General features: G+C 42.5%; 4 protein-coding genes and 1 long non-coding RNA gene across 17 annotated transcripts; 4 read left to right on the forward strand and 1 right to left on the reverse strand.

The window, feature by feature from the left end:
* Window positions 1-15,969: 15,969 nt before the first annotated feature.
* LOC110488341 (zinc transporter Slc39a7) lies at window positions 15,970-25,352 on the forward strand. Of its 2 annotated transcripts, none has more exons than XM_021560552.2 (8): window positions 15,970-16,122; window positions 16,733-17,130; window positions 17,897-18,065; window positions 18,395-18,475; window positions 18,714-18,836; window positions 21,417-21,530; window positions 22,975-23,171; window positions 23,431-25,352. In XM_021560552.2, the coding sequence occupies exons 2-8, from the start codon at window positions 16,738-16,740 to the stop codon at window positions 23,683-23,685; spliced, it is 1,332 nt and encodes a 443-aa protein (XP_021416227.1). In that variant the 5' UTR covers window positions 15,970-16,122; window positions 16,733-16,737; the 3' UTR covers window positions 23,686-25,352. The 2 variants fall into 2 exon arrangements, with proteins under 2 accessions (XP_021416227.1, XP_036826960.1); XM_036971065.1 differs by lacking the exon at window positions 15,970-16,122 and adding an exon at window positions 16,201-16,349.
* A 29,510-nt stretch (window positions 25,353-54,862) lies between these two features.
* LOC118946532 lies at window positions 54,863-60,713 on the reverse strand. Of its 2 annotated transcripts, none has more exons than XR_005041407.1 (5): window positions 60,274-60,713; window positions 59,287-59,462; window positions 57,383-57,450; window positions 56,955-57,021; window positions 54,863-55,241 (listed from the first exon to the last, which is right to left on the reverse strand). It is a non-coding gene; the product is annotated as an uncharacterized LOC118946532 (long non-coding RNA). The 2 variants fall into 2 exon arrangements; XR_005041406.1 differs by having other exon boundaries at window positions 56,955-56,995; window positions 60,274-60,712.
* A 13,155-nt stretch (window positions 60,714-73,868) lies between these two features.
* Window positions 73,869-75,075, forward strand: LOC118946467. Its single transcript, XM_036971005.1, has one exon. It carries the CDS (start codon window positions 74,095-74,097, stop codon window positions 75,073-75,075), a length of 981 nt encoding a protein of 326 aa, XP_036826900.1. The 5' UTR covers window positions 73,869-74,094.
* Window positions 75,076-75,200: 125 nt separating this feature from the next.
* On the forward strand, window positions 75,201-83,673 carry LOC110487593 (chitin synthase chs-2-like). Its single transcript, XM_036971006.1, has 15 exons — window positions 75,201-75,253; window positions 75,355-75,513; window positions 76,141-76,315; window positions 76,492-76,593; window positions 76,717-76,858; window positions 77,290-77,490; window positions 77,587-77,871; window positions 78,023-78,202; window positions 78,383-78,788; window positions 79,155-79,192; window positions 79,562-79,626; window positions 79,811-79,921; window positions 82,188-82,402; window positions 82,588-82,669; window positions 82,825-83,673. The coding sequence occupies exons 1-15, from the start codon at window positions 75,201-75,203 to the stop codon at window positions 82,933-82,935; spliced, it is 2,325 nt and encodes a 774-aa protein (XP_036826901.1). The 3' UTR covers window positions 82,936-83,673.
* A 5,046-nt stretch (window positions 83,674-88,719) lies between these two features.
* On the forward strand, window positions 88,720-121,369 carry LOC110488342 (retinoic acid receptor RXR-beta-A). Of its 11 annotated transcripts, none has more exons than XM_036971710.1 (13): window positions 88,720-89,000; window positions 89,496-89,642; window positions 100,794-101,023; window positions 106,869-107,016; window positions 107,818-107,997; window positions 108,597-108,662; window positions 111,344-111,510; window positions 111,764-111,893; window positions 117,550-117,682; window positions 119,390-119,431; window positions 120,075-120,166; window positions 120,281-120,386; window positions 120,487-121,369. In XM_036971710.1, exons 2-13 carry the CDS (start codon window positions 89,627-89,629, stop codon window positions 120,632-120,634), a joined length of 1,458 nt encoding a protein of 485 aa, XP_036827605.1. In that variant the 5' UTR covers window positions 88,720-89,000; window positions 89,496-89,626; the 3' UTR covers window positions 120,635-121,369. The 11 variants fall into 11 exon arrangements, with proteins under 11 accessions (XP_036827605.1, XP_036827595.1, XP_036827596.1 ...); XM_036971700.1 differs by having other exon boundaries at window positions 88,997-89,123; XM_036971701.1 differs by having other exon boundaries at window positions 88,997-89,123; window positions 111,344-111,504.
* The last annotated feature ends 22,810 nt before the right edge of the window (window positions 121,370-144,179 follow it).

Here is a 144,179-nt window from a genome sequence, read left to right on the forward strand (position 1 = left end):
AACCACCACGACTAGACAGCCTGCATCTCCATTCCTCCACAGGCCTTTAGATTCATTCATTTCATATCAACTGCTTTTAAATCTGCAGTTCCGTTATCATGCCAATCTAAACATTCAAATGTTCAAAATGTTACAGAACTCAAGTACCAAGTTTGAAACGTTAATTCAGTCAAAACTAACATGGTGAGAAACAGATTGAAAATGCCCCACCGCCCCAATAGCGAAACCCATTCAGCCCTTACGATCCAAACGGCGGGTTATAACTGAATCAGAGGATAACACGTTATGACACACGGATGGGGTGAATAGCTTACAATGTAATTAAAGCTACACCAACACCCCCTAGTCAACAGCACAGCACATAGACCCTAATGGGGGAAGGATGAAAGGCCGTGATCTATGCGCCATGGCCAACAGTAATAGGATTAAAGTCAGCCATGGGAGAACATGGCAGACCAAGTCCAATGCCCCCGTTGGACACGTTTTGTGATTGGCCAGAAACACTGTTGGCCTGTTTCTGGCCAAACACTGTAAGAAGATGAGGGACAAAAGCGTTTAACATTGTGTTGTGGCTACAGATATACTAAAAGGGAGAGCGGGGGGGGGGGGGGGGGGGGCTAAGATATGCGACGGACAAAATTTAATCCTGAGATTTGACAACTCAATCCCAGATGTATCTTTTTAGCTATGCTCTATCATTTATGGAATAAATAAGGACAACTATTGATGTATCTTTGATGAAATGCCTTAGTGTAGTTTGATGGTTCAATGAACATGATTTGTTATCGATCGATTGTGTCCCAGTCAGATTTCAGTTTCAATATACCATGATGTGAATCTCAAGTCCAATGCTTACCATTTGAACAAGTCAAATATTCAAATGGAGCTTTTCATAATGAGAAAAAAAAGGTATGTATTAAAAAATACAAACCCACAGTACAAAATGTTTAATTAAAGTGTAAATAACACATGCATTGATATTAATAGGAGACTAAGTGAACATTTCACCAGAGTGGAAGTTAGGATTCGCACCATGCTGACCTTTGTTCATGCTTGATGCAGCGATGCCATAACCACATGAAATGTGCAACTTCTATTTGCTCTTTTGAGTTTATAGAGCCAAAATAAAAGAGGGATGCGTCTCTGGGAAATAGTAAGTTCACTGGGTTCAATCTCTTTAAATCTCTTGCCATGTTGAAGTGACCCAGAGAGCCATTCTGCCCCTCTGTCCTCTCCAACAGTGCAGGCTGGGAGAAGGACCAAAAACGGTCGTTTTACACCAATGATAGTCACTTCCTGCCAAAATTCACAGGGACAGAGTTCAAAGTGATCAGCACACAAATATATTTTAGGCCTCCATTTTCAGAGCCCATTTAATGTGTCTGTAGCCAGGAGGATCACTGAGTTGGAGTTGAATCTCACCTGTATCTTCTACACAGATTGGACTGATATGACACAGCATCCCAAGAAACTTGCTAGCTGGATGTAGATCACAAAATTGTTTCCAAGGAGTTCCAAAAATGTGTTTCAAGCTCTGTCCTCCCTTCTGGTTTTAGGGAATTCATATTGAATCAAGCCAATTGTATTCCTCATTGCATATACTGTATCTGGGATGAGTTCTTGTAACAACAGAAGACAGGATTTACTGTTGTGATGACACCATACATCTAGCATAACATATGACCAAAACAATAACATACTATAATGTGTCTACACATTTGAATGTCTTGCAGCCTATTATTTAGGGGTCATGCAAATGAGTTTATGTGTGTAGATGGGGCATTCTGTGACTGTCAGTTTAGCAGAAGTGAGTCACTGTGTACATTTGAAAATATTCAAAACAATCTGGTCTTAATGGCCATGTACTATCCTACCTGGCACAGCCAGAAGAGGACTGGTCACCCCTCAGATCTCTAGGTTTCTTGCTAGGTTTCTGCCTTTCTAGGAAGTTTTTCCTAGCCACCGTGCTTCTACAAATGCATTGCTTTCTGTTTGGGGTTTTAGGCTGTGTTTCTTTATAGCACTCTGACATCTGCCGATGTAAAAAGGGCTTAAAAAATACATGTGATTGATTGATTGACTATGTTCAACCAAATAAACAAATCTCTGTATTTCATTGGAAATGATCGTCATGGACTGGTTATGAAACGTGTACGCTAATAATCGGGAAACAAGTACAGGGAGTGCGTTTTTTTAATAAATGAAGATAGAACAAAACAAGAAACACAAGTAGAGTACAAACAGAAACATAGTCAATAATGCCTGAGGAAAGAACCAAGGGGAGTGACAGATATAAGGGAGGTAATCAGGAAGGTGATGGAGTCCAGGTGAGTGTTGCGCGTAACAATGGTGACAGGTGTGCGTAATGTTGAGACAACTGGCGACGTTGTGCCCGGAGATGGGGAGCAGTAGTTAACGTGACAGGTTATGCTAATGAACAAACTTCGTGTGAGTTTCAGTAGCCTAAAGTACAAATAAAACCTAGACGGAAGAGGAGGTGTGCTTGACAACAGCATAAACAAACATCCATGCAGTAGTGGAAAAAGTACCCTATTATCATATTTGAGGAAAAAGAAAGATATTTTAATAGAAAACGACTTAAGTAAAAGTGAAAGTAACCCAGTAAAATACTACTTGAGTAGAAGTCTAAAAGTATCTGGTTTGAAATATACTTAAATATACTTATTTTTGTACTTGTATGTATTGTATGTCGTTTTTTTGTGGTGGGGTTTTCATACAAGCCTTTGGGCTTCCAACCACACCTGCACACCATATTATTATTTTTTATTTAATTTGTTTTTTTTTCTGTATTGTTGTGTATAATTTGTTTTCTTGAATAAATACAAAATAAATAAAAACATGAATTCCACCCAAAAACGATATTTTGGTATTTGTTTCATTAGTGTTCAAAATACAGAAATCATCACCGTATGATGCATTTTGCATTATATGTGTCACGGCTGGCTGAAGGACTGGACCATGGTGCAGCATGGTAAGTGTACATTTTCTCTTTATTAAAAATGACGTCGACAAAACAAAGAACAAAACCAAACCGTGAAGCTTTGGGCTATGTGACCTGAACAAAGTCAAAGTTACTGTCACGTTTTGACCTTAGTTCTTTCGTTATGTCTTTGTTTTAGTATGGTCAGGGCGTGAGTTGGATGGGTAGTCTATGTTCTTTTTTCTATGATTTGGTACTCCTGTGTTTGGCCTGGTATGGTTATCAATCAGAGGCAGCTGTCAATCGTTGTCCCTGATTGAGAACCATACTTAGGCAGCCTGTTTTCACCCTTGAGTTGTGGGTGATTGTTTTCTGTTGAGAGTTTGTATCTGCACCAGACAGAACTGTTTCGGTTTCGTTCGGTCACTTTGTTGTTTTTGTTCAGTGTTCTATTATTTTATAAAAAATATGGACACTTACCACGCTGCGCATTGGTCCTCACCTTTTTCCAACGTTGGCTGCCCAACGTTGGTTCCCCTTTCAAATCAAATCAAATACAATTTTATTGGTCACATACACGTGTTTAGCAGATGTTCTTGTGGGTGTAGCGAAATGCTTGTGTTTCTAGCTCCAACAGTGCAGAAAAAACAAACATGAATGGAATTTAATAATAAATGATTTCAAGTCTATGTATATAGGGCATCAGCCTCTAATGTGCTAGTGGTGGCTATTTAACAGTCTGATGGCCTTGAGATAGAAGCTGTTTTTCAGTCTCTCGGTCTCAGCTTTGATAAACCTGTACTGACCTGTGAACAGGCATTGGCTCAGGTGTTTGTTGTCCTTGATGATTTTATTTTTGCAACCCTGCGGTTGCAGGTGGTGCAGTTGCCTCACCAGAAGGTGATACCCCCCGACATGATGCTCTCAATTGTGTATATCTGTAAGGGTTTGTGAGGGTTTTAGGTGCCAAGCCAAATTTCTTCCGCCTCTTGAGGTTGAAGAGGCGCTGTTGCTTCTTCTTCACTACACTGTCTGTGTGGGTGGACCTTTTCAGTCTGTCTGTGATGTGTACGCAGAGGAACTTTCCATCTTCTCCACTGTCCCGTTAATGTGGATGGGGGGATGCTCCCTTTGCTTTTTCCTGAAGTCCACGATCAGCTCCTTTGTTTTGTTGACATTGAGTGAGGGAATTTTCCTGGCACTACACTCCCAGGGCCCTCACCTCCTCCCTGTAGGCTGTCTTGTCATTGTTGGTAATCAAGCCTACTACTATTGTGTCATCTGCAAACTTGATGATTGTGTTGGAGGCATGTGTGGCCACGCAGTCATTGGTGAACAGGGAGTACAGGAGGGGGCCGAGCACGCACCCTTGTGGGGCTCCAGTGTTGGGGATCAGCGAAGTGGTGGTGATGCTTCCTACCTTCACCACCTGGGGGTGGCCCGTCAGGAAGTCCAGGACCCAATTGCATAGGGTGAGGTTCAGACCCAGGGCCTCGAGCTTAATGATGAGCTTGGATGGTACTATAGTGTGGAATGCTGAGCTATAGTCAATGAACAGCATTCTTACGTAGGCATTCCTCTTGTCCAGATGGGATAGGGCAGTGTGCAGTGTGATGACGATTGCATTGTCTGTGGATTTATTGGGGCGGTAAGCAAATTGAAGTGAGTCTAGGGTGTCAGATAAGGGAGAGGTGATATAATCCCTGACTAGTATCTCGAAGCACTTCATGATGACAGAAGCGCTTTCTTGGGTACAGAAACAATGGTGGCCATCTTGAAGGATGTGGGGACAGTAGACTGGGTTAGGGAGAGATTGAATATGTCCTTAAGCACTCCAGCCAGCTGGTCTGCGCATGCTCTGAGGACGCTGCTAGGTATGCCGTCTGGGCCGGTAGCCTTGTGAGGGTCAACATGCTTAAATGTCTTACTCACGTTGGCCACAGAGAAGGAGATTCCACAGTTCTTGGTAGTGGGCTGCGTTGATGGTACTGCGTTATCATCAAAGAAGGCGAAGAAGGTGTTTAGCTTGTCTGGAAGCAAGACGTCGGTGTCCACGACGTGGCTGGTTTTCCTTGTAGTCTGTGATTGTCTGTAGACCATGCCACTTTATGTCTGTATGAATGTTTCATGACCCCTCGGCCAATGAAATATATTCAATATAGCTTGTCTGTCAAATCCCATATCTCCAACACAGCTTTTGCAGTGAAGCGTGGATCTTCACTTGAAGTGATTTTTGTTTGTGGGTTCAATCTTAGCCAGACGCGATCAAGGTATTGTGTTGTGAAATCCCAGGTCCAGCAAAATGAAGGCAGTTATATACAATTTTAAAAACATTACAATACATTTCACAATATAATATATTGATTGCTAATGGGGATCCATAATACATCCAAATAACTTTCTGCCTTTGAAATTTTAGATATTTCTGGAGTAAGATAAGTATTTCTAAGATATACACTACCGGTCAAATGTTTTAAAACTACTCATTCAAGGGTTTTTCTTTATTTTTACTATTTTCTACATTGTAGAACAATAGTGAAGACATCACAACTATGAAATAACACATCTGGAATCATGTAGTAACCAAAAAAGTGTTCAACATTTTATATTTGAGATTTTTCAAATAGCCACCCTTTGCCATGATGACAGCTTTGCACACACTTGGCATTCTCCCACTGAATTGCTCTCTCTCTCTCTCTCTCTTATGACAAGGTCATAATTTACCTTTTTATGAAACTGAGCACATTGATAGATATTAAGTCAACTTTGAATAAGACCATAATTGAAAGTGTACAGCCTACGGACTGTTTGATATCAGTCTTCATTGGAGATCATAGTGTTTGAAAATCACTGTTTTTAAAATATTTGAACTTTTGATGATGTCATCGAGTAGAACCTTTTTACTTTATAGTATTTTCTATAAAACGTAGAAATGCGCTGTTTTTACATATGTATACACTGCAGATAATGAAAATTAGGTTGAAAAATAGTGGAATTGCCCTTTAAGTATAAAAAAAAAAAATGCAAACCAGACGGCACAATTTTGTTGTTTTTCTTTTTTACAGATAGCCACTCAAACGTGCTGGATTGTTTGGATGATCCAGTTGCTGGGTTGTAGGCATCGGGTCACTCAGTTTGGTTGTTGTCTTTAAAAAAAGGAAGGTTGGGTTGTTTATGTTCAGTTGAGATGTGACCAAAGATGTTCTAATGATACAGTGCCTTGCGAAAATATTCGGCCCCCTTGAACTTTGCGACCTTTTGCCACATTTCAGGCTTCAGACATAAAGATATAAAACTGCATTTTTTTGTGAAGAATCAACAACAAGTGGGACACAATCATGAAGTGGAACGACATTTATTGGATATTTCAAACTTTTTTATCAAATCAAAAACTGAAAAATTGGGCGTGCAAAATTATTCAGCCCCTTTACTTTCAGTGCAGCAAACTCTCTCCAGAAGTTCAGTGAGGATCTCTGAATGATCCAATGTTGACCTAAATGACTAATGATGATAAATACAATCCACCTGTGTGTAATCAAGTCTCCGTATAAATGCACCTGCACTGTGATAGTCTCAGAGGTCCGTTAAAAGCGCAGAGAGCATCATGAAGAACAAGGAACACACCAGGCAGGTTCGAGATACTGTTGTGAAGAAGTTTAAAGTCGGATTTGGATACAAAAAGATTTCCCAAGCTTTAAACATCCCAAGGAGCACTGTGCAAGCGATAATATTGAAATGGAAGGAGTATCAGACCACTGCAAATCTACCAAGACCTGGCCGTCCCTCTAAACTTTCAGCTCATACAAGGAGAAGACTGATCAGAGATGCAGCCAAGAGGCCCATGATCACTCTGGATGAACTGCAGAGATCTACAGCTGAGGTGGGAGACTCTGTCCATAGGACAACAATCAGTCGTATATTGCACAAATCTGGCCTTTATGGAAGAGTGGCAAGAAGAAAGCCATTTCTTAAAGATATCCATAAAAAGTGTCGTTTAAAGTTTGCCACAAGCCACCTGGGAGACACACCAAACATGTGGAAGAAGGTGCTCTGGTCAGATGAAACCAAAATTGAACTTTTTGGCAACAATGCAAAACGTTATGTTTGGCGTAAAAGCAACACAGCTCATCACCCTGAACACACCATCCCCACTGTCAAACATGGTGGTGGCAGCATCATGGTTTGGGCCTGCTTTTCTTCAGCAGGGACAGGGAAGATGGTTAAAATTGATGGGAAGATGGATGGAGCCAAATACAGGACCATTCTGGAAGAAAACCTGATGGAGTCTGCAAAAGACCTGAGACTGGGACGGAGATTTGTCTTCCAACAAGACAATGATCCAAAACATAAAGCTAAATCTACAATGGAATGGTTCAAAAATAAACATATCCAGGTGTTAGAATGGCCAAGTCAAAGTCCAGACCTGAATCCAATCGAGAATCTGTGGAAAGAACTGAAAACTGCTGTTCACAAATGCTCTCCATCCAACCTCACTGAGCTCGAGCTGTTTTGCAAGGAGGAATGGGAAAAAATGTCAGTCTCTCGATGTGCAAAACTGATAGAGACATACCCCAAGAGACTTAAGGCTGTAATCGCAGCAAAAGGTGGCGCTACAAAGTATTAACTTAAGGGGGCTGAATAATTTTGCACGCCCAATTTTTCAGTTTTTGATTTGTTAAAAATGTTTGAAATATCCAATAAATGTCGTTCCACTTCATGATTGTGTCCCACTTGTTGTTGATTATTCACAAAAAAATACAGTCTTATATCTTTATGTTTGAAGCCTGAAATGTGGCAAAAGGTCGCAAAGTTCAAGGGGGCCGAATACTTTCGCAAGGCACTGTATGACTGGGCGGGTCAGATCAGAAGACTGGAGACGTGGCTTAGTAGGGGGATGGCATTCAGGAAGTTATTTTTGGTCACTCGTGAGAGTAAATATCATTACGGTTAATTTGTTCTGTTGTATTGTAATCATAAGTTTAAGTTTCACATGGACGCTTTTGAAGCTTTAGAGGCTTGCACAAGTTTATGAGTTCCTGAAGAGTCTATACATGTTCCAAAGTTGGGATCGTTTCCACTTTGTTACAATATTTCAAAACATATTATAATAAATGTATTTAGAACATATAATGTGCAAAAATAATCAAGGAAAATCAAATTGCAGTGTACAAATGTAATAAGTTTAACAGGAATGACATTTACTCTCACAGGTGGCCAAAAACAACTATATGAAAGCTACGCCCCTAATAACTTATGGATTACATTAAGAAAAGACAGCTGCTGGGTCAACCAGCATGAAAGGGAATACAAACTCAATTGATGGTTCAATTAACCCATGTTTAGGTAATCCCAACAACCCAATATGTTGGGTTATTCACGCAACCCAACTGACTGGGTCAAAATAACCCAGTGTGTGATCTGTCCAATATTTACCCAGTGCTTGGTTACCAAATAAACTACATTGGGTTGTTTTTAGCAGGTTGACATTTATTGTCATGACTCTTTTCCTGGAGGCAGAACTCTGGATTTCCCCTTAGATAGATATTGCAAAAATTCATGGAAACAAACATTTGCTATTTTGTCTTAATTTAAGGTTAGGGTTAGGCATTAGAGTTATCTGTGTGGTTAAGGTTAGGGTTAGGTTTAAAAACAGATTGTATGACCTTGTGGCTCTGCCAGCTAGTGACCATACTGCAGAGTTGCCTCCAGAACAAGAATAATGCTGAAAAACCCTAATCTGTTTGTTTTTAACCCAGCATTTTTTGAGTGCAGTCCCATACTCCAACATTCAGACATCATTCACAAACAAAGACTTTTGTTGAGTGTATCCACCAGTGCATGTCCAGGCCCGTCTGAAGTTTGCCAATGACCATCTGGATGATCCAGAGGAGGAATGGGAGAAGGTCATGTGGTCTGATGAGACAAAAATATAGCTTTTTGGTCTAAACGCCGTGTTTGGAGGAAGAAGAAGGATGAGTACAACCCCAAGTACACCATCCCAACCGTGAAGCATGGAGGTGGAAACATCATTCTTTGGGGATGCTTTTCTGCAAAGGGGACAGGACGACTGCACCGTATTGAGGGGAGGATGGATGGGGCCATGTATCGCGAGATCTTGGCCAACAACCTCCTTCCCTCAGTAAGAGCATTGAAGATGGGTCGTGGCTGGGTCTTCCAGCATGACAACGACCCGAAACACACAGCCAGGGCAACTAAGGAGTGGCTCCGTAAGAAGCATCTCAAGGTTCTGGAGTGGCCTAGCCAGTCTCCAGACCTGAACCCAATAGAAAATCTTTGGAGGGAGCTGAAAGTCCGTATTGCCCAGCAACAGCCCCGAAACCTGGGATCTGGGAATTTTTTGCAAATTAATATAAAAAAACGGAAATATTACATTTACATAAGTATTCAGACCCTTTACTCATGTCACGTTCTGATCTTTATTTTCCTTTGTTTGGTCTTTATTTAGTATGGTCAGGGCGTGAGTTGGGGTGGGCAGTCTATGTTTTGTGTTTCTATGTTTAGGTTTCTGTTTCGGCCTAGTATGGTTCTCAATCAGAGGCAGGTGTCGTTAGTTGTCTCTGGTAGCCTGGGTTTCACTGTTGGTTAGTGGGTGTTTGTTTCCGTGTCTGTGTTTGTCACCACACGGGACTGTTTCGGTTTGGATTTCATTCATGTTCACATTTATTGTTTTGTATGTCTTAGTGTTCAGGTTATGTTTTATAATAAACGATATGGACACTTACCATGCTGCGTTTTGGTCCGATCCCTGCTATACCTCCTCTTCAGACGAAGAAGAGGAAATCTGCCGTTACAACTCAGTACTTTGTTGAAGGACCTTTGGCAGCGATTACAGCCTCAAGTCTTCTTGGGCATGACGTTACTAGCTTGGCACACCTGTATTTTGGGAGTTTCTCCGATTCTTCTATGAAGATTCTCTCAAGCTCTCTCAGGTTGGATGGGGAGCAATGCTGCACAGCTATTTTCAGGTCTCTCCAGAGATGGTCGATCGGGTTCAAGTCCGACCTCTGGCTGGGCCACTCAAGGACATTCAGAGACTTGTCCCGAAGCCATTCCTGCGCTGTCTTGGCTGTGTGCTTAGGGCCGTTGTCATGTTGGAAGGTGAATCTTCGGAAACACGATGCATCTGAGCTCAATTTCGAGTCCCATAGCAAAGGGTCTGAATACTTCTGTAAATAAAGTATTTCAGTTTTTTATTTTGAATACATTTCAAACATTTCTAAAAACCTGTTTTTGCTTTGTCTTTATGGGGTATTGTGTGTAGATTGATGAGGAAAAATGTGTATTTAATACATTTTCAATTAAGGCTGTGACGTAATTTGTTTTGAAAAGGTCAAGGAGTCTGAATACTTTCCAAATGCACTGCACTGCACTTGCACAGCACTTCAAAGAAATCCAGCAAATTATTCCAGCTCTGTTCAAATAAATGAACATTGCTACGGGTTATTCATAAGAAATAGAAAAGCAATGTGATCTGCTGTCACCAGCACAAACCATGTGTCATTTGTGTGTAGGTCTTAACCTTTTACATACCGTGTATGTTTTAAGGTTTCATTTTCCTAAAATCCCACTACTTCTACTATCTGTTGTATGTTGCATTAACACACACTTTCCAAATTAGATTAAAACATTTTTCATTCCGTGAAATCACTGAAAAAGAGCCTCTGAAAATTATTTGGAGCTGAAAAGCTTCAATTTCAAGACAGAGTCATATCTGGTCCAAAGGGTGACAAAACTGTGAGAAGTGAAAAAAAGCGGTGCATATTATTATGGGCAAGGTCACAGACAGACAGAGAAAAGGACATTTACCTTGAACTCTGGCTGCTCTTTCTCTAGGGCGGGGTCTACAATTGTGCCAGGGTTTTACAGGGTCAGGGGGTGGGAGGAACCAGGGACAGAGGCCGCCCTGGTGTCGTGAGGGCTACCCGGAGGTCAGGGGGGCGGGGTGGTTATTGGCAGATTTGAGGGGCAGATGTCTAATCGAATTGTGGAATGTTTAATTGGTCCCCCTGATTTGCATCAATACAATAGGTTTCCCTTCGCGCCTTGGGCTTAGGGGTCAACCGTGTTCCCTTGCATTGAATAAGCATCATCTGAAAAGGTGTGAACTTTATAGAGCAAGCAGACTGCATTGACGGGAATACACAAAATTAAATATACAGTGCCTTCGGAAAGTATTCAGACCCCTTGACTTTTTCCACATTTGTTACGTTAAAGCCTTATTCTAAAATGTATTACATGGTTGTTTTCCCTCATCAATCTATGCAAAATACCCCGTAATGTCAAAGCAAAAACAGGTTTTTAGAATGTTTTGCTAATTTATAAAACAAAAAACTGAAATATCACATTTACATAAGTTATTCAGACCTTTTACTCAGTACTTTATTGAAGCACCATTGGCATCGATTACAGCCTAGACTCTTCTTGGGTATGATGCACAGCTGTATTTGCGGAGTTTCTCCCATTATTCTATGCAGATCCTTTCAAGCTCTCTCAGGTTGGATGGGGAGCATTGATGCACAGCTATTTTCAGGTCTCTCCAGAGATGGTCGATCGGGTTCAAGTCCGGGCTCTGGCTGGGCCACTCAAGGACATTCAGAGACTTGTCCCGAAACCACTCTTGCATTGTCTTGGCTGTGTGCTTAGGGTCATTATCATGTTGGAAGGTGAACCTTTGCCCCAGTCTGAGGTCCTGAGCGCTCAGGAACAGGTTTTCATCAAAGATCTCCCTGTACTTTGCTCCATTAATCTTTGCCTCAAGCCTGAATAGTCTCCCAGTCCCTCCCACTAATAAACATCCACACAGTATGATGCTGCCTCCACCATGCTTCACTGTAGTGATGGTGCCAGGTTTCCTCCAGGTGTGGCATTTGGCATTCAGGACAAAGAGTTCAATCTTGGTTTCATCATATCAGAGAATATTGTTTTTCATGGTCTGAGAGTCTTTAGGTGCGTTTTGGCAAACTCCAAGCGGGCTGTCATGTGCCTTTTACTGAGGAGTGGATTCCGTATGGCCACTCTACCATAAAGGTCTGATTGGTGGAGTGCTGCAGAGATGTTTGCGGTTCTCCCATCTCCACGGAACTCTAGAGCTCTGTCAGCGTGACCATCGGGTTCTTGGTTACCTCCCTGACCAAGGCCCTTCTCCCCGGATTGCTCAGTTTGGCCGGGCAGTCAGGTCAGAATTGTTTACATACCCTTCCCCAGATCTGTGCCTCGACACAATCCTGTCTCGGAGCTCTACGGACAATTCCTTCAACCTCATTACTTGGTTTTTGCTCTGACATGCGTTGTCAACTGTGGGTTATATAAACAGGTGTGTACCTTTCCAAGTCATGCCAATTAATTGAATTTACCACAGGTGGACTTCAATCATGTTGAAGAAACATCTCAAGGATGATCAATGGAATACTTATAAGGTATTTCTGTTTTTTAAATTTTTTTAATACATTTGCAAACATTTCTAAAAACCTGTTTTTCACTTTGTCATTATGGGGTATTGTGTGTAGATTGCTGAGGATTTTAGAAAATGTCATCAATTTTAGAATAAGGCTTTAACGTTAACAAAATGTGGAAAAGTTCAAGGGGTCTGAACACTTTCTGAAGGCACTGCATATGGGGATATACTTCCTATATATGTAATATCTGTCTCTCTTCTATTGAATGTATCTCTATTCTTATATATATTTCCACATTATGAGGTTGGAATAATACTATGAAATTGTAACAATGACTATACTGCCTTTTTAGTGTAAGAACTGCTTGACAAGACCACCTGAAGTGTCACCTAGACCAATAACAGACAGTCCTATTTAAATGATTTCTTGAGAAATGGCTCTTTGCGAAGAAGCTATTTTTGTTTCTTCTTTTTTTTTACCATTTTAATTGAAAATAATTACAGTAAGGTACTAAGAAAAAAATTGATATTGATATTTTTTTTAAATGGCTGCAATTGGCCTTTAAATTGTACTGGAGATGGGTCACTCCGCCATTTCGGTGCCTTTTGAGAAGTGTAACTTCACCTAATTTTAACACATTCTGTCATAAAGAGCACATGTTCTACTTCATAAAAAATACGTTTTCCCTTCTCAAGAGGTTAAATAAAAAAAAATACTATATTAAGTGTCTATTAAGCACCAAATGAAGTAACAGGGTTGACCGTAACAGGTTTGACGATTTCATCTTAAATCAGCCATAAATCACCTTTTGATTGGGGAAATGGAAGCTTGTTGTGTGCCACAGGAAGGGACAATTGAATGCAAGCTTCACAAAAAAAAAAATATTGTTAAAAGATTTCTATGGGTGACAGGGTTGACGTGTTATGATCTACCAGCTCAGTTTCCCAACATAAAACACCAGAAAATTGCCAAAAAGTGTAGAACAAGCTCACCTGCTTTTACACAATGATTTGACTAATAGATGTTCAATGTTTCTCCTGAAAAACATTTTTAAAGGAATAGTTTCATCATATTAAAACGAGAGCTCCTTTCATGTAACAGGGTTGACCTTCAAATGAGGGACAAACATAAATGAATCACTAATCATACTAAATAAATAATAATCTTCAGCATTGACTTTGTCGAAGCAACAAAATATCTAGGGCTTTACAATGAAAACTTGGAGAAATGTGTGGGTTAAGTGGGTTCAAATCTTTCTAGAAGTGACAGAGGGTGCATGGAGGGACATGTCAAAATGATGGATTTGGCACTTTAGCAAATCTTAATTCATATTAAAAATCGGATTTATTTAATTTTCCATGTGGTCTATATTAAAGGGCACTTCATTTAATATAACATGCTTTTAAAATGCAATATTGGTGCACAATTTCTACTTGAAATATCAAAGGGACGCAAAAGGGGAATAAGAGTTCAAAGTTCATACCATTCTCAACCAAAGCTCACGCTGATGTTGGCTTCGTAGTTATTATCTGAACCATTCTGACATCGGACCGTTGTCCTCACATCCTCGGAACAGGAGGTTATATTGTCGTCAAGCCTTTATATAGGAAGGGAGAGGAGGGCGTGTTTGAAAAGTTTTATAGCCCATGTCCCTTCACGGGGGCGGGCCACTGATTGAGCAGAGCCCTCCCTACCTTATGAAAACCCAAATCTCACATTTTAGAAGCTAAAATCACATTTCATCCCATCACGAATAATTCCATATTCAAACATTTAAATTGAACAACAATTTCATGTGAATCCGATAACTCTGATGTGTAGACTTGAAAACCCAAATCTCACATTTTAGAAGCTAAAATCACATTTCATCACGAATAATTTCATATTCAAACATATAAATTGAACAACAATTCCATTTGAATCCGATAACTCTTCCACGTGAATCCACAACCGGGAGGCCGGTTACAACAGAGCCTGGGCGCAAACCCAGAGTCTCTGGTGACATAGCTGGCGCTGCAGTACAGTGTCCTTAACCACTGCGCCACCCGGGAGGCCAGAATCTCTATGTTATCCAAGGGTTTTGCAAATGTAACATCAGTAGGGTAGAGAGAGGAAAAAGGGGGGAAGAGGTATTTATGACTGTCATAAACCTAGCCCCAGGCCAACGCCATGACAATTTGAATATTATTATTATATGTAGAAGAAAGCGATGGATTAGAAGAAGCCTACATAACCAACCCATAAAGTAAAATGTTACATCCATATATGGCCAGCTATGTAACCTTTAACATTGATTTATCCTGCAATAGATGTCGTTCAATTGGTGACGTACATGTTGTCTTCTAATGCCTCTTAAGGGGGAAGAAATCTAAAAGTAACAGAGTGTGATCAGATTACGTTACTCAGTTTGGTTAATCCAGAAGTTACGTTACTGATTACAATTTTGGACAGGTAACTAGTAAATGTAACAGATTACATTTAGAAAGTGACCTACCCAACCCTGATTAAGAAGAACCAGTTCTTTCCCTTCAGGCTAACAGGAAACCGTTGGTCTCACTTGTCAGCTCTTGGCTGTGTCCCAAGAACATAATGGGAAATACTTCTCATGCTACACACACAAAACAGTTCCAACAGGCCTATACTAATGCACGCACAATTCCATCTCATATGATCTAATTTCTTTAACAATCTCAACCTTAGGCACCAAATCCACTGGCTCCAGCTCCATCTACAAGTCTCTGCTAGGTAATGCCCCGCCTTATCTCAGTTCACTTATCTCAGTTCACCATAGCAGCACCCACCCGTAGCACGCGCTCCAGCAGATATATCTCACTGGTCACCCCCAAAGCCAATTCTTCCTTCAGCCGCCTCTCCTTCCAGTTCTCTGCTGCCAATGACTGGAACGAACTGAAAAAATCACTAAAGCTGGAGACTCTTACCTCTTACTAGCTTTAAGCACCAGCTGTCAGAGCAGCTCACAGATCACTGCATCTGTACGTAGCTCATCTGTAAATAGCCGTTCCAATCTACCTCATCCCCATAGTGTATTTATTTATTTATCTTGCTCCTTTGCATCCCAGTATCTCTACTTGCGCATTCATCTTCTGCACATTCTGCCATTCCAGTGTTTAATTGCTATATTGTACTTACTTCACCACCACGGCCTATTTATTGCCTTACCTCTCTTATCCTACCTCATTTGCACATGCTGTGTATAGATTTTTCTACTGTATTATTGATTGTATGTTTGTTTATTCCATGTGTAACTCTGTGTTGTTGTATGTGTCGAACTGCTTTGCTTTATCTTGGCCAGGTCGCAGTTGCAAATGAGAAAGTGTTCTAAACTAGTCTACCTGGTTAAATAAAGGTGAAATAAAAAATAATATAAATAAAAAATATAATGAATCCTAACTTTATATGAGAAGGGAGAGACTCTTCATCAAATAACAGAAGCATGGAGTAAGTTAATTTATTTTCTCCATCCAATATACGGGTCAGTCAATGTGCACCAATGGTAAACGGCCTGAGTTGGACGCCTTCATCTATCCACCATCTTTGAGTCCGGATGAGAGATTACAAAAACATAAATCTCGCGATATTATGACAGGTACTCTTTATTTACACCAGCGACTGAAATCACGCGAGGTTTCTAATGATTTGACTAAATGCCACGTCTGAGAATGAATAGACACCTTTGAGACCCTTTGCTCTGTTTGGAAGAATTTGTTTGATTAACGATCATCGCTGCATAATTACAGCAGACACGTGAGTGTGTGGCAAGTCGCTTATACTGCAACATTGTTGTCATCACCGCAAACGTTAGCCAACAGTTGTTTGCTATTGTACTTAATTTAGCTAATTATCCCGACAACACGTTGCATGCAAGATAAACTGCGACATCTGCATTCTTTTAATCGCATTCACATCCATCTTTGTCGATGTGGCTAGCTGCTAGCCAGACAGTTAGTGGCTAACGTTAGATAACTTGCTAGGTACAACAACAACCGCATCTCTTTCAATCCATCACTTTAAGGGCATCTAGCTACGTTAGTTACTCAGCAAGGCTACTTCCCCATTTAGGACCCTTTCCCTCTTCCTGAGTCAGTCTTTTATACGAGGAGTCAATGGAAAAGTGTAACGTTAGGCCTATTGCCTTAGCAAGAAGGCCATCATGGGAATGCTGTTAGGTGTAACGTTAGCAGATGGGATGTCAATGGAATGTTTAATGTGTTATATGATAACTAGCTAGCGTAACCCATCCACTGTAACTTCCCAAGTTCATGATGAAATCAAGCTGTTGATATATGAAGCTAGTGTTGCTGTACTAAGGCAGGCAACTGTAACCATAGATGTTCCCTTTGTGTGTCTGTTCTAGGTGAGATGATGGCCCATGGACGTCTGCTAGCGTTAACACTGTTCTCGGGAGCAGTGCTATTGCTAGCCGCCCAGCTAACTGTTGCTCATAGCCACTCTCATGACCATGGGCATGCACACGACCACCATGGGCATGCACACGACCACCATGGGCATGCACACTCGCACGGGGGCGGCGGTTCCGATGGTCACTCCCATGGCAGTCAGAAACTGCACCACGGGGCGAGCAAGTGGAGTGCTGAGGCCAACCTGCCCCCAGCTGAGGAGTCTCACCACGGTCACGCACATGACCATGGACATAAGCACGAGGAGAGTGGACACGGGCACACCCACGGAGGAGAGAGGGTGATAAGGGAGGCAGAAGGAGAGAAGAGGGACATAGTGGAGCTCTGGATGCAGGTATTGTCAGTGGAGACCTTGGAGCCATTCATGAAGGGACATGAATGTGTTATTGTGGATATTTGAAACATGATTTTTGTCCAGGTCCCGTGCTACATTTAGATGTCCATTAGTGGTCAAGGCCTACCTTACATCAAATCATATGCAAAATGTCACATCTTTGTCAGTCGGTATCCCTCCTGTTCATTCAAACAACCTCTTGACTTTCCTACTGAGTCCCAGTGCAAACGCAGGCTGCCTATTACTTTTCTACAAAAACATTTCCCTTTGCCAGTGAGTCTGTTGCTAAGTTTTGTCTAGAGTTCTATTGACTCATTTGGTTTTGACAACTGGACCAGACAACCTCACTGCAGTGTACTGGCAATAACTTTCTGTCGATTTTCACTGCAGTCGAAATGCGTCTTTGCCATGTTCAAAAGGTTTAGGTTTGTTAGACACTATTTTGCCATTATTTAAATGTCCTGGTCAGCACGACTCAACAGGTCAACCAACTATTTAGCTACTATCAATTGAATTGGACCTGAATTGGAATGTATTTATTTGGCATTCAATTATTGAATGGGTTGGAATGTAAGTACTTTTGTAGACAGGGAATAGCCTTTCCTTATTTGATGAAGTCGATTACATTGGTTTGATACCCTTGGAACTCAAAACAGCCATCCTTATCAAGTGTGGGATTATTTTACTACCCACAAGCACGCCTGCTCACACACTTTAAAAATGGCCTCTTATGACCTCTGTTTTTCTCTCCTATTCTTACCATTAGGCCATCGGTGCCACCCTGCTGATCAGTGCTGCTCCCTTCTTCATCCTCTTCCTGATCCCAGTCCAGTCCAATACAGACCAGCACAAGAACCTCCTGAAGGTGCTGCTGAGCTTTGCCTCTGGTGGCCTGCTGGGAGATGCCTTCCTACACCTCATCCCTCACGCCCTGGGTTAGTGTCAGTATCACACAACTACTTGAAGTGAAGGGAGGGCATTCCACACCTTTTCCCCTAAACTATTGTTACGGTAGATTTCTTAATTAAGTGAAAACAATTGATTGCCTATCTAGTTTATTGAATATTTTTGGTATTGATGGAATTAATATTTTTAGGTATGATTCTGGGATTTAATCTTTACACAGAATAATCAGTGAAGGAAATTCAACCTTTAAACTGAGCCAAAAAATAAATATTTATTGGTTTGTAGTTAAAAGGATGTTGTCATGCCAGTCTGATATCCATTGTAATTCTTTCTTATTATCTCTCGCTTGTTTACACAGTGCCTCACTCTCACCATGGAGACGAGGGACACGGCCACTCACATGACAGTGAAGAATCACAGGATCATGGCCACTCGCATGGTATATCTACATTTACGAACACCATCATATTATCCAGCTGATTCATTACATTTTTTATTTTATTAAACCTTTTATTTAACCAGGAAAAGCCCATTGAGACCCAGAGTCTCTTTTTCAAGGGAGACCTGGCCAAGAAGGCAGCAACCATCAATACATTACAGAATTAAAAAATACGGGGGGTCTGCCCCCATTTTGGCAAACAGCATGTCCCTGACGGTGCTCCTTGTCATACCTGTAGGTGCCGCCCATGGTCACATGATGTCAGTAGGGCTGTGGGTCCTTGGAGGAATTGTGGCCTTCCTGGTGGTGGAAAAATTTGTTCGCTTCCTGAAGGAAGGAAATGGACATGGACACTCCCACGGTAGGTAATCCATTTTAATTGGAGTTTGTAGCACAGGGGGAAAAACAAAAGGCCAATTTGAATTGATGCATGTGCTCCTGCTATATCAATTCAACATGAGCTTTTTTTTTTTTTTACTATAACTCTCATGCCTTGAAATGATCTCTCTGTGTGTAATGCATTTCTTTCCTCCTGTTGACCACTTAGTGCATTCGGAAGTATTCAGACCCCTTGACTCTTTCCACATTTTGTTACGTTACAGCCTTATTATAAAATTGATTAAATTGTTTTTTACCCCATCAATCTAGACACAATGCCCCATAATGATAATAAAAATAACAAAAAACGGAAATATCACATTTACATAAATATAATTTACTTTGTTGAAGCACCTTTGGAAGAGATTACAGCGTCAAGTCTTTTTGGGTAAGACGCTACAAGCTTGGCACACCTGTATTTGGGGAGTTTCTCCCATTCTTCTCTGTAGATTCTCTCAAGCTCTGTCAGGTTGGATGGGGAGTGTCGCTGCACAATTATTTTCATGTCTCGCCAGAGATGTTCGATCGGGTTCAAGTCTGGGCTCTGGCTGGGCCACTCAAGGACATTCAGAGACTTGTCCCTAAGCCACTCCTGCATTGCCTTGGCTGTGTGTTTAGGGTCGTTGTCCTGTTGGAAGGGGAATTTCAGTCTGAGGTCCTAAGCGCTCTGGAGCAGGTTTTCATCAAGGAACTTTGCCCCCTTCATCTTTCCCTCGATTCTGACTGGCCACCCAGTCCCTGCCGCTGAAAAACATCCCCACAGCATGATGCTGCCACCCATGCTTCACCGTAGGGATGGTGCCAGGTTTCCTCCAGACATGATGCTTGACATTTAGGGCAAAGAGTTTAATCTTGATTTCATCAGACCAGAGAGTCTTATTTCTCATGGTCAGAGTCTTTTAAGTGCCTTTTGGTATACTCCAAGCGGGCTGTCATGTGCCTTTTACTGAGGAGAGGCTTCCGTCTTGCTATTATACAATTAAAGGCCTGATTGGTGGAGTGCTGCAGAGATGGTTGTCCTTCTGAAAGGTTCTCCCACCTCCAGAGGAACTCTGGAGCTCTGTCATTGACCATCAGGTTCTTGGTCACCTCCCTGACCTAGGCCCTTCTCCCCCTATTGCTCAGTTTGGCCGGGCGGCCAGTGCTAGGAAGAGTCTTGGTGGTTCTAGACTTCTTCCAACGATGGAGGCCACGATGTTCTTGGGGACCTTCGATGCTGCAAATATTTTTGGGGTACCCTTCCCCAGATCTTTGCCTCGATGCAATCCTGTCTCGGAGCTCTACGGACAATTCCTTTGACCTCATGGCTTGGTTTTTGCTCTGACATGGACTGTCAACTATCTTACATAGACAGGTGTGTGCCTTTCCAAATCATGTCCAATCAATTGAATTTACCACAGATGGACTCCAAGTTCTAGAAACATGTCAAGGATGATCAATGGAAACAGTATGCACCTGAGCTCAATTTAGAGTATCCTAGGAAAGGGTCTGAATACTTATATAAATAAGGTATTTAAAAAAATATATAATACATTTGCAAAAAAATTCTAAACCTCTATTCACTTTGTCATTATGGTGTATTGTGTGTAGATTGAGGAAAAAATGTAATCAATTTTAGAATAAGTCTTAACGTAACAAAATGTGGGAAAAAGTCAAGGGGTCTGAATTACTTTCCGAATGAACTGGATGCATTGCATGTCTATTGTTATGGAATAGGTTAGGTAGTTAAATGAACATTTCAGTCATTTAACAGATGCTCTTATCCAGAGTGACTTACAGGACCAATTAGGGTTAAGTGCCTTGCACAAGGGCATGTCGACAGATTTTTCATCTTGTCTGCTCAAGGATTAGAACCAGCGACCTTTTGGTTACTGACCCAACGCTCTCAGTTTAGGGCTTATAAGCATAGTTGCACTACACTACCACTTCCCACACTCCATCCCCAGAGGTCAGCAGATCTGCCGTGAAGCCTTGATAAGCACACAGGTGTGAGCAATTAGGAAGGATCTGCAATCAGTGTGAGATGCCATCTTTAGTTTTGGTGTAGGCCTTTTTGTACTTTCGTTTTTGTAAATATTTATTTTGTCACCATGAACAAATGATAATCCACTTGGGCTAGCCGACACGTGTGTCAGGATTGAGCAGGCGCTGGAACCTGGTAAAGTGGCTGTCTCTTGGGCACATGTGTACCACACGGTCTGTCCCGTCAGATAAATTCACAAGTTAAATCAGGTTACAGACCACTTAGCTAGACCTAGGACCCCTAGACCTAGGACCCCTAGACCTAGGACCCCTAGACCTAGCTAATGTAGCCACATCTTTAGGCTAGCAGTTAGTTGGTTTTGTAACATGACCTCTGGGTCCATTTTGAAATCTGAACATTGATTCATTGAGATTTCCCTCTTGCCAAGAGCTACTGTATGGTCAGGGGATTATATGCCGCTCTTCTAAGCCGTCTTGGTAAATAAGAATTTGTTCTTACCTGACTTGCCTAGTTAAATAAAGGGGGATGGTCAGTACACCAAAGAGTTATGCACATGTATTTTTTTTCGTCTTTTTTCAGCTGCTCCTAAGGCAAAGGAGAGTGACGGGGAGGAAGAAAATAAGGAGGGTGAGAAAGATGGAAAAGAAAGCAAAGATGAGAAGACTCCAAAAGGAGTGGAGGAGAAAACTACAGGTAAGAAGAGTTGACTAATTGCCACTTAATTTCTTAGTGGGCAGTTTGCCTTTACTGAAATTACTTATTTTTAAAGAGAATATTCACTTTGACAGCGTTTAATTTACCAGCCTCAAATCAATCCTGTTTCTCTGTTATTGTGTTTAACTGTTGCGATTATTGTCCATTCTCCCTTCTCAATATTAAGCAGGGAAACCATATTTTGGTGATTTCTGGTACATCAAAATAAATCAAACACAGCATGTTTTTGGACTCATTCAGCAGTTTTTACCAGATTAAGTACAATACCATTTGAAATTAATATAGAAAGTTACATTTATATTCCTAAAACATACATTTCCGGTGGCAAATCATTTTGAGAAATAGCCCCTTGTCAAAACAGTTTTAATGTGTCCAAATCAATAAACAATATGTAGAAACAGTTCCTGATGTATTGCAAGCATAAAATGTACTATCTACACACACATGTGCAATAATATTAATCAGATTACTTGTATTTTTTTATAGGACACCTTATAAACTGCACACACACCAAATTGATAGATCACTCATAATGATTAGGGGGGAAAGCTAGTTGTATTTTCTGTTGAAACTACCACAACTCAATAACCACATTGAAACTGGGGGGGGTGTTCCCCAATGCTGGAAGGGGGGCCCCCCCGAGTGAACGTTTGGGAACCCCTGGGTTAGAGCTACATTTAGAAGTGTTCAAGGCGGTTGCCGACGTAAGTGTAACGCCAGTTTGTTTTGTTAGTCACCTCCTGTTTAAACTAACATGGTTCAAAATCATCTAAATTCTAGAATATCGGCTGGAGATTCTGGGAGGCTGCTGAAACGGGGCAGAAACGAATCAGTTGCTTTGTTATTAAACTTCAACAAATCGTGACCCCCGGCATAGGATGTCATCACTGACAAAGGGTTGGCTGTTGTTTGGGTCTCAAATCAGTGTATTGGTGTGCTGCCATCAACTTTAATACAGAGAGCCACAAAATGTTCTGGGCCATTTGAGCTTTAAAATTAGAAGGCTGTTCTAAGTCCTGCGACTGACAGGCGCGTATCATAAAATCAATGGTGCCAAATCCAATCCATTTAATGCATTCGTGATGACTGTAAATTTGGATATTAATATCACCAATCTGAAGAAAAAAGGATGTATATAATTCCACTATATTGTATGTGGTGAAAATGCAAGCTTGTGTAAGGTGGACATGTTTTGTCCACCATAGGGAAATTAGCGTAATATTACATAAATAAATATGTCAAAAGTAATTCAATATTTTAATATATGATAGTAAATGTATTACACTCACAACAATGACATCTATTTATTTGTGCTTTAACCATGGAGGGAGTTGACAAATGCTCCTAAGCCCAATTTAACCAGGCTCTCTAGACTAGAGTCCATAGGTTCTGTGCTGAATGTTTGACGTCCCTATCAATATAGATATCAAGGTATCGGGCTACCTGAACCTGGCTGCTGACTTCACACACAATTTCACTGACGGGTTGGCCATCGGGGCATCGTTCCTGGTGGGCCCAGCAGTAGGCACAGTCACCACTCTCACCATCCTGCTGCACGAGGTGCCCCACGAGATTGGCGACTTTGCCATCCTGGTCCAGTCTGGCTGCACCAAGAAGAAGGTAATGCACAAGCTTCAACTTTTCATAACAATTGATGTTACACGTACTGATGTCGGACAGGAAACGGAAATGTGCTCGACTATGTACTGAAACATGCTCGGTACCAGTTGTCTGTCATGACTACAACACAAAGCCTATTCACACATGGTGGCAGCCGTAAGACTTAAGAAAAGACGTAAGCCTTTTCTGTTTGAACAACCTGCATCAGAAAGTCTCTGTAGGTAGAGATGTCCATTGACAACTTCCTCTTTCCCATCAGGCCATGTGTCTACAGCTCCTGACAGCCTTGGGGGCTCTTGCCGGCACAGCCTGCTCCCTATTGGCTGAGGGGGTGGGCGCGGCCGCCACAGCCTGGATCTTGCCATTCACTGCAGGTGGCTTTGTGTACATCGCCACGGTGACGGTCCTGCCTGAGCTGCTGGTTGGGCGCTCTAGTCTGGGCCAATCGGTGATGGAGATCCTGGCGATGCTGGTTGGAATTTACATGATGGTGCTAATCGCAGAGTACGAGTGAGAGATTGAGTCGTCAATAAGAGAGGGTGGTAGCGCTTAAGGAGATGGAGGTATTTGGAGAGGGGAGGGGGAGAGACTGAACCAGAGAGATTGATTTATATCATTGTTGTGATTGGAAGGAAAGACTGATGAAGTTTAAAGGAGAGCGGGAGAGAGGTGAGAAGAGACTGACAAAAGAGCTTTCACAGGACTGGACTATTTGTTCCAAAGAGGACCTGAATAGGGAGTTGCATTTCAACACCAACCAACTGGAGGATTATGACTAACAAGTTCTGAACTGTACAAAGTCCTCATCAGCAGGACTGTCCCCGTGTCGAAGTCCGATAGGTCATCAATCCGAGACTTATAAAAGCAAGGCAGATGACTCAGTTGTAGTCCATTATAATTGCACAGTTCATTCCCTTTCTGGTCACAAAATGGCAACCCAAAACAATGTACTTTTAAGTTGCTGTTTAACCATTGAATCTGTCCATTTAGTTAACTAAAAATCAAGAATGGCCTCTACACACACATATTTGTAATGTTTATTTTACCTTTAATTGTACTGGCAGAGATCACAGATTGAACACAATAGAACTAGACAGTTAAGTGGTTAGGGCATTTTCCAAGATTTTTTAGGATCAGAGTATATTAGCATATAACTGGAACATTCCAATTAAATTAAAAGAGCACTACAGTGTAACGTATAGTCCATTTAACCAGGTCCCCAAATAGCAGCCATCTTGGATACTTGACATCGATGAGGGCAGAAGTGTCCTAAAATGTCATTCGTTTCCTGAATAGGACTTATTGGGAAAGATTAAGCTGTTTTAGATGTCTACATTACACAGCAGTTACTGACCATTTAGCTAGGGAGATATACTTGTTAAAAGGTTTTCATACCTGCATAATGTGGAAGTACATTAATATGTATTTAGGGTGGGCTATCCATGTGGAAACTTAACCGATTATCCAGAGTGACGGGATTCGGGGGAAGTAGACACTGTCCTTCAAAACCTAATTTCTTCAACCCTACTTCATTGTAATGTCTTGACCAAGTGATGTTTGCCCTTATTTTGAAGAACCGAATGATGAACCCTCTTCCATTTTTGTTTAGTGTTTATAAGCCACTGCTGCAGCAAGTTTTGTTGAATTGTAACATTTATTATTTTAGCGGATTCACACACATTCTCTTGCGTACTGTACGCAAACCTGCACTGAGTGCGTTTGCTCTCCCTCCGCTCTTGACGAATACAGAAGGCCTTGTCTCATTTAAGGCAATCAATGCTGTCGCTGTTATGCGTTTAGAAATAACTCCCTCACCCTGGACCATTCTGTGTGTACAAGACTGCATCTCTGGCCTGATTCCATGCCCCTATCCACAGGACCTGGTTGACTTTCTTGTGGGTCTGAAACTGTATTGCCAATATTGTATAGTAAGCTGCTTTACCTAGGTATCTGTGATACGTATGTTTTCATCGATTGTATACCTTACATCAAAAGTCTTATCGGATGCTTCAGGTAGTCAACATTGGCCTATAGATGGGTGCAATGGCTTGATTTGGACCAAGTAAAGGACTAATGTTAAAGTGGTGGATGGGATATTTGTTAAGCGTGGGGGTGGAGACTGGTGGAATTTTTGTTACTTTGTTATCTTGACTTTTCATTAAACAATTTAAGATTCTCTCACAATGTTTCACACGATCTTTACTGGGTACCTGTTTCTCATTATATAATTGATGCAAGAGAATATGAAAAATACAAGCAATCCAATTCTTGATTAGGCAGTAATCCAATCGAGCACGCAGCCATGCAATCTCCATAGACAAACATTGGCAGTAGAATGTCCTTACTGAAGAGCTCAGTGACTTTCAACATTGCACCGTCATAGGATGCCACCTTTCTAACAAGTCAGTTCATCAAATTCCTGCCCCGCTAGAGCTTCCCCGGCCACACAAGCTCACAGAACGGGATCCCCGAGTGCTGAAGTGGGTAGCGTGTAAAAATCATCATCTCGGTTGCAACTACCGAGTTACAAGTTGCCTCTGGAAGCAACATCAGCACAATAACTGCTTAGCAGCCGCACACAAGCCTAAGATCACCATGCGCAATGTCGCGTTGGCTGGAGTAATGCTTGCCGCCATTGGACTCTGGAGCAGTGGAAACGTGTTCTCTGGAGTGATGAATCACGCTTCACAATCTCGCAGTTCGACGGGTGGTCCTGGAGGTTTTTTCTAGGCCTGAAAATATTTCAAGTCAGGCCGATAACAGGTTACACTGAAGTTTCTAAACCATACCGAAACTTCTTTGGTACAGTGTCACCATAATATTTTCATTGAGGAAGTGTGATCATAATCATTAGGATGTTTTAGCGGTCCGCAGTAGACTGCCTAAATGCCCCCAGCCTTCAGATGTAAGCCAAACAGCGCTCTTGCACTTGATATGTGTTTGTAGGCTATGGATGAGAAAGTGTCCTTTCCAAACATTTAGCTCAGTTGTATGCTGGCTTGCGATATTAACAGCAAGGGTAGCATTAAATAGGCACAATATTTTTTACTGATGCATTTGCCAATATTCAATTCATATGCACAAAACATAATAGTCATTTTGAAAAAACAGACCTGTTTGTGCCTCAGGATGAGATTTTTAAAATTAAATTAATGTAAAAAAATATATATTTCCCATTCATTAAGTAGAGACTAAAATAACGTAACTTTTTTTTTTTAGCTTTCAATGTTTTATTTAGTTTATTTTCTAAAGCATTTAATGTCAGGATTTCACTGTTTTTGTCCTCACACCCAGACGTTTAACATTTGATGTATTACACTTACAAAAGTCTTTAAAAATATTTAATGTCGAATATGTATATATGGCAATAATATACATATTAGATGTGCATAAGCCATTTGTTACTTTTTAAACAAAATACAGTAATCTCTAAGTGTGGTGTCATTACCACCACAACAAGCAAGTTACACAAGGTTTTTTCAAAAGTTTGTACTTTGTTAACATGGATATGAATAGTCACAGTGGAACACATGGATGTCATGGAAGGAGATTCAAATTTTGATGCTGTGAAATTCTAGAAAAATCAAAGGTAAATCTGGCTTGAGAATAATATTTTTTATTGTACGTCATTACCAAATAGGCTATAATTTCATCAAATGATGTTAGGTTTGTTATTGTTTTAACTATGTGCATTTAGGATACATTGTAGGCTAGCTGTTCAACTGGAGTTTGCATGCTAGAATCCCTGCTATTTATGATCAAATACTGTAAAAATGTAATTTCCACCACATAATGAACTATAATGGTAAGGACAGGGTGTGGTGGTAATGACAAAATATATTAGTTTATAATTTTTTTTACTTGCCTTAATACCCGAAAAGACACAAATTACATGCATGATCATGGTCGGGTTGAAATTGAACACTTATTTGTTAATACAAAATGTAATGGTCTTATTTATGTCAGGATGATTGAGGGATTTTGATGTCTATTTATGTGACTTACTATGGTTATTACTGACTTTAATTATATATTTTTCTATTAGATGCCCTCTAAATCAACCAAGGAGAGGTCAGGGACATATATAAACAAGATCCTATAAGATACCAGGAGTATCTTAAGAAACAAAAAGATACCTCAAAACAAAAGTAAGTGGTGAACTGAAACCCATCTCACAACTTTCCCTGTGAGAAAAAAGGAAAATGGAAAATAAATCAAAGAAACAGAAGATCAACTATCCAGAAAAGAGGTTATGATCAACTATCCAGAAAAGAGGTTATGATCAACTATCCAGAAAAGAGGTTATGATCAACTATCCAGAAAAGAGGTTATGATCAACTATCCAGAAAAGAGGTTATGATCAACTATCCAGAAAAGAGGTTATGATCAACTATCCAGAAAAGAGGTTATGATCAACTATCCAGAAAAGAGGTTATGATCAACTATCCAGAAAAGAGGTTATGATCAACTATCCAGAAAAGAGGTTATGATCAACTATCCAGAAAAGAGGTTATGATCAACTATCCAGAAAAGAGGTTATGATCAACTATCCAGAAAAGAGGTTATGATCAACTATCCAGAAAAGAGGTTATGATCAACTATCCAGAAAAGAGGTTACCTGTCAAGGAACACACCACCACACTCACCTGAAGTCTTCCAGCTACAGAATGATGACCTATTTGTCCCTCAAATTACTCCAAATATATGTGATTGTTTTGGCCAACAGACCGTGAAAATTCAACAAACAGAGGCAGACAAAGCACAACCGCCATTTTTATTTTTTATTTTTTCCACATTTTCAAACAGTCCATTTATGTTCCAACGGGCCTATACATTTGGGTTAAATCAAATTTTATTTGTCACATACACATGGTTAGCAGATGTTAATGCGAGTGTAGCGAAATGCTTGTGCTTCTAGTTCAGACAATGCAGTAATAACCAACAAGTAATCTAACTAACAATTCCAAAACTACTGTCTTGTACACAGTGTGAGGGGATAAAGAATATGTACATAAGGATATATGAATGAGTGATGGTACAGAGCAGCATAGGCATATACAGTAGATTGTATCGAGTACAGTATATACATATGAGATGAGTATGTAAACAAAGTGGCATAGTTAAAGTGGCTAGTGATACATGTATTACATAAGGATACAGTCGATGATATAGAGTACAGTATATACGTATGCATATGAGATGAATAATGTAGGGTAAGTAACATTATATAAGGTAGCATTGTTTAAAGTGGCTAGTGATATATTTACATTTCCCATCAATTCCCATTATTAAAGTGGCTGGAGTTGAGTCAGTGTCAGTGTGTTGGCAGCAGCCACTCAATGTTAGTGGTGGCTGTTTAACAGTCTGATAGCCTTGAGATAGAAGCTGTTTTTCAGTCTCTCGGTCCCAGCTTTGATGCACCTGTACTGACCTCGCCTTCTGGATGATAGCGGGGTGAACAGGCAGTGGCTCGGGTGGTTGATGTCCTTGATGATCTTTATGGCCTTCCTGTGACATCGGGCGGTGTAGGTGTCCTGGAGGGCAGGTAGTTTGCCCCCGGTGATGCGTTGTGCAGACCTCACTACCCTCTGGAGAGCCTTACGGTTGAGGGCGGAGCAGTTGCCGTACCAGGCGGTGATACAGCCCGCCAGGATGCTCTCGATTGTGCATCTGTAGAAGTTTGTGAGTGCTTTTGGTGACAAGCCGAATTTCTTCAGCCTCCTGAGGTTGAAGAGGCGCTGCTGCGCCTTCTTCACAATGCTGTCTGTGTGAGTGGACCAATTCAGTTTGTCTGTGATGTGTATGCCGAGGAACTTAAAACTTGCTACCCTCTCCACTACTGTTCCATCGATGTGGATAGGGGGGTGTTCCCTCTGCTGTTTCCTGAAGTCCACAATCATCTCCTTAGAGTTTTGTTGACGTTGAGTGTGAGGTTATTTTCCTGACACCACACTCCGAGGGCCCTCACCTCCTCCCTGTAGGCCGTCTCATCGTTGTTGGTAATCAAGCCTACCACTGTTGTGTCGTCCGCAAACTTGATGATTGAGTTGGAGGTGTGCGTGGCCACGCAGTCGTGGGTGAACAGGGAGTACAGGAGAGGGCTCAGAACGCACCCTTGTGGGGCCCCAGTGTTGAGGATCAGCGGGGAGGAGATGTTGTTGCCTACCCTCACCACCTGGGGGCGGCCCGTCAGGAAGTCCAGTACCCAGTTGCACAGGGCGGGGTCGAGACCCAGGGTCTCGAGCTTGATGACGAGCTTGGAGGGTACTATGGTGTTGAATGCCGAGCTGTAGTCAATGAACAGCATTCTCACATAGGTATTCCTCTTGTCCAGATGGGTTAGGGCAGTGTGCAGTGTGGTTGAGATTGCATCGTCTGTGGACCTATTTGGGCGGTAAGCAAATTGGAGTGGGTCTAGGGTGTCAGGTAGGGTGGAGGTGATATGGTCCTGGACTAGTCTCTCAAAGCACTTCATGATGACGGAAGTGAGTGGGTTAGGTTGTACTATGAGCTGGCTGAGTGTAAATACATGGCTCTGAGTGTAAACACCTTTTCACTAGAATCTTTGTGTTAAAATGACCGTCAGTGCGAAATAGCTAGAAAGCTTTTGTATTTCCACTTGGCTGCACCTACGGTAACGAGAACAATAAATCAAGTGCAATACCTGCGTCGACCAGGGACGAGCAGCAAAACACCGGAAGAATTCTAGCTTACCGGAACGTTACAAGAAGAACAGGAATGGTTACCTCATCCGGTCATGTGACATTTGTTTGAAGATTTTTTGCCTCCACCAGATGACGACCGTGAACAGATAGGTCGCCAGTTCGTCGCTTGTTGTCAGAAATACAGCATGCATACACATTTGTTTTGTGTGTTAAAGTGTTTGGTTTAAAAAACGTGTTAAACCAGTAAGGAAGGTTACATAACTAAGAGGAATAAAGAAAGTTGCATACACAACATAGAATGTGTGCACACATGTCATAGAACCACATGAAAAAGAAAGTGACAGACTAATAATGCATTGTTGGTAAATGGTGACTGACTGATCTGCAAGTAATAATTTTAAGACTGGAAAAAGAAAGTCACGGTCTTAACAATCGGGAACCAGTGTGTCCAGTGCGCAGGCTCGCTATAGGTGAGCCCACAACGGTTTGGCGCAACGTGGCCCATCCTGCTCTCCTGAATCGGCATCAGGACCTGTCCTGGATGGTCGCCCACGAGATCCTCCCGGTCAGGGCCGTTATGCACTCACGGGGCATGGCGAGGACATCCGCGTGCCCCCGACCAGGCTGCGGCCAAGAAGAGTCGGTGAGGCACATGCTCTGGGAGTGCAGAGCCGCCAGGGACCTGTGGAAGGAAGCAGGCCCCCTGATCACCTCGTGTCTGCCAGCAGGGGAGGACCTAACACCTCAGCTCGTGCTGTATGGGGTGGGCCGAAGGCCCATTCCATCGAAGGCCTTCACCAAGCTCTGGCCCACCCTCACGTGCCTGAAGGAAGCACTGTGGTCCTCCCGTAACCTGCTGGTAGCGAAAAACGTAGAGACCACCCCCCAGGCAGTGGCCATGGTAGCCACGGAAGCCCTGGGGTGGTACGGAAGGAAGGGGGCCTCGACCCCAGGAGAAGGGTCCCCCACAACACCCTAGGTCCCGGCGGCCACGGCCTGACAGCGCTGCGGGGAGGGATCTCCTCTGGGCCCCGAAGGACGGGACGATGATCTATTCAGAAGAGCAGGATGAGGTGAGCTTGATAAAGACTCACCCCGCTCCTGTACAAGGGACCGAAGACAGCCTTTTAACAAAGTGGCTTTTTAACATGTTTTTCATGTCTTAAAAATGTTTTACCTTTGTTAGATCATTAGTACACATTTTAAATGGCTTTTACAGATTTGATGTTTTTACAAGGAAAGTACTTTTATTCATGGTTGTTTTCATTGGTTTTAACAACATGTACTTTTTAACAAATTTAAATGTAACTTTCAAATGCTGTGTTTTATGTTTTTTTGCTGCTTTTATGTGTATACATGAGGTAAAAAATGTATGAGCTGTTTTTAAAGGAATTGTGTCAATAAAACTTTTCCAAAAGAAAAAAATGTATTTGTTATGCGAAGGGATTTGTAGATCAGTCAGTCTGCGTGTGGAGGAGGATGAAGACTAGTTACGTGCAGGACATAGTAAAACATACGCTATCATTGACATGTAGCTTTTCTCATAGACGGGAGGTTACTATGTGAAGCAATGTGTTTAGATTGGTAGTTGTCTCTTTATGTTTCTTTTGAGATGGTATGGCCTCCGAGGACACCCAAGACCAACTGGATGAGGCTATTAAAAAGGCAGACCAGCTTGCTGAGGAGCTCAACCAAGAGAAGGACCCACAAACCCAACTGGACGAGGCCATTAACGAGGCAAAAAGGCTGGCTGAGGAGCTCAACCCAGAACGGGTAATGTAACAAGTCGTACATTACCGGTAATGTAACCCCTATAGCTCCCATACGTGCACAAATATTCCCAACACAACCCCAGCACCACAGCGTTATGATTTATCATTGCTTTTTCTTGGTTAAAGTAGACCCCACATGGCACAAATGTGAATTTAAACGTAGACTCCGTGATGTGAACTGAACACGGGCATCAATGATATTGCCCATTGAGCATGAGGCACAAGGGTGCACTTGTTAGCATCCCTGTGAACTTCTACACATGTTAGCTGTGTGAATGAGCCAGAGCTTGGGTCTACTGCAGGTGCCTTTCCTCAGCTGACAAATCACTTCACCTTATGTGAAAATAAAATTCTTGCTTGTGCTCCATATGTGCACAAGCAAGCCATGCATATTTAACGAAAGGAGAGTCAGAACTCCAGCAAATCTTTTGAATTAAAAACCTTTTTATCACAATTTTTTTCAGCTCCAAGGGCCAGTACATCAAGAGCCAGACTAGTGCAAAAAAAATTGGGCCGGTCACTGAGGAGGAAGAATCAGGTATTGATGAGCGATTTAATATATTAATCTATAAGATTCCTTGATATTCAGTGGTTTGTAATTCATTTATTGTATTTTTATTAAAGCTGTAATCGGTAGTTGAAACAATAACAAAGCACACTCCCCTCCCCTGTTTTGGTTAAAAGCTGAGTGATGAGGTTGGCGAAATGTAACCACTTTCAATTTATAGACAGAGCTATGGATGCAATAACTTACCATCAATGTTATTCTTTTTTATAACATTTTAACCATGTTTTAAGGCTATACAGTGTTTTTTTTTACATTTACTTTGTCTGCAAACATTGACTAAAACAAGCTTATAGTTTGGGTTCTGATGGGGTACGACAGTTGAATTAAACTCATGAGGCATTAATAAGTTATAATCCTCTAGAATCAATGGGTATATATCATTAATAGAAGTCCAAAAATGGCTTTATCAACTTCTTTAACTTTAAGTCTAATCTTATTTTAGAGACATGGACCAGTGGATTGGAATCCACTCCAGTTTTAAACATGGATGAAGAAATAGGTATGTTTAAATTGTTTAACTTTCAAAATTGGGGTCATCTTGGTGTTACTGAATTATACTGCACTACATCTTTATTTTGACAGTGATGCAATATTTTTAAATGTGGCTCTAGTCTCCAGAATTTTGAATTTGAGATCAAATGTTTGATATGAGGTTACAGTACAGAATGTCACCTTGTATTTTATTTTATGATTTACCGTTTAGAAATGAAAGCACTTTGTATGTCTAGTGCCCCCCCTTGAGGATGTCAAGTATTTGGACACATATCACTTAGTGGTTTAAAGTTGTCAAAAGTGTAGTATTTGGTCCCATATTCCTTGCACACAATGATCTTCTATTCTTCCTTACAATAAAAGTGACTACAAAATTACACAAATTATTCACCATTCAGTTCCTATTGGGCACAATATAATCTGAAACACAACCAAAACAAGCTGTAAATGTATCCAACAATTCACAAGCTTGATGTAGTCATTGTGTTCTAGGAATATGGGTCCAAATACTAAACTTTTGACAACTTTAATACATACATAAAATGTGTCTAAATACTTATGACACCGTTGTCATGAAGTTGCCCTCTTTGGTTACAGCAAGCCCCATCCCCCTCTCCCTGTCTCCTACACCCAGGCTGCTGTGATCAGAAAGAGGTTGTAAATTCCTGGAGGAGATTATCTCCTCATGGCCACAGTATAGAGAGAGAGTAGAGTTTTCATAGAAGAGAACAAAGTAATTTCTTTCACCTCACAGAACTTGAGGTCCGAACAACATTTATGTTCCGGAGAAGGTATAAAAGATTGGTGAAGAATCCAGCTATGAACTGGTCCATTTGGTACAATTTTGTGAAACTCATGGGAGACCATAACGCTGTTTATATAATAGCCTCAGATATGAGGTTTACATCTAATTGTTGTATAAGATGAATGAGTGAGGATGATACTTTTTGTAAAATTGTGTAATGTGATTTTGGACTGTTTTAATGAAGGGAACTCCAATTCTCTAAATAGTTTCACTAAGTCCTTGGCACGCCCCCAGGGGCACATGACCTGGCGTCATGAGAAAGCTTTTTCTGCTCTCCCGAATAAAACCCCCACTTTGAGAATTTCTCAACAGACCATGTTGCTCTCAATTACGAGAGGACAAAGGTTGCAGACCAGCTTACCTCGATAACGAGAGGGCCAAGGTTTGAGACCAGACTGCTGAATCTTTTAACCATCCCACGTGGTTAAACTCTTAGACTATCGATACCGACAGAATAGGAACAAGTCTTTGATATTTTAGAAAAGGCTGTTGCGCAGCAACTCACTGCCTTCCTGAAGACAAACAATGTATACAAAATGCTTCAGTCTGGTTTTAGACCCCATCATAGCACTGAGACTGCACTTGTGAAGGTGGTAAATTACCTTTTAATGGCATCAGCCCGAGGCTCTGCATCTGTCCTCGTGCTCCTAGACCTTAGTGCTGCTTTTGATACCATCGATCACCACATTCTTTTGGAGAGATTGGAAACCCAAATTGGTCTACACGGACAAGTGCTGGCCTGGTTTAGATCTTATCTGTCGGAAAGATATCAGTTTGTCTCTGTGAATGGTTTGTCCTCTGACAAATCAACTGTAAATTTCGGTGTTCCTCAAGGTTCCATTTTAGGACCACTGTTTTCACTATATATTTTACCTCTTGGGGATGTCATTCGAAAACATAATGTTAACTTTCACTGCTATGCGGATGACACACAGCTGTACATTTCAATGAAACATGGTGAAGCCCCAAAATTGCCCTCGCTAGAAGCATGTGTTTCAGACATAAGGAAGTGGATGGCTGCAAACTTTCTACTTTTAAACTCGGACAAAACAGAGATGCTTGTTCTAGGTCCCAAGAAGCAAAGAGATCTTCTGTTGAATCTGACAATCAATCTTAATGGTTGTACAGTCGTCTCAAATAAAACTGTGAAGGACCTCTGCGTTACTCTGGACCCTGATCTCTCTTTTGAAGAACATATTAAGACTGTTTCAAGGACAGCTTTTTTCCCATCTACGTAACATTGCAAAAATCAGAAACTTTCTGTCCAAAAATTATGCAGAAAAATTAATCCATGCTTTTGTCACTTCTAGGTTACACTACTGCAATGCTCTACTTTCCGGCTACCCGGATAAAGCACTAAATAAACTTCAGTTAGTGCTAAATACGGCTGCTAGAATCCTGACTAGAACCAAAAAATGTGATCATATTACTCCAGTGCTAGCCTCCCTACACTGGCTTCCTGTTAAGGCAAGGGCTGATTTCAAGGTTTTACTGCTAACCTACAAAGCATTACATGGGCTTGCTCCTGCCTATCTCTCTGATTTGGTCCTGCCGTACATACCTACAGGTACGCTACGGTCACAAGACGCAGGCCTCCTAATTGTCCCTAGAATTTCTAAGCAAACAGCTGGAGGCAGGGCTTTCTCCTATAGAGCTCCATTTTTATGGAATGGTCTGCCTACCCATGTGAGAGACGCAAACTCGGTCTCAACCTTTAAGTCTTTATTGAAGACTCATCTCTTCAGTGGATCATATGATTGAGTGTAGTCTGGCCCAGGAGTGTGAAGGTGAACGGAAAGGCTCTGGAGCAACGAACCGCCCTTGCTGTCTCTGCCTAGCCGGTTCCCCTCTTTCCACTAGGATTCTCTGCCTCTAACCATATTACAGGGGCTGAGTCACTGGCTTACTAGGGCTCTTTCATACCGTCCCTAGGATGGGTGTGTCACTTGAGTGGGTTGAGTCACTGATGTGATCTTCCTGTCTGGGTTGGCGCCCCCCCTTGGGTTGTGCCGTGGCGGAGATCTTTGTGGGCTATACTCGGCCTTGTCTCAGGATGGTAAGTTGGTGGTTGAAGAAATCCCTCTAGTGGTGTGGGGGATGTGCTTTGGAAAAGTGGGTGGGGTTATATCCTTCCTGTTTGGCACTGTCTGGGGGTGTCATCGGATGGGGCCACAGTGTCTCCTGTCTCAGCCTCCAGTATTTACGCTGCAGTAGTTTATGTGTCGGGGGGCTAGGGTCAGTTTGTTATCTGGAGTACTTCTCCTGTCCTATCCGGTGTCCTGTGTGAATTTAAGTATGCTCTCTCTAATTCTCTCTTTCTCTCTTTCTTTCTTTCTCTCTCTCGGAGGACCTGAGCCCTAGGACCATGCCTCAGGACTACCTGACACGATGACTCCTTGCTGTCCCCAGTCCACCTGGCCGTGCTGCTGCTCCAGTTTCAACTGTTCTGCCTGTGATTATTATTATTTGACCATGCTGGTCATTTATGACCATTTGAACATCTTGGCCATGTTCTGTTATAATCTCCACCCGGCACAGCCAGAAGAGGACTGGCCACCCCACTTACAGTGCCTTGCGAAAGTATTCGGCCCCCTTGAACTTTGCGACCTTTTGCGACATTTCAGGCTTCAAACATAAAGATATAAAACTGTGTTTTTTTTGTGAAGAATCAACAACAAGTGGGACACAATCATGAAGTGGAACGACATTTATTGGATATTTCAAACTTTTTTAACAAATCAAAAACTGAAATATTGGGCGTGCAAAATTATTCAGCCCCTTTACTTTCAGTGCAGCAAACTCTCTCCAGAAGTTCAGTGAGGATCTCTGAATGATCCAATGTTGACCTAAATGACTAATGATGATAAATACAATCCACCTGTGTGTAATCAAGTCTCCGTATAAATGCACCTGCACTGTGATAGTCTCAGAGGTCCGTTAAAAGCGCAGAGAGCATCATGAAGAACAAGGAACACACCAGGCAGGTCCGAGATACTGTTGTGAAGAAGTTTAAAGCCGGATTTGGATACAAAAAGATTTCCCAAGCTTTAAACATCCCAAGGAGCACTGTGCAAGCGATAATATTGAAATGGAAGGAGTATCAGACCACTGCAAATCTACCAAGACCTGGCCGTCCCTCTAAACTTTCAGCTCATACAAGGAGAAGACTGATCAGAGATGCAGCCAAGAGGCCCATGATCACTCTGGATGAACTGCAGAGATCTACAGCTGAGGTGGGAGACTCTGTCCATAGGACAACAATCAGTCGTATATTGCACAAATCTGGCCTTTATGGAAGAGTGGCAAGAAGAAAGCCATTTCTTAAAGATATCCATAAAAAGTGTCGTTTAAAGTTTGCCACAAGCCACCTGGGAGACACACCAAACATGTGGAAGAAGGTGCTCTGGTCAGATGAAACCAAAATGGAACTTTTTGGCAACAATGCAAAACGTTATGTTTGGCGTAAAAGCAACACAGCTCATCACCCTGAACACACCATCCCCACTGTCAAACATGGTGGTGGCAGCATCATGGTTTGGGCCTGCTTTTCTTCAGCAGGGACAGGGAAGATGGTTAAAATTGATGGGAAGATGGATGGAGCCAAATACAGGACCATTCTGGAAGAAAACCTGATGGAGTCTGCAAAAGACCTGAGACTGGGACGGAGATTTGTCTTCCAACAAGACAATGATCCAAAACATAAAGCAAAATCTACAATGGAATGGTTCAAAAATAAACATATCCAGGTGTTAGAATGGCCAAGTCAAAGTCCAGACCTGAATCCAATCGAGAATCTGTGGAAAGAACTGAAAACTGCTGTTCACAAATGCTCTCCATCCAACCCCACTGAGCTCGAGCTGTTTTGCAAGGAGGAATGGGAAAAAATATCAGTCTCTCGATGTGCAAAACTGATAGAGACATACCCCAAGAGACTGTAATCACAGCAAAAGGTGGCGCTACAAAGTATTAACTTAAGGGGGCTGAATAATTTTGCACGCCCAATTTTTCCGTTTTTGATTTGTTAAAAAAGTTTGAAATATCCAATAAATGTCGTTCCACTTCATGATTGTGTCCCACTTGTTGTTGATTCTTCACAAAAAAATACAGTTTTATATCTTTATGTTTGAAGCCTGAAATGTGGCAAAAGGTCGCAAAGTTCAAGGGGGCCGAATACTTTCGCAAGGCACTGTAAATATTTTGTCTTGCCCAGTCACCCTCTGAATGGCACATACACAATCCATGTCTCAATTGTCTCAAGGCTTAAACATCCTCGTTTAATCTGTCTCCTCCCCTTCATCTACACTGAAGTGGATTTAACAGGTGACATCAATAAGTGATCATAGATTTTCACCTGGTCAGTTTGTCAGGGAAAGAGAATGTTTTGTACTTAGTGTGCTTTTGCTGTTTTAATAAAGAACGTTCAGAATTTCTATTTGACTATGGGATCAAGTTCTATTGTTTGATATTCCAATTTAGACTTTAGTCAATATTTTGGTCTGTCCTGTAATTGAATTTACTGTAGAATCAAAGCTGAGGTTTTTGGCTTGTCACACCATAGATTGTGCAGAGATATATTTGCTGTCACCTACTTACAGCCCTATCTGCATTTTAATAGATGAATTATATAATATTAATTAAATCCTTTTCCCATTTTTGTGTTTTCAAAAAAGCAATAGTTCATCGAGAAATTAACATCCTCCTAGCTGACTTAGTAGACCCTGAGTGTGCAGATCCTGCTGTGCCTGGTGCATCACACAGTTGGAGTGTGAGGAAGGAACTCTCACAGGATAGGTGGAGGGAGTCCAGGCCTGAGATGGTAGATTCTCTGCTGGCTGCAGAGCATGCTTCTCAGAAGATCTGTCAGTCATTCAATGTGAAAAGGGCTATTCTGCGATGCTGAGACTGTCTGCCGAAACAACTTTACTGTGAAGACTGTGAGGTCTCTACACATGCAAAGTTCCCCCTGCACAACAGAGAGTCCATGATCTAGGGGTTCTACACGCCCCTTCCTCCAACTACAGCCGTATCTCGCCACAGTGATGGCAAATATGCACTTCATGTGTTTTTTTTTTGTTTTTTGCGGCTGAATGTATTATATCAAAGTTCAAATGTATTCTTGTTTATTGTTGTATATAAATATTGTCCCTAGATTTGTTTCTTACCATTGGACGTACCAGAGGTGATATGTGGTTGACTGACAAGCACCATCCATGTTCGCTCCGGGAAGCATATAATCCTCGTAGGAATAAATGGTATGTGCAATATCTACAAGAACCAAACAGTGATGTAGCAATGCAATGTAAAACAACATTAGTTTAGACCTCATTTTTTCCCTCAAGGTCGCTACAATGTCACAGTGCCTGTGCTGACCTGCACAACCTGTCTTAGCACCTGGACAGCAAACTTGGCAGATCTGATAAAGAATGGGTACTGGCCTGCCACTGTCAACTGTGACACCATATGCCAGGTAGATCTGTTCAGCTCTTTTGAGGAGCTGAAAGTGTCAACCCCAGGAATGTCCCGTCTGGCGTTTATGTGGATTATGGAGCAGTGAGCTGATTTCTTTGTCAGGGTAACAATAAATGATACTCAGCTTTACCAATGTAAGACTTCAGGTTAACAATATGTTAAAGTTATGTTACACAAAGTGTTGTAACAAAAATGTATTTCCTGTACTACAACTAGGTTAAAACTGCAGGTCTCTTGCTACAGTGTGTGTTAGCCTCCTGCACCACTGTCCTACCATGCCCCTTATCTGTGCCCCTCTTGCATCCAATATATCCTGCTCTTTACAACATAAGTACTCATCCTACTTTGCATTGGCTTTCACCTGCTTTGCTGTCAACACTATACACGGGCCCTGCTTTAACTCAAATCCAGTCAGCCATAGTGAATTATAGTACGTTTTGTTTATAGTATTGTTGTAAGTTCTTTCATATATTTTCTATATGTATTTTTCCCTTACCAGAATGAAATGATCTGTGGGGAGACTTTTCAAAAAAGCTTATTTGAGTGGACGTACTGCCGCTCTGAAATTGATCAGGTCTGTGATGCACAGTACTTTGACTGCCCAGCCTGGTCTGTGATGTACAGTACTTTGACTGCCCAGCCTGGTCTGTGATGTACAGTACTTTGACTGCCCAGCCTGGTCTGTGATGTACAGTGCTTTGACTGCCCAGCCTGGTGTGTGATATACAGTACTTTGACTGCCCAGCCTGGTCTGTGATGTACAGTTCTTTGACTGCCCAGCCTGGTTTGTGATGTACAGTAATTTGACTGCCCAGCCTGATCTGTGATGTACAGTACTTTGACTGCCCAGCCTGGTCTGTGATGTACAGTTCTTTGACTGCCCAGCCTGGTTTGTGATGTACAGTAATTTGACTGCCCAGCCTGGTCTGTGATGTACAGTACTTTGACTGCCCAGCCTGGTCTGTGATGTACAGTACTTTGACTGCCCAGCCTGGTTTGTGATGTACAGTACTTTGACTGCCCAGCCTGGTCTGTGATGTACAGTACTTTGACTGCCCAGCCTGGTCTGTGATGTACAGTACTTTGACTGCCCAGCCTGGTCTGTGATGTACAGTACTTTGACTGCCCAGCCTGGTATGTGATGTACAGTACTTTGACTGCCCAGCCTGGTCTGTGATGTACAGTACTTTGACTGCCCAGCCTGGTCTGTGATGTACAGTGCTTTGACTGCCCAGCCTGGTCTGTGATGTACAGTACTTTGACTGCCCAGCCTGGTCTGTGATGTACAGTACTTTGACTGCCCAGCCTGGTCTGTGATGTACAGTGCTTTGACTGCCCAGCCTGGTCTGTGATGTACAGTACTTTGACTGCCCAGCCTGGTCTGTGATGTACAGTACTTTGACTGCCCAGCCTGGTCTGTGATGTACAGTACTTTGACTGCCCAGCCTGGTCTGTGATGTACAGTACTTTGACTGCCCAGCCTGGTCTGTGATGTACAGTACTTTGACTGCCCAGCCTGGTCTGTGATGTACAGTACTTTGACTGCCCAGCCTGGTCTGTGATGTACAGTACTTTGACTGTCCAGCCTGGTCTGTGATTTACAGTACTTTGACTGCCCAGCCTGGTCTGTGATGTACAGCACTTTGACTGTCCAGCCTTGTCTGTGATGTACAGTACTTTGACTGCCCAGCCTGGTCTGTGATGTACAGTACTTTGACTGCCCAGCCTGGTCTGTGATGTACAGTACTTTGACTGCCCAGCCTGGTCTGTGATGTACAGTACTTTGACTGCCCAGCCTGGTCTGTGATGTACAGTACTTTGACTGCCCAGCCTGGTCTGTGATGTACAGTACTTTGACTGCCCAGCCTTGTCTGTGATGTACAGTACTTTGACTGCCCAGCCTGGTCTGTGATGTACAGTACTTTGACTGCCCAGCCTGGTCTGTGATGTACAGTACTTTGACTGTCCAGCCTGGTCTGTGATGTACAGTACTTTGACTGCCCAGCCTGGTTTGTGATGTACAGTACTTTGACTGTCCAGCCTGGTCTGTGATGTACAGTACTTTGACTGCCCAGCCTGGTCTGTGATGTACAGTACTTTGACTGTCCAGCCTGGTCTGTGATGTACAGTACTTTGACTGCCCAGCCTGGTCTGTGATGTACAGTACTTTGACTGCCCAGCCTGGTCTGTGATGTACAGTACTTTGACTGCCCAGCCTGGTCTGTGATGTACAGTACTTTGACTGCCCAGCCTGGTCTGTGATGTACAGTACTTTGACTGCCCAGCCTGGTCTGTGATGTACAGTACTTTGACTGTCCAGCCTGGTCTGTGATGTACAGTACTTTGACTGCCCAGCCTGGTCTGTGATGTACAGTACTTTGACTGTCCAGCCTGGTCTGTGATGTACAGTACTTTGACTGCCCAGCCTGGTCTGTGATGTACAGTACTTTGACTGTCCAGCCTGGTCTGTGATGTACAGTACTTTGACTGCCCAGCCTGGTCTGTGATGTACAGTACTTTGACTGCCCAGCCTGGTCTGTGATGTACAGTACTTTGACTGCCCAGCCTGGTCTGTGATGTACAGTACTTTGACTGCCCAGCCTGGTCTGTGATGTACAGTACTTTGACTGCCCAGCCTGGTCTGTGATGTACAGTACTTTGACTGCCCAGCCTGGTCTGTGATGTACAGTACTTTGACTGCCCAGCCTGGTCTGTGATGTACAGTACTTTGACTGCCCAGCCTGGTTTGTGATGTACAGTACTTTGACTGTCCAGCCTGGTTTGTGATGTACAGTACTTTGACTGTCCAGCCTGGTCTGTGATGTACAGTACTTTGACTGTCCAGCCTGTTCCCCCGGCATTCTTGCAGTGTCAGTGGACGGGAACAAGAAGCTGAATCGATTCAAAAAAAGGGTATGTAAAACTTGTCATAATTGATCAAGTAACACCATACTCTATATCATTTAAACAATCCAAACAAGGTTTGCCTTTTCTTTGTCCAGTGTGAATGTTTTAAAATGCAGTTGAGTTCATTTTTAGCTTAAATGTTTTTAGTTTGTAATTAAATGAATTATCAACATTGTTAATTAAGTGTCCCACAATCAGTTACTGAGGTTGATTGCTATTTCATATGTCATGTATATAATGTATTTCATGTATCCTTTCAAGGACTGATGACAAAGGATTCTTTGATGGTGTATTTATCTGCAAGGATGAGGATGTCTGACTTTGAACTATGTCCCATACAAAGACTAAACATGTACGTTTCCTGTGTATCTTCTAAACTGTGAAATAGGACTGGCCTCGGGCCATCTGACTCAAAGGCAGACTCGTTACACACTATTCCAATAAAAACATATCATTTTGGAGAGATGGTAATCCTCTCTCCAAGTCCAGGGTCGTTACACCACTCCCTCTGTTCAGAAATGCAACACACTTTACAAGTGCTTGTTTTTGACAGTCAATCTCTGATCTCCATTGTAGCGAACACAGAGGGTATCTCAGCGCCCTCAGCCTGATTTTAAAAACCTAACCACTGTCCCATTAACACCCCCCCCCCCCCCCCCCCCCCCCCAAAAAAAGAATGTTCAACCTATATGTAATGCTCCGGGTGTCGTGGGTGTGGAGTCAAATGCAGGAGACAGAGAGTTCAATGCTGCGCGTCCTTTAATCGCACCAATGCACCACAGGGTGCTCACAAAAACGTTACGTTCCCAAAACACAGGGAATCAAAATGTACAAATGGGACACAACGTGCCTATACCACAGAGCCGAAGGTTTACAATGAAATAATCCCGCACAACAACCAGGCGGGCCGGCTGTCTAATAAAGACAAACTAATTACACATTCACAGGTGCTACCACTCAACATACAAGGAGGGGAAGGAAAAACAATCAGTGGCAGCTAATAGGCCGGTGACGACGACCGCCGAGCGCCACCTGCCCGGGAAAGGGAAACACCCTCGGTCGGACTCGTGACAGTACCCCCCCCCTGACGCGTGGCTCCCGCAGCGCGCCGACACCGGCCTCGAGGTCGCCCCGGAGGACGAGGCGCAGGGCGATCCGGATGGAGGCGATGGAAATCCCTCAACATGGAGGGATCCAAGATGTCCCCCACCGGTACCCAGCACCTCTCCTCCGGACCGTACCCCTCCCAGTCCACGAGGTACTGCAGGCCCCTCACCCGGCGTCTTGAGTCCAGAATGGCCCGGATCGTGTACGCCGGGGACCCCTCGATGTCCAGCGGGGGGGGGAGGGACCTCCGGTACCTCACTGTCCTGCAGGGGACCAGCTACCACCGGCCTGAGGAGAGACACATGAAACGAGGGGTTAATACGATAATAGGAAGGGAGTTGTAATCGATAACACACCTCGTTTATCCTCCTCAGGACTTTAAAGGGCCCTACACACTGCGGACCCAGCTTCCGGCAGGGCAAGCGGAGAGGTAGGTTTCGGGTCGAGAGCCAGACCCTGTCCCCCGGTACAAATACGGGGGCCTCACTGCGGTGGCGGTCAGCACTCCTCTTCTGCCGTCCACTCGCTTGTCGTAGAGATTCCTGGACGGCCCTCCAGGTCTCCTTGGAGCGCTGTACCCATTCCTCCACCGCAGGAGCCTCGGTCTGGCTCGGATGCCATGGTGCCAGGACCGGCTGGTACCCCAACACACACTGAAAAGGGGACACGTTAGTAGAGGAGTGGCGTAGTGAGTTCTGAGCCATTTCAGCCCAGGGAATGTATCGTGCCCACTCCCCTGGCCGATCCTGGCAATACGACCGCAGAAACCTACCCACCTCCTGGTTCACTCTCTCCACCTGCCCATTACTCTCGGGGTGATAACCGGAGGTCAGGCTGACAGAGACCCCCAAACGTTCCATGAACGCTCTCCATACCCGGGACGTGAATTGGGGGCCCCGATCAGAAACGATGTCCTCCGGCACCCCGTAGTGCCGGAAGACATGGGTGAATAACGCCTCCGCAGTCTGTAGGGCTGTAGGGATACCGGGCAACGGGAGGAGACGGCAGGACTTAGAGAACCGATCCACAATCACCAGAACCGTGGTGTTCCCCTGAGACGGCGGGAGATCGGTTAGGAAATCTATGGACAGATGTGACCATGGCCGCTGTGGAACAGGGAGGGGTTGTAGCTTCCCTCTAGGAAGGTGCCTAGGAGCCTTACTCTGAGCGCACACTGAACAGGAGGAGACATAACCCTTAACGTCCTTAGCCAACGTAGGCCACCAATACCTCCCCTGAAGGCTCCCCACTGTCCTCGTCACCCCAGGGTGACCCGAGGAGGGTAGAACGTGAGCCCACCGAATCAGTTTGTCCCGAACACCAAGCGGCACGTACCTTCGCCCCGCTGGACACTGAGAAGGCGCGGGTTCAGCCCGTAACGCCCGCTCAATGTCCGAGTCCACCTCCCATACCACTGGGGCTACCAGCTTCGATGCGGGAAGGATGGGAGTAGGTTCGGTGGACCCATCCTCCGTGTCATAAAGGCGGGACAGTGCGTCAGCCTTCACGTTCTGGGAGCCCGGTCTATAAGACAAAGTAAATCGGAACCGGGTGAAGAACATGGCCCACCTTGCCTGACGTGGGTTAAGTCTCCTAGCTGCCCGAATATACTCCAGATTCTGGTGGTCGGTCCAGATGAGAAAGGGGTGTTTAGCCCCCTCAAGCCAGTGTCTCCACACCTTCAGAGCTCTAACCACCGCTAGCAACTCCCGGTCCCCCACATCATAGTTACGCTCCGCTGGGCTGAGCTTCCTTGAGAAGAAAGCGCAGGGTCGGAGTTTTGGTGGCGTACCCGAGCGCTGTGATAGCACGGCACCCACCCCAGCCTCGGACGCGTCCACCTCCACTATGAATGCTAGAGAGGGGTCCGGATGCGCCAACACGGGCGCATCAGTAAACAGCGCCTTCAACTTGTTGAATGCTCCGTCCGCCTCTGCTGACCACTGCAAACGCACCGGGCCCCCCTTCAGCAGTGAGGTGATGGGAGCCGCTACCTGGCCAAAACCCCGGATAAACCTCCGGTAGTAGTTGGCAAAACCCAGGAAACGCTGCACCTCCTTTACCGTGGTCGGAGTCGGCCAATTACGCACGGCCCTAATGCGGTCACCCTCCATCACTACCCCCGAGGTGGAAATGCGATATCCCAGAAAAGAGACGGCTCGTTTAGAGAACACGCATTTCTCAGCCTTGACGTATAGGTCATGCTCCAGCAGTCTACCAAGCACCTTGCGCACCAGAGACACATGCGCGGTGTGAGTGGCCGAGTAGATCAGAATGTCATCGATATAAGCCACCACTCCCTGCCCGCACAGGTCCCTGAGAATCTCGTCTACAAAGGATTGGAAAACGGCTGGAGCATTCTTTAACCCATACGGCATGACGAGGTACTCATAGTGGCCTGATGTAGTACTAAATGCGGTTTTCCACTCGTCTCCCTTCCGAATACGCACCAAACTATACGCGCTCCTGAGATCCAGTTTTGTGAAGAACTGCGCTCCGTGGAACGATTCCACCGCCGTAGCGATGAGAGGTAGAGGGTAACTATACCCCACTGTGATGGCGTTTAGACCTCTATAATCGATACACGGACGCAAGCCTCCCTCCTTTTTCCTCACAAAAAAGAAACTTGAGGAGACGGGTGAAATGGAGGACCGAATGTACCCCTGTCCCAGCGCCTCCGTGACATATGTCTCCATTGCCAACGTCTCCTCCTGGGACAGCGGGTACACGTGACTCTTGGGAAGCGCAGCGTCTACCTGGAGATCTATCGTACAATCCCTTCCCGGTCGATAAGGTGGTAATTTAGTCGCTTTCACTTTACTGAAAGCGATTGCCAAATCGGCATCCTCGGGGGGAATGCACACCGTGGAACCCTGGTCTGGACTCTCCACCGACGTGGCACCGATGGAAACTCCCAAACACCTTCCAGAACACTCCTCTGACCACCCCTGGAGAACCCCCTGTTTCCACGAAATTTTAGGATTGTGCCGGGCCAGCCAGGGAGTCCCCAGCACCACTGGAAACGCAGGCGAGTCAATAATAAAGAAACTGATACGCTCCCTATGATTCCCCTGCGTCACCATGTCCAGTGGGACCGTGGTCTCCCTGACCATCCCTGACCCTAATGGCCGGCTATCTAGGGAGTGCACGGGGAAAGGAGAATCTATCGGCACCAGCGGAACCCCTAACTTAAGGGCGAGTCCGCGATCCATAAAGTTCCCAGCTGCGCCTGAATCGACGAGCGCCCTATGCTGGGAAGAGGGAAAAAAGCGAAGGAAAAAAGTTAAGACAAACATGTGGCCAACAGGGGGTTCTGGGTGAGTTTGATGCTGACTCACCTGGGGTGACCGAGAAGCGTTCCGCCTGCCATCTCTACTCCCAGACGGACCCCCCCAGCACCGATCAGACGTGTGTCCTCTCCGACCACAGTTGGTGCAGGGAAGGCCTCCTCCTCCGGTACCCCTCGGCGCAGCCCCTCCCAACTCCATCGGAATGGGAGCGGAGGGGCTGGGTGGTGGAACGCACAGGACCCTCTCTGAACGCCCGCGGGCAGCCAGCAGATTATCCAGTCGAATGGACATGTCAATCAGCTGATCCAGTGACAGAGTGGTGTCCCGACACGCTAACTCCCGGCGGACATCCTCTCGGAGACTACACCTGTAGTGGTCCATGAGAGCCCTGTCGTTCCACCCAGATCCGGCTGCCAAGGTCCGGAACTCCAGCGCGTAATCCTGGGCGCTCCTCCTCTCCTGCCTGAGGTGAAATAGTCGTTCTCCCGCCGCTCGGCCATCTAGAGGGTGATCAAACACGGCGCGGAAGCGACGGGAAAACTCTGGGTAGTGCTCCCGCGCTGAGTCTGGACCATTCCAGACCGCGTTCGCCCATTCCAGGGCACGACCCGTGAGGCAGGAGATGAGGACACTCACCCTCTCTTCTCCTGAGGGAGTGGGTCTGACGGTGGCCAGGTATAGCTCCAGCTGGAGCAGAAACCCCTGGCAACCCGCCGCCGCTCCATCATAAGCCCTCGGTAGCGTCAGACGGAGGGTGCTGGAGTCGGGAGATGGGGAGTCCGGAACCGTGGGTGCCGAAGGTGGAGAGAGGAGCCCACTCCTCTCCCATCTGTCCATTCTCTCCATCACTTGATCCATCGCGGATCCGATCCGATGAAGGACGGTGGTGTGGTGGAGAACCCGTTCCTCCATCGATGGGAGAGGGTTGGCTGCTGCTCCTGCTGACTCCATCAATTTGATAGGTGCGGGATTCTGTAATGCTCCGGGTGTCGTGGGTGTGGAGTCAAATGCAGGAGACAGAGAGTTCAATGCTGCGCGTCCTTTAATCGCACCAATGCACCACAGGGTGCTCACAAAAACGTTACGTTCCCAAAACACAGGGAATCAAAATGTACAAATGGGACACAACGTGCCTATACCACAGAGCCGAAGGTTTACAATGAAATAATCCCGCACAACAACCAGGCGGGCCGGCTGTCTAATAAAGACAAACTAATTACACATTCACAGGTGCTACCACTCAACATACAAGGAGGGGAAGGAAAAACAATCAGTGGCAGCTAATAGGCCGGTGACGACGACCGCCGAGCGCCACCTGCCCGGGAAAGGGAAACACCCTCGGTCGGACTCGTGACACTATACTCTTCTACTTCCTTGTCTAGGGTTATGGAAAAGGGCTATGTGGAGCATCCCTGTGGACAGCAGCTAAAGAGTTGTCAAGGAAAACAAACAACAAATTTGATGAAGAGGGACTTGATGTTGCCATCTGCCGCCACGGAATAATTCTAAGGAACCTCAACATGATGCGTGGAGAGATCTTTGTGTACCCACTGTTCTTGCCGAAGGAATTGTCTGGCAGCAGGTACATACAATTCATGTGTACGGATGTGATCTGCAAATGTTGGCCATACCTGACCAAAGTTGCCCTTCATTGTCCAGAGCTCGCCACTCTTCCAGACATGAAGCCCCTTCTGTCCGTCATGCATGCAAAGGCACATCGTTTGAAATGCCAGGTAAGTTTTCCTTTATTAAGCTGTTCAAAGAGAATTTCCAGCGTCAGTCCTTTACAAGGCTTCCCATTTAGATGTTTGCTATTCACATAATTGCAATATTAAGTCAATCTTCTTTTTAAATGTAAATGAAGATTAAGTGGGGAGGATGGAATCGGGAAGGAGCTGGCACAACTCTGGGGGAGGAAGTAGAAGAAGGGAACAGCTTCTTGTCGAGGGCTGCAATCTGTTCCAAAGGAAGTAACAATTTAAGGTTGTTCTATTCAGCTATGTTAGTACTTATCTGGAATAAGGAGTTCTATTTGGATTCTCTAGCAAGAACAGACATGCTAACCATCCAGGCCAGGGGGTGGAACAGAAGGAAGAAGAACAACCTGAACAGAGCATTGTCCAGAAGATACAGTGGGGCAAAAAAGTATTAGTCAATCACCATTTGTGCAAGTTCTCCCACTTAAAAAGATGAGAGAGGCCTGTAATTTTCATCATAGGCACACTTCAACTATGACAGATAAAATTAGAAAAGTTTTTTTTCAGAAAATCACATTGTAGGATTTTTAATGAATTTATTTGCAAATTATGGTGGAAAATAAATATTTGGTCACCTACAAACAAACAAGATTTCTGGCTCTCACAGACCTGTAACTTCTTCTTTAAGAGGCTCCTCTGTCCTCCACTCGTTACCTGTATTAATGGCACCTGTTTGAACTTGTTATCAGTATAAAAGACACCTGTCCACAACCTCAAACAGTCACACTCCAAACTCCACTATGGCCAAGACCAAAGAGCTGTCAAAGGACACCAGAAACAAAATTGTAGACCTGCACTAGGCTGGGAAGACTGAATCTGCAATAGGTAAGCAGCTTGGTTTGAAGAAATCAACTGTGGGAGCAATTATTAGGAAATGGAAGACATACAAGACCACTGATAATCTCCCTCGATCTGGGGCTCCACGCAAGATCTCACCCCGTGGGGTCAAAATGATCACAAGAACAGTGAGCATGTGTCATTCCAAATGAACCACCCAGTGCACTCAAGGAGATCTGGAGAGAATTTGATAGGTGTAAGGAACGATATGGTGGTAGCTTCAACTTGTTCTCCGATAGGTATAAGTAATACGGAGAAAATACAGACTAGCCTATTAAAGCCTCTCATATTGCAACTATTGTATAGAAGGTAGGGGCTAGGGATTCATTTGGAATTAGGCAAGACTATGTGATAGGATTCATTGCATCAAAAATTATTTACTTATGTCTCATGTGTCCCAAAGAAGAACACTTGGTACTTGTTGGAGGGGGACTTGACCACTCCTTCGGGTAACTCCCAGACCTAGTGAATGACCCGCAGAGAGCTGGGACCAAAGTAACAAAGCCTACCATCAGTAACACACTACGCCGCCAGGGACTCAAATCCTGCAGTGCCAGACGTGTCCCCCTGCTTAAGCCAGTACATGTCCAGGCCCGTCTGAAGTTTGCTAGAGAGCATTCAGATGATCCAGAAGAAGATTGGGAGAATGTCATATGGTCAGATTAAACCAAAATATAACTTTTTGGTAAAAACTCAACTCGTCGTGTTTGGAAGACAAAGAATGCTGAGTTGCATCCATACCTACTGTGAAGCATGGGGGTGGAAACATCATGCTTTGGGGCTGTTTTTCTGCAAAGGGACCAGGACGACTGATCCGTGTAAAGGAAAGAATGAATTGGGACATGTATCGTGAGATTTTGAGTGAAAACCTCCTTCCATCAGCAATGGCATTGAAGATGAAACGTGGCTGGGTCTTTCAGCATGACAATGATCCCAAACACACCGCCCGGGCAATGAAGGAGTGGCTTCGTAAGAAGCATTTCAAGGTCCTGGATTGGCCTAGCCAGTCTCCAGATCTCAACCCCATAGAAAATATTTGGAGGGAGTTGAAAGTCCGTGTTGCCCAGCAACAGCCCCAAAACATCACTGCTCTAGAGGAGATCTGCATGGAGGAATGGGTCAAAATACCAGCAGCAGTGTGTGAAAACGTCATGAAGACTTACAGAAAACGTGTGACCTCTGTCATTGCCAACAAAGGGTATATAACAAAGTATTGAGATAAACTTTTGTTATTGACCAAATACTTATTTTCCACCATAATTTGCAAATAAATTCATTAAAAATCCTACAATGTGATTTTCTGGATTTTTTTTCTAATTTTGTCTGTCATAGTTGAAGTGTACCTATGGTGAAAATTACAAGCCTCTCTCATCTTTTTAAGTGGGAGAACTTGCACAATTGGTGGCTGACTAAATACTTTTTTGCCCCACTGTACTTGGTGTATTGTGTGGATCAATACATTTATTTTAGAAGTTTTATAGCTTTGCATTTAATTTATTTTAAAACAATTAACGATTTGGGTGTAGGCGATGAGACTGTACAACTGGACAATGGAAGTTCTTAAGTAATTAGCAATGGGCTAATACAGGTAAATGAATACAAAAAAAATACATCTTAAATGTAACTCTCCTGGACTGTCACCTTGACGTGGTGGTAATCAACTGGCAGGTGCAATCATGCCGGACAGGTGGAAGGGTAGGAGGCAGACAAAACATTCCCTGGTTCTCCAGGTTGGGGCTCACTCACCCCCCACATAACAAATAATTTGTTACAGAAACCTTCACAGGCCCTATGTTCCTCCAGGAAGTGAGTGAAACTACTCACCGTTGGAGATGCGTTGTTAATTTATAGATTTATTGTATTTCAGGGGAAAACAAATGAGAACATGGATGGTCCCCAGGTACTACAGAGAACAATTGAAGTCCTGTTTCTTAGCATCAAACAAAGGAAACAGAACCTCTACCGTCAGACAGGTTTGTTACATTTCATGAATATTGGATTGCACACACTTCATTTCAGAGCCATGCAATTTAACAAATAATTTAATTCTCCTTTTGTTTCAATGACAGATGGATGCAAGAAAAGACACCCTCTGTGCAGAAAGATATTGAAAGAAAATGCCAAATTGACAGCTGCCATAGAGGAGTACAACGCCCTTGTACCAGATTCAGCAATACCATCTGCAGATGAGATCCTTTCCGCAGACCTTCATGTAGTATGGCCTTGGGAGCTGCATGGACAAAGTAAGTAGTATGTTTGTGTGTCACAATAACTATGTTTCTGTTTTGCTATCTGTGTTTGTTCAGTTGCACAAACACAGACAGCACTGCCAAAGTTACAAATCCACATTGCATGAATTTACAGCTGACCTACTCACAAAGAAAATAGCCTTTGACCGGGTGTCACTCCTGAGACGGCTGAAAAGTTATTTGAGTTAAAAGTTAATTGTCCTAAAGGAAGTCAAACAGCACTGGGAAAGCCTAAAGAGGGAATCGGAGAATGTGCAAGACCTTGCTTCACATGTGGCACTTGACCTAAGCAGACAAGTTAGGGGAATTTTCATTAATATGTACAATTGATGTTGGCACCCTGTAATTGCTATTGTATTTAAGGAATAGGTCATTTTATTTACCCTACACATTACGATTGTTGGTGTTAGGCTGGCAATTGAATCAGTTGGAACCTGGGAGCAGAGGTCTCTACTCCATGCTTCAGAGGAGAGTCAGCAGCCTCAGAAGACACCAGAACACTGTCATGCTGAGAGCAAAGCTATGGGCCAAGACACCTCCCTCCTAGAAGATAACTTCATAGATGATCTCCTGGAAGAGGACCTAGATGACATCTATGACAGCATCCACTACAGCTCTGATGACGAGGAATCTGTCACCGACTGAAGAAGTTTGTTTGGGTGGGTGCAGTTTGCACTGGGTGGAAAGTGATTCTGCCTTCCTAAGGAAGAATAGTTTGAACATTTAATGGAAAATAAACGTTTGTTTTTTTCTGGTTGACAATGTGATCATGTGGCATAGATTTGAGAAGGGCGCTCGTCTGTTACTGCTTATGCCCGGTTACATGACCAGGCCCGATGCGCCCCTTTAAATGGACAATCTGCAGTTGCTACGTCCACTTTTGGATTCTTGAAGAATAGTTCAGCTGCCGTACCCCATCAGATCCCAAAATGTAGTTTTTTTACTCCAATGTTTGTAAACAAAGTAGATGTAAACATACACTAGCATGTGTCAAACTCATTCCACGGGTGAGCTGAGTGTCTGCTGTTTTTCCGCTCCTCCCATGATTGATGAATTAAGGTCACTAATTACTAAGGAACTCCTCTCACCTGGTTGTCTAGGTCTTAATTGAAAGGAATAAAACAAAAACCAGATGACACTAGGCTCTCCATGGAATGAGATTGACACCACTGGATTATAGCCTCGAAACATGGTTTAAACTATGGCTCCATTTCTCCAGCCCCACCCCTCTGCTTTTTACAGAACCATTGGCAGGGAGGAGGATTTATTGTTTCACCTGGTGATTGCCGATTTAAACATAGTTAAACTGTAACGTGTGTGCTTATTAGTTTAGTTAATAAAAAAACAGAAGGTTATCCTTGACTTCAAGTAATCATTTGCATTATGATGGAGCTACGTTAGTACATTAGTCATGGGCTTTTAAGTCAACAATTTCTTATGTATGTATGAGATGTACAAATGCTTAACTAGTACTGAGTATTTTGACCAGTTACTTCTTTACTCTCAAGTCGTTTTCGAGAGGGCTACTTTACTTGTACTTGAGTACAATAACGGACTCCCATCAGTTACAGATGAATCGGGTTAGTTGCAAAATATTTCCTATAATCTACAGGCACTCGCAATGAGTCATCAAAAGTATGGACACAGAATGATTGTATTTTATTATGTTGACCCAATTATGACCCATGACATCTTTTGGGGAGAATAATGCATATCCCTTGTGTGTTAATTAAGCTGCAAACTTGGAAATGTTCCTATTGAAATGTGGGTTGTCCCATCCTGAACAGGCATACTCTCATATATGACATACTCTTAACGCTACTATCAGCGTATTATTATTAGAATTAGATGAAAAAATGGCACTTATGCAGGCAGGTCTGACATAGTGGGAGAATTGTGAACATGCACGTATATATATATATCTGTGTTGTCAGCGTTTGGCTACGTCTTCGGTTTGGTCGATCGGTCAGAGTTTGTTTCGGTTATGTGCGTCGCAATGCCCGTTACGTAATAGACTAGGTTTCTGAATTTTTTGATTATATTTTTAACTATTCATAAATTATTGTTCCGCAATGTTTCTTTCATTTGAATGTCGTAAACATTGTCGGATTATATTAAATAATTGATGTAACATAAATTCTTATAAATTCATATGTTACAGAAACCGGAAAAGTTGTGAGCTGCAAATGTGGCGCCATTTTGTACGGTTTGTTCTTTATCAATATCTTCGCCGATATCATTCTAATTGATGTGTAGAATTATATGTACATTCATTGGGACATACATAACGCTGTCCTGCATCAGCAAATTCAATGTCTGAAGTACTGCACTTTTTGAAATGTGCTTTTCGTCATAAATAGTTAAGCTTGACATGTGTGATTATTTTGATTGAATAAGGTCCCCTTACTAAACCTTAATGTCAAATAACGTTCGGATATTTTAATCTGTTCTTGAATATAAAAAATCATAAAAGTTTGGGGAAAAGTCAACTGTTGGTGGCGCCACTGAGCCCCCCATGGCCACCAGGGGTATGAGATTGCATAATTATGTCTAATTCATGTAAAGGATTATTTGTGCCAAGCCATAAAACTGAACTACAAAAAAAAAAAAAAAAAAAAAAAAATGGGGGGGGATTCTATGACCAGACCTGACCTCTTACAAAGGTTTCCTAGGTTGTATAAAGGTTCATGGCAGAAAACAAGTGTATGTATAGAAATGCTTATATAAACGTTGTTACATCGATATTGACGCTTCTAGAAGTTCAAAAATAGACATTCAACAGTCTATATATGTGGCCTTTCAACCCATATACCCATTACCCATTGCCTTATAACCGCACCTCTATCGCCATGGTCCCCGGCACATCATATTCCTGATAAGCAACAATGATGAAAATTAATTCTCACTGCCTATTCAAAAAAAGCAGTTGTGAAATGATTTGGCTTTCACCCTCATTAAATATTTCCTCATTAAATATTTAAACAAGTGACCTTATAGTCTCAGATTTGCATTCATTTGTTCCAAACAGAATGTTGTAGCTTTACTATATAGGAAAAGGCCCAGGTAACATGAAGAACTGTGTATGTTAACCTGTGCTCTTTTTCTAATAGTGCGCCGTCGTTTTATTTCAGGACCACGGACAGCTACTGTTAGCTCGTGCGGGAGAAATGCAAGGCATGCCGTGGCGAGTTCAGGACCACGGCAGTGGAGACTGGAGAGCGTCACTAACAACAAATACGAAGACCAGTACCTCCAGGAAAGAAAAATATATATATATATTTTTGCCTACTGTAAACATTGTCATTTCAAATTACGATATGAATCTGTGATTTCCAACCATCTGACCTAATACTGTCTGATTCATATAGCCTGATTTTTTTTATGTTTGTTCTTTATTATATCAACTGATTGCTTCTGTATGTGGTGCTTTGGCTGAAAGACCAACACGTTTGATCTGGAGCCCATAGACTATTAAACTTGCAAATGAACTGTCTCTTTAGTAAATATAATTGTATCTACTCCATAAGATAAGCAGCTATGTACATTGTGTTATAGAAATAGGCATAGACTAAAGGTAAACAATTAGAGAGTGAAATTAAATGTATATATTTAATAACATTGTAAAATGAATCAATGCAAACATAAAATACTCTACTTCTGACTACTTTAATACACATATACATGAATATCACAATACTTTTGGTCCCCTAAAATGGGGGGGGGGGGGGGGGGGTATGTACAAAACGTGCTGTAATTTCTAAACAGTTCACCAGATATGGATGAAAATACCCTCAAATTAAAGCTGAGACTGCACTTTAACCTCATAGTCATTGTATATTTTCAAATCCAAAGTGCTGGAGTACAGATCCAAAACAACAACAAAAATGTGTCACTGTTGCAATACTCTTGTAGCTCACTTTATATCAATATCTAAATGTATATTCTCATGAAGCTGATTGAGATCAAATGGTTGGCATTGTGATGCTCCATGAATGTTTCAATGGTAAATCATGGCGAATTTGGCCAACCATTTATGATTAACAGGGATACATGTGAAGGGAGAGTGAGGAATACATTTGTGCATAAAGTAGAAGTTAAACTGGAGAAACGCGGTCCTCGGCCTTGATCTAGTCATCGTCCCATTTATTGCCACTGTAAGACAAGAAAGAAAACATGAAAAGGAATGTCATGTTTTTAAGCAGAAATAGAAAATAAATAATTCACTATATAATCGTGAGCAAGGGTTGCACCTATTCCTTTAAAAGGGTTTTCTGAATTTTGGTTGCACCTAATCTCACGTTGGTCAAGCGCCTTCTCCTCTCAAATATAACATTTCAACTACATAAAGTACCTTGCAAAAGTATTCATACCCCTTGGATTTCTTCACGTTTTATTGTGTTACAACGTTGGATTGAAATTGATTTCATTTCGATTTTTTTTTGTCAACAAGTAACTCAAAATGGTGTACTCTAATGTCAAAGTGGAAGAAAATGTAGATTTTTTTATAAAGGCATGCCTAAATTAGTTCACGATTTAAACGTGGCTTAACAAATCACACAATATGTTATATGGACTCAATAGGAGTTTACATGATTTTTGAATAATTACTCATACCTCTGTACCCCATACATAGAACATCTGTAAGGTCCCTCAGTCAGGTTTCGAATTTCAAGCACAGATTCAACTACAAAGACCAGGGAGCTTTTCGAAAGCCTCATAAAGAAGGGCAGTGATTGATAGATGGATAACAATAACAAATCAGACATTGCATATCTCTTTAAGCATGATCAAGTTAATAATTATACTGTGGATTATGTATTAAACCACCCAGACACATCAAAGATAGTCATCCTTCTGAACTGAGCTGCAGGACATGAATGCAACTGCTCAGGTGTGTCATCATGAGGCCATTGGTGATTTTACAGTTACAGGCTGTCCTGGTAGAACAACGGAGGATGGATCAACATCATTGTAGTAACGCCACAAAAATGACTTAAATTACAGTGAAAAAGAATACAAATATACGGAATAAAAAACGATCTAATCATGCATCTTGCATGCACAATTCTGGTGTGTTAAGCTCTAAAAGACTTACCCAAGAAGACTCCCAGCTGTAATCACTGTCAAAGGCGTTTCCAAGGGGTATGACTACTTTTGCAAGGCACTGTAACGTTCAATACCAAGGTACAGCCAAAACCATATGTATTTGGAGAGTGAAGCTAAAATGTTAAATTTGGATCTATACTCCAGAATGTAGTTTTTTAAATAAAAGGTTTCATGTACTATAACTTATACACTTTAAGTGAATTTGTCCAAATACGTATGGCTTCTTCAAATTGGGGGGGGGGGGGGGGGGGGACTATATACATAAAGTGATTTTATTTCTAAATTGTAAAAAGGTGACCTGTACTATCGTCTCATATGAAACATTTGATCTCAAATCCAAAATGCTGGAGTTTAGAGTCAAATTGTACATTTTAGCTTCACTGTCAAAATACATATGGTGTTGAGTGTACAGCATATCCTCAATACATATGGTGTTGAGTGTACAGCATATCCTCAATACATAGGGTGTTGAGTGTACAGCATATCCTCAATACATATGGTGTTGAGTGTACAGCATATCCTCAATACATTAGGTGTTGAGTGTACAGCATATCCTCAATACATATGGTGAGTGTACAGCATATCCTCAATACATATGGTGTTGAGTGTACAGCATATCCTCAATACATATGGTGTTGAGTGTACAGCATATCCTCAATACATATGGTGTTGAGTGTACAGCATATCCTCAATACATATGGTGTTGAGTGTACAGCATATCCTCAATACATTCTAGGAGATTAGTTGAAGTAAACATACCATCCAGAGCATGGCTTCCACCTCACTTTCTGCTCCTGACCCTTTATTACGCAACAAACACAAATGTCTGTTTTATTTTAAAAGCTGCACTATGCAGAAATCGCTCTGCAAGGTCATGGTAGCTAATATCAGCTGTTTGAAGCTGTTGTACAAAACCAAAGTAAAAGACTCAATAACAAAACTTAGGAACGGGAAGCATAGAAATAACGCAAACTGTAGAACAGATCTACAGCTTCTTAGACTTGCTTTCAAGTAGAATGATGATCTGTAACTAACATTTCTATGTGAATTTGGTCGGGCCACCGAAAAAGTTACATATTGCCACTTTAACTACAAGGTCTATGCACTGCAAGTTAACTACAATTGGTGTTGCACTATGATTAGCCTGTAAATACAGTCACAGGAATTTCAATGTTCTGCAGATTTACCTTTGAAGTTCTATTGGCAAGAATCTTGAGAATAGGGAAAATCGTTTGCCCCTGGTGCACTGGACACTCTGAAACAATAAATGCATGTATTTATTTAATCACCACCCACCAGAACACGAATAAAGTAAAGTTAGCAGGACAGTCATTTGAATTATTCAGTTTACATCTATGCCTAGCCTTAGACGACACTCTTATAAATGGTTCTTTGGCTGTCACCACTGTAGAACCCTTTTGGTTCCATGTAGAACCCTTAAGACAAAGGGTTCTACATGGAACCCAACAGAGTTCTACCAGGAACCAAAAAGGGTTCTCCTATGGCGACAGCTGAAGAACCCTTTTGGAACCTTTTTTTCTAAGAGTGTACAGTATGCCTGCCTCCTGAAAAGTCGGGGACCATCAATCACTGGAATTGTTTTATTAATTTATGAAAAACATAATTTAAGTTATTGACATCATTAACATTTATGAATAAACAATATAGGTTAGATACTGATTTACATTTTTGCATGTAGTCATATTTCCTCTTCCTTGGTCGGGGTTGGCTGTGTCATACTCAGCGAGTTGGAGGGTTTTTTGAGGGTGACAGGGTGACAGGACTTTCTTCCCGTCTTCTTTGGTTTGGTTTGGTTTGGGTGTAGCTGGTCTCCTGGGCGGTGGGGGTTATTGGGGGTTTAACCTGGTTGAGGATAGTGTAGCTGGTCTTCTGGGTGGTGGGGATTATTGGGGGTTCAACTTGGTTGAGGATGGGGGTGTAGCTGGAAAGGGTGTGATGTGTGAGTATGTGAGTGAGACAGCAGGTGAGTGAGCGAGCTGGTGTTGCGCGTATGTGTGAGTGTGTGTGCGAGTGTGTGAAACAGAAGAGGTGTGTGTGGGAATGGTGGAGGGTAGGCCATGGTGAAGAGGTGGGTTTTTAGGCAGGACTGAAAGATGATGATGGAGCCAGGAGCCATTCTGCATGAAAGGTGGATAGGGGGGCCTCCTGGGTGGCGCAGTGGTCTAAGGCACTGCATCGCTAGCTGTGCCACCAGAGACTCTGGGTTCGAGCCCAGGCTCTGTAGCAGCTGGCTGCGACCGGGAGGTCCATGGGACGACGCACAATTGGCCTAATATCGTCCGGGTTAGGGAGGGTTTGGCCGGTAGGATATCCTTGTCTCATCGCGCACTAGCGACGCCTGTGGCGGGCCGGGCGCAGTGCACACTGACCAGGTCACTAGGTGTACGGTGTTTCCTCCAGCTTGGTTGGGTTGTGTTTCGGAGGCCGCATGGCTCTCGACCTTCGTCTCTCCCAAGCCCGTACGGGAGTTGTAGCAATGAGACAAGACAGAAACTACTAACAATTGGACACCACGAAATTGGGGATAAAAAATAAATAAAAATACAACAAAAAACAAAACAAAAGGTGGATACGAAAGTGTCAGAAAGAATAGCCCTATACACATAACATTGACTGATGGAATGCACCAATCCACTCTGGCATGGGGCTTGAATTGACAAGAAGAACTAGAGATTGTGATATAAAAACTATACTAACAATAGCAATTAATAAAGGGACAACTAAGGAGCTGACGTTGAGTTCACATTAAACATCAAGCCCTGACCCTTCACAAACCCACTAAAGAAGTGCTGTGTGTGTGTTTGAAGGTGACATGGGTTTCAATGACTCAATCATATGGGTCAGATCTGATAACTGTAATGTAATGTGTCATACTAACTAGTTGACTACTATTGTAACCTAGATGTATCTGCCATAGGTGCACAGTGCAATGAGTGTCGTTAGTTGACTGTTGAAACAGTACCTGGGCCCGTGGGATTTGCTTACGTATTTTAATCTCCTCCACTTTGTTTTTTGAAAACACAAGAAATGGGAAGAAAGCTGAATGAAAAGAGAAAAAGTTTCCACTTACTTAAAATGCAGCCAGAGGATAGATCAAGAGATCTGTATCAAGAGGATGGAGAGAGAGAGAGAGTAAAGGTGTCAGCCGTAGGTGTAGGTCTGAGTGGTCTGAATAGAAAGGTGGTAGGTGTAGGTCTGAGTGGTCTGAAGAGAAGGGTGGTAGGTGTGAAGGGTCTTTATTTGGAGCTGCAAAGTAAAGAGAATAGAACAAGTTTAGAATTGTATTTCACCGCTGTATATGTAGGATACTTATTTGAATAAAACATTTTAACTGAGCATTAAGATGTACTTCATTTGTAAGTGGATTACATCACAAACACTACAGGTGGTGTACAAAAATGTAAAGAATGTGAATGATGGATAATAAGATGACCATTGGATAGATACACATTCACTGTGGATGGGAGCATTGCTGTCTGGTGGTCCCAACTCATCCATTGCTCGGAATTGTTTTCTCCACAAGATCTAAAACAGTCTTTGGAAAGGCTTTGCAAAGACAAGTTGAACTATCTCTATTAGGCATGGGTGTCAAACTCATTCCGCAGAGGGCCTAGTGTCTGCAAGTTTTTGTTTTTTCATTTCAATGAACATCTGGACAACCTAACCAGGTGAGGGGAGTTCCTTAAGTCATTTGTGACCTTCATTTATCAATCAAGGGTGGAGAAAAAAACCTGCAGACACTCGGACCTCCCATGGTAGGAGTTTGACACATGTGGATTAAAGTAATTAACCACTCAAACTAGTTTAATCAGGGGTGAAGATGTTGCCCAGAACAAAACCCTGCGCCCACCATGAAGCTCCATAGACTGTAGCCTAGCTCGCTGCTAGCTAGCTAGCTGAAACTGTTGAGTAGGCCTATAGCTAAGATTTTCATTGAAAACCTTGACAGATTAGTGAAAATGTATAGTGATTTGACAAATGTCGTAAAAAGATATAAATCAATCTCCATACATACTAGCGATTACAACCACATTGTTTTATTGCATACTTCACTTACCGGGAAAGAGAATGATCGCATGGGAGGATCGGGTACGGTCCCAAGTTGCCTTCTTTGTTGAAGTCATGATGCGCATTTGTGTTGTAGGTCAACATACACAGATTATGCACAGAATACGAATATACATTCAAACTGCAAGGAAAAGCGTTTCTTAGATTAATTTAATTTGATACTCTAATATAAACCGAACAACGCAGAAAGTAACCTCCCCTTCAGCCAATTGTGTTGACGAAATAGGAACGCGCTCCGCATTACATAGTGTTGAAGTTGCCTATCTACAGTACTGATCTTGGGTCAGTTTTCCGTTATTTTCTCGTACGACTTGGGGAGAGAAAGCAACATCACCCGCAAGGGTTTTGATCGGCCAACATATGTTTTCTGACTGCAATGAGCGCAACAACACCCACAAATATTAAGTGAAAACAAGCATAGAAAACAGTATTTGCCATTGACAATGTATTTAAATGTTCCCCGGCAAAGAACCCAAAGAGTGCCATTACTTGGAGTAATAAAATGCCTACCTGTTGAATATCCTCTTGTCTGCAGCAAATAAATGTATCGGATGAGTGGAGTGGAAGATTAAATACATTTCTTTCAATGGAAAAATCACCCATAAAATACATCTGAAGACAGATGTAGACTATGTATGTAGGCTAAACATTGGAACCGCTCCAATATTATTGTGTAGACATACCGACGCTCGTCGGATGTGGCAGGGCTTGCAAACTATTACAGACTACAAAGGGAAGCACAGCCGCGAGCTGCCCAGTGACACCCAGACGAGCTAAATCACTTCTATGCTCGCTTCGAGGCAAATAACACTGAGGCATGCATGAGAGCATCAGCTGTTCCGGGCGACTGTGTGATCACGCTCTCCGTAGCCGACGTGAGTAAGACGTTTAAACAGGTCAACATACACAAGGCTGCGGGGCCAGACGGATTACCAGGACGTGTGCTCCGGGCATGTGCTGACCAACTGGCAGGTGTCTTCACTGACATTTTCAACATGTCCCTGATTGAGTCTGTAATACCAGCATGCTTCATGCAGACCACCATAGTCCCTGTGCCCAACAACACATAGGCAACCTGCCTAAATGACTACAGACCCGTAGCACTCACATCTGTAGCCATGAAGTGCTTTGAAAGGTTGGTAATGGCTCACATCAACACCATTATCCCAGAAACCCTAGACCCACTCCAATTTGCATACCGCCCAAACAGATCCACAGATGATGCAATCTCTACTGCACTCCACACTGCCCTTTCCCACCTGGACAAAAGGAACACCTATGTGAGAATGCTATTCATTGACTACAGCTCAGCGTTCAACACCATAGTACCCTCAAAGCTCATCACTAAGCTAAGGAACCTGGAACTAAACACCTCCCTCTGCAACTGGATCCTGTACTTCCTGACGGGTCGCCAGGTGTGCGTGCTAAGTCCCCTCCTGTACTCCCTGTTCACCCACGACTGCATGGCCAGGCACGAGTCCAACACCATCATAAGTTTGCACGATTTGATAGAGCAGTCTGACTGAGCGGTGGTAGGCAGCAGCAGGTTCGTAAGCATTCATTCAAACTTTACTGCGTTTGCCAGCAGCTTTTAGCAATGCTTACTTCACAGCGCTGTTTATTACTTCAAGCCTATCAACTCCTGAGATTAGGCTGGCAATACTAAAGTGCCTATTAGATCATCCAATAGTCAAATGTATATGAAATACAAATGGTATAGAGAGAAATAGTCAACGTGTCATAATTCCTATAATAACTACAACCTAAAACTTCTTATCTGGGAATATTGAAGAACTGGGAATATTGAACTAGCAGCTTTCATATGTTCTGAGCAAGGAACTTAAACGTTAGATTTTTTACATGGCACATATTGCACTTTTACTTTCTTCTCCAACACTGTGTTTTTGCATTATTTAAACCAAATTGAGCACGTTTCATTATTTATTCGAAACTAAATAGATTTAATTTATGTATTATATTAAGTTAAAATAAAAGTGTTCATTGTTCATTCAGTATTGTTGTAATTGTCATTATTACAAATATATATATATATATATATATATATATATATATATATATGCATTTTAAATCGGCCTATTAATCGGTATAGGCTTTTTTTGGTCCTCCAATAATCGGTATCGGTGTTGAAAAATCATAATCAGTCGACCTCTATCTCTGAGCCTCTCTCTGTTCCTGGAATCCACCAAATGCTACACTGTTTCCCCCCACATTTACAGCACTTAACCTACACATTGCTTCCAGATTCACCATAATCATCTGCCCCTCCACACATATTTTCTTTCCTTTACACTGAGAAGCTATGTCCCATTCTTTGGTATTTAAAACACTGCAGTGCATATGGGACAAATTCTCGAACATTGAAAGTAAGGAATCCTATCTGTACTTTTCCCAACAAGACTTTCTCAAACCTCAGCATCACTGATAAGCTTCCACTTCTTTGACCCTCTTTCCTACTGATTAACATTTTGGCCTCAATCACTCTGCCTCCCTTCACATGTTCTTTAATATCATCTGTGGACATAGATATGGGGACCCCAGTGATCACCAATGTTGTTTCATGATTGTCAGTTGGCAAATTGCAACCAACTGACAGATACATACACTGCCACGTACTGGAGTGTGAGGCAGGTCACAACTTCTCTATACAACTATATTCTCTTAACTGACCCTGAATTTCTAATAAAATAAAATAATTATCTTTACCCCTGCCCAAAATACCACCCACTCCCCATTCCCATCCAACCTCTGACCCTATCAAACAACCTCTCCCTTTCCAGAAAATAATAATACATGTTCAACTGTTACCTCAACCATACAGCCATTACACATTCCAGTACCATGTTTCAAATAGGAATTCAATCCCAGGATGCCCTAATCTCATCCTACACAACAACCTCCTCCCCTCTGTTCCAATTATATGACACCATCTCCCGTACAGATTTCCTTGTACAAATCCTTTTTTACCCTTACTACTTTCATCCCACTGTGTGGAGGTGTGCGCTACTGGTGGAGAAGTCAGGTGCAGGAGAGCAGAGAGTTGTGAACATATTGATCCACTATTATTCCTACTTTCTCATCTTCACAACAGTTTATGTTCTTCTATCTATCAGGCTAAGATCAACATGTTGTCACGCCCTGACCATAGAGAGCCTTTTTATTCTCTATTTTGGTTAGGTCGGGGTGTGACTAGGGTGGGTAATCTAGGATGTTTTTTTCTATGTTGGCCTGGTATGGTTCACAATCAGAGGCAGCTGTTTATCGTTGTCTCTGATTGGGGATCATATTTAGGCAGCCATTTCCCCACTGTGTTTTGTGGGATCTTGTTTCTGTGTAGTTGCCTGTGAGCACTGCTTGAGTTTCACATATAGTTTTTTCTTCGTTTTTTTTTGTTCGGTTCTCTTATAATAAAAAGATGTTGAACCGATTCCACGCTGCGTTTTGGTCTGAGCATGATTACAACGACGAACATGGTCTTATAAAACCACTGTGGCACATTTCCTATTGCCACAGCTGGCCCTTTAACAAAATCTCTGAGTCCATTTTCATCAACCCTTTTTCCAATCTCTGGGCCAAAACCCCTCTTGATATTGTTCCTATTCCCAGCAGTCTTCCATTATTGTCAGTGTAGGATGATCTACCATACTACCCTTCAGTCTTGCCCAGTATGCCAGGGCTAGTGGCATTTCCCCAGCATCTACTTGTAAAACCTCAACCCGTGTTGTTTTAATGCACCATCGCACATCATGAGTGCCCTCACTTGCATCCTATCAAGGCGCAACAGTGATGTAAAAGCTGCAGAACCATACACAAAGCACCCATAATCTATGGATGATCTCATCAAAGTACAATAAATATTCAGTAAAGATTACCTATCTGCCTATCCCCAATCATGACCAACTATTGTCCTCATAAGATTGAATACTTCCTTACATTTAGTCTCAATACATATAATATGTAAGTCTTCATGTAAGCTTTTCATCAAACCATAGCCCCAAATACTTCAATTATCTTACCCTTTCCAACCTGAGTGCTATTTTAGACAAATAGAAACGTATATTTGATGAGTTATGTGTCACGCGGAGCGGAACAGGTGAACCCAAGAGCAGTCTCAGACGAGGAGACTGGGATGAGGTAACCAAGGTATTTATTGAAACACGAGGGAAGATTGAGTGCAGGCCAGGGGAAGATTGGGCAGGTTTGCTGGAAACCAGGTGAGGAGGCTGAGGCTGGAGCGAAAGGTGTTGAGACAGGGTAAGCAGGTCCGGAGGGGAATCCAAGGGAGCGTAGAGTGGGGAATCCAGGACAGAGTAGCAGGACTGACGAGAAGTAGGAATGGAGACAGGGACCAGAGTCAGAGTGGGCAGAACTGTACCGGAGAGGAAGACAGGCACAACAGGAACAAACGGCTAGAAACATGGACTGACTGAGCAGAGATTACGATCTGGCAGTGTGGAAGTGGCAGGACTGAGTATTTGTAGAGGTCTTGATTATGGAACAGGTTGCAGCTAGTGGGGATGTGCTCTGACTCCAGCACACCTGTCTCCACCCACACACACACACACACACACACACACACACACACACACACACACACACACACACACACACACAGAGAAAGAGAGGGAGAGGGAGAGATCACACAGGGAATGGCGACAGGTCAAGGAGAAACCGGATGAGCACTAGAGGGCGTGGCAGGAGCAGATGTGACATTATGAAAGTACTGTATACAGCCTAATATTTCCAAAACCGTAAATCAATCGAAAATCAATTCACTTTTTGATGAAATAATAAAAATAATAATAACTTTATTAGATGGTGGAGTGATTTCTGACTGAGATAGGTATAAAAAGAGTACCAGTAATCTAGGCGTGAGGAAATAAAATAATGTATAAGTTTCTCCAGATCAGTGACTGAGATAGAAGACTTGACTTTAGCTATATTTCTTGGATAATTAAAGCAGGACTGGAAAACCTTTTTTACATGCAGATTGTGGTCAGGGTCAAATAAGACAAAACGGTTTCTGCCCATAATCTTTACATTTGTGGAGAAATTACCAAGGTTATCTACAATCTGAGTTTCAGCAAGGTGGAGGTCAAACACAACAACACCAGATTTTTATCATTGAGCTAGAGACAATTGTCAGACATCCAACATCTGATGTCAGAAAAACACTTGTGAAGGGCAGCTACGCCTACTTGGTCACTGGGTCTGATTAGGATGCAGAGCTGTGTTATCCGCATAGCAGGGAAACTGAAAGTTATAATTGAGGATGATGTCACCAAGGTGAAGCATATACCGGAAAAAGTCACATTGCTGCATACTTTAGGGGTGAACATGCCAGTAATGCATTTGTAATTAGTGAGTGTGTGCTCCTACCTGGAAGACATGTCATGTCCTACCATGGGAGGGTTTCTGGGGGAAATCCTCACCTCTCCATTCCTTAATATTTATCACTGCCTACCTTTTGAGTTGGGTGGATATAATAATAATAACTTTATTTGTATAGCGCTTTTCAATACAAGTAACAAAGTGATTCACATCATAAAATAACCTTTTAAAATGTATTTTGTATTTATTTCACCTTTATTTAACCAGATTAGCTAGTTGAGAACAAGTTCTCATTTACAACTGCGACCTGGCCAAGATAAAACAAAGCAGTGTGACACAAACAACAAAACAGAGTTACACATGGAATAAACAAGCATACATTCAAACACAATAGAAAAAAAGAAAGTCTATAAACAGTGTGTGTAAATGGTGTGAGGAGGTATGCAATAAATAGGCCATAGTAGCGAAGTAATTACAATTTAGTAGATTAACACTGGAGTGATAAATGAGCAGATGATGATGTGCAAGTAGAGATACTGGTGTGCAAAAGAGCAGAAAGTAAATAAAAACAGTATGGGAATGAGGTAGCTAGATTGGGTGGGTATTTACTATGTACAGCTGCAGCGATCGGTTAACTGCTCAGATAGCTGATGTTTAAAGTTAGTGAGGGAAATATAAGTCTCCAGCTTCAGCGATTTTTGGAATTCGCTCCAGTCACTGGCAGCAGAAAACTGGAAGGAAAGGAGGTGTTGGCTTTGGGGATGACTAGTGAGATATACCTGCTAGAGCGCGTGCTGCGGGTTGGTGATGTTATCGTGACCAGTGAGCTGAGATAAGGCGGAGCTTTACCTAGCATAGACTTATAGATGACCTGGAGCCAGTGGGTCTGGCGGCGAACATGCAGCGAGGGCCAGCTGACTAGAGCATACAGGTCGCAGTGGTGGGTGGTATAAGGGGCGTTGGTAACAAAACAACATACAAGTACGAACAAAGAAACAAAAACAAGAGGAAAATTAAAAAAGATGGCTAATTAAAACCATACATTCAAATCATACATTAAATGCATCTGTATAAAAGTGTGTCTTCAGCAGGGATATAAAAAGAGGCTCTGAATCTGCAAGCCTGATCTCCTCTGGCAGACCATTCCAAAGTCTAGGGGCCCGAATGGCAAATACCCGGTCTTCTTTCGTTTTCAACCTAGACTTTGGAATGGTCAACAATGCACTGCCAAAGGATCTCAGGCTGTGTCCTGGCTTTTAAAATATATTCTAAAAGTGACTGGTAGCCAGTGTAGAGAAGCTAAAATGGGTGTGATGTGGCTACATTTCCTAGTGCCGAGCTGCAGCATTTTGAACTAACTTTAGACGATGGAGTGATTTCTGACTGAGATAGGTATGAAAAGACTTACAGTAATCTAGGCGTGAGGAAATAAAAGCATGTATACATTTCTCCAGATCAGTGACTGAGATAGAAGACTTGACTTTAGATAGCATTTCTTGAATAATTAAAGCAGGACTGGAAAACCTTTTTTACATGCAGCTTTTGGTCAGGGTCAAAGAAGACAAAACGGTTTCTGCCCATAATCTTTACATTTGTGGAGAAATTACCAAGGTTATCTACAATCTGAGTTTCAGCAAGGTGGGGGTCAAACACAACAACACCAGATTTTTATAATTGAGCTAGAGACAATTGTCAGACATCCAACATCTGATGTCAGAAAAACACTTGTGAAGGGCAGCTACGCCTACTTGGTCACTGGGTCTGTTTAGGATGCAGAGCTGTGTTATCCGCATAGCAGGGAAACTGAAAGTTATAATTGAGGATGATGTCACCAAGGTGAAGCATATACCGAGAAAAAGTCACATTGCTGCATACTTTAGGAGTGAGCAAGCCAGTAACGCATTTGTAATTAGTGAGTGTGTGCTCCTACCTGGAAGACATGTAATGTCATGGGAGGGTTTCTGGGGGAAATTTTCTTAAAACATTTTTAAAAATCCAACCAAAGGTGTGTTGCCATCAAAATGACTTGTTGCGGATGAAAAGCTGGCACGTTATGAGTAGGGTGACCACATGTCCTGAATTGTGTGTGTCATTACCACATTTTGGCCCCTTTGTTCAAACACCACTCATTTAGAAAGAAGGTTAATTCGTCCCATATTTCAGTCAGACATTCCAACCGGACTCCTTAACTCACATTGAGTTTATGAATATATATATATATTCTGTATCTTAAGGATGTGGTACTGTTGATGTTAAGCACTTCATTGAGATCTGATATTCCGCGAAGGCGCAAGACAAAATGTCCTGTAGGCCAATGTCATAGGCCTAACTTCAACAAATCACATTTCTAAAATCCTTTAGGCATACATTCCAGTTAAACTTGGAGAGGACAGTTAGGCCTAACTACATACAAAAAGAGAGTGCTTCTGATAATAAGGGGGCCGCTAATGGCCTGGTACTCAGGGCTCTATTGTCCCTCTAACTACTCTGACATCAATGCTGATGCAATCGAAAATCACATCAAACACATCATCAAAACAGTGTGTGCTTTTAAAACTCACCTCACTGTGATTGATCAATTTGGAAACTGAGTGGAAAACATAGTAGTTGTGGATGTAGTTTCAAAGCCTAACACAACTAAATGGACAGTGCTTTCTAAGGTGATGATTAATTCAAAACAACCATATGCATAGGCCTATATATGAACCCAAGCCCAAAAAATAAAACCTGAATTGAAATAATGATTGTGCTTTTATACAATACATAGCCTACCTCATATTACAGATGGCAGAAATCGATAAAAAAAATACTGATTTAAGATATCTTTGGTACATAATTGGTCTAGCCTAAATTAAACAAATTCAGTTAGCCTACAACTATAGTGAATTTGTATTTGATTTTTTTAGCTACAATATATCTCACCACAGTGCATTTCCATCTCCTCCCCTCTCTCCTTCATTCCTTTCTTCATCGTGCAGAGAGAGGGGCTGTCAACAGTTTCATGAAATGTGTTTAGTTGAGAATGTTCCTGAACAGTTTCCCCAAATTTAGCACTGGGTAGCTGCAGAAACAGGGTTGAAGAGCCCATGGCATACAGAGTCTTGGTGGAATCAGCTGTCGAGCAGCAAAATAACCGGAGTAACCTACCTGACATCAGTAAAATGAACCGCAGACCCCATTCGCTATTCGAGTGCATAAGGATGACATGTCTTTTTACTCTTGCCCCTGTTCCTGCCCATTTGATAATGGGCCATTCTAAATGTAAACAGATTTGACATATTATATAGTAAAGATAATATTAAATTGAGAATAGTCTAATAGGTGAAAATATGATCACTTGATAAGATGTTACATATTATATAGTAAAGATAATATTAAATTGAGAATAGTCTAATAGGTGAAAATATGATCACATGATAAGAGAACAGCTTGTTTAAAATTATCACCTTTACGCTCAACAAAGCCACTTCATATGCCTCCAGAATGGGAAATATATCCTTTATATTTTATTCAGCAAAGTTAAATTCTATTCTTCTTACTATAAAATTATAGTAAGAATTATATAATATAAAATAATGGTACAGGACTTAAAAGCATATCTTGTCTTTAAAAAAAAGTATTTTTATTTAACTAGTCAAGTCAGTTAAGAACAAATTCTTATTTAGAATGGTGGCCTACCCCGGACGACCCTGGGCCAATTGTGTGCCGCCATATGGGACTCCCAATCACAGACGTTTGTGATTCAGCCTGGAATTGAACCAGGGTCTTTAGTGACGCCTCTAGCACTGAGATACAGTGCCTTAGACCGCTGCGCCACTCAGGAGACCAAAATATTGTCTTGTTAATTAACAGTGAATTACCGTGAGACCGGCAGTCTTTTGCATGACAATATCCGGGTGGCAACATTTCAGTACTGCCACAGGCATACCTGAGATCAATCAGAGTTGTTGGCCATATATTCCCATATTTTAATTTATACAGCAACACATGTGGTCTCTCATTTCTGCATCTCCAAATGTTGCACTAGGCTAAAGAAAAGGCTAGGTGCGCTTCAATTATCTCATTTGGTGCTATTCCTACCACAATGGGGAAACCACAATTAAACGTTGTTTCCTGCCACATACAATTCTAGGAATTGTCGATGAGACATTCCAGTCATTCCACTCTTCTGTGTTACGTATTGGGATACGGACTGGACCGATCGTTACTCACCCACTAATGTTCTACTCAGTGGAATGCTTTGCATGTCAAGGAAGATTATGAGCGTGCATGATGATGATACTGATCAGAGGCTGCTTCATCTGTTATCAAGAAATACTAATTAGGTTTATTTATCCTAAATCATCCCATTGAGATTAAAAACTCTATTTATGGGAGACGTGACAAGATAGCATCAAATCTTTACAATAAGCAATGGTGCAAAAACAACTGTGGTGGTGTAAAAACTGTGAGGCCATGGAGACATGGTAGCTCTTTGAAAAAGGGTAGACTATGACTGTCAAATGTCTACCAAACAAACACCAACGCATTTCGGCTGACTTCATCAGGGGGAAAGGTTTGAATACAACCTTTACGTCCTGATGCAGGGCAGATACCAAGCCAAAACATGTCGTTGTTTGTTTTTCATGTTGTGTAGATTTCTACCAAAATGCCAGGACATTAAAGGCTTTTTACATCAACAAGTTTATCCCTCCATTTTCTTCAAGAGTGCATTGATGCGAAAAATAAGCCTCACAAGAAATTGTTCTACTTGTTTCGATAGAAAAAGGGTGGCCATCATCCCTTTTGTTTTAAATGGTGGCCATCATCCCTTTTGTTTTAAATGGTGGCCATCATCCCTTTTGTTTTAAATGGTGGCCATCATCCCTTTTGTTTTAAATGGTGGCCATTATCCCTTTTGTTTTAAATGGTGGCCATCATCCCTTTTGTTTTAAATGGTGGCCATCATCCCTTTTGTTTTAAATGGTGGCCATCATCCCTTTTGTTTTAAATGGTGTCCATTATCCATTTTGTTTTAAATGGTGGCCATTATCCCTTTTGTTTTAAATGGTGGCCATCATCCCTTTTGTTTTAAATGGTGGCCATTATCCCTTTTGTTTTAAATGGTGGCCATCATCCCTTTTGTTTTAAATGGTGGCCATCATCTCTTTTGTTTTAAATGGTGGCCATCATCCCTTTTGTTTTAAATGGTGGCCATCATCCCTTTTGTTTTAAATGGTGGCCATCATCCCTTTTGTTTTAAATGGTGGCTAACCCTACCACTAAACCCTCCCCACACTCTACCGCTTAAACCCATGCACCTGACTCATGTCCTAACCTTACCTAACACTCATCCCCTCAATAAGGAAGTTGGAAAAGTTCAGCTGAAACTACCTTCACCCTGATGACATGCACATTTCTACCCACACCCAGACTGCACTATAAATATAAGCCTGGTGGGTTCTAATGTATGCATGCATACAAACAGCACAAATATGGATGAGATTAACATGGATGAAGAGCATGTTCTCAGGTAATTCACCATAGTATCAATTGTTTTACTCTGCTAAATTGATGCTCTATCTAAATGTAATTTGTGATTTTAAGAAAGTATCAAGTTTGAGTAGGGTTAATTTTGAGTTAAATAATTATTCCATCACCACAGTTAATTTTCAACCTTCACTTTTCTCTCTGCCTTCTAGGAGATCTTGGGATGTGGGAAAAGATGTCCCTGTCATCCAGGATGAACAGACATCCCGAAAACTAGTGAAACTTCTGCAATGGCTTTCCTTCTTCATTGTTGCCCTTCTTGTATTTGCTCTTGCCATATTTAGTAAGGTAAGATGTTTTGGTTTATTGGAAGGATATCTGTTTGCAACTACAAAACTATTGGTAAAACCTTACATTTAAGGAGCCTTTAAGAGGATTGCAAAGGATTTAGAAGCAGTTAGAACAGTTCATTATTGCATAATATGTAGCTCATATATCATTGAAAACAGTTACACTGTAACTCATAAACACGTCAATTGATTGATTGATTTTATTTGCCAGTAATAAAAATCCATATACACACAGAACGTGCATTTTAAAAACATGACAGCGATAGCACAGTGCTTGTTGCAAAATGTATTACATACATACTTTAAGTAGATACATTACATAGATACAGATATGAATATGGTTCTATTGTTCAATCATAGCCAGCTTTTGACATAAAAAAAGTTATGGTCAGAAAAGCTTTAAGTTGCTGTGGTAGTTTGTGCCACTCAAAAGCACTGGTATATAAAAACATTTGTTTTTACCAGTCATCATCCAGTCTCTAGCTCTGGTGTTGAATTGTTGGACATCTCTAATAAAAGTAATTGGATAGGTACCTGGGCGCTGAGTCAGTAATAGTTGGGTACCATACCAAGTTGGGATTAATACATCCCTTATCTCTACAGACAGCCAGCCTAGATGATTAAAACGCTTGGCCTGCTGATGATGGAATTGTCATTTGGGGTGTTTGTCAAGAGTGAGCTTCATGTGCTAAAGCATACCTTTTTGTAAATTATTCATAAATGACGTATTAACTAAATAATAACTGGCTATAAACTGGCTTATAAAGCGGTCTCACAGATCTATGTCTACACACCACACACTGCAATCTATCCACCTATTTTTATTGAACCTTTATTTTCCACAGGGAAGTCCCCATTGAGACCATGTCTCTTTTGCATTGGAGCCCTGCTTCACGCAATCTTGTCAGATTACAAAACTGTGTATTTATTATCTTTGTACATGTTTTTTTAACAACTATTTTGACTCGTAAATATCAAGTCTTGAAGACTTACCAATACTATCCCAATTTCATATCTCTATTCTTTTTTTTGCAGGGATCCTTTCTGCTCCTGATAACACTGTCAAGTAATGCCACCTATACAGTCCCAGTTGACCAAAAGCCATGCGCCCTCCTCAGTGTCAGCTGTACAGTGATTGCGCCAAGTGTCTTGCTCCTCGTCAAAAGCGTGTGGAAAATATTCTTCAAAGACTCAGAGAAACCATCAAGGAAGACGATTGTGTGGGTAAGCACCAGATGTTCAACATTTTCAGGATTTATTATTGTTCCCCTAGATGACGTATCAGGGACAGATCTGTTAACTTGTTTTGTCTTGGTGAGCAGTGCCAGTAGATTGAGCCAGGTTCACGTCCTTTAGTTTGGGAATGAAGATTAGATGCTGCAGGGGAGCGTAGGAAAATGTTTCCCTTTTAAAGCTAAAGGTATAGTGTGCTGGGTTTTTACCGCTATCTTAATCATTTTCTTACCTTGAGAGACGTTTTGTTTGTCCGTGTGCTTTTGTAAATGGCTTAATGATTACATTTGGCTGTTAAAATACTGACAATTTGTGAAAACACTGTCGTCAAGTTTCGGCTTAAAATTACAATTCATTGTATTTTTTAATTTTTTTTAACCTTTATTTAACCAGGCAAGTCAGTTAAGAACACATTCTTATTTTCAATGACGGCCTAGGAACAGTGGGTTAACTGCCTGTATGTTATGAAAGGGGAAAAGCATCGGAGAAGTAACATCCCTGTCATAATTTTTACGCTGTTTTAAAATGGTCAAACCATGGATCACATTTAGCTATTTGATTAGGATTTTTAGGACACTTTAGGCATAATTTTTAAATATATATATATATATATATATATATATATATATATATATATATATATATATATATATATATATATATCGCTCTGCCACCTTCCACTGCAGATGTGTAAGAGCGATATCGGTGTCAGGGCTATGGGTACTGGTGAAAAGAGTCAGGCGCAGGAGAGCTGAGATGTGTGGACAAGGTAAAAAATACCGGTACCACTAAACACACGGGCATAATAACACAACCCGGCAACAAAATAACCAGCCGTCAGTCACAGCCTGAACATATCAATAAACATGCACACAAACATGTGGGAAACAGAGGGTTAAATAATGAACATGTAATTGGGGAATAGAAACCAGGTGTGTAGAAAACAAAGACAAAACACATGGAAAATGAAAAGTGGATCGGCGATGGCTAGAAGACCGGTGACGTCGATCGCCGAACGCCACCCGAACAAGGAGAGGAGCCAACTTCAGTAGAAGTCGTGACAATCGGTGGATGCGGTGGATTGAGATCCAATGCAAAAAAACAGAACTGTATCTCTAGTTTAAACTGACAGATTTTTATGGGAATTGTTTTACTATGCTAATTAGATTTCCGCGGGCGTGGACATCGACCTTTGGGGTTAAGCCCAGATCGTTGTATTTCCTTTTTTGTTTTTGAGGAACAGTATGGGTTATATTATGTTAGTTTCCCTCAGAATATTTTTCATCCTTTAGCATTACATTTGCTTGCATTTAATGATACTATTGTAATTCTGATAATGTACAATTTTCCAGGTGCTGTGTGTCGAATTCCTGGTGTCGCTGGGGACAGCGGTTCTCACTATTGTTGCCATGCCATTCTTCGGCATTGTGACCAATGTGACGATGCTGAACAGCATCAGCATCCTGTCCTCCATCTTCCAGGTGGGCGCTCAGTGCATTGCGAGGGAGAGGAAGCGATTCATAGTGCCCCCACTCATCTCATTAGTCCTCATACTGTCAGGCTACGTGCTCTTCATCCTCAGTTACCTGCTGAAAGAAGATAGGGGGATGAACGTCTGGATCGGATTGGCAATAATGGGGACCATCTTTGTCTCGCTGAACTGGTGGGAGAACTACAGCACCCTCTTCAAAAGCTCCTTCCTGAACAGTATATCTGAAGACATAGCGAGGTGCAGGAATGTGGTGAGCATCCTCTCTAGTCTGGTCCGGATTATGGTCACTGCAGCCGTGGTCGGGGCATACATCCCTCTGTCTGGCAGAGTCTGGTCGTCGGTGACATCAGTTCCAGGAGATGTGAAGTTGGTGATCCTGATCTTGGTGGCCGTCCAGATAGTGTCCTCCGCTCTGTGCCATTGGTTCGTGGTGGTGGCTTGCAAAATGCACGCCATGCGGCGAAGCTTCCTGTTACCCATGTACCTGGCTTCGTTAGGTGTTCTGGCAGCGTTCGTCGCTCCTGTCATTATCTTCTTCCAGAATTCAAGTGACTCCAGAGGTGCTAACTACACCATCACAGAGTACTGCAATGATATCACATATGGCAGGGGCCTAAGCGGCGATACTTTCTGGTTTGAGAGGCTAGTCAGGGACATCACCCATACCCTCTGTCCCCAGCACATGACCGACCTAACAGAAATGGGCCTCTTGGGAGGCTCTGCACTCTGCTGGTGGTTGGGTTGGATGCTGTGCACAATGCACATCTGGTTCCTCCAGCTTCAGCGCATCGAGAGGACACAGAATCTGTTTGTGCGGAGGATGTACGAGGGGCCCTTTCTGGAACAGTCCATGCTGCTCAACACGCGTTTTGAGATTCAGAGGAAGAAAACAATGTAAGATTATTGCAAATTCTGTGGAGGGTGGGTAGAGTTTTGTATGCATGTGCATGAGAGAAAGTGTCAAATTACGTTTCCTCCAGCCACAGGCAAACTGACCCAATCACAGTGTACCTGTGTGCAACAATGTGGCATGAGAGCTATGACGAAATGATGAAAATGATCATCTCAATGTTCAGGTACAGTCTGACGTTTTTACATGTTGAGAACGACACAATTGGCAGAGTTAGCAGCTTTTAAATGCAAATGATGTGTTTTTTAAAATTTGTTTCTTTACCAGACTGGACAAATACAGGCCAAGGAAAGACACCAACAATGATGTGAGCTTTGAGTCTCACATTTACTTTGATGATGCTTTTAAAGACGTGAAAGGTAGTAAAGGCCGGCATGTGAACGAATACGCAGAGGACCTGGTGGAGGTTATCCGAGAGGTTTACAAGTAAGCAGTGTAACAAATGTTCACAAATGATGATGCAATGCGCACAAAATTAACTGCATATATACTCGATGTAATATTTCATCTGTAAAGAAATGAATACACAATACGTATGATATTATAATATAGATGTACTAGAAAAAAACAAGACATTTATCAGGAATAAGTTTTTTTTTAAATTAACCACATATTCCTCTGAAAACCACCAGGGGATGCTCTACCCACATTCTCCACCATTTGTAACAAAACGCCATCGATGTCATTGTTTGTTAAAAGTGTGTGCCTGATAAAAATAAATTTAAAAAATCAGGAGAACTGGAATAATGGCCAAACTAAAGATTTTAATAACTCTTGAGCCTAAAGTAAGCATAAAAACCTAATGAGACGCACACAGTTGACATCTCCTCTGACAGCAGACAGGTGCTGGATTGAGGCCAAATCGCATTTGGTGTAGTGAAAAATACCAGCATGTGTCAAAGCAGCGAGTTTGGTCCCCACTGCTGGGGTGCTCAGTGTGCTAATGTAACTCAATCCCAGCACTGCTAACCCGGTGTACACTGCAGATTTAACAGTACGGGTGAGAATAATCATGTACATAAACTTTCCCTCGTTTCATCCTTTGAACCTCAGTATCTTCAATGAGAAGGATTCATGCATCTTCAGAGAGAGCCCACCCCTTCCATGCCAGAGTATCCTGCACACCCCTTACGGAGGTCGACTGGAGTATATCCTCCCTAATGGCAACCTGCTGATGGTGCACTTTAAGGACAAGCTACTGATCCGCCACAAGAAGAGATGGTCTCAGGTGAGACAACGCTGTCAATATACAGTGTCTCTGAAAGGTCTAACACTATTTGAATTGTGATTGTACAATCACAAAGCTACAATTCCATTGAAAGTGATATACCTGAATTAAAGTCGGATGATGAAGTTGAATTAGACATGAAACCACAGACTTGATTAGTTCACTCACTGTTACAGATTATGTACTTGTACTACATTCTCGGCTGGCGACTCACCAGGAAGTATTTCAAGAAGTTTGAGCAGGGTGGAGATGAGAGCGAGCTGAGGGAAAAGATGATGGTAAACAGCACAAACTATTATTTATTAGAATTCTAGCATCCTGACTTGGATAAATTGTTGTTCTATTATTGTTCTACTGTATATTACGTAGGAAATGGGACTGATACTCTTGTATTTTGTTAGAAAGAGAAGGACAATACCTATCTCCTGGCTTTGGATGGGGACACCGACTTCCAGCCCTATGCTGTAATGCTCCTAATAGATCGGCTGAAACTTTATCCACGTGTGGGTGCGGCATGTGGGAGGATTCACCCGACAGGCACAGGTAGTTAAAGCTTTCGTGTGAATCGTAATAGGAATCAAATGATTGTTCGGGAGATGTCATATCTGATAGACAGCCACAACTGAACAATGTACCCGGATCATCTTTTTGGTTAAATTGTTTATTGGATGTACTCACCAAACAATACTATTTAAGTTTAAGTTTGAGTGCAATGGCACCTGCTTTTTTCATTATATTTACCCGGGCCTAAATCAATATTGTATGTGAACACTATATGTACAGTTAGGGTATAATATACATCATTTATGGACCCTATTATACAGATATCTACTCAGGTTCTATGGTCGAATGGAATAAAATGTGTTTAAAGTACATTCATAACACTTTTTACAAAAAAACACTAGACATAAAAGGCAAGAATATATCCTATGGTGTGCTATCCCACGTCGGATCATTCTGTTATATTGCCCCAGGTCCTATGGTATGGTATCAGAAGTTTGAGTATGCGGTGGGCCACTGGCTTCAGAAGACTGCAGAGCACGTGTTTGGTAGCGTGCTCTGCAGCCCCGGCTGCTTCAGTCTGTTCAGGGGCACAGCCCTCATGGACGACAACGTCATGAAGAGATACACCACTAAGGCCACGGAGGCTAGCCACTACGTACAGTACGATCAAGGTAAATCTTTATTCCTGGACAACAGTCACTCGAAGAACAGAGCTACTTGTCTGTGTAGTACTCTCGTCTACAGTACCTCCCTCTGCTCTGTTACAGGTGAAGACCGCTGGCTGTGCACTCTCCTGCTGCAGCAGGGCTGGAGGGTGGAGTACAACGCTGCGTCCGACGCCTACACCAACGCCCCCCAGGACTTCAAGGAGTTCTATAACCAGCGTCGGCGCTGGGGGCCCTCCACCATGGCCAACACCATCGATCTACTGGGCTCAGGGTCTCTGACCTCCCAGAGGAACAGCTCCATCTCCAAACCCTTCATCCTCTACCAGATTCTCAGCATGGCCGCCTCCATCCTAGGCCCGGCCACAATCTGCCTAATGATCTCAGGTATCCACGGCAACCTGCCTGTCAGGGGCCTCATACAGCTCTAGCTTTGGGGTAGTTTGTTGTTGGAATGTAACAGGATACAAACATTTTGTAAACTGAAGGAAGAGGAATATCGTTCATAATAGTTCTGGTCCTTTCTCTTTTTTTTTAGGAAGCTTGTCGTTCATACTAGACATCGATCCCAACGTTGCTTTGGTCCTTGCAACAGTGCCCCCTGTGGTGTACCTGTTGCTGTGCTTCAAGCTGAAATCGGACACACAGATCGCCATAGCAGCCGTCATGAGTGTCTTGTACGCTTTCCTCATGATAGGAACCGCTTTGTCCATCATAGGTAAATGATGCCACTAGACTAGGACTTCATCTCAATCAACATAAAGTAGAACCTCAAGAATACCAACCTCAGCGTTACGGACTGACCGTTCAACGCAATGGGCAATATCAAACTGGGACATTCATTAAATACAAAACGTCAATTCTTTGTCATTATGTTAACTATCTCTGTTCATCTCAGGTGCTATGGTTGAGCAGCAAACCATTTGGACTCCTAGCGGCCTGTTTATCATAGGCCTGGTGCTGATGAACATCATCACAGCAGCGCTCCACCCCAAGGAGTTCCATCTGGTCATCTACGGCCTCCTGTACTTCATCTCTATCCCCAGTGGCTACCTCCTGCTGACCATCTACTCCATGGTCAACATGAACAATGTGTCCTGGGGCACTCGGGAGACAGGTGTCCATGTCGCTGCTCCACCACCAGCCAAGGCCATCACACAGCGCATCCTACAGGCCAAGTGCTGCAAGTTTCTCTGCTGGGACAGTGGAAAAGTGGCAGACCAGAATGGTCAGTTGCCAGAAACAGTTGTGTTGGCTAATGAGCCAAAGGTGAACCCTAATCTGACCTCTCAGGACAATAACAGGTATTTACATTTTGAGTGTCTGGAGTGTTTACATGATTTCACCACTTCTGTATAAACCGTAAGCATAGTATTTGGATCTGTATTTTTTTTAGAAGCATAACTCCAATATACTGTACTACGTTCTAAGTAAAATAATTGACAGGTACCAATTCAATGATAAGTCTTATACTCCAAGGCTATATGTGGCATTCCACAAGGCTCTGTTTCGGGAGTGATTCATTATTTGCATATATAATATATTTTAATCTAATGTCTTTAAATCTTTCTCTTACAGTGTGTATTCTTCATTTTCTCCTATTTTGATGTGTGTATTGAGAAAGCAGTGTGGAATGCACACCAAATAATGTTTGATTTCTTTCAATCTAGGAATGTGGAATTATGTTCTCATCAGTCTACTGAACAAAGTGAGTATATTTTTTTAATAGATCTATTACAATCTTTCCACTGTGTGACTTTAAAGATGAAGACATTATGATATTATCTTACAAACGTGCGAAAGTAACACACACATTTAGACTTCACCTAGTAACCTTTACTCTGCACACTGTGCCAACTATGTCCCCTCTTCATTGTACTGGTACTGATACTCCCTGTCTATAGCTCCATTTTAGTGTATTTTGTTTTTCTTGTGGAAGTTACTATTTTATTTAATATATTTTTTTTAACTGCATCGCTGGGAAAGGTTCATAACCAAGCATTTCTCTGTAAAGTTTACACCAGTTGTATTCATGTGACTAATAAAATAATTAAGATTTGATTCTTTGTATCTACAGACTTTGTAACACAACTGCAGAAGAAGTCCTATGACTTCCCTCTAAATGAAGATTTTCTTGTGAAGGTAGATTTCCTATTCTGTTACCAACATAATATTATGAATGACATAAAAGTGACAAGATACATGTAAAGTTGTCTAACCGCTTCACGTTGTTGGTATGTCACTATATCCAGAATCACATATGTTTCACTATACACTGAAGATATCTGACTTGACTATTTAATAAGTGTCTCTTGGTGTGCTTCAGGAAGAGGAGGACTTTTGGAGAGAGCTCCAGAAGCTCTATTTGGAACCTCTGGCTGAAGATAAAGAAAAACAGAAGAAAATCACAAATGACCTAAAGGAACTGAGAAACAAGGTATGCTGTATGCATAGCTCCTGTTTTGAGTGGGCGGTGCTGGGGGGGGGGGGAATCCCCTTTATGATAAAGCATTGCATGCATCTATAAATCACATTTGTGTTACGGCATACAGTTTAGAAGATGCGTTTTTAGGATTTCCACATACAGCTGTATGGGCTTTTTTGTTGTTGTTGCAGGGTCTGGGAAGAAATTGACCTTTTTATAAACACATTTCCACATTTACATGAAATAAGATATTAGCATTATCTTTTTTAATACCACACAAATGGCAGAAATGAGTGGCTACTCTGACAGTGTCAAACTGACAGCAAGATGCTTTTGGGAAACTGGGTCTAGATTGCAAACAGTAGCCCAGGCCAATTAAGTGACACACAGATTGTACAATATTAATAGCAATATACATAAAAATGTATTACAAATAAAAATTGGAAATACCTTATTTAAATAATTATTCAGACCCTTTGCTATGAGACTCGAAATTGAGCTCAGGTGCATCCTGTTTTCCATTGATCATCCTTGAGATGTTTCTACCACTTGATTGGAGTCCACCTGTGGTAAATTCAATAAGTTGGACATGATTTGGAAAGGCACACACCTGTCTATATAAGGTCCCAAAGTTGAGGAATTGTCCGTAGAGCTCAGAGACAGGATTGTGTCGAGGCACAGATCTGGGGAAGGGTACCAAAAAAATGTCTGCAGCATTGAAGGTCCCCAAGAACACAGTGGCCTCCATTTTTCTTAAATGGATGAAGTTAAGAACCACCAAGACTCTTCCTAGAGCTGGCTGCCTGGCGAAACTGAGCAATTGTTGGAGAAGGGCCTTGGTCAGGGAAGTGACCAAGAACCCGATGGTCACTCTGACAGAGCTCTAAAGTTCCTCTGTGGAGATGGGAGAACCTTCCAGAAAGACAACCATCTCTGCAGCACTCCACCAATTAGGTCTTTATGGTAGAGTTGCCAGACGGAAGCAAATGACAGCCCACTGGGAGTTTGCCAAAAGGCACCTAAAGGACTCTCAGAGATTCTCGGGTTTGATTAAACGAAGATTGAATGCCAAGCGTCACGTCTGTAGGTAACCTGGCACCATCCCTACGTTACTACCCTGCATGAATCTGTAGCTAGAGCCAACCAACTAGGTTCAATGTCAGCCAACTAGCTAACATTGTGCTATATAACTAGAAATGCAAATGGCTCTGAGATACAAATAATATTACTACACAGATCATACATCTAACATTAGCTAGCCCTGCCAGCCAGGTAACGTAAGCTTTAACTTGCAATGAAAATGATTTTCGGACTAAATTAGAAACGTATAATATCTGAAAATGTCACTAGCTAGACTCTCGTACCCATATACTCGGATGAATGCTTCTCCCTCTCTGTCACAGATGCCATGGTTGCCCTTGGTTTGAAGATGTAATCCGGAGTCAGATGTTTTATACAACAGCTTTCTGTGTGTTCTCTTTTTTACTCCCTCCGCATATTTGCAATCCAACGCCATAATTTTCTTCGTCTCCTTAGCTTTCATACTCTGCTTCCACTGGGCATTCCACTGATCTCAAAACTAAGTCTTCCAGAAAGTGGAAAGCATTAGAGCTAGACTTTTGCAGTTCTTCATGTTTTTCAAAAAAGGTGGATTAGAAAGGATTACCTACACATACTGAGCAGCTCATGTTATAGACAGAATCTTGCTACATGGCAGACCAATCCGAACTCATCTCTCGGCATGTCCAGCCCATACATTATCTCAGCCAATCACGGCTAGCGGGAAGGTTCCTGACTTTTTCCTTGGCTAAACCAACTAGGCTCGTAATTTAACAACTTTCTCAGTATTTACAAAATGCATACAAGTTTGTTATTAAGGCACGTTAAAGTTCATATTCCAGACGGCATTTCTGCCACAAAACACATTTTAGTAATGTTGCGCAACATGACTTCCTGTGAAGTAATGATGCGCAACATACGCCTTGTTTCCTGAAACAAGTTATTTTTTTATTTTAGCTAAATTATTTCAATTTATCAGGGGGTGCTGCAACACTCCTACTTCCCTGCGGCTATGGCTATGGCTGTATGCTGTCTTTTCATTTCAATGTACATGATATTAGCATGAAGTAGAAGGTGTAGTACTTTGTCTGTCTCTGGTATTATAAAAGATTGTTTCAATAGCACTAAACTATCACTAGTTGGAGAAATCCACTGTCTGTGCATGCTTGCCTGTCTTGTTCATATCCCTTTAATTGAAACTCATCTCCCCTTCATACAGGTGACTTTTATCTTTTTCATCTGCAATGCCATGTGGCTGGTGGCAACGTTCACTCTTCAGGCCATTGGAACCTCAGTCACTATCAAAATCCCAAAATCCAATCTCAATCTGACTCAGACTAGGGAGTATCTATTTATCGATCCAGTAGGACTGATGTTCCTTTTGGGATTTGCATCCTTACTGCTGATCCAGTTCTTTGCCATGTTCTACCACAGGTGATTATTTAAATTAATGATGTATTTATTTATAGGCAGGATCACCATTCTAAACCACATTTTCAAAATACTATTTTCTTAAATAAATTTATATTTATATTATTTATATTATGATAAATTAACCCATGAAGTCATACCCATTTTATAGCTATTGCATGATTATTATTTTATTTTTGTTCCTTTAGAATTTACACTCTGATCCATTTCGTGGCATTTGCGAACACGGAGTCCAAGACTGAGAAAAGACAATCAGACGATGGCATGCAGGTAAATTAACATAATCTTACTGACGATGAAGAGGAAACATCTCGAGGGCACAAAAGGAACTAACACTTTGTTTTCATTTTATATCATATCAATGGCGTTCCTGTTGGTGGATAACTAAAGATGTGTTTCTGTACCTTCTGACTCCAACTTCACAGATTCCTGACATGCTGGAGATAGAGCTCAAAGACGACAAATACTTTGACACATTTCTGTCTATAGAGAATCCAGCAGCAATCCAGCAACAAGGCCAAGAAACCCCAGTGTGAGGTGTCCCTTAGTGGCAAGCAGTTGCAGCTAAAATAGTAGTAGGAGTCGGATACTGCAGTTTTGCGTTAGATGTTGCACAGTTAGATATAGTGGTATTGAGGGAGAATGTTCCAAATAGTATAGATTATAGAGAGTATTTATTGGATTTGATAGAGTTAACCTTTGTTTAACCAGAAAAAGACCCGTGATGAACCTCTTTTGCGAGGGCAGTGTGAACATACAATACAAGAGCAAAGACGGGGACAAAACATTAAAAACAATTGCAGCGATCAACAACATGTATTATAGCATAACGGAGTATAACAATTGAATGGGAGTTAAATCTCAGGGAAATGTGATATGTGCTATTTCATGTGTGATCAATTGTTGTAGCTTGTAATCTTTGTTTGCTCCTTGTGTGCTTTCCCTTTTTTTAATCAAATGCTTTGTTGTGAATCACTTCCTATTAGTATTTTGGTTAGCAGTTATACTTTTCCCTTTTGAGTGAAGCACTTTATCTGTATATTGCACTAATATATTGAGATTTTTTAGTGGAGTTATGTGTGCTATGTATTTATTATGTAACTGAATAGAATGTATAATTACAGTATTTTTTTGTTATTAAAGTAGGCAAGACAGTTAAGAACAAATTCTTATTTATAATTTATAAGCCCTCTCTACCGATAACATTGTGCTTTGTTTCATTCTGGTATCTGTATGCTAATCCATGCGTAATACAACTATATACATACTGTATTACTCTCATAGTTTCTGTGTACGTCTGATTCATTTGATCAAAGTTTTGATTGAAGACAGATAACACCCGTGATGAGGGCGAATAGAATCGGATGCATGCTGGGGAGTAAGAGGATCGTGTAAAAACCTCTCTGGGATATGTGGGACGGTAGCATCCCACTTGGCCAAAAGCCATAGAAAATGCAGAGCGCCAAATTCAAATAAATTCCTATAAAAATCTAACTTTCATGAAATCCCACATGTAAGATACCAAATTAAAGCTACACGTGTTGTGAATCCAGCCAACGTGTCAGATTTCAAAAAGGCTTTTCGGCGAAAGCAAACGATGCTATTATCTGAGGATAGCACCATAGTAAACAAAAGAGAGAAAACATTTCAACCCTGCAGGCGCAACACAAAACGCAGAAATAAAAATATAAATCATGCCTTACCTTTGACGAGCTTCTTCTTTTGGCACTCCAATATGTCCCATAAACATCACAAATGGTCCTTTTGTTTCGATTAATTCCGTCCATATATATCCAAAATGTCCATTTATTTGCCGCGTTTGATCCAATAAAACACTGGTTCCAACTTGCGCAACGTGACTACAAAATATCTCAAAAGTTACCTGTAAACTTCGCCAAAACATTTCAAACTACTTTTGTAATATAACTTTAGGTATTTTTTAAAGTAAATAATCGATCAAATTGAAGACGGGATGATCTGTGTTCAATACAGGAAGAAAACAAACTGAAGCATGCTTTCTGGTCATGAGCCTCTATCAAACAGTACACATGAAGTGACCCTCGTTCAAGATGGCCGTACTTCTTCATTACACAAAGGAATAACCTCAACCAATTTCTAAAGACTGGTGACATCCAGTGGAAGCGGTTGGAACTGCAAGCAAGTCCCTTATAAATCTGGATTCCCAATGAAATTCCATTGAAAAGAGGGTGACCTCAAAAAACAAACTCTGAATGGTTTGTCATCGGGGTTTCGCCTGCTACATAAGTTCTGTTATACTCACAGACATGATTCAAACAGTTTTAGAAACAGAGTGTTTTCTATCCAAATCTAATACTAATATGCATATCTTATATTCTGGGGATAAGTAGCAGGCAGTTGAATTTGGGCATGCTTTTCATCCAAAATTCCAAATGCTGCCCCCTATCCTAGAGAAGTTTTTAAAGGGGATTTCACCTGGTGGGATCTGGGCTTTTTTTTACATCATGTCTGAAGCATTTCTTGAACAGTGAGGGGGTGGGGTCTAAAAATACATGTAGTTCTGCTGTGTGGCATTTCGTGAAGACTCTATGTTATACTGATCGGATTATACATTTTTTACGGGTGTAGATATGGCTGTCCTTGTTCGATAAAGCCATTGGACGTCTTTCAATTATGTTCCTATCACTGGATTCATTGCTAAATATACAAGCAGACACATTTTACCCAGTCTCTGAAACACTACAACTCGGGATGGTCCTTGTTCTCTGGCCCCCGTCTGTCCCCCAAGGCGGGCTTTTTTGAAAAGGAGGTGGACACTAACAACAATCCTTTGGGCACAACTGAAAGAACTGACCAGACGCAATGGCTTCAAGTGATTTCTCTAATCAACACAACTTAGACGATGGAACGTCTATTAGCTATATGGTGACATCCATGTTTCAATCGGAATATAGCGATGAGGATTCGAAACAAAGAGTTTAGATTTAGCTAACGTTAGTAGCTCAGCTACAGCCGATGCCAGCACCAAGAGGGCAGATGACAAATACGGTGCCTAGCTATTTATATAAGTTATTTTTCGTGCAAGCCACCTAGCTAACTTTAGTTTATCTACCGAAACCCATATTGTACACTGCTGGCTAACATACAGTTACAGTGGGGGGAAATCAAATAATTGTACTGTTTGCTAACTTAGCTAACTAACCTCAAGGTGTGTGTATTTTGGCCAATTTACCTTCACCCTGTGCATGCTGGTGGAATCAGATTCTGTATCACCTACAACCAGGGCTCTAACATTTTTATAGTCCGTTAAAAAAGATGTCTGGGACGGTTCAAAACACACTTTGGGACAGTTGCAAAGACAATAGGCCAGAAAAGTGGTTCCATACTAAAATGTTTAAACTCAAAGATGAGGCTGATAAAACAGATCACAACATTATGCTTGATAAAATATGAATAATTCCCATTCCAAGCTCAACAATGTGTTGGCCATATGTGTGAACATTCCAAAATGCTATTATGTGAGAACACCATTCTCAAACACGCATCTGATGAGAGCGGTTTTTATAATGTGACAGTGATGGATATACATTTCTATGGTCAGATTTTGGCTGTACACTATTCATTACTTGATATTTGTTTATTGAACCTTTATTTAACTAGGCAAGTCAGTTAAGAACAAATTCTTATTTACAATGACGGCCTACCCCGGCCAAACCCTAACCCAGACGATGCTGGGCCAATTGTGTGCTGCCCTATGGGACTCCCAATCATGGTCAGTTGTGATACAGCCTAGAATCGAACCAGGGTCTGTAGTGACGACTCTAGCACTGAGATACAGTGCCATAGAACGCTGAAGCCACTCGGGAGCCCAAGGTAAGATAGGTAATGTCCAGGTTTCAAACAATGATATGCTTGGCTAGGCATCGTATATTAATTATTTAGGTTATGGAAATGTATAATATGGAAATATCATTCCAATGTTGGGTAAATAGGGCAATTAGAAGGCACATTTTAATCTCTCCCAGCCTGTCTGCGGGCCCGCCGGCCAGGAGCTGAGGTTTTGTGTGCCGGGAGTTGCTGTGGTATTTACATTGTCTGTAGACTATGGCTACCTACTATGATATTCTAGAGAATATGTATCTCCCTGACCTGAACCAAACGCTCTGTAGGGGGTGCGTAATGGCGGCAGAGAAGTCTGGCGCAGGAGAGCAAAAATAGATTTACAACGGCGCAGTTTAATAAATAAAACCACTGTAAACAGAACAATAAATTCATGAGTAAACAAAACCCGTTACACACCAGCATAACGTGCACAAGCAATTCTGGGACAAGGACATGGGGAGAACAGAGGGTTAAATACACAACATGTAATGATGGAATTGAAACCAGGTGTGGAGGAAGACAAGACAAAAGAAATGGAAAATGAGAGGTGGATCGTCGATGGCTAGAAGACCGGTGACGTCGACTGCCGAACGCCGCCCGAACAAGGAGAGGGACCGACTTCGGCAGAAGTCGTGACACGCACACTGTAAACTGTGCAAAGTATTTCTGCCTTGCGCTGCAACACTGCCTGGCTGGGTACTGTCCCTTACAAAAATGTACCATGGTACTACTATCGTACTTTCACTTATACCATGGTTTTAGCTTTGAAGTATGATGGTACTGCCATGCGCCTAAATAATGCCATGGTATGGTCTCATTTATACCCTGGTATAGATGTAGATCATGGAAATACCATGGTTTTAAACTGCATTATACATTCTACTATGATAACGCATAATTATGATAAATGCACATGCACAAGGTGAAAACTGACGCTTTTAAGGAGCGGGAGACTAATCCGGATGCTTATAACAAATCCCGCTATGCTCTCAGACGGACCATCAAACAAGCAAAGCGTCAATACAGGATTAAGATTGAATCCTACTACACCGGCTCTGGCGCTTGTCGGATGTGGCAGGGCTTGAAAACTATTATGGACTACAAAGGGAAACCCAGATGCGAGCTGCCCAGTGACGCAAGCCTAACAGATGAGCTAAATGCCTTTTATGCTCGCTTTAAGGCAAGCAACACTGAAGCATGCAGGAGAGCACCAGCTGTTCTGGATGACTGTGTGATAACGCTCTCGATAGCCGATGTGAACAAAACCTTTAAACAGGTCAATATTCACAAAGCCGCTGGGCCAGACGGATAACCAGGACGTGTACTCAAAGCATGTGTGAACTAACTGTCAAGTGTCTTCACTGACATTTTCAACCTCTCCCTGGCCGAGTCTGTAATACCTACATGTTTCAAGCAGATCACCATAGTCCTTGTGCCCAAGGAAGCGAAGGTAACCTACCTAAATGATTACCGCCTCGTGGCACTCACGTCAGTAGCCATGAAGTGCTTTGAAAGGCTGGTCATGGCTCACATCAACAGCATCCTCCCGGACACCCTAGACCCACGCCAATTCGCATACCGCCCCAACAGATCCACAGATGACACAATCTCAATCGCACTCCACACCGCCCTATCTCTACTGGACAAAAGGAACACTTATGTGAGAATGCTGTTCATCGACTACAGCTCAGTGTTCAACACCATAGTGCCCACGAAGCTCATCACTAAGCTAAGGACTCTGGGACTAAACACCTCCCTCTGCAACTGGATCCTGGACTTCCTGACGGGCCACCCCGTCGCATAACCGCCTGGTATGGCAACTGCTCGGCATCTGACGATTTTTATGAATTGTTCAGCAGTCGAATGGCTTGGGGGTAGAAACTGTTGAGGAACCTTTTGGTCCTAGATTTGGCGCTCTGGTACCGATTGCCGTGCGGTAGCAAAGAAAACAGTCTATGACTTGGGTGACTGGAGTCCAGTCAGGATGCTCTCGATGGTGCAGCTGTAGAACCTTTTGAGGAACTGGGGACCCATGACAAATCTTTTCAGTCTCCTGAGGAGGAAAAGGTTGTCTTGGTATGTTTGGACCATGATAGTTTGTTGGTGATGTGGACACCAAGGAACTTGAAACTCTCGACCCGCTCCACTACAGCCCCGTCGATGTTAATGGGGGCCTGATCGGACCACCTTTTCCCATAGTCCACGATCACCTCCTTTGTCTTGCTCACATTGAGGGAGAGGTTGTTGTCTTGGCACCGCACTGACAGTTCTCTGACCTCCTCCCTATAGGCCGTCTCATCGTTGTCTGTGAACAGGCCTACCACTGTTGTGTCGTCAGCAAACGTAATGATGGTGTTGGAGTCATGTTTGGCCACGCAGTCGTGGGTGAACAGGGAATACAGGAGGGGACTAAGTACACACCATTGAGAGGCCCCAGTGTTAATATTCCCCATGTAATGTTAATGGGGAACCTGGCTGCATGTTATTAAAGTGTCATGTAAATGCATCATAATGCTCATTACAGACGTTCAGATTTATAGTATTATTTAAATTACAAAACCTCTTCAGACTGTACTGTTTTTGGTACAGTAGCTACCGTTACTCAGTCAACCACAGGCAGCAGGGCAGGGGAAGGGAGGACTGACGACGAGGGAAAGTGGGGAGAGAGGAAGAACTCGTGGCCTGCCTGCCTGACCTACTACCATATTTTTTCATGCAAAGAAACTGCACGATCAAGAACGTTAGTAGCTGGCTATAATTATTGTTGATGCATAGCATAGTTTGTGTTAGCATTAACGCTATATCTTACTGTTGGGGAAATGAATAGCTAATATGAATTGTTTCCAAACTGACGTTATCTCTGGTTAGTTGTTGCACTACGCTAGCCAGCTAGCTCGGTTGCTAACTGTACCAATGATACAAAACGCTCATTCCTTTATGGCTGCACTGTCTACAGGCCAATATTTTGTCGACTCAGCGTTTGTAGCAATCTAGTTAGATCGTAATTGTAGATAGCTAACGTTAGCTAGCTAAGTGGTTTGTTATTAGCTTGTTTTGTTACCCAGTCGGGCTAAGCTAGTTAGCCAGCAAACGATAACGTTATGCTTCTTGGCCAAAATACACACGTACACTAATGAGAATGGGTCCTCATGTCTCATGTTAGGAAAGACTTGGCCATGCCAAATTTAGACATTTGCGGCTGTTATTTCATTATTTTGTTTTGGATTTTTTTCAGCCCTGTTTTTGGTCCCCCAAATCGACTCTGGCCCGGGCCTCACTCAGTCCGCGGTCTTGAGTTGGGTAGCAGGGGTGATTGAAGCACGTCTATCGGTGTCACAGCGCGTCTTTTCCACCAAGGAGGCAGTCATGGGCGACAGCAGAGGTAAGAAGGCCATCGGTGTTTTCGAATGAAGTTCGCTAACTGTCAATCCATGTTTACACTTTGTCTTTATGTTCCAGTGGTTAACCATACTAGTTAGCTAGTGCATTAACGATGCTTGCTAACTATTTGACTTGCCTAGTTAAATAAAACATTGGCTCAAGGCATAACAAGTTACTAAGTTACCTTACTGAATAGCTTAGCTAGCTATAGCTACCAGGATGCTCTCACAAACTACACAAAAAAAACATATCACTCCAATTGTGTCGGATTATTTAGCATTTAATACACAATTATTTGTATATACTGCTTGAAAATAATGACCGCTAAATTGTGTAAATGTTCCTTTCAAGCCAGAATGTTGAATTAAATATATTTGAAGTTACCGGTTGTCTGTGGTGTAAGTCCTTCAGATGATCGACATTTAATAGGAAAGTATTGTTTACCCAACTGTTTAGAGTGCCGGTACTGAATGAGAAATGTCTATCAGCTGGCACATGCACAAAACCATGTAAACACCCGCTGACACAAGTATCAAATCTATTTATGTAGCCCTTACATCAGCTGATATCTCAAAGTGCTGTACAGAAACCCAGCCTAAAACCCCAAACAGCAAGCAATGCAGGTGTAGAAGCACGGTGGCTAGGAAAAACTCCATAGAAAGGCCAAAACCTAGGAAGAAACCTAGAGAAGAACCAGGCTATGAGGGGTGGCCAGACCTCTTCTGGCTGTGCCGGGTGGAGATTATAACAGAACATGGCCAAGATGTTCAAATGTTCATAAATGACCAGCATGGTCAAATAATAATAATCACAGTGGTTGTCGAGGGTGCAACAGGTCAGCACCTCAGGAGTAAATGTCAGTTGGCTTTTCATAGCCGATCATTGAGAGTATCTCTACTGCTCCTGCTGTCTCTAGAGAGTTGAAAACAGCAGGACTGGGACAGGTAGCACATCCGGTGAACAGGTCAGGGTTCCATAGCCGCAGGCAGAACAGTTAAAACTGGAGCAGCAGCACGGCCAGGTAGACTGGGGACAGCAAGGAGTCATCGTGCCAGGTGGTCCTGAGGCATGGTCCTAGGGCTCAGGTCCCCCGAGAGAGGGAAAGAAAGAGAGAATTAGAGAGAGCACACTTAAATTCACACAGGACACTGGAGAAATACTCCAGATATAACAGACTGACCCTATCCCCCTGACACATAAACTACTACAGCATAAATACTTGAGGCTGAGACAGGAGGGGTCAGGAGACACACGTACATAATTGGGACCGTGCTCCAACCCATCCAGGACGTCTACTCAAAACGGTGCCTGAGAAAAGCCATCAGCATCAAGGACCACAGCCCCGAGGTGTTCACTCCCCTACCGTCGGGCAGACAGTATTGGACTATATCTGATATCAACAGGCTCTGAGACAGTTTCTTTCTACAAGCCATGAGACTGCTGAACGGGATGGACCACCTGCACTGACTCTCCGCACACATGCACTCACACACAGATATCCACTCATACATCACAACTGCTGCTACCAGACTCTTATTATGAGTACTAAATACTGCGCAATTTAAACACTTGCCCCCAATCCTCCCTTCCCCTAAACACGTGGAAATATTGGACTATACATTGTGCCTTCCTGTATTAACTATTCTACTGAGCCTTTGACTTTGTATTCTTTTATTTTATTATTTCTTATTGTTGCATTGTCGAGAAGGAACCTGCAAGTAAGCGTTTTAGTTGGAATGTGTACCCCTTACATAAGACCAATAAAACTTGACTTCAGTAAGTATGCGGGCTTTGCATGCATGTACTTCCATCTTGTGCACATGCCTTCGGTCATGAGCAAAGGTGTGCACGCGATGCATGCATACGAACTGAAGTCATCAGGTATTTACATGGTTTTGCACGTGCCAGGTGATAATAGAAACTTCACTACCGGCACTCTTAACAATAAACAATTACTTTCCTGTTGCTATTTTGTCTCGTATTTTGAACATCTGAAGGACCAACACCACAGACAACTGGTAGATTAAGTTCTAATGTAATTTAATTCAACATTCTGGCTTGTAAGGAACATTTACACGATTTTACAGTCATTAGTTTCAGGCTGTATATACCAATTAATTGTTTAAATACCCGATTAATCAAACTACTCTGCTTTATTCAACCTCCATTGGCTTCCTGTTCAATACAGGCCCTCAAGGGTGATGCACCTAAATACATATGCCAACGTATAGAGAACTACCTGCACGCACACTACAATTGTCAGACTCAAACAGGCTGGTCACACCAGCTACAAGCCTGTGCATCATGGGTGACCTACACATGTCAAGGAGGCAGCTTCAACTTCCTTTTTTAAAACACAACTAAAGACCTACCTGTTCGAGCTAGCTTTTTACGTTTTATGATGGTGTAGGCCGTCATTGTAAATAAGAATTTATTCTTAACTGACTTGCCTAGTTAAATAAAGGTTAAATAAATAAATGCAAAATGAATTGCTTAATCTCTTGTTTTGTATTCGTAGGCAATGGTTTGATGTATTGTGATTTTTTTTCTGTACATTTTACTGTATTGTTGCTGAATTTTGTTTTCTAACAGTGCCTTCAAAAAGTACCCCACCTCCCCTTGACTTTTTCCACATGATGTGTTACAGCCTGAATTTAAAATGTATTTCATTTAAATTTTGTCACTGATCTACACATAATACCCTATGTCACAGTGGGAATTTTGTTTTTCGAAATGTTTACAAATTAATAAAAAATGAAAAGCTGAAATTTTCTTGAGTCAAGTATTCAACCCTTTCATTATGGCAAACCTAAATTAGTTCAGGAGTAGAAATGTGCTTAATAAGTTGCATAGACTCAATCTGTGTACAATAATAGTGTTTAACCTGATTTTTCAATGACTGCCCCATTGCTGTACTCCGACACACACAATTATATGTAAGGTCCCTCAGTCGAGCAGTGAATTTCAAGCACCGATTCAACTACAAAGACAAGGGAAGTTTTCCAATGGTTTCCAATGAAGGGCACCTATTGGTAGGTGGGTAAAAAAAATAGAAGCAGACATTGAATATCCCTTCAAGCATTTATTAATTACACTTTGGACAGTGTGTCACTACAAAGACACAGGCACCCTTCCTAATTCGAGTTACCAAAGAGTGAAAAAACGCTCAGGGATTTCACCATGAGGCCAATGGTGATTTTAAATCAGAGTTTAATGGCTGTGATAGGAGAAAACTGAGGATGGATCAACAACATTGTAGTTATTCCACAATACTAACAGAAATAACAGGGAAAAGGAAGCCTGTACAGAATAAAAAATAATCCAAACATGCATCCTGTTTGCAATAAAGCACTAAAGTAAGACTGCAAAAAAGTTGTATTCAGGACAGAAAGTTATGTACGGGGCAAATCAAACACATCACTGAGTACCACTCTTCATATTTTCAAGCATGGTGGTAGCTGCATCATTTTATAGGTATTCTTGTGACCGGCAAGGACTAGAGAGTTTTTTAGGGTAAAAAGACATGGAATAGAGCTAAGCACAAGCAAAATCCTAGAGGAAAACCTGGTTCAATCTGTATTCCACCAGACACTTGGAGATACCTTAGTCATGGACTGTTCCCTCTGCTACCGCACGGCAAGCGGTACCGGAGCGCCAAGTCTAGGTCCAAAAGGCTTCTTAACAGCTTCTACCCCCAAACCATAAGACTCCTGAACAGCTAATCAAAGGGCTACCCAGACCCCTCTTTTACGCTGCTGCTACTCTCCGTTTATTATCTATGCATAGTCACTTTAACTCTACCTACATGTACATATTACCTTGAATAACCGGTGCCCCCCGCACATTGACTCTGTACCGGTACCCCTTGTATATAGCCTCGCTATTGTTATTTTACTGCGGCTGTTTAATTATTTGCTCCTTTTATTTGCTATTTATTATCTATTTTTTTAGTTCATTTTTTTTCTTAACTTCTTAAAAGCATTGTTGGTTAAGGGCTTGTAAGTAAGCATTTCACTATAAGGTCTACACCTATTGTATTCGGAGCATGTGACAAATAAAGTTTGAATTGATTTAAACAATGTTATGTTACTTTCAGCAGAACAATTACTTAAAACACAAGGCCTAATATAGACTGGAGTTACTTACCAAGACGATATTGACTGATCTTGAGTGGCCTAGATACAGTTTTGACTTAAATCTGCTTGGAAATCTATGGCAAGACTTACATGGCAGTCTATCAGTGATCAACAACCAACTTGACAGAGCTTGAATATTAAAAAATATATATTGTACAATCCAGGTGTGCAAAGATCTTCGATTTAGAAAGACACACAGCTGTAATAGCTGCCAAAGGTTATTCTATCATGTATTGACTCGGGGTTGAATACTTATCTAATCAAGATATATCAAGATATATTTGTTTTATTTTCCATTGATAAAAAAAAAGTTATGTTTTCTTCAACTTTGACATTACAGAGTATTTTGTGCAGATCGTTGACAAAAAAATGACAATTCAATTCATTTTTATCCCACTTTGTGACACAACATTGTGGAAAATGTCAAGGGGTCTGTATACTCGTTGATGGCACTGTATGTGCAATGAGCGTCGGAAATGCGCTTTACAAAATGTATTATTATTACTAGCTAGGTTTCCATCCAATTTGTGACAGATTTTCATGCAAATATTCTAAAATCTGCATAAAACAATACGTGCATTTTACACGCCAGAGATGTTTCCTTTAAACTTAGATTTTGTGGCTCAAAGCCTGTGCATGATGACGTAGTGCACATAAATAACTTTTGCCGTCAAATTCCCATGTACAAGTAAAAAAAGACAAGTTAAATTGGTTTCGATCGCATTTTCAACTGATGGTCTTGTTACAAAAACCCTTATATAGCAAATGTGCCCTCTCTGGTCTTGGTACATACGCTCTAGCCAATAGCTCGTAGATACAGTACGGGTAGGCTACCTACATTGCGATTATTATGGATAAGAGCGACATTATTTGTATATATCAAACGGCAGCCAAGCATCGTTCATCAGAATAAGACCCTCGATATTTATTCAAAAGGAGCATCAAACTCATCATCACCTTGCACATTCACCACCTTGTGAATGTATTTCATCTGTAGCCTAATAAACTGCATGCTTTCCCGAGTCGTAGTGGGAAGACCACATTATATTTGCACTCAAAAAGATCCCACCTTGTTAAATGAACAAATTGTCTGTCGGCATTTTAAATTTGTAACAGCATTTCATGTTTCCATCAGCCGGTCATGACTTTTTTCTTGTCAGGTAATTCATCCGCATTAAATGGTTGTATGGGAACGTGGTTGTTGTTATTAATTATTGCTTATACATAATTATTCCCAGAGATATATAAGGCCTAGCTTCATTTCAGCTAAACCTAGGGTATGGCAAAGTGACATGGGAGGGGTTGGAGGGGGTTATTATAAAGTTGAAGCTCATTTTTTGTATTTCTACACTGTAAAAACTCCAAATGCTATATATGATAATATAAATATGATAACAAATTGACTCCAGCCATTATCACATTGGCTGCTGTAACTTCATTCACCTCAGTTGATAGGGAACTTAACATTCTACAACACGTGTCATATAGCAATTAGCTGCTACGCAGTAGCTCAGCACCGGGTTAAAAAACTCTAGTTTAGTTTCATGTCAAGTCAAACAGTAGTTAACTAGCCATCTACTGCCATCTTCACCTCCGCACTGTTTTGAGAGAAGTTGTACTGTTTAATGCAGAGCTGCATCTATGCGCTGTCCTAAAGCCAGCCAGCCGGGAAAACAGCCTTCCTTCCATGCTCTGAGCCATCCACCAGCCAGCTGGGCAAGCAGACTTCCCGCCCTGCTCTGAGCCGTCTGCATGGTCCTGAAGCCAGCCAACCGGTCAGTCAAAAAGCAAGCCGTGGGCCTCCTGGGTGGCGCAGCGGTCTAAGGCACTGCAGTGCTAGAGGCGTCACTACAGATCCGTGTTTGATCCCGGGCTGTGTCGCAGCCGGCCGCGACCGGGAGACCTATAAGGCGGCGCACAATTGGCCCAGCGTCGTCCGGGTTAGGGGAGTGTTTGGCCGGCTGGGATGTCCTTGTCCCATCTCGCTCTAGCAACTCCTTGTGGCGGCCGGGTGCATGCACGCTGATTTCGGTCGCCAGCTGTACGGAGGAGACGCATTGGTGCAGCTGGCTTCTGGGTTAAGCAAGCATGTGTCAAGAAGCAGTGTGGCTTGGCGGGGTCGTGTTTCGGAAGACGCATGGCTTTCAACCTTCGCCTCTCCGGAGTCCGTACGGGAGTTGCATTGATGGGACGAGACTGTATATTGGATATCACGAAACTGGGGAGAAAAAGTGGTAAAAGTACCAAAAAGAAAAAGCCAGCCGAGATCTATCGCTCAGATTTCTTTCTATAAAAATGTAACATTAACTTAATTTAAAACAGTTCTGTAAGAATGAGGTTTGTGCAGTCTGCCATACATTATCACAGCATATTGACTATATGCCTGGCCTAATACATTATCACAGCATATTGACTATATGCCTGGCCTAATACACTATCACAGCATATTGACTAAATGCCTGGCCTAATACATTATCACAGCATATTGACTATATGCCTGGCCTAATACACTATCACAGCATATTGACTAAATGCCTGGCCTAATACATTATCACAGCAAATTGACTATCTGCCTGGCCTGCCAATATTGTCCTTCTCAGGCCATATAATATTTCAAAACTCAAGCTTTGATAACAAAATAGATCAGTTGGTGTAGCACCTGTGAGCCACAGTTGAGCATAAATTGAAATGATTCGCAAATAATTTGCTTTTTTATTTTACTGGATTGATGGTACCACTCATCTGATGGTCATGGTGCTTTCAAGACAACTGGGAACTCGACTGAGAACTGGGAACTTTTTTCCTAAGTTCCCAGTTGTCTTGAACACACGGAAGTCTGAGATTTCCGAGTTGCCAGTTGTATTGAACATGGCATTAGTCTCAGCAGAGGAAGGGAGAGAGCAGCAGTCCCTGCTCTCTCCTTTTTTGCGGGGCTCCTATCCGGCCGTGATTGGGAGTCCCATAGGGCGGCGCACAATTGGCACAACGTCGTCCGGGTATGGCCGGGGTAGGCCGTCGTTATAAATAAGAATTTGTTCTTAGCTGACTTGCCTGGTTAAATAAAGGTTAGACTGACCAGAGAGAGGGGATATCATCTTCCACCTAATGGCTAAACTTGAGTCGCACCTCATCTTCCTTCTGCACAAATTCATGTTGTTCCTATGACCAGAGAAAGTGAAATATTTATTAATATTAAAATAGACATACAGGAGCCACTAATAATAATAAAAACTCAGGGTTATTCCTATACTAAAGGGCTGAAGAGAAAACACAGTGTGGAACTGAGTGCCCTTGAATCTGAACTCTCTGAGCTAGAGAAAACCTACCAAAGAGGCCCGACTAAAGATATATATATAGGCTTTTGGTAAATAAAAAACTGAAATATAATATTCTGAACACATATCAAGCTGAGAGGGCCATCAATAAATCAAAACAGCGTTATTACGAGCTTGGAGAGAAAGCTCACAAAGTGTTGGCATGGCAACTGAAAGCAGAGGAAAGTAGGAGGACGATTAATGCTATAGAAACTCTTACTAATGAGATATCTTTCGACCCTACTGAAATTAATAATACTGTAAAAAAAATACTATGAAGACCTCTACACTTCCCAATCAAGCAATGATCTATAAGAGAGACTCCCTTTTCTTCTCTCTCAACCTCCAGTGCCTGTCAGAGGAAGACAGAGAGCGCCTGAGTGAACACTTCTCAGTTCCTGAATTGTTGGAGGCCATTAAATCCTTACCTTCTAATAAATCTCCTGGAGAGGATTGCTTCCCTCCAGAGTTCTATAACAAATTTAGGGAGCTGTTGGTCACCTACCTTATGGAGGTACTTTAAAAAGCCGGGGAAGACAACCGCTTTCGAGAGTCTTTCTCTCAAGCAGTGATTACTGTAATCCACAAGAAAGGGAAAAACCCGCTAAAGTGCGCCTCCTATAGACCAATCTCTCTCCTTAACACGGATTGTAAACTGGTCACCAAGATGCTATCTAAGAGACTGGAGTCATGTCTTCCCTTGTTGGTCAACCCAGATCAGACTGGCTCCATAATGAATAGATTGTCCTCCAATAATCTCAGAAGGTTCTTTGATATGATTCACCTTGCTAACAAAAACAAAATACCCAGTGTCGCAGTCTCCCTCGACGCTGAAATGGTCTTTGATAGGGTTGAATGGCCATACTTCTTTCGCGTCTTGGAAGAGTTTGGTTTAGGTACCGTGTTTGTAAATTTGATAAAAATCACTCTACAAATTTCCTAAAGCTAGGATTGCTACCAATGGGATTACTTCCTCCTCTTTCCCTCTTTATAGGGGGAACAGACAAGGTTGCCCAACTAGCCCCCACCTCTTTGCCCTCGCCATCGAACCGTTGGCTGAGGCTATTAGAACGTGCCCTGACATACATGGCTTAGAGGTGGGCCCCCATACCCATAAGTTATCACTCTTTGCGGATGACCTTATTTTATTTCTAACAAACCCAGAACATTCCCTCTCTCACTTGCAGATCCTACTACAGTGTTATAGTTCTTTCTCTGGATATAAGGTCAGTTTTGATAAAAGCGAAATCTAACCGTTGTCTGTCTTTGACCATCATACCATCTAGCACAAGTTTCCTTTTAGAAGGGGCTTCACATATTTGGGCATAATGGTGGATGTTAATCTGAACAAACTCTACAAACTCAATCTGGCAAGTTTATTGCAAAAGGTGGAGGGTGACCTTTGTAAATGGATGGACTTGCCTCTCACTCTACTGGGTAGAATCAATGTAGTTAAAATGAATGTCCTGCCCAGATTTCTATATTTGTTTCAATCTCTCCCTATCTCTGTTCCCGCAGCATTCTTTTCCTCTCTCGACAAGCTGACCAGACGTTTTATCTGGCACGGCAAAACCCCTAGGGTTGGCCTGGATAAACTGACACTTGATTACGGTCAAGGGGGCTTAAACCTCCCCAATTTTAGAATGTACTACTGGGCTGCAAAGTCTAGGCTCAGAGGTTTGACTGGTCCCTTTTCCTCATGGTTGAACATTGAAAAGTTTGAGGTAAATGATGACACTGGGGCAGAATTGTTTTACAAATGGGACAGAAAATCTGTAAAAACCATCCCAGACAACCCTTTAACTATACATTCTGTCCTGTCATGGTGCAAACTGCATGAGCTGTTCAGACGAGGGGGATTCCTTTCCCCTAAAACCCCTTTATGGAACAATAGATTGATCCCTATGTTTTTCCAGAATAGTAACTTTAGACCATGGTCTGATAAGGGGATCACTCTTCTGGAACATTGTTACGAGGAGGGAGTTCTTATGTCTTTTGATCAGCTGAAACAGAAATACCACTTGCCTAACAGGGACTTCTTTAGCTACCTACAACTACAAAACTTTATTAAGGGGACTCTGAAGGGACAATGGAACCTACCTAAGATGTCACCTATTGAACAACTCTGCCACGCAAGACCAACCACTGTTCAAGACCATTTCCCGTGTTTACGATGCTCTTATGTCAGGACTAACACTGCCTGAGCTAGATAAACCCCGACTTAGATGGGAAAAAGATCTGGCTATTGATCCTGATGAGGATCTATGGAGTGACCTATGCAGGGATGGTGTTACATCCACATTGAACTCCAGTTACAGACTGATCCAGTTTAATTTCCTCCATCAGCTCTATATCACCCCATCTAGACTGCACAAGTTCTACCCAGATATCTCCTCCCTATGTTTTAGATGTGGCTCAGATGAAGGAACATTCCTCCATTCCACTTGGCAGTGTTCAAAACTACACGGTTTCTGGCAGGGGTATACGATACCATATCCTCAATTCACAGGGTTGCATTCCCTTTAGACCCGGAGGTCTGTCTACTGGGTAACTTTACTAACACCAATCTTAGGCAAAGCCATACTGTAAAGCTAACAGAAATATTGCTAGCGATTGCCAAGAAATGTATTGCCTTGATATGTAAATCGTATTCCTCCCTGCCAGTTGCAATCGGAAGTTAATAGTTGTATCCCACTGGAGAAAATCACTTACTGCTTGAGGAATAAGTTAAAGAAATTTTACAGAATTTGGCAACCTTTTATTGACTCTATGGAGAATCTCCCCCCACATCACATTGATTAAATCTCTTTATAATCCTTACATTACGTGTGAAACCTTATTTATAATATGTAGCTTACGGCATCTAATGTCTCATTATTCATTTTTATTTTACTCTTTATTATTACTTATTTATTGTATGTTTGTGTATATAATTATAATTATAATAATTTTTTGCTTAATATTTTTTCACTTTTGTTCTTAATTGGAAAATGCAAAATAAAATATATATTAAAAAAAAAAAATTAAACGCAGGGTTATCGGATACACTTGGCTACTCATAGTAGGGAGAAGCTCGTTGTATGTTTTGGAATAGTGTTGACAGTGCTGAATAACCTTCGACATGAACTCGCTCATAGAAACAGATGCTCTTTGCTCTATTCAGTCTCTCTCTGGTCATGGTTTTAAAGTTATGAAATTTCATGTAGGCTTGTATCAAACTTTGCTGTGGCAAGGGTCGTGGAAGCCGTACGCGGTGTTGTGAGCTATCCGATTGGCCAGCGCAGAAGGCACACTCGATTTAGCCACGGATCTGCCGGCTAGGCAGAGTTAGTCTTTTCAGACAAATGAAATGGTTGGAAATGGGAACACTTTGCCTACCCGTTGCGCAGGGCTTTTGACCGCCAACACCGCATCACCGCAAAAAAATAAAAGGAGTGGACTTTTCTACAGAAATGTTTGTTGATCGACTAGGAAGGCATTGAAGATCTACCAGTTGGTGACCACTGCGCTATACTGTATTTGTCTTTTAATCGGGATTGGAAGTATTTTGGTGGCCTATTTTAAATTGTTGGTGTTGAGCTAGGTTATGGCGACTAACTTCATTGTAGCTAGGAAAACTATCAATAATTATATTTTCTTAAACTTGAGTTGTATGTAGGGTATCATCACTCTCTGCCATGTAATCCCTGTCATTTTCACCAGATTCCCGCAGCCCAGACAGCTCCTCTGTGTCCTCCCCTCCCTCGGGCCTGCACTCACCCCCCCTGACCCCCACAGCTGCCGCCATGACGTCTCTGCCGCCCTTCACCTCGGACGTCAACAGCCCCACCAGCAGCATGGGCTCGCCCTTCTCTGTCATCAGCTCCTCTTTGGGGTCGCCATGCCTGCCCGGGACACCCTCGGTGGGCTACGGCCCCATTAGCAGCCCCCAGGTGAGCCCTGAGTTCCAGACAGGTAGCTAACACTTCTATTCTACCACTCCTCTCCTTCTGCCTTTATCTTTCATCCATCACCTCTCAGGGCCATTCAGAGATGGGAAGTTAGAAATATGGGTCAATAAATGCTGCTTTACACTAGTTGCCTGTGAGAACCAAGTGTGACTATATAGGCTGCATTCAACATGTGCGTCTCTGCCAGCACTTGCCTCTTTGGTGATTGGTTGAGAAGAATATCACTTGTTGAGAGCACTTTTATGGTAAATAAACCTTGGCTGCTATTTTATGGCCCCCAAACTTTGCTATATACTGTGATTTATGTTGTAGGGCAATGGTGATGGGGACAAATTGATACAGTTACATATCGGGATATTATTTGTGACGATATATTGTATTGTTTTGGCAATATTGCTCTATTATTTGTGCACTAGTTGGCTATACCTGCACCAAAACCCCAGTATTCCATATTTTTGTTTTCCGCACTTTTATTCCCATGACTGATCGTATTATCATGGCTCTGTCTTGTCCCTTTGCAGCAGAAATATGCTGAGCAATATGTTTGGAACATTGAATCGCAATCAAAGTATCTCATTTAAATTCGTATTGAATCGTGAGAATCTCAATACATGTCGTATCGAACAGCTTAGCGTCGTGATAATATCGTGAGGTCCCTGGCAATTCCCAGCCCTGTAGGTCAAGTGAAATTGCGGAGAACTACCAAAGGCTATCGTGAAACGATACATATCTACACTGAACAAAAATATAAACGCAACATGCAACAATTTCAATCAGTCCATTGAAATAAATTCATTACGCCCTAATCTATGGATTTCACAAGACTGGAAATACAGATATGCGTCTGTTGGTCGCATATACCTTTAAAAAAGGTAGGGGCGTATATCAGAAAACCAGTCAGTATCTGGTGTGACCACCATTTGACTCATGCAGCGCGACATAGATTTGACCTTCGCATAGATTTGATCAGGCTGTTTGTGGCCTGTGGAATGTTGTCCCACTCCTTCAATGGCTGTTGCGAAGTTGCAGGATATTGGTGGGAACTGGAACAAACTGTCGTACATGTCGATCCAAAGCTTCCCAAACATGCTCAATGGGTCTGGTGAGTATTCAGGCCATGGAAACACTGGGACATTTTCCACTTCTAGGAATTGTGTACAGATCCTTGCGACATAGGGCAGTGCATTATCATGCTGAAACATGAGGTGGGCAGGGATTAAAAATAAAATACAAATATAGGACAAAACACACATCACGACAAGAGAGGCACCACAACTCTACATAAAGAGAGACCTAAGACAACAACAGCATGGCAGCAACACATGACAACACAGCATGGTAGCAACACAACATGACAACAACATGGTAGCAACACAACATGGTAGCAGCACAAAACATGGTAAAAATGTTATTGGGCACAGACAACAGCACAAAGGGCAAGAAGGTAGAGACAACAATTTGATAGTAAAACTCTTATCCAGAGGCGGCGCTCCTACTGGCTGGGGACTTTAATGCAGAAAAACTTAAATCTGTTTTACCAAATTTCTATCAGCATGTTACTCCACACACAGAGACGCATACAAAGCTCTCCCTCACCCTCCATTTTGAAAATCTGACCATAATTCTATCTTCCTGATTCCTGCTTACACGCAAAAATTAAGGCAGGAAGCACCAGTGACTCGGTCAATAAAAAGTGGTCAAATGATGGCATTGAGGAGTACACCTCATCAGTCATTGGCTTCATCAATAAGTGCATCGATGACGTCCCCACCACAGTGACTGTACGTACATACCCAAACCAGAAGCCATGGATTATAGGCAACATCCGCACTGAGCTAAAGGCTAGAGCTTCCGCTTTCAAGAAGCGGGACTCTAACCCGGAAACTGATAAGAAATCCCGTTATGCCCTCTGACAAACCATCAAACAGGCAAAGTGTCAATACAGGACTAAGATTGAATCGTACTACACTGGCTCCGACGCTCAACGGATGTGGCAGGGCTTGCAAACCATTACAGACTACGAAGAGAAGCACAGCCGAGAGCTGCCCAGTGACACGAGCCTACCAGACGAGCTAAACTAGTTCTATGCTCGCTTCAAGGCAAATAACACTGAAACATGCATGAGAGCACCAGCTGTCCCGGGCAACTGTGTGATTGCGCTCTCCGCAGCCGATGTAAGTAAGATCTTTAAACAAGTCAACATTCACAAGGCCGCAGGGCTAGACGGATTACCAGGACGTGTAATGCGAGCATGCGCTGACCAACTTGCAAGTGTCTTCACTGACATTTTCAACCTCTTCCTGTCCGAGTCTGTAATACCAACATGTTTTAAGCAGACCACCATAGTCCCTGTGCCCAAGAACACTAAGGTAACCTGCCTAAATGACTACCGACGCATAGGCGAGGTGCTGGCTAGCGGAGTAGAACATTTGAAAATAAAAGACTCACTCTAGGAGCTCAGATGCAAAAATGTAATTACCAACGCTTCGACAGCGAAGACAGCTGTTGAAACATTTTTGCATCTGAGCTCCTAAAGGGTATGTAACAACACATCCGCCACACTGATCCTCAACACAGGGGCCCCTCAGTGGTGCGTGCTCAGTCCCCTCCTGTACTCCCTGTTCACTCATATGAGTACACGCCTTGGCACGACTCCAACACCATCATTAAATTTGCAGATGACACAACAGTGGTAGGCCTGATCACCGACAACAACGAGACAGCCTATAGGGAGGAGGTCCGAGACATGGCCGTGTGGTGCCAGGACAACAACCTCTCCCTCAACGTGATCAAGACTAAGGGGATGATTGTGGACTACAGGAAAAGGAGGACCGAGCACGCCCCCATTCTCATCAACGGGGATGTAGTGGAGCAGGTTGAGAGCTTCAAGTTCCTTGGTGTTCACATCAACAACAAACTAACATGGTCCAAGCACACCAAGACAGTCGTGAAGAGGGCACGACAAAACCTATTCCCCATCAGGAGACCGAAAAGATTTGGCATGAGTCCTCAGATCCTCAAAAGGTTCTACAGCTGCACAGCCACTTTTATAACTCTACCTACGTGTACATATTACCTCAATTACCTCGACTAACCGGTGCCCCCTGCACATTGACTGTAACGGTAACCCTGTATATAGTCTCGCTATTGTTATTTTATTGCTGGTCTTTAACTACTTATTTTTATTTCTTATTCTCATTCATATTTCTTAAACTGCATTGTTGGTTAAGGGCTTGTAAGTAAGCATTTCCCTGTAAGGAATACCTGTTGTATTCGGCTGTGACGAATAAGATTTGATTTGAACAATACATCACGCGAAGCAGCCACAACTGTCAGTGTGAGTGTCCACGATTGAGTCTTTGAATGAGGAGATGTAGATAAAACTGTCCAGTTTGAGTGTTTGTTTCAGCTCGTTCCAGTCGCTAGCTGCAGCGAACTGAAAAGAGGAGCGACCCAGGGATGTGTGTGCTTTGGGGACCTTTAACAGAATGTGACTAGCAGAACGGGTGCTGTATGTGCAGGATGAGGGCTGCAGTAGGCATCTCAGATAGGGGGGAGTGAGGCCTAAGAGGGTTTTTACAAATAAGCATCAACCAGTGTGTCTTGCAAAGGGTATATAGAGATGACCAGTTTACAGAGGAATATAGAGTGCAGTGATGTGTCCTATAAGGAGTATTGGTGGCAAATCTGATGGCCGAATGGTAAAGACGATTTAGCCTCTCGAGAGCACCCTTTCCTGCCTATCTATAAATTACGTCTCCATAATCGAGCATGGGTATGATGGTCATCTGAATCAGGGTTAGTTTGGCAGCTGGGGTAAAAGAGGAACGATTACGATAGAGGAAACCAAGTCTAGATTTAACCTTAGCCTGCAGCTTTGATATGTGCTGAGAGAAGGACAGTGTACCCTCTAGCCATACTCCCAAGTATTTGTATGAGGTGACTACCTCAAGCTCTATACCTTCAGAGGTCACACCTGTGGGGAAAGGGGCATTCTTCTTACCAAACCACATGACCTTTTTTTCGGAGGTGTTCAGAACAAGGTTAAGGGCAGAGAAAGCTTGTTGGACACTAAGATGGCTTTGTTGTAGAACGTTTAACACAAAATCCAGGGAGGGGCCAGCTGAGTATAAGACTGTATCTGCATATAAATGGCTGAGAGAGCTTTATACTGCCTGAGTTATGTTGTTGATGTAAATTGAGAAGAGTTTGGGGCCTAGGATCGAGCCTTGGAGTACACTCTTGGTGACAGGCAGTGGCTGAGACAGCAGATGTTCTGACTTTATACACTGCATTCTTTGAGAGAGGTAGTTTGCAAACCAGGCCCTCAGGGACACCAATACTCCTTAGCCGGCCCACAGGAATGGAATGCTCAGCCGTATCAAAAGCTTTGGCCAAGTCAATAAAAATAGCAGCACAACATTGCTTAGAATCAAGGGCAATGGTGACACATCCATAACCTGAGCAGAAACCAGATTGCATACCAGAGAGTATGCTAATACTATAGACATCAAGAAAGACAGTCAGTTGATTATTGACAAGTTTTTCCAACGCTTTTGATAAACAGGGCAAAATAGAAGGTGAGCATTTTATTGTCCCCAGCACAAGGTGCACCTGTGTAATGATCATGCCGTTTATCTTGGCAAAGGAGAAACGCTCACTAACAGGTATGTAAACTAATTTATTTCAGCTCATGAAACATGAGACCAACACTTTATATGTTGCATTTGATATTTTTGTTCTGTATAGATATTGTAATTCTTAAAAGTCCAGGTAACAATTCAGTTTTTGTCTGCAAAATCAACCATAAAACAGCATTATCTGGGCCCTTTTTTAACATGTTGCCCTGCTCTTAATTGTATGGTAGAAGTAGGCTATTTGTCTCTCGGTCATACACTTTGAACGTGTTCTGACTTTTAAAACCTCCAAAAATATTAAATGAATTCAGTAACGATTCATTTCTGACATTTTAGATGATGGGTGCCAGTGGATGAATCATTGGTTTTCCTCAAAATCACATATCAAAAGGTCAAACTCTCCCTGTCCTCCTGTGTATGTCTAGAAAATAGAGAACATGTTCTGCAATATTTCAATGAAAGATATACATAAAAAGCATAAATTCACATGCACAAAGTACAGTTTTTTAATCTACTTTGAATGTATGTGCATCTGTGAACATTTTCATAAAAAAAAATAAAATCATTACAAATTTACAATTATTTGTCCAAGGGGCTCGTAGTGGCAACACTGTAGTGAATATTCAAACACATTTGTTTTATTCCCTCTATCTTCTCTCATGTCAGATGGTCCTTCTCAGTGTTATTTTTCCTCCTTTCCCTCCCTGGCATTTTCGCTTTCATTCTCCTCCCCCCATTTCACTTTCTCCCTCTGATTCTACTCGAACGTCCTCATGATTTAATCAGGCTATGAGGATGCCCTGATACTTAACCTGCTTAAGCTGGTGTTGGTGAGAAGTGCTCTGTAATCTCTACTGCATTGAGGGAGGCGAGGCCCAGATGCTCCTTTTTCTCCTTTCTCAGCCGATGATGCCTGGGCGTGCGAAGAGGAAATGTAATGTTGCTTTAATACTGATCAATCAGCCCACTCGAAGAGAAAACTGACAGTTTGTATGTCATTGTTAAAGGCATGAAGGTAAAATTATGTTTTATTATGAAAACTCTGCATCGATGACTCCAAGTAATTGAACTAATGACTGATGTGCTGCCAGTACGTCACACATAAGTGACTTTTCCTCCCAACCCCCTTCAATTCAGTAGTTCCCCTCTCACTTCTGCCCCTATCGTCCCCCCTTTCTCTCGGCCTCCAGATCAACTCCACAGTGTCCATGTCGGGACTGCACGCGGTCAGCAGCTCGGACGACGTGAAGCCTCCGTTCGGGCTGGGGGGCCACAGCCCAGGGGGCCCCATGCTCTCCCAGAAGCGCCTGTGTGCCATCTGCGGCGACCGCTCCTCCGGTGAGTCCCAAATTGGCCCCTAGACTTGTGGTGGAGATCGGAGAGAAATTGAATGGTGTAAGCAATATGGCAAAAAATCCCACCCAGCCTGTGAGAAGACAAGTTGAACTATTTACTCTTCGATCTTTAGGACAGGCTGGGGGAGGATTTTGATTTGGGATTGAGGGTCTGTCGGAGAGAGAAGCACATCTGGTGCGATATGCTTGGTTTATTAAAGGATTGTTCTTCCCGAAATTTGACAGGCGTTGAATGAAATTTAGTTAGGTAGTGTGTGTCGACTTTCTTTTCCCATGAATTTGGGATTGACACCCACAGATTTCTGCTGTGCATAGTGGGATCTACACAACAGATGGCATTGGCTACATGGACTTATACCACTTGAGGTATGGAAACATCAGACAACCCTTGATTTTGGGTTGAACTACTCCTTTCCTCTTCATTTTTAAACATTTTTAAAAAGCTGCATAAAATAAAAAAAACCAGCAGGGAATTGTTTTTCTTCTCTCCCTTGTCTGTGCGAAGCATTTACTAAAATGGACCGAAACACTTCATGTACTTTCTTTGCCATTACACCTGAAGAACTATGTGCTGTAGGCTTTGTGCCTGAATTATTGAAAGTGGTTTGTTACTGAAGTTACCTTCCCTCCTTTTTCTATCCCCCTCTTCCCTCATTTTTCTATCCCCCTCTTCCCTCCTTTTTCTATCCCCCTCTTCCCTATCTTTCTGTCATGTCTTTTTACATTCCTCTTTCTTGTCTTTCTCTCGTCCTCTTTGTTTCTCTCTCTCTCTCTCTATCTATAGGTAAGCACTACGGAGTGTACAGCTGCGAAGGCTGCAAGGGTTTCTTCAAGCGCACGGTGCGCAAGGACCTGAGCTACACCTGCCGGGACAACAAGGACTGCCTGGTGGACAAGCGCCAGCGCAACCGCTGCCAGTACTGCCGCTACCAGAAGTGCCTGGCCTGTGGCATGAAGAGGGAAGGTAGGGGGGGGGGGGGGGCTGGCAGTCTGCTGTCCTCAACTCGCGTTCAATATATCTTATTAAAAGGGCAACGCTATCACCAGGTAGGGTAAAGGCTTGACTGAGAGGGATGCAATGGGAGATCTAAAGAGCGAGACTGAGCAAGGGAGAGGAGAGGCTGATGGAAGAGGGAGGGAGGGCTAGGATCCTTATTGAAATTGGGTCTGACTTGCTACAGTAAGAAAGTAGAAAGAAGATTGATGGGACAACTTGTGTGTGGTCAGGTGGACCCTAAACGGAAAACCTCCACTCACCAACCGTCCTGCTGTATTAACATTGTACAGGCTACTTGCTATGAAACTATTTCAAATATCTGTTTTAAGTCCACTGGAATCATTTATGTATAATAAAGATGTCTAAGAGCTGTTAAGATTTGATTAGAATATTGTAATATACATTTATGAGGGGGGAATATTGATTGCACTCAAAGGGGATGGAAAGAGCGAGAAAAGGAGGTGGAGAGAGGGGGATGGAGAGCCTTGTAAACACTAACCCCTGCCCCCCTCTCTCTCCCCTCTTGTTTCCTCTCGTTTCCTCTCTCCCTCTCCCTTCTTCTGTAGTGGTCCAAGATGAACGACAGAGATGTAAGGAGGAAAGGAGGGAGGGAAGGAGTGATGGGGGAGAGTGTGAGAAACAATATTTGATGTTGTTTTGTTGTGATGGCCCATTTCTGTGTGAGGTACGTTGCAGAATGTATTGTTGGTATGAAACGGGTCTGAAACTCAAATTATCAGGCGCAAAGTAAGTCTTATGGCCCTGCTACACTATAGCCATCAGTCGTCCGGCATTGCCGTCAGCCGTTGAGGAATGGTTCCTTTTAAATCAATGAAAGCTGCTTCACCCCCCGTGTTGCACTCACGTTGCATCACATCCAATGTCAGCGTCCAAGCTCAAGAATCTCAGAGGTTCAATACTTGGCGTTCACTCTATCTTGTGATTTGGAGTAATGAGAAATAAAGTTGATTTTAGTTGCATATGGCCTCGACTATACACCACTGGTTATTGTACAAAGATTTATGAAGTCAAGAGGCTAATAAACTCAGCAAAAAAAGAAACTTCCCTTTTGCAGGACCCTGTCTTTCAAAGATCATTTGTAAAAATGCAAATAACTTTACAGATCTTCATTGTAAAGCGTTTAAACACTTTCCCATGCTTGTTCAATGAACCATAAACCTGTGGAACGGTCGTTAAGACACTAACAGCTTACAGACAGTATGCAATTAAGGTCACAGTTATGAAAACTTAGGACACTAAAGAGGTCTTTCTACTGACTCTGAAAAACGCCAAAAGTAAGATGCACAGGGTCCCTGCTCATCTGTGTGAACGTGCCTTAGGCATGCTGCAAGGAGGCATGAGGACTGCAGATATGGCCAGGACAATAAATTGCATTGTCGGTACTGTGAGACGCCTAAGACAGCGCTACAGGGAGACAGGACGGACAGCTGATCATCCTGGCAATGGCAGACCACGTGTAACAACGCCTGCACAGGATCGGTACATCTGAACATCACACCTGCAGGACAGGTACAGGATGGCAACAACAACTGCCCGAGTTACACCAGGAACGCACAATCCCTCATTCAGTGCTCAGACTGTCCACAATAGGCTGAGAGAGGCAGACTGAGGGCTTGTAGGCTTGTTGTAGTAAGGCAGGTCCTCACCAGACATCACTGGCAACAACATCGCCTATGGGCACAAACACACCGTTGCTGGACCAGACAGGACTGGCAAAAAGTGCTCTTCACTGACGAGTCGCGGTTTTGTCTCACCAGGGGTGATTGTCGGATTCGCGTTTATCGTTGAAGGAATGAGAGTTACACCGAGGCCTGTACTCTGGAGCTGGGTCGATTGATTGATCCGTCATGGTCTGGGGCGGTGTGTCACAGCATTATCGGACTGAGCTTGTTGTCACTGCAGGCAATCTCAACACTGTGCGTTACAGGGAAGACATCCTCCTCCCTCAAGTGGTACCCTTCCTGCAGGCTCATCTGACATGACCCTCCAGCATGACAATGCCACCAGCCATACTGCTCGTTCTGTGTGTGATTTCCTGCAAGACAGGAATGTCAGTATTCTGCCATGGCCAGCGAAGAGCCCGGATCTCAATCATATTGAGCACATCTGGGACCTGTTGGATCGGAGGGTGAGGGCTAGGGCCATTCCCCCCAGAAATGTCCGGGTACTTGCAGGTGCCTTGGTGGAAGAGTGGGATGACATCTCACAGCAAGAACTGGCAAATCTGGTGCAGTCCATGAGGAGGAGATGCACTGCAGTACTTAATACAGCTGGTGGCCACACCAGATACTTTTGATTTTGACCCCCCCTTTGTTCAGGGACAAATTATTCAATTTCTGTTAGTCACATGTCTGTGGAACTTGTTCAGTTTATGTCTCAGTTGTTGAATCTTGTTTTGTTCATACAAATATTTACACATGTTAAGTTGGCTGAAAATAAACGCAGTTGACAGTGAGAGGACGTTTCTTTTTTTGCTGAGATTAGCTAGCTAGCTACAATGACCAGCTGGGTTCACAAGTTAAACAAAAGCAACTTGTGTAATTACACAATAATTTAGTACAACCACTAGCAACAATGTGCTTGTAGCAGGAACAACATCACATTGACACAACGCTAATAGCAAAGCAGTGCAACGCTTCTAGTGGAGCGGAAGTGTTAGTATTGTCAGTATTACTTACATTGTGGTTTTTGTGGTCTGGGGTGACTCCAAAGATATATAACTTGTAATGTGCCATAGGAAGAAACCTTTTTGTGGGTTGATTCTAATTGGAAAATCCTCTTGGGGGCTGATGGAAATCAGATATCAGTTTTGGGGCCATAAGAAAGCAGCTTGCGAGCCTGATGTGGCCCCCAAGCCTTGAGTTTGAGACCCCTGGTATGAAAGGTGAAGAAAGCATTGCTGTTTGAACTAACCAGGAAATCTACATGTCTGTGTATTTCACTCTCCATCTTTTTCACTTCCTGTCATTCTTTATTCTCTGCTTTACTTACATTCCTCTCTTTCTCCACTTTTTTTCTTGGTCTCTTTTTTTTTCCCTATTTCTCCTCCCTTTTTATTTCCCCTCCCTTATCTCTCACCTTTCTCTTTTTTTCTTCACTTTGCTTCCCATTTGCTCTCTCCCCCTCTCTCCATCACTCTGCCTTTTCCTGCCCTTTCTTCCTCTTTTCACCATCCATCCTACTCCCTCCCTTTCTTTCCCCTCTCACCCTCCATCCCCTCCTGTGCTTTTCTCCTCCTCGCTCCGCCGACTCTCTTCCTCTCCTTCCCTCGGCCCTTCCTGTGCCCCTGTAGCCGTGCAGGAAGAGCGCCAGAGGAACAAAGAGCGGGAGAGTGAGGCGGAGTCGACCAGCGCCGTCAACGAGGAGATGCCCGTGGAAAAGATCCTGGAGGCCGAGATGGCCGTGGAGCAGAAGACCGAGGTGCATGCCGACGGGACCTCCGAGGGCAGCTCGGTAAATGTGTGTGTGTGTGTTTCTGTGTGTGACCCACCATCTGGCCCTGCGAAGCACACATACCAATTTATCTTACTTCGTTCCTCACACTGTCTATTATTATTTCTAGACATGGGATTGTCTGCACCAACAATTTATTATGATACAGTAGATTCTGAGACCACAGACCCACTTTTAAAAAATGTGATCCAAAGGCCTGTAGTCTCTATTTTGTACCCTATGTTGAAGCCAGTCTCTCTCCCTCTGTTTCTCTCTCCAGCCCAATGACCCGGTCACCAACATTTGCCAGGCTGCAGACAAGCAGCTGTTTACCCTGGTGGAGTGGGCCAAGAGGGTCCCCCACTTCTCTGAGCTGGCCCTGGACGACCAGGTCATCCTGCTACGCGCCGGTACGTTCAAAAAGCCTTCGCCTTTCATGTTCATTGCCACCAAATGGAAGAAAGCAAACTGAAGCAGGGAGGAATACCTGGACATATCCAATAAAAAGTTTGTTTTCCATTTAAAAAGTTTATTTCCTGCACCCTAATGAGCACGGCCCTGCTCAGCTTTGACCTCATTAAAACACAGCCGTACATGGATAGGCTGATAACCCTGTCTCTCTCCTCGTGGACTATCTTTTATAATACAGTAGCCTCACATTTTGACCAGATACAATGCTATTTTACAGTAAACATATTGACAACAGACTTTCAGCACACTTATAAGGAAGGACGACACATGCACGGCACTTACACAAATGACTGATGATTGGCTGAGAAAAAAATACAAAAATTGTGGGAGCTGTTTTGCTAGACTTCAGTGCAGCTTTTGACATTATTGATCATAGTTTGCTGCTGGATAAACATATGTGTTCTGGCTTTACACCCCCTGCTATATTGTGGATAAAGAGTTACCTGTCTAACAGAACAGAGGGTGCCCTTTAATGGAAGCCTCTCCAACATAATCCAGGCAGAATCAGGAATTCCCCATGGCAGCTGTCTAGGCCCGTTACTGGCCTTGAGTAAGGTTAGTGTCTATGTATGCGGATGACTCAACACTATACACGTCAGCTACTACAGTGAGGGAAATGACTGCAACACTTAACAAAGCGCTTCAGTCAGTTTCAGAATGGGTGGCAAGAAATAAGTCAGTCCTAAATATTTCAAAAACTAAAAGCGTTATATTTGGGACAAATCATTCACTAAACCAATCAACTAAATCTTGTAAATAATAATGTCGAAACTGCCTTCTTAACAACGCTATAAACAAGGCAGGTCCTCAGAGTTTTGAACTCAGTAACATGACTTGGACTCGAGTCTGATTTGATGACTTGAGACTCAACCTGATAGAAAATAAAATAACTTGAGACTTGACTTGGAGCCTCAAGACTCGGGACTCAACTTTGACTGATGACTTAATATTATCTGGCCAGGTTTTGTAATGTTTTGTCACTCATTTTGTGACACAGAGTCTCCGTGGATTAGTCACGCAGCCAGAGACAGTAGTCGCCGCATCGCACTTGTAAAAAAAAAACAAACATGTAAGTTGCAACAGATTGTTTAGTGAAACGCAAACTCTGCACTCTGATTACACCAGCATACTGTCAATCAACACAGTTCAGATGAGCTGGCGAGCAGATTGCTGATTTGCTGTAAACGTCAAATTATAGGGAGAGAGAATTGCCATAATAAATAAATATGCAACTTCAAAAATGTTTTGCCATCAAAAATATGAACTGTTTACTTTGCAAGCTCCCCAGCAATGGGGCAACAATTACTAGCATAGCCCTATTGGTCTTTTAGTATGTGGGCCTAACAATTGCTTGAAATTGATAATTTACTTATGAAGCGTGCATTTGGAATTGGATGATCAAATGTATTATTACTGTGGCGAAGACTCTTCACTTGCACAGAGTGGCTTTTCTCTTGTTGAAATGTTTCCTGTTGCTTTCACACTTTTAAATGCATAGGCCCTATGTGGTTAATGTACAGTGCCTTCGGAAAATAATTCAGACCCCTTGACTTTTAACACGTTGTTACGTTACGGCCTTATTCTAATATATATTTTTGAAATGGCTCTCATCAATTTACACACAATACCCCATAATGTCAAAGAGAGAACTTTTTTTTGTTTGTTGCTAAAATGGAAATTACATTTACATGAGTATTCAGAGCCTTTACTCAGTACTTTGTTGAAGCACCTTTGGCAGCGATTACAGCATCAAGTCTTCTTGGGTATGACGCTGCAAGCTTGGCACACCTGTTTTTGGGGAGTTTCTCCCATTCTTCTCTGCAGATCCTCTTAAGCTCTGTCAGGTTGGATGGGAAGGGTTGCTGTCCAGTTATTTTCAGGTCTCTCCAGAGATGTTCGATCGGGTTCAAGTCCGGCTCAGGCTGGGCCACTCAAGGACATTCAGAGACTTGTCCCGAAGCCACTCCTGCATTGTTTTGGCTGTGTGCTTAGGGTCTGTTGGAAAGTGAACCTTCGTGCCCAGTCTGAGGTCCTGAGCACTCTGGAGTAGGTTTTCATCAAGGATCTCTCTGTACTTTTCTTTGTTCATCTTTCCCTCAATCCTGACTAGTCTCCCAGTCCCTGCTGCTGAAAAACCACCACCATGCTTCCTGATTGCTCAGTTTGGCCGGGCGGCCAGTTCTAGGAAGAGTCTTGGTGGTTCCAAACTTCTTCCATTTAAGAATGATGGAGACCGCTGTGTTTTTGAGGACCTTCAATGCAGTAGACATTTTTTTCCCCAGATCTGTGCCTCAACACTATCCTGTCTCGGAGTTCTACGGACAATTATTTTGACCTCATCCCTTGGTTTTTGCTCTGACATGCACTGTCAACTGTGGGACCTTATATAGACAGGTGTGTGCCTTTCCAAATCATGTCCAACTTATTGAATTTACCACAGGTGGACTCCAATCAAGTGGTAGAAACATCTCAAGGATGATCAATGGAAAACAGGATGCACCTGAGCTCAATTTTGAGTCTCATAGCAAAGGGTCTGAATAATTATTTAAATAAGGTATTTCTTTATTTAAAAAAAATAAAAACCTGTTTTCACTTTGTCATTATGGGGTATTGTGTGTAGATTGCTGAGTTTTTATTTTGTATTTAATCCATTTTAGAATAAGGCTGTAACGTTTCAAAATGTGGAAAAAGTCTGAATACTTTTCGAAGGCGCTGTATATTCCATTTAATACTAAAGTCATTAATAGCGTTTCATCATTCCGTCCCATTTCTTGCAACATGTTGACATTTCTGTTTCATGTTTGATTGGCCTACAACACATTTTCATTTAGCCAACCATTTCTTACCCTGCTCTGAGCAGGCAGTGCACTTTATAGTGCGCATGAACGTTCGCAAGACTCATGAGGTAAAAGTTCTGTTTACTTAATTAAATATATGGTTTCCTTTGTTCATATTTTCCTGGTCATGTCAGAGTTCGGTGTGTCTGTGTCCAATATTTCTGTCATTTCTGTTGTGCGTAATTGGAGCGCACGCGCCTCGGAGCGCATGGAGCGCTTTGGAGTTGAATAAGAGAAAATTATTGTTCCATGTATGCGTGGGTTTGAAATATTATTACATCTGATTAAGACGATTGTAACAATTGATGTGGAAATGGCCTTTTACATTGTAGAATCAGTTGATTGGTTGTAATTGCCAGTTGGGTAATTGTATGGTCCTGGGAGCCAAGTTCGTATATAAATGTAGGTCTACCTGTTTGAGCTCCTGTTAGACAAATTACATTTGGTTTCTCCAGGAGAGGCTGCAAAGTCTTGCCCTCTACCTGTGTCTGTTAAGATAGAGCAGGTTAAGGGACCGAGGCTATTTCTTTTGGGCTATTGCCCGTGTATATTTGGTAAATCTACTTGTATATTTGGTATGATATGGCGCTTTCACCATTGGATCACCAAGACCTATAAATAAATCTACACTCTGAGCAGTTCTGCCTTGCCTTCTGCTGATTTCATGCCTGCTACAAGGTCCCTATTTTATAATTACATAGTCAAAATGTGTTGTAGACAAAATAAAGAAAATGGCTATCTGGTAGCCTCAATAAATAGACAAAGTTGTTGCTTGTATATACAGTGGGGAGAACAAGTATTTGATACATTGCCAATTTTGCAGGTTTTCCTACTTACAAAGCATGTAGAGGTCTGTAATTTTTATCATAGGTACACTTCAACTGTGAGGGACGGAATCTAAAACAAAAATCCATAAAATCACATTGTATGATTTTTAAGTAATTAATTTGCATTTTATTGCATGACATAAGTATTTGATATATCAGAAAAGCAGAACTTAATATGTGGTACAGAAACCTTTGTTTGCAATTACAGAGATCATACGTTTCCTGTAGTTCTTGACCAGGTTTGCACACACTGCAGCAGGGATTTTGGCCCACTCCTCCATACAGACCTACTCCAGATCCTTCAGGTTTCGGGGCTGTCGCTGGGCAATATGGACTTCCAGCTCCCTCCAAAGATTTTCTATTGGGTTCAGGTCTGGAGACTGGCTAGGCCACTACAGGACCTTGAGATGCTTCTTACGGAGCCACTCCTTAGTTGCCCTGGCTGTGTGTTTCGGGTCGTTGTCATGCTGGAAGATCCAGCCAAGACCCTTCTTCAATGCTCTTACTGAGGGAAGAGGTTGTTGGCCAAGATCTCGCGATACATGGCCCCATCCATCCTCCCCTCAATACGGTGCAGTCGTCCTGTCCCCTTTGCAGAAAAGCATCCCCAAAGAATGATGTTTCCACCTCCATGCTTCACGGTTGGGATGGTGTTCTTGGGGTTGTACTCATCCTTCTTCGTCCAAACACGGCGAGTGGAGTTTAGACCAAAAAGCTATATTTTTGTCTCATCAGACCACATGACCTTCTCCCATTCCTCCTCTGGATCATCCAGATGGTCATTGGCAAACTTCAGACGGGCCTGGACATGCGCTGGCTTGAGCAGGGGGACCTTGCGTGCGCTGCAGGATTTTAATCTATGACGGCGTAGTGTGTTACTAATGGTTTTCTTTGAGACTGTGGTCCCAGCTCTCTTCAGGTCATTGACCAGGTCCTGCCGTGTAGTTCTGGGCTGATCCCTCACCTAACTCATGATCATTGATGCCCCACGAGGTGAGATCTTGCATGGAGCCCCAGACCGAGGGTGATTGACCGTCATCTTGAACTTCTTCCATTTTCTAATAATTGCGCCAACAGTTGTTGCCTTCTCACCAAGCTGCTTGCCTATTGTCCTGTAGCCCATCCCAGCCTTGTGCAGGTCTACAATTTAACCCTGATGTCCTTACACAGCTCTCTGGCTTGGCCATTGTGGAGAGGTTGGAGTCTGTTTGATTGAGTGTGTGGACAGGTGTCTTTTATACAGGTAACGAGTTCAAATGGGTGCATGTAATACGGGTAATGAGTGGAGAACAGGAGGGCTTCATAAAAAAAAACTAACAGGTCTGTGAGAGCCAGAATTCTTACTGGTTGGTAGGTGATCAAATACTTATATCATGCAATAAAATGCAAATGAATTACTTAAAAATCATACATTTTCTGGATTTTTGTTTTAGATTCCGTCTCTCACAGTTGAAGTGTACCTATGATCAATATTATAGACCTCTACATACATGCTTTGTAAGTAGGAAAACCTGCAAAATCGGCAGTGTATCAAAGACTTGTTCTCCCCACTGTATTTTTATTTTTTTACTTGACTTAAAAAACATGACTCAACTTGATTTGCTCTTAGAATGCACGACTTGGACTTGACTCGAACCTTGTGACTTGAGACTCAGACCTTGTGACTTGAGACTTGCTCGGGACTCGAATAATAGTGGCTTGGTCCCAACTCTGCAGGTCCTACGGGCCCTGGTTTTGTCGCACCTGGACTTACTGTCCAGTCGTGTGGTCAGGTGCCACTTGTTATGAAATGCAAAGTCATGTCATATTTTTAATTGTATATAACTGCCTTGATGCTGCCGGACCCCAGGAAGAGTAGCATCTACCTTGGCAGCAGCTTATGGGGATCCTTAACAAATACATGGATGACCCGGTCTCTCTCTTCTCTCCAGGTTGGAACGAGCTGCTGATTGCCTCTTTCTCTCACCGCTCCATCAGCGTGAAAGATGGCATCCTACTGGCCACCGGCCTGCATGTGCACAGGAACAGCGCCCACAGCGCTGGCGTTGGAGCCATCTTCGACAGGTAACAGGCACACACACACTCACACGTGCGATGGACCTGAGTGAAGGGCATAGAAGCAACCTTTTGCATGTTCATTTTCAAAGAGGTCATAAACTTCAGGGAGAAAGATTGAAAAAAAGTGCCTCTGAATGATTAAAGCATTCTTCATTGGTTTAAACAATAAATGTCTAGTGTTTTTGTAATGGCCGTTTGTTTTATTTGATCATACACGCCGTCATATATTCACGTGTTTGTAAAACATAACTTCCAGTCATAGGAATCCATTGAAGCATTGAAATGGTGGCCAATTATGCCTGTTGCAGTTTACTGTTCATTAAATGTCCGTTTCTCTTTGGACTCCAGATGCTTTGTTGAAATGAGCTGAATTATTTTCCTGACTGATGGGAGAACGTTACACTTTTTTCCCCAGGGTTCTGCTGTCTGCGTGTCTGGCTCTGACTAGCTGAGTCTTTACTGCTTAGTCTGCCTCTAGAATGACACAGCGTGCCAGGACGCTGACGACTAATGCTTCATGTAGACGTCGCCCTTGATTTCACTAGGATGCCCCCCCCCCCCTCCCTACCCCAATCACAGCCACACATTCATCTATTCTGTTTTACATTGGCAGATGTCAGTATTTTATTCAGTAGCATGGCACCTGTCTTGAGTAAAATCCTGCGCTCATCGCAGCTCTCAAGGAACAGGCGTGCCCTCCCCAACTCAGTAGAGTAGCCACATCACATGGTGTGAATTCATTGTTTATTACACAGTAACCTACATTTTTATGAATAGTTCATAAGCTGCAAGACTCCCAATTCCCGCAGGAATTTAAGCATATCTTGGATTAACCGGTTGCAGGCTTTTGTTTCAGATTCATCGCAATCTAGACCTCCTTGTGGTCCAGTGAATGTTATTTTATTTTATTTTATTTTTGTTGACATTTCTCAATTCTCATGTTTTTATCCTCACTTCTCTTTTTTTGTTTGATTCATTACAATATTATTTTCTTTGCATTCTTTTATGATTTATGCAAAATCGATTGAATTAACATGATTAAACTGCCCTGATCATATTACTGCATTGTTCCTTTGATGCCTATTTATTACGCTCCTCTATTTTCCTATTCTTCTGCTCTACTGTCATTGGCTCATGCTAATACACATAACCCTTTTTGTGCTGATTTGGATAAACCAGTTGCATTTAGAATTTTTTAAATGATGCGTACTTACCCAGGAAGTTGTATATGACAATTATCGAGGGTACAAGGAAGTATGCCTAAAACACTACAGTAGTTAAGTTAAGCAGAGGTCTTGGGTAATACTGCATAGAACTATTTATCTTGTTTCAATCTGACCCAATAGGAACGTTTTCTCCTCGAGATCTTGTCTCTGCTCAAACGTCTCAGATCTATTTGTTGCTGTGTTACATTGTCATATCTTTGTATTTTTGTCATTCCTCAAGCTTTACTTCCTGTAGTTTTGGTGCTTTACTTCCTGTCGTTTTAGTGCTATCTTAAACCTTTTCATCAGGTCAAGTCTCCATCAACAAGAGCCTGTAGCCTGTTACTCCCAGAAGTGGAACCGGGCACCGGTTCACCGGGGCACCAAAATGCACTGCAGAGTCTAACTTACCTGTTCCTCTGGGCCCAAACCAACGCAGGGGGGACAATGTAATAACAATGTAACTGTGTAATAACATTGTAATAACACATTGTAATTGCATACACAGGGAGAGTGCGCACAATGCAGAGGTTGGGGCCATATTTGACAGGTAATGACATCACTACACCCCCACCTTCCCCTATCAACAACAAACAAAACAAATAACGCCACGCCCCCCCCCCCCCCCCCCCCCCCAAAAAAAAAATAATAATAATCTTGGCCCAGTTGTTGAGAATGAGTGAATCTGGCAAAGAAAGTGCTGTAATATGCCCAGGTAAAAGAGCGGGTCGTGTGTATCTTGTCCATACGTGTTTCAGTGAGTGTTGTGTTCTGTTCTGTTTCTCCTCTTTTCTGTCGGACCTTGGGCTCGACTGGCCGCTGGCACAGCGTCGACAAAACGCAGGCTGCTTTTACTTTCCTCCCTTTGTGTTCTTTCTCTCCTTATTGAACTATTACACTACCCAACATTATTGCGATGTGCCGTAGTCTATAAATACGTGATGGTTTGCACTATTGCTTTGTTGCAATTTCTATCATTCACAAGGTTACGTGTGGATTGTGTGTAAAGTGTAAATACAACGTGTAAAGAGGATGTTAGACTTGTATCCCAGCCCCCCTGCCCTTGTTAGTTTCTCTATTGGACTGCTGCATCGTTGAGTGGAACTGTGGTGAACCCTAGAGAAGATGCTAACCCATCTCCTCCCGCTCTCTCGTCCCTCTTCCACACCACCTTCTCCTCGACCCGGTTGTAGAGTTCTCACTGAGCTAGTCAGTAAGATGAGAGACATGCAGATGGACAAGACCGAGCTCGGGTGCCTCCGAGCCATCATCCTCTTCAACCCGGGTAATGATTTGAGACAAGATAAGCCATTTCATCCCAGATATAGCATAATGTCAGGAAGAATCACACGTTAATTCATCTCAGTGCTATAATGCCGGTGTTTGTTCCTGCGTTCAGATGCCAAGGGCCTGTCCAGCTCCAGTGAAGTGGAATTGCTGAGGGAGAAGGTGTACGCATCGCTGGAGTCCTATTGTAAACAGAGATACCCCGACCAGCAGGGCAGGTACAAGAGAAACACACAGACATACTATAGCACTTATCCACACAATACTCCCACATCACCGTCATGATTGACCTCACTCGTTCTCCCCCATCGCCCCCAGGTTCGCTAAGCTCCTCCTCCGGCTGCCAGCGCTACGCTCCATTGGCCTGAAGTGCCTGGAGCACCTGTTCTTCTTCAAGCTGATTGGTGACACCCCTATCGACACATTCCTCATGGAGATGCTGGAGGCGCCCCACCAGCTGACCTAGGAACCAGGTTCTGCTCTGGTCCATCAGGGATTCTAGTTCTGGCACCCTGGTTCTGGGACTTCACCATGTCTGCTGGTTTTGACGTCCCACTCACACAAACCCCACAACCACTTCTTCACTCATTAAATCCCCCCAAGCTGATACAGCTCTCCAAAAGACCATGTGCTGTAAAAAACAAACACTTTTTCCAACACGCACACAGAAACACATACTTTTTTCACAGTAGGGGTTAAGACACATGGAAATATCTCATTTTTAACCACAAGTTTTATCATGAGTTAGCCTTCAGTTTGTAGCCTTCAGCTTTGTGTGTAAACGCTTCTGCGATATCCGGTAGACCTCTTAGCTTCTTGTGGGGTTCGTAGGTTATTCAGATACATTGCTGTACGCATAGATATGACGAGTGGCTTACTCCGCCTTTGGTTTTACTCTTGGGTTTACCCCAAACCCGTCGTAATCAGTTGTGTAATATTTCAATCAAGTTTCCCAACTTTTCCAGCTTCTATTGGTCGGGACACAACCAACGGAGGCAGACGCGGCCCTCTCAGTTCACCAATCCGAATGTGATTTGAATACGATGCTTTATTCACGCTGAAATGCGCTGAATTTGTTTTGAAGTACTGTACTCATATAATGAGACCTTTTTAAGGCATTGAAATCCAAGAAGGGGGCACTTTGTTTGGCCCTTCTTAAAGCTCACACCAGGCTTTCAATGAAATAAAGTGACTTATAGGATGTTTTCTTTTGTTTCTTTGTGGTGTTTGGTCTTCAAGTCCAAACAAGGACCATTGGGCACAGAAAGTGCAACCTTGTTCAAGAGCACTGTGTGTCATTGGTGCTGTTGTAGATCTTTCTTTTGTTTCATGCCCTATCCTTGCTAATGGTCATTTTTGCACTCTGAAATGTTACTGTGTAAGTAAACATTTAGCAGAAATCCTTCTGCCCATCTTTAAGAAACTGGGGGCGATCACAACACACACGTCATCGAACGAACCGCTCCGCATCTTTCATCATATGTCTTCTTAAGAACCAATATGTTAATGATGGTGCTTCATTCTGTGAAATGGCCGTCCGTTCTAAGAAAGCCAGGATATCATTGGATATCTTGTTCTATTGGCCTACAATACCCCTACAAACCCCCCTTCTGAATCCTCCGCTTGTTTCATTCAGTGCTTGCAGCCTCTTTCCGTTAACTTTTTACAATCTGTAAATATGATGACACATCTACTCCTTCACTAGAGTACGATTGGGCGATTCCAGTCGATGCATACAGTAGGGAAGACACAGGCGTTAGCGAGCATATTAATACCCACACACAACAAATAGTATGCACCGATAGCATGAGCTGAGCTACAGTATGAACAGCTATTGTACACATTCAACATGTACTGTAAAAAAACTTTAAGGGTTTTACCAATAGACTGGATTTTAAGCTTGAAAAACCCACCTAATTGTCACTGACTAGAAGGTTGCTAGTAGTTGTACTAGTAGTTGTGATGGTATTCTTTCGGGCAACTGTCGGCAGTGTCACGGGCAGGGCGATAGACCCCGCCCCCTTAGGCTGACCAGCCTCAGACGATACTTCCTGTTTAGCGTGGAGCTGATTGGCAGGCTTCAACGGATGTAATGTGTGGTTTGCTTACACAAAGTAATGCACCAGTGGCTGATTCAGCTCCCCATAACAGAAATGGATGTCAACACATTAGATACAAACAAAGCATAAAGAATGAGACCATATAAAGAATGAGACCATATACAGTGGCTTGCGAAGGTATTCACCCCCCTTGGCATTTTTCCTATTTTGTTGCCTTACCACCTGGAATTCAAATATATTTTGGGGGGGTTTGTATCATTTGATTTACTTACACAACATGCCTACCACTTTGAAGATGCAAAATATTTTTTATTGTGAAACAAACAAGAAATAAGACAAAAAAACAGAAAGCTTGAGCGTGCATAACTATTCACCCCCCAAAGTCAATACTTTGTAAAGCCACCTTTTGCAGCAATTACAGCTGCAAGTCTCTTGGGGTATGTATCTATAAGCTTGGCACATCTAGCCCCTGGGATTTTTGCCCATTCTTCAAGGCAAAACTGCTCCAGCTCCTTCAAGTTGGATGGGTTCCACTGGTGTACAGCAATATTTAAGTCATACCACAGATTCTCAATTGGACTGAGGTCTGAGCTTCGACTAGGCCATTCCAAGACATTTAAATGTTTCCCCTTAAACCACTCAAGTGTTGCTTTAGCAGTATGCTTAGGGTCATTGCCCTGCTGGAAGGTGAACCTCCGTCCCAGTCTCAAATCTCTGAAAGACTGAAACAGGTTTCCCTCAAGAATTTCCCTTTATTTAGCACCATCCATCATTCCTTCACTTCTGACCAGTTTCCCAGTCCCTGCTGATGAAAAACATCCCCACATCATGATGCTGCCACCAGCATGCATCACTGTGGGGATGGTGTTCTCGGGGTGATGAGAGGTGTTGGGTTTGCGCCAGACATAGAATTTTCCTTGATGGCCAAAAAGCTACATTTTAGTTTCATCTGACCAGAGTACCCTCTTCCATATGTTTGGGGGGTTTCCCACCTGCCTTTTGGCGAACACCAAACGTGTTTTCTTATTTTTTTCTAAGCAATGGCTTTTTTATGGTCACTCCGTAAAGCCCAGCTCTGTGGAGTGTACGGCTTAAAGTGGTCCTATGGACAGATACTCCAATCTCCGCTGTGGAACTTTGCAGCTCCTTCAGGGTTGTTTTTGGTCTCTTTGTTTCCTCTCTGGTTAATGCCCTCCTTGCCTGGTCCATGGGTTTTGGTGGGCGGCCCTCTCTTGGCAGGTTTGTTGTGGTGCCATATTCTTTCAATTTTTTAATAATGGATTTAATGGTGCTCAGTGGAATGTTCAAAGTTTCAGATATTTTTTAAAAACCCAACCTTGATCTGTACTTCTCCACAACTTTGTCCCTGACCTGTTTGGAGAGCTCCTTGGTCTTCATGGTACCGCTTGCTTGGTGGTGCCCCTTGCTTAGTGGTGTTGCAGACTCTGGGGCCTTTCAGAACAGGTGTATATATATTCAGATCATGTGACACTTAGATTGCACACAGATGGACTTTATTTAACTAATTATGTGACTTCTGAAGGTAATTGGTTGCACCAGATCTTATTTAGGGACTTCATAGCAAAGGGAATACATATGCACCCACCACTTTTTCATTTTGAATTTTTTGAAACAAGTAACTTTTTAAAATTTCACTTCACCAATTTGGACTATTTTGTGTATGTCCATTACATGAAATCCAAATAAAAATCAATTTATGAATACTTTTGCAAGGCACTGTAGGTATCCCTTTCCATATTGTGGCCATAAAAACATTTAGATGGGTGATTTCTGGAGTATATTTAGAAATTGGTATTATTTACTATTCAGAAATGATGATGAAGAATAGAGGTTGCTGTATCACCTTACTGGACAGACGTTCAGCTGTCCTAAACTGGGTGCTACACAACTCATATGTTCTTACAATTATAGACATGCTTGTTTACACCAGAGGAGGCTGGTGGGAGGAGCTATAGGAGGATGGGCTCATTGTAATGGCTGGTACGGAATCAATGGAACAGAGTCAAGCATACTTAGTACCATTCCATGAATTCCATTCCAGCCATTGCAATGAGCCTGTCCTCCTATAGCACCTCCCACCAGCCTCCTCTTGTTTACACCAACGCAGACACAGTACACACACAAACACAAGGCTAAGAGTGTGCAAGTACACACACACACACCCTCCACCGTTTTCCGTCTTGAAACCGAGGTCTACTTAAAATTGGATTCCCACTCAGCTGTCCTCTTTTCAGCCGATCCCCTAGAGTTACTTGCTGTCAGCCCTTTCTGGCGAGAGGAACACCTCCCCCATGTAATATATGGAGGATTATACCTGTGTGTCCTACTCCAAGCCTGTGAACAAGCAATAGGAGCACTGTAGACTATTGACATACCTGTTGGTTTATGTATGTCTATACATGTGAAAATGCTCTGTTCCTCGGTGTCCAGATTGTGGATGTACAGAGAAGAGGTGCGGTTGCTTGTTGTCGCATCACGGTTTCAGAGTGGCACCTCAGGGTAGACTATCTTATGTGTGCAACCATGATCTTGTCACACCTCCACGATACTTGCAACAACCATTTCTGCAATTCCCTCTTTTTTTGGGGGGGAGCTTCCTTAGTTGAATGTGAACGCCTTGCATCTCCCATTTCATTAACACTAGAAAATCCTGGCCTCGAGGGACCAAACGAGTCCATTTTGACTCCAACACTCTTAAGTCTAACAAGTACATTTCATATATGCTATCGAATAAATAATATTTTGGTTGTGTTTATGGATGTCTTGGGTAACATTAGAATACGAAAAAAATTATAATTTCAAAGATCAAAATATAATTTGTAGTAGTTTGTTACTGTAGGCTATCTGTTGCCTAATAATAAGTGTGTTCAACAGACTTATTTAGGAAAAGTCAAGGACAGACTTTACAAATGGCAGAGATATTTCAATTTAAAATTCATATTAAGTCAAAAGGGCTCACTTGCCTCTTCTAGTGCTAAAACAGTGCATTTAAAGTGAATCCCTTGCTGTGCTGTGTCTTGTCTCATAAAATGCCATTTTGCTATGAGCAGAGATGTATTTAGTACAGTACAATATACGTATAACAGCTCTATGCAAATTCTACAGGTTTTATAAGCTAAGCATTTTCAAGTTGTTCAGGCAGACAGTTTATCAGAAGATGGTCCCAAGTAATTATTTTTTTCTTTTTATTAAAAAATGTATTTTGATATGTCGCGATGTTGAAATGTCGCGATGTTGATATGTCACGATGTTGACTGCGTACAATGAAGCCTTGTTCTGGTTATACCAGCAGGCTCGGGTCTGCTGCAGCATGGAGAGAGGTTTTCAACAAAACAACGAGGTGCACAGAATAGCAAGGCGCAAGCGAAGGGGTGAAAATTGGCAAACACGTTTCCTGGCCCCTTCCTCTTCCCTTGCCAACGGAGTGCAATAATGGTCATTTGGTATTACTTGATGGCAGTGCGGCGGTGGTCGTCGCCCTTGGAGACAGACCGCCGGCGTGCGGCCCAAAGATGCGTGTCCTTCGTGACCGCGTGCACTCAAGGCAGACGCCTGGACCTTTGATTACGTTCAGTATCTCCAACTTACTTTTGAAATCACTTGCTTTAAATCAAATTAAAACGCTTCTTTATTAAAACTGAGGCTGTGAAGCTGTCATGTATTGGTATGTAGCGGGGCGCAATACTTATTTACATAGGCACCCTGGAGCAAAGGCCCTCTGCGATGATCTAAACACCCCATGCGGTTGGCTGGTTTGCGCCACCCATGTGATGATGCAACACTGCCAAACAGGTGCGAAGGCCAGCGTTGATGCTGTGCCATGCTGAGGGGTGTGCTTTGTCACTAAAGGCCCCTTATAAGAAGGATGTCACAGCAAGGGGGGAGGGTCAGTGGCCCCTATGGTGCTAATGCTGTACATTGGTGCTTTTTTTTTTAAGGGTCGACCTTGCTTTGATTGCCAAGAGGGCAGAGTTACAAGCTAGGAACGTGCACAGATCATTTGGCTATTTGGATCACGGTGCTATCTTCCGTGTCCAGCGCAAACAGGAGTGTTTACATTGAAAAATATGCGTTGGGACACTGCAGCAAACCTTGGCTTCGGCCGAGAAGAAAAGTGGAGCCAAAGCATGGACTCCAAAGGTGTGCGCTGAAATCACGCCTCTGGAGAGTGTCCCATTACATGGAATGAACTTGAGGGGAGGGCCAACTCAACATGGTAGACGCCACTCTTTATAGGAGGGAGGTCGTGCTCTCCCGTTGAAAGAACGCTTTCAAAGTTGGAGAAGTGCTTAGGGTGGGGCATAGGGTGGGACACTTTGACTTGATCAGATGATGGTTTGTTGATCAAGAAAAGCTGTTTTCTTTTTAATTAGATCTAGAGATGTCCTGTCATTGACTCCCACCACAATACACTGCTTCTTTGTCTGTGTTTGACTCTTTCCCATGACCAGGCTGTTCATCTTTCTGTATTCAGGAGTATTAAACAAATGCAAAAACTTATTCACGTGGGTTTCCTTTTTTTCATGTTAATTCTTTGTCTAGTTTTTATCTCTGACTCCAGCATACATGTGCAAATTATATACTATTTTGTGTGTTTTGGGGAAGGAAAGCAACAACAAGAAATTGTCATTCGGAATCTGCTTCTGTTTGTTGTATCAATTCCAAGTAAAGGTTTTAATACTGTACCATTCCTGTCTTGGTGGATTAAGTCTTTCTCCATGGTTTTCAGTGCATGCTTCAAAAGAAGCATTCAAAGAATAATGTGGAACATTTGACTTGTTGGAAACTTGACAACCATTTACTTTTGGACTCATTTTTTTTTTGTATTTAGATAAATTATACATTCTGATCTCCTGAGTTGATGTAAATCAGTGTAAGCATTTTCCCCAACCGTCATACATAAAACAACTTGTTGTCCAATAAATGTAATGTCCCGATTGGCCTTTGTAGTCCCCCATCCCAATAAATCGGATGGTATGGTCCTCAGTCCAGCAGGACCCCCGGGCCTCGAGTGACCAGTGGCGCTGTAGTTTAGTGATGAACCCAGCAGAGGGAGCGCTGACCTATGTCCGCCCATTCATTCAACTATATGGTGTCCTTTCTACCCCGGACTGTAACCAACTGCCCAGCCGCGGAGTGTCTGTCAGTCGCTCGTCGCTGTTTGGCTATGACCGCTTCTCTGTACAGGTTTATTTTTTGTTCTCTCCCCCCGCCCCTGTCTCCTCCCTCAATTTTGACTCATTGGTTTAAATTTCTTCTCGGTCAACAACTGTTTGCCTTTACCCTCCAAATTACAAAATAGTTATAGAACGATATGCACAATTAACCCGAGGATTTGGGTCCATTGACAGTACATTTCGACGCGGTAAAATGCCGAACATAAATCACAGGCCACGTCAATAGCCTAAATAGCAGACTATACAATATAATTGAAAACAAGTCCTCGGACTATACAACTTTCTATAAAACATTTTGGTCCCCATTTATTGAGGCTATAGTCCCTCAGATTTATCTACCATGTTACAAATGAATTCACCATTATTTTGAAATAGTTTCAAAAATGTCTTGTTCAAAGTCACGTTTTGCAGGTTTGGTCAGCGTTAAAGTAGCCTAATGGCAAATGGCGGTATGCTAGTCTAAACGTCTTAGGTCAATAACTGTCACGCAGCAGCTTTGAATGAAATTGAAAAGGCTTTTTGCTATGTACTCGCGTTATTTCGGCACCATGCCGAGTCAAACGTTACGTTACACACGCAATACAAATTTCCAACTTTATTGTGATTCGGTGGAATTTGACTGAAGAGGATGGAGCCTGTCCTCATTTGGTAGTAGGTCTACTCAGGAAGCTGCGTCTGTTGTTTCAATTGTGTCCGGCAGAGGGAGCACGTGCAATAAATAACCTCTGACACAGAGACATGATGAGCTTGATGTCAAGCAGCGGTTCAATTGTATTCTAGGCCTATGTTTGGACCCCCAAGTACAGTTGAAGTCGGAAGTTTACATACACTTAGGTTGGAGTCATTAAAACGTTTTTCAAGCACTCCACAAATCTCTTGTTGACAAACTATAGTTTTGGCAAGTGGGTTAGGACATCTACTTTGTGCATGACAAGTAATTTTTCCAACAATTGTTTACAGACAGATTATTTAATTTATAATTCACTATCACAATTCCAGTGGGTCAGAAGTTTACATACACTAAGTTGACTGTGCCTTTAAACAGCTCGGAAAATTCCATAAAATTATGTCATGGCTTTAGAAGCTTCTGATAGGCTAATTGACATAATTTAAGTCAATATGAGGTGTACCCGCCTACGTTCAAACTCAGTGCCTCTTTGGGAAAATCTAAAGAAATCAGCCAAGACCAAAGAAAAAAATTGTAGATCTCCACAGGTCTGGTTCATCCTTGGGAGCAATTTCCAAACAGCTGAAGGTACCACGTTCATCTGTACAAACAATAGTATAAACACCATGGGACCACGCAGCCGTCATACCGCTCAGGAAGGAGACGCTTTCTGTCTCCTAGAGATGAACATACTTTGGTGCGAAAGGTGCAAATCAATCCCAGAACAACAGCAAAGGACCTTGTGAATATGCTGGAGGAAACAGGTACAAAATGATCTATATCCACAGTAAAACGAGTCCTATATCGACATAACCTGAAAGGCCGCTCAGCAAGGAGGGAGCCACCGCTCCAAAACCGCCATAAAAAATCCCGACTACAGTTTGCAACTGCACATGGGGACAAAGATCGTACTTTCTAGAGAAATGTCCTCTGGTCTGATGAAACAAAAATAGAACTGTTTGGCCATAATGACCATCATTATGTTTGGAGGAAAAGGGGAGGCTTGCAAGCCGAAGAACACCATCCCAACCGTGAAGCACGGGGATGGCAGCATCATGTTGTGGGAGTGCTTTGCTGCAGGAGGGACTTGTGCACTTCACAAAATAGATGGCATCATGAGGTAGGAAAATTATGTGGATATATTGAAGCAACATCTCAAGACATCAGTCAGGAAGTTAAAGCTTGGTCGCAAATGGGTCTTCCAAATGGACAATGACCCCAAGCATACTTCCAAAGTTGTGGCAAAATGGTTTATGGACAACAAAGTCAAGCTATTGGAGTGGCCATCACAAAGCCCTGACTTCAATCCTATAGAAAAGTTGTGGCCAGAACTGAAAAAAATGTGTGTGAACAAGGAGGCCTACAAACCGGACTCAGTTACACCAGCTCTGTCAGGAGGAATGGGCCAAAATTCACCCAACTTATTGTGGGAAGCTTGTGGAAGGCTACCCAAAACATTTGACCCAAGTTAAACAATTTGAAGGAAATGCTACCAAATACTAATTGAGTGTATGTAAACCCACTGGGAATGTGATGAAAGAAATAAAAGCTGAAATAAATAATTCTCTCTACTATTATTCTGACATTTCACATTCTTAAAATAAAGTGGTGATCCTAACTGACCTAAGACAGGGAATTTTTACTAGGATTAAATGTCAGGAATTGTGAAAAACTGAGTTTAAATGTATTTGGCTAAGGTGTATGTAAACTTCCAACTTCAACTGTATCTTTGAGCCATATTTAGTAACGTTTTGAATGCATCGGCTGAAATTCTTGAATTAAGGGAATATATACAACGCTGTTAATGCCAGTGAATCATTATTCAGAATCTGCAGTGGCTGGTTTTTCACACTACCTTGCTCTCAGCTGCACATACTGTGGAGGCCTCTCTTACAAATGGCTTCTTCACCTCTCTCAGGTTATTTTTAACACTTTGCCTTTCCATTTCCCAGTCCCTCCCCAATCCTGTTCCTCTCCTCCCACCCCTGTCCCTCGTCTTCTCCTTGTCCATTTCCCTATGTGTTAAGGGTGGCATAATGGGGCCTTCATGGAGGGACGGAATTCCTCATTCTTTTTAAACTCTCATGCCTCAAATGTATGATTACTCTAAATTCATGTTAATGCTGAGTTTTGAGAACTAAGCAATTTGTTTGAAGTCATATGCCAGCATTTTGGTGGGCAATGCATGGTTAAGGAACTCCCACACCTAGCTGCATGCAGTCATAACTTTATTGAACCTGTGTACTGATCACTTAGTCCCAGCAAATATTCACATATGGAAAGGCTTGAGGTTTCTGTACTGTTTGAATGCTTTAATCACAGTTCAATTTAAGAAACACTATACTCACATTTGAGATATTGAAGCATGTATTTGCATGTTATACACACTATCACTGAAGAACTTGGTTCGAAGGTCATGCTCTAATATCTATTTTAATCAGCGTGGCTGTGTCTCTTAAATCTCATTTCTTTCTGTTATCCCCCCTGTGTTGCTTTCTGTCTAAATCATCTGATTTAGGACACTGGCTTCGTTCCTCTCTCAGTATTAACCCTGCCTTCATTCTATCCCATTATCGCTCACAAAGCCGACATGTTTTTTCTTCTTTCGGTCCCATCCGGTGCCTTCCCGAAAATATTCATACCCCTTGACCTATTCCACGTTTTGTTGTTACAGCCTGAAAATGGAAATTAAAACAAAAAATGTCACCCATCAACACACAATACCGCATACTGACAAAGTAAAAAGAGGTTTTTAGACATTTTCGCAAAATGTATTTAAAATGAAATACAGAAATATCTCATTTACATAAGTATACACACCCCTGAGTCAATACATAGAATTAACTTTGGGAGCATTTACAGCTTTGAGTCTTTCTGGGTATGTCTGTAAGAGCTTTGCACACCTGGATTGTACAAGCTCTGTCAAATTGGTTGTTGATCATTGCTAGACAGCCATTTTCAAGTCTCGCTATAGATTTTCAAGTCGATTTAAGTCAAAACTGTAACTAGCCACTCAGCGACATTCAATGTTGTCTTGGTAAGCAACTACACTGCAGATTTGGCCTTGTTTTAAGTTATTGTCCTGCTGAAAAGTGAACTAGTTTCCCAGTGTCTGTTGGAAAGCAGACAACCAGGTTTTGCTATAGGATTTTGCCTGTGCTTATATTCTGTTGTATTCCGTTCTTTTTATCCCAAAACATTCCCTAGTCCTTGGCGATGCCAAGCATACCCATAACATGATGCAGCCACCATCATGCTTTAAAATATGAAGAGTGGTACTCAGTGATGTGTTGTTGGACTTGCCCCAAACATAATGCTTTGTATTCAGGACAAAAAGTGAATTTCTTTGGCACATTTTTTGTAAAAAGTATTTAGTCAGCCACCAATTGTGCAAGTTCTCCCACTTAAAAAGATGAGAGAGGCCTGTAATTTTCATCATAGGTACACTTCAACTATGACAGACAAATTGAGAAAAAAAAATCCAGAAAATCACATTGTAGGATTTTTTATTAATTTATTTGCAAATTATGGTGGAAAATAAGTATTTGGTCACCTACAAACAAGCAAGATTTCTGGCTCTCACAGACCTGTAACTTCTTCTTTGAGGCTACTCTGTCCTCCACTCGTTACCTGTATTAATGGCACCTGTTTGAACTTGTTATCAGTATAAAAGACACCTGTCCACAACCTCAAACAGTCACACTCCAAACTCCACTATGGCCAAGACCAAAGAGCTGTCAAAGGACACCAGAAACAAAATTGTAGACCTGCACCAGGCTGGGAAGACTGAATCTGCAATAGGTAAGCAGCTTTGTTTGAAGAAATCAACTGTGGGAGCAATTATTAGGAAATGGAAGACATACAAGACCACTGATAATCTCCCTCGATCTGGGGCTCCACACAAGATCTCACCCCTTGGGGTCAAAATGATCACAAGAACAGTGAGCAAAAATCCCAGAACCACACGGGGGGACCTAGTGAATGACCTGCAGAGAGCTGGGACCAACGCAACAAAGCCTACCATCAGTAACACACTACGCCGCCAGGGACTCAAATCCTGCAGTGCCAGACGTGTCCCCCTGCTTAAGCCAGTACATGTCCAGGCCCGTCTGAAGTTTGCTAGAGAGCATTTGGATGATCCAGAAGAAGATTGGGAGAATGTCATATGGTCAGATGAAACCAAAATATAACTTTTTGGGAAAAACTCAACTCGTCGTGTTTGGAGGATAAAGAATGCTGAGTTGCATCCAAATAACGCCATACCTACTGTGAAGCATGGGGGTGGAAACATGCTTTGGGGCTGTTTTTCTGCAAAGGGACCAGGACGACTGATCTGTGTAAAGGAAAGAATGAATGGGGCCATGTATCGTGAGATTTTGAGTGAAAACCTCTTTCCATCAGCAAGGGCATTGAAGATGAAACGTGGCTGGGTCTTTCAGCATGACAATGATCCCAAACACACCGCCCGGGCAACGAAGTAGTGGCTTCGTAAGAAGCATTTCAAGGTCCTGGAGTGGCGTAGCCAGTCTCCAGATCTCAACCCCATAGAAAATCTTTGGATGGAGTTGAAAGTCTGTGCTGCCCAGCAACAGCCCCAAAACATCACTGCTCTAGAGGAGATCTGCATGGAGGAATGGGCCAAAATTCCAGCAACAGTGTGTGAAAACCTTGTGAAGACTTACAGAAAACATTTGACCTCTGTCATTGCCAACAAAGGGTATATAACAAAGTATTGAGATAAACTTTTGTTATTGACCAAATACTTATTTTCCACCATAATTTGCAAATTAATTAATAAAAAAATTCTACAATGTGATTTTCTGGATTTATTTTAATTTTGTTGTCTGTCATAGTTGAAGTGTACCTATAATGAAAATTACAGGCCTCTCTCATCTTTTTACGTGGGAGAACTTGCACAATTGGTGGTTGACTAAATACTTTTTTTGCCCCACTATATGCTCCCTGTCCGGCCTCTAGGTCATCAGGCTGCTGATTATCCCGCACACCTGTCACTTGTGGCTCGTATTCATTGTTTCTTTTACTTAATAAAACACTCACTCCCTGAATTTGCGCACTCGTTACATGCTGTCATTTAGGTTAGTATTGTGGAGTAACTACAATGTTGTTGATCGATCCTCAGTTCTATAATATTACAACAATTAAACTCAGTAACTGTTTTAAAATCACTATTGGCCTCATGGTGAAATCCGTGAGCAGTTTCCTTCCTCTTCGGCAACTGAGTTAGAAAGGACGCCTGTATCTTTGTAGTTACTGGGTGTATTGATAAGCCATCCAAAGCGTAATTAATAACTTCACCATGCTCAAAGGGATATTCAGTGTCTGCTTTTGTTAATTTTTACACATCTACCAATTGGTGCCCTTCTTTGCTAGGCACTGAAAAACCTCCATGGTCTTTGTAGTGGAATATGTGCTTGAAATTCAGATAATTGTATGTGTGAGGTACAAAGATGGGGTTGTTTTTCTAATTATGTCAACCACTATTATTGAACATGGAATGAGTCCATGCAACTTATTATAATTTTTGTTAAACATATTTTTACTGCTAAACGTATTTAGGCTTGCTATAACAAAGGGGTTGCATACTAATTGACTCAAGACATTTCAGCGTTGGATTTTAAAAATGAATAAAAAAAAAAATCTACCAACTATATTCCACTTTGACATTATTGAGTATTGTCTGTAGATCAGTGTGTCACGAGTCCGACCGAGGGTGTTTCCCTTTCCCGGGCAAGTGGCGCTCGGCGGTCGTCGTCACCGGCCTATTAGCTGCCACTGATTGTTTTTCCTCCCCCTCCTTGTATGTTGAGTGGTAGCACCTGTGGATTTTTAATTAGTTTGTCTTTCTTAGACAGCCGGCCCGCCTGGTTGTTGTGCGGGATTATTTCTATGTAACCTTCGGCTCTGTGGTATAGGCACGTGTTAGTGCCCGGTCGGGATTGTTTCCCATTGTACATTTTGATTCCCTGTGTTTTGGGAACGTTACTTTTTTGTGAGCACCCTGTGGTGCGTTGGTGCGATTAAAAGACGCGCAGCATTGAACTCTCTGTCTCCTGCATTTGACTCCACACCCACGACACCCGGAGCATTACACAGTGGCACAAAATCTTAATTTAATCAATGAATAAATGAATTCAGGCTCTAACACAACAAAATGTGAAAAAAGTCAAGGCATGTGAAGGCACTGTGGGCCAAATGTACTCAGATATACATTTACTGGACATCGAGGGCCTCTAAGAATAGCTTAAAGAGGGCAATAATGAGAATGGAACACAGCCCATAGGGTATATTTCTAGATCTGAGAGAATTCCGTTCTGCTCTAAAAAGAAAAGTACACACATCAGAAAGCCAGCAGTATTTAGAGGCCCAATGTGATGAAGTTGCATAAATGAGCAGAATGTAAATGTGAAACCAGAAAACAACAGAGACCCACATATATTTTGTCCCATTATGCAAAATAACAATGAGATTCTAGTGTAGACTAAAATGTGGATAAAACATTTACAGGGGAAAAAAACATTGTTTTGGCATCTATGCCAATCATTCACTGCAATGAAAACGAGAGTATTAGTAGTGGGGTCCTTGCCAGGAGTGAACGTGAGAAGGGTGAAATGGGTAAAGGAAGGGAAGAGTACAGACAGGAAGGAAGAAAGGGAGGGATTATTATTCTGTATCATCATAGTTATTTCTTCTTCTATCTGGCTCTCTGTGTGTTAGCATAGGCCGGATGTGACCAATCAAAAATCAGAGATCAAGCAAGGAACCGCTTTGATGACTTTCCAAAGGCAGACATTTCTGACCTCAAACATTCCTTTCATTTTGGGATTGTTTTTATTGTGCTCTCTGCCATGATTAACATTTTTTATTTATTTAACTAGGCAAGTCAGTTAGGAACAAATTCTTATTTACAATGACGGCCTACTGGGGAATAGTGGGTTAACTGCCTTGTTTGGGCAGAAAAACAGATTATTTACCTTGTCAGCTCGGGGTTTTGATCCAGCAACCTTTCGGTTACTAGCACAACGCTCTAACCACTAGACTACCTGCCGCCCCAAACTATACCCAATCTCTATTTCTTGTTATTATAGATTTCACCACTGTGGATCACTGAGGAGATATTTTATAGGCCAATCATTTGCATGCTATTTGGTCACTTTAATGAATAAGCGCTCATAAAATACATATAGTGTACATACTATTAGTAAATGAGTGATTATGAATGTCTATATTTTTTCATACTCTTTCTAGGTTGTAAGATTGGATCACTGTCACGGCCATCTTCCTGGAAGGAAGTGAGCGTACATTTTCCTTTTATTATAGTAAATGTCGCCAAGAAAACAAAGAAACGACCGTGAAGCTTAACAGGGCATTAGTGCCACTAACAAAGATAACTTCCCACAAAGACAACAGGGAAAAAGGCTGCCTAAGTATGATTCCCAATCAGAGACAATGATAGACAGCTGTCCCTGATTGAGAACCATACCCGGCCAAAACATAGAAATAACAAAACATAAAAAACAGAACATAGAATGCCCACCCAAATCACACCCTGAACAAACCAAAATATAGACATAAAAAGGCTCTCTCAGGTCAGGGTGTGACAATCACTGTGTACAGGACTGCAGATAGCTTTACTTTGATGCAAACTGCAACCGGGAGTCAGAACTTGTCAGGACCAGACGGTCAGCAGCTGGATTAGCTCCAAAGGTAAGATGGGTTTTGTTAGTTATCCAATCATAAGGAGCTGATGTTCGCGCCCTGGTTGGGTCAGGGATGTGACCTAATCTGTTACTGTGGTGCCATGACTAAAATCTGCCTGGTTGCTGAGGTTGAACATGTGCTTATCATTGGTGATTCTTTTGTTCGATACATTGATGAGGTGATCGTAGGAATCCAAACAAAGAACAGCAAGGAACCAAGCACTGAGCCCTGGAGGACTCCAATCTTCAAAATGCATTGATTGTCAGGAAAAATTCCTGCCCTTGGCCACCTATTAGGAGGTAGGTAAGACCCGGTCCAAAAACAACCCATAGCCTCTATGCACTTCATGTAGATAGAAATAATTGTATAGGTAAGCTATGAGAAATATGGTAGTTGCTCCACTTTGCCCTCTCAATATTGCTTACACCTAACCAATTCTAACCAAGGTGTCACAACGGCCATTTTGAGGAGACCAAGGCGCAGCGTGATTGGAATACATTCCTCTTTTATTAAAACAAAGAACACTTAAACAAACTAACAAAACAAACGTGAAGCTATAAACAACTAGTGCTGACATGCAACTACACATAGACAATAACCCACAAAACCAAAAGGGAAAATGGCAACCTAAATAGGATCCCCAATCAGAGACAACGATAAACAGCTGCCTCTGATTGGGAACCATTTCAGGCCACCATAGACCTACATTTACCTAGACATACCAAAACCCCATAGATATATAAAAACCCTTGACAGGGAAAAACACCTATACAATACAAAAACTAAACCATCCATCCTGACCTAACCAAAATAATAAAGAAAACTAAGATAACTAAGGTCAGGGCGTGACACAAGATCTGGGAATTGTTTCTAGAGCATGATCACTGGGCCCGTCTCTGCTGCTTCTTATTATAACTAATTAATTAATTATATCATCAGATGATTGTTTAATTTGTCCAATTCTGCCAACAGGCCTTGCAGGATCAAAACTGAAAGGGGAGGTGGAATCTCATGTAGACTGGAATGGAGTGTTGATACCAATGGACTCTGGCTGCTTGTGGTGCTGAGTACATTTGCTTTCTTCTGTGGGAATTGCACCCGGTCTCCTCATGGAACCGTGTTTATTTTGTCTGGGTTTTATTTACTATCTCAGCCGTTGCTCACAGTGGCTTATTTGTCATTGTTTCGCCAATGTTTAGAATCCTGGTTTGCCTGTATAGCCTCAAATCTTGTGTGAAGGGGGAATTATAGACTTTCTAACATTTGTGCCGCTTTTTCCCAACCCCTTCCGGCAGCCTGGGAAACTATGAAGTGGTAGACTTTTGGTACAATGGCCCTTAAAGTTCATTTACCAGCTTGTTTAATATGTGGCATATATTGTGCCTACAGTATATGTTGTTTGCCTGAATAATCATTAGTAACACTTCCACTGTACAGCTGGTCTTGGATACGGCTGTGTGGGATGAAGCCTCCACAGTTCTCGTCTCTCTCCTCCTTCTCCTCCACGCTCACCCTCCTCCGAAGCTCTGCTGTACCTCTGGCCCTGTCTATGCTGCGTCCTGTCTCACAAAAGGCCCTTCTGTTTCCCCTGCCACCCCACCCCCTCCCTCAACACCCCAGTGGTACATTCCCTCTCCTTCCCCTATTGCATTCCATATTGACCAGTCCCATTGTGGAGTACCTCGTTCACCTCAGTGAGAACAGAACCATAGAGGTCCACTGTTGAGCATAGTGGACGTTTTAGAGTGCCTCAGGTAGACTGAACACAGGCCTAGTACCTTTCCTGTAAACTGTGGCCCTCAGTTGTTTCCTTGATTATTGTCCCGACATACTCGCATCAAATCAAAATGTATTCGTCACGTGCTTCGTAAACAACAGGTGTGGACTTAACAGTGAAATGCTTACTCATGGGTCCTTCCCAACAATGCAGAGGGAAAGAAAATAGAGAAATAATAGAAAAGTAAAACACGTAATGAAAGTAATAATAGATACACAATGAGTAACGATATCTTGCCTACAGACAAGGTGTACCAGTACCGAGTCGATATGCAGGGGTACAAGGAAATTGAGGTAGATATGTACTAGGCAATGGATAGATAATAAACAGTAAGAGCAGCGTATGTGATGAGTCAAAAAACGTTAGTGCAAAAAGGGTAAATGCAGATAGTCCGGGTAGCTGTTTGGTTACTGGAGTTAGGGCCTAATTCTGAGTTCTTTATGTTCATGCCTGGGTGTAGCCTTTCATAGCTATGTTGTTACGCTGCTTTTGTCATTTGTGTTATCATTGGGGTAGACTTGCGTTTTGTTTACGACTTTAATTAATTGAGCATTTTAGAATGAAATGATGGCGTACTGAAAAACAATCCCGTCGTGGGGGTTTCCATTGTGAAGGTTGACAGATGACATGCAACGAGTATTGTGAGGTATGGAAGCTATGCCATTTGTTGCTGGTTGTGAGGGTATGAAACAGCAGCCAGGCCGGAAACTTCAGCTGGCCTCTGTGGATAAGAGGGAAAGTCATGGGGGTCATTTTGACTTTAGCATGACACTGTGCTCTACCTGCCCCTGCTGACCATGAGACTGTGGAGCAGGGGTCACCAACAGAGTTCCTTCAGGGACACGTGAATTACTCAATGTCTGCATTATTATTTGTATATTGTGTGACAATAGATACATTTTATTTGGCCGTTGTTAACATTAGATAAATGGCGGAGCACATTCATACTTATGCTATGACTAGAACAAACAATTATTAGTTGCTTATGTAGCTAGCTTATCAGCCCAGTAAAGCCCTAATGAAATCAGTTGCCTAAATAATGTGACAGGTTGACCTTAATTAGTGAGGGAAGAGCCCTTTTCAAGCTTTGATAAATCAAATGTACCATCACATGACTAAGAGGCAACCTTCACTTCTATAGCGAGACAAACAATTTGGATATATAACTTTAGTACTGGTTGGTTGCAGTCTTGTGCTGGAAACTTCCAAAGAAAAAGACAAATCTGGTGATTAATTTAATAAACAAAGTTATGCAACACCCAATGCCCCTGTGTGAAAAAGTAATTGCCCCCTTACACTCAATAGCTGGTTGTGCCACTTTTACAGTAGTTGCAACGGCAACCAAACATTTGCTGAAGTTGTTGGTCAGTCTTTCACATCGATGTGGAGGTAATTTAGGCCCGACTCTTCCGTGCAGAACTGCTTTAACTCAGCGACATTTGTGTGTTTTCAAGCATTCATTTCTAGTTTTTGGTCCCGGCCCTATCTCAATCAGGTTTAGGTCTGGACTTTGACTAGGTCATTCCAAAACTTTTCAGCCATTCTGATGTAAACTTGATTGTGTGTTGTTGAGCTCATGGACAGATGGCCTGACATTCTCCTGTAGAATTCTCTGGTTTCTTCAACGATGGCAAGTCGTCCTGGTCCTAAGGTAGTAGTGCTGTGTGATTAGTGCTGTTTGTGGTCTGCTCGGTTTTGGTTAGATTATTTTTTTTAAATATCAAGGTTTTCCATTTCGGTTTCGATTGATTTTTTATATATATTTTTCAACATTAAATGCACTATGCATTATGTGGGTTGAAGGCTATATTACATCACGTAATATAACAATTATTAAAAGTCTGTAGTGACTGTGTCACGACTTCTGCCGAAGTTGGTCCCTCTCCTTGTTCGGGCAGCGTTCTAGCCATCGCCGATCCATTTTTCATTTTCCATTGGTTTTGTCTTGTCTTCCATCACACCTGGTTCCAATTCCATCAATTACATGTTGTGTATTTAACCCTCTGTTCCCCCCCCCCCCATGTCCTTGTCCGTAATTGTTTGTTGTAGTGCGTGTGCACGGTAGGCTGGTATTGACCGGGTTTTGTTTGACCCATTTATTGTATTGTTCTGTTGACGGTGGTTTATGGTTATTAACCACAACCGTTGTAAACCAGTTTCCGCTCTCCTGCCCCTGACTTCTCTGCCGCCAGTAGCATCACATTACAGACGGCCCATTACTGCTTATCACTTATTAACCATTTATATGCATTACTTTAAGTCAATATTTAAATTGTTGTGTATATTACATTTGTTTTATTTGATAACTTTATTATTTCATTCCAAGTCACCAGCTCATCACTAGAGCTGCTGCTCATTTTGGTTAATCGCTCAGCACTACGAGGCAGCAAAGCATCCCCAAAGCATCACACTACCACCACCATGCTTGACCGTTGGTATCAGGTTCTTACTGTGGAATGCAGGGTTTGGTTTTCAACAGACATAACGGGACCCACGTCTTCCAAAAAGTTATAGCTACCAGTATATAGCTCTTCATCAGTGAGACTGTAGAGTCAACCACGCGTTGACAGTAAGGCTGGTTTCATCTGTAAAATAGCTACCAGCATATAGCTCTTCATCAGAGAGACTGTAGAGTCAACCACGCGTTGACAGTAAGGCTGGTTTCATCTGTAAAATAGCTACCAGTATATAGCTCTTCATCAGAGAGACTGTAGAGTCAACCACGCGTTGACAGTAAGGCTGGTTTCATCTGTAAAATAGCTACCAGTATATAGCTCTTCATCAGAGAGACTGTAGAGTCAACCACGCGTTGACAGTAAGGCTGGTTTCATCTGTCCATAGAACATTCTTCCAGGAATTTTGACAATCATCCAGGTCATTCCAGGTGCTTTTTGGCAAACTTGAATCAACTTTTTGGATGAAACGGGTCCCATTATGTACGGCGAAAACCAAACACTGCATTCTTTCTGAAACTGTGTCACTACCGCAACAAAATACAATTTGACTTTTTGGGGTATGACAATTTAGACTTATTTTTCACTTTTACCAATCACTGTTGCTAATATAAGGATATTATGGACTTGATCATGTGCTCATCTGAGTGTATGTCTATTGTATGTCTACTTTGCTCTCACAAGGTCGGCTCAGCGGGACTGGAACTATTGGCTGGACTCCCACAATCTCTGTGGTTGCCAGGTGTTCTCCTCCTCTGCTGCCAGTTTCTGGGAGCAAACGCTTTGCTGAGAAAGGATGCACTTGGCTATCTTTGTGTAACCCGTAGTGATAGTATTCGCTGAGGGGGAAATACCTCGTCAGAGCTTCTGACTGGTAGTTTCCACGACAAAAGCTATAATCCTTTCTGTGACTAAATGACAGACAGGAACAAGACACAGTTCTATTTGTTTCTAAGGATCGGCTGCTGTAATGTCTGTTGATCAATGATCAGAAGTTGAACACTTCACTGTCCGTCTCCGCCTTCATTGTTTTGTTGTTGTTTTGTTTTCGACTCCACCAGTCAAAGCCAGTTTTACCATCACGTCTGAGTGGGTCATTCGGCATTCGCCTCCAGGCCCCTAAATTTGAAATGAAGTGCAAACACTTGCAACACTCATTGCAACACTCTTGCACCTATATTATCAATAAATACTGCACGATAGACCAATCACTGTAAAGCCATAATGTAGGAGGATGCTCCCTAATTACCTCATTCTTCCTCATTCCGTGAGGGTGTGGTTGATGGTATATTTAATCTGGAACCTTTTAATGCTTGTGTTTCGGGTCTGGACAAAAAAAGTGAACTGTCCCTTTAACAGACTGAAGGAATTCATTGTAATCATTATTCCAACATGAAACCATTGTAGGTTTACTGATTCAGAAATATACTGTTTAGTCATGTTGTTTAGTCATTCTCTCTCTTCAACACACTCATTCTCCACCTGTCTACCTCAATCCACCTCTCTCTCTCTCTCCCCCCCAACTCTCTCTCTCTTACCTCTCTCTATCAGTTTCCCCAAAGTTCCACCCTATTCCCTAGTCAGTAGGTCAGTTGAAGTGAACCCCCCCGGTTGCCTGCCTCGCCCCTCCCCGCCTCAATTTTTTTCTGGAATCTCCCTGTGTAAATACTGTTTGATCCTTCTCTCTCTCTCGCTTCGTCAATGGCCCTCATTCATTCCCCCTCTCCGTCTGCATGCCTCTGTACCCCCTTCCCTCCTTCACTATTCATTCCTATGATTTTTCTAGCCTGTACCTTTCCATGGCTATCCCTTCTCCTCCCAGCTCCCTCACTCACTCACTTACCCCCCCCCCCCCCCCCTTTAAATTGCCTAATATCGCTTACCTCCATCTTTTGGCTCTCTATACATTTAGATGTATGCTGATGTGGGTCTTCTACTAAAGCATTATACACATTTAAAAAAAATTGGGGTTTTGTTGATGCGAAACCCATTGAAGGTGTTATAAACACATATAACCCAGTATATTGGTAGGCTCCATATCATAATGAATTCATGTAGTTGGCCCAATTTGCCACTCTCTCCATGTTACATCAGTGGCTCTGTGAGTATTGCTAATGGCCAAATGATCTTTAATAGTGATTGTGCTAAATGATCCGAATCAGTGTTTAACTTGCTAAATTTATCACTGGGGATTGGGGAACATGCTGCACCTACACACACACACCCAGAAATGTTAAGGCCTGGAGTATTTGAACATACATATAACCATTTATAAAGACATGCCTATAGAGGCAATCACACTCAGTAAAAAAATGATGTTTTATTGTCACAGACACCATTCGCAGACATCATACGCAGACATCATACACAGACATCAAACACAGACAGCATACGCAGACACCATACACAGACAGCATACGCAGACACCATACACAGACACCATACACAGACATCATATACAGATACCATACACAGACACCATACGCAGACACCATACACAGACACCATACGCAGACACCATACGCAGACACCATACACAGACATCATACACAGACATCATACACAGACATCATATACAGACATATACAGACACCATACACAGACACCATACACAGACACCATACGCAGACACCATACGCAGACACCATACACAGACACCATACGCAGACACCATACGCAGACATCATACACAGACATCATATACAGACATCATATACAGACAGCATACACAGACACCATACACAGGGTGGCATACAAACTTCAGACTCACCCCACACATAAACACACCCACCTATGCATTCCCTCTCTCTGTGTAGGCCTCTCTCTCTACCCGTCTCGCTCTCTTTCTCTCACTCTCTCTCTCTCTCTCTCTCTCTACCACTCTCTCTCTCTCTACCACTCTCTCTCTCTCTCTCTCTACCACTCTTGCTCTCTTTTTCTCTCTCTTTTTCTCTCTCTTTTTCTCTCTCTACCCCTCTCTCTCCCTCTCTTTTTCTCTTTCTCTCTCTCTCTCTCTCGCTCTCTCACTCCTCTCTCTCCCTCTCTTTCTCTACCCCCCCTCTCTCTCTCTACTCCTCTTGCTCGCTCTCTCTCTCTCTCTCTCTCTCTCTCTCTCTCTCCTTCTCTGAATGCCTGTGGTTAGTGCATGCATGCATGTGGTTAGTTGGGTGTGTTCACGGTCATCAGTGACCCATTCTATTGTTCATTTCCTTCTTTACCTGCATCACCTCTATCAGTGTGCCCAGGCCATGCATGTGTCAAACACACATACACTCCATGCTAACGTCCTACATTTACCCCCCCCCCCCCCGATCTATTTCTGTGTCATGTGGCGAGTAGGGTGTGTGTGCTCGGTTTGCAGCCCTGCCCAGTAAAATACAGACTTTTCAAGGAAGTCAGCAATAGAATATGGTCGCTTTATTGTAATTACAAGGTTCCAGTTTTGGAAATAGCCAGGCTACCCACAAGCACTTGCTGTGTCTGTCTCTACGGCACTCGTTGCTTTTCTTTTGCACCCCCCTCAACTCCCCTGGCCAGCTCTCGTTTGGTTTATTATTATTTGGCACACAAACTCAGAATCCCATTGGTAGATAAAGCACAGCCTTTGACATCATCATAGTCAATCAAATGTAATTAGTTTTCATTAGCTGAGTGTTAAATCTGGCACGTGGGACGTCAACCCTGGCCACGATGAACCACAGAGCCTTGCGGTCTTTGTCCCAACCCTAAAATTACTGCAGACAAATTAGTAGGCTTTATTAATTTAAAGAGGCTGACATTCAAGGTGAATTCAGTAATTGGTGGTTCAGACTGAACCCTAAAACCTGCTGCCTAGATTTAGTCTCGGAAGAGCATCTGCTTGTTTTTGTCAGCAGATTTTACACTGTAATAATGTTTTTACAGTCAAAACTCATGGTAAAATGTCTTCTTCACATTGTGCCAAAAACTTATTCTGGGTGTGTGAAGTCAGTCATTTCGTCCATTTTGGTACATCCATAAGCTGTGGTACATTCATAGAGTGATATTCACCCGATTGTGCTTATGACTACTGTTGCTATGGGTGTGTGAATGCCCAGTGTATTCTCTCCAATGTTAGGCAACTTCTTTTTGTTGTTCATAATTAAAGATATTCTTGCT

The sequence above is a fragment of the Oncorhynchus mykiss genome, chromosome 32, assembly GCF_013265735.2.
Source record: "Oncorhynchus mykiss isolate Arlee chromosome 32, USDA_OmykA_1.1, whole genome shotgun sequence".
Lineage (NCBI taxonomy): Eukaryota > Metazoa > Chordata > Actinopteri > Salmoniformes > Salmonidae > Oncorhynchus > Oncorhynchus mykiss.

What these genes read in the sequence shown, in the direction of transcription:
- LOC110488341 (XM_021560552.2), top strand. Translation starts at nt 16,738, where the DNA reads ATGATGGCCCATGGACGTCTGCTAGCGTTAACACTGTTCTCGGGAGCA. An exon ending in TAGTGGAGCTCTGGATGCAG is followed by an intron (nt 17,131 to 17,896) that starts GTATTGTCAGTG and finishes TCTTACCATTAG; the next exon opens with GCCATCGGTGCCACCCTGCT. An exon ending in GGATCATGGCCACTCGCATG is followed by an intron (nt 18,476 to 18,713) that starts GTATATCTACAT and finishes TCATACCTGTAG; the next exon opens with GTGCCGCCCATGGTCACATG.
- LOC118946467 (XM_036971005.1), top strand. Translation starts at nt 74,095, where the DNA reads ATGCCATTCTTCGGCATTGTGACCAATGTGACGATGCTGAACAGCATC.
- LOC110487593 (XM_036971006.1), top strand. Translation starts at nt 75,201, where the DNA reads ATGTGGCATGAGAGCTATGACGAAATGATGAAAATGATCATCTCAATG. An exon ending in ATGAAGATTTTCTTGTGAAG is followed by an intron (nt 79,627 to 79,810) that starts GTAGATTTCCTA and finishes GGTGTGCTTCAG; the next exon opens with GAAGAGGAGGACTTTTGGAG. An exon ending in TAAAGGAACTGAGAAACAAG is followed by an intron (nt 79,922 to 82,187) that starts GTATGCTGTATG and finishes CCCTTCATACAG; the next exon opens with GTGACTTTTATCTTTTTCAT.
- LOC110488342 (XM_036971700.1), top strand. Translation starts at nt 89,093, where the DNA reads ATGAATTGTTTCCAAACTGACGTTATCTCTG. An exon ending in CCAAACTGACGTTATCTCTG is followed by an intron (nt 89,124 to 89,495) that starts GTTAGTTGTTGC and finishes GATTTTTTTCAG; the next exon opens with CCCTGTTTTTGGTCCCCCAA. An exon ending in CTGTGGCATGAAGAGGGAAG is followed by an intron (nt 107,998 to 108,596) that starts GTAGGGGGGGGG and finishes CTTCTTCTGTAG; the next exon opens with TGGTCCAAGATGAACGACAG.